The sequence below is a fragment of the Mustela erminea genome, chromosome 17, assembly GCF_009829155.1.
Source record: "Mustela erminea isolate mMusErm1 chromosome 17, mMusErm1.Pri, whole genome shotgun sequence".
In the NCBI taxonomy this organism is placed as follows: Eukaryota; Metazoa; Chordata; class Mammalia; order Carnivora; family Mustelidae; genus Mustela; species Mustela erminea.
In genome coordinates this window covers 41,403,841-41,548,019 of record NC_045630.1, presented here as the reverse complement: position 1 = coordinate 41,548,019, position 144,179 = coordinate 41,403,841, and the positions used below count along the sequence as shown (strand labels likewise).

Genomic DNA, 144,179 nt, shown 5'->3' with positions numbered 1-144,179 from the left:
TAAATTCTATCATTTTCTCAACTATAATCTTCTACCCATATCTTCACATCCCCTGCTTCACCCCGCCTAAAGTCTATAGTTAACATTTATAATTACTTCCTGAAGATATCCTTAAAATCTTTGCCACTCTCTCTCTGAGTTCCCTGGTCATACTCATTAGGAAAGTCCCCAACTCTGGTTATACCCAACAAGCTGCCCTCTTTGGGTGTGCAGAAGAGCAGCTGACTACAACTCAGCTGGTCTTACTCGCCATATCCACTAAACTTCCTTAAACTCATGGCCCCAAAATCTCAGTTGGGTGCTTAGTGTTGACAATCCTATCATGTTTCTTGGGATGTTTTCTTTCCCACTCTTCAAAGGACTATTTCACACCTTCACTCTTTTGAAATCTCCTAAATTACGGTCATAAAAATTTTAAAAATAAAGCAGACAACTCCAACTCCAACTCTAAGCACTACCTTCATATATAACCACATGAGTTACCTCCTAATTCAATGGATCCAAGGTCTTTGTTCATTTCAAAGGCCAGTCCTTCTTCTTGTGTTCTGGATCACCTGTAGTTTTTCCATCCTCAAAGACTTTGCTCTGGCAATCATTCTCTCTCTCACATATATCAGCAATTTCCTCCTTTCTAATGGTTTATTTCCACACACAACAATATGCCATAATACCTTGTGTAAGAGAAAGAAAAATTATCTTGACCCCATCTGTCTCTTCATTCTTAGTCCAGTTTCTCTGCTCCTCTTCTGAACAAAACTTCATGAGTTAACTAACTATAGTCACTGACTTACCTTTTTCCCTCACATTTTCTCAACAGTCCTTTTCCCCTCAACACTCCTCTTGTCCAGGTCATTAATAGCTCTCATCTTGCCAGACGTAACGGTCACTTCTCTGTTCTTGTCTTGAATCTCTGAGCATTGTGGACATGCTCTGTTTTTCTTGAAATGCTTTCTTCTTTTGGCTTCTAGGTCAAAACAATCTCTGGATTTTCTTTTTTTCAATGAAGTTTATTCTTACCCTTTGCAGGTTATTGTTCTGCTCAGTTTTTAATGCTAGAGTGCGAGAGGTCTCTGTCCTAGGGTCCTTCTCTCTATATACACATGCTCCCTAGTGACCATTTCCAGTCCTATGGCTTTAAAGTCCATTTATAATCTTGCAAAAGGAGGAGCTAGAAAGCTAGGGAAGGGTGGGGAAATATTGCCTATCTACTGTACACCAAATTGTGCCTTTAACTTTTACATGACTATTACATATTCAGACAAATAAAAATTTAAATAAATCCATGACAGAGAAACTAATTTCTTTCTTGATTAAGTCACAATTAATTAGGGTCTTCTTTGTATCCAGCCAAGCTTGATTTTGCCTCTACAGAGGGACAGATTGAATTTGCAGGGCAGAATAAGGGTAACTATTAGTGTAGCGTTCTGGGAAAGCAGGAAGGATGGGATCCAAAGTCCCAGGGGAGGAATCAACCTTTGGTAGGAGAAGGACCACATACTCTGTTGGCACAGAGTAAAGGAGTTAAGAATCAATAGATACAGGACGGTTATGTATTTGATAAGAATCTGAAGCTGTTCCTGGGGCTCCTGGGTAGCTCAGTTAGTTGGGCAACGGACTTGATTTTGGCTCAGGTTGTGATCTTGGGGTTGTGGGAACCAGCCCTGTGTGGCGCTTCCCCCTGGGTGGGGAGTTTGCTTGAAATTCTCAGATTCTCTCTCCCTCTCCCTCCACCCCTACCATTGCATTCTCTCTCTTTCTCAAATAAATAAATAAATAAATAAGCAAATCTTTAAAAAAAAAAAAGGAATCAGAAGCAGTTTTTAATGTGGTGGCTTCATATTATATATGAAATAGGAGAAAACTTTCTCTATTCAGAGAGTGAGACCGCGGAAGTTGGGAGACCCTTGAGGCCTTGAGGGAGAGATGGTTTAAAATCATTGTTGGGACACCTGGCTGACGTAATCAGTGGAGTGACTCTGGATCTCGGGTTTGTAGATCTAACCTCCCGCTGGGTGTAGAGATTACTTAAAAATAAAACCTTGAAAAAAATAAATAAAAGTAATCTTTGCTATGAGTGGAAGAGGGAGAATCAATAGAATTGTTGATGGCCCAGTTGTAGCTGGTGATCATAAATTTATAGGATGGAGTGCTGCCGGGATGAGTCATGACTTCCTTTGGTCACATCCAGGTTCTGCCAGTAAATGGTTGTTTGATCTCAGGCAAGTTAGATCAACTTTGTACCTCAACGTTTCCTTACTCATAAAGTGGTAATTCACTCATTATTCATTCATTCATTCAACAACTATATATGGTCGACTATGTGCCAGGCATAGTTCTTGGGGTTATGAATAGAGTAGGGGCGCCTGGGTGTCTCAGTGGGTTAAAGCCTCTGCCTTTCACTCAGGTCATGATCTCAGGGTCCTGGGATCAAGCCTCACATTGGGCTCTCTGCTCCGCAGGGAGCCTGCTTCCTCCTCTTTCTCTGCCTAACTCTCTGCCTACTTGTAATCTCTGTCTGTCAAATTAATAAATAAAATCTTAAAAAAAAAAAAAAGGAACGGAGTAAAAGGCAAGAAAAAGCATCTTCAATCATGGAGCTCATGATAGTTGTATCTCCCTTTAAGGTTGCTGTAAGGGAGGGGCACCTGGGTGGCTCAGTTGTTAACTGTCTGCCTTCAGCTCAGGTCATGATCCCAGGGTCGTGAGATGAAACCCCTGCATTGGGTTCCCTGCTTAGCAGGAAGCCTGCTTCTCCTTCTCCCTCTGCTGCTCCCCTTCTTGTGTTCCCTCTCTCGCTGTGTCTCTCTCTGTCAAATAAATAAATAAAATATTAAAAAAAAAAAAGTTGCTGTAAGGGTTACACAAGATTCCAATGTTATCAGTATTAAGATGTACACTCTCTCCCCATTTTACATCTCTGAAACTTAGCTTATGATTAATCTTCAGGATGTTTTTCTTTCTTGTTGTTACTAAAGTAATGGTGCCTCTTACAATCAACGGAGTTCCAGATTCAGAGAAATATGATCAGACTTGTAAATGCTTCATAAAGTGTCTGGAAGGCTATTGCATCCAGTTCTCTGCTATTAAAATTGCTAAAATAACAGAGAACTGGAAATAAGCCAAATATTTATCAACAGGAAATTAGGGCTATAGAGCAAGCACCTAACTGAGTAAGAGAAAAGAATAAAGAATATTTCTATATACTGCTATGAAGTGATCTCCAGGACATGTTGCTGAGCAAAAAAAAAAAAAAGTAGAGAAAAGTGTCCATTGTAGCTTCTCTTTATCTAAAGGGCAGATGTATATGTTTGTGCACATATATAAAATATTTGCTTATACTTCCAAAACTGTAAAAATAGACAATTTTTATTTTGATAGTAACCTGTAGGGGTGTCTGGGTGGCTCTGTCATTAAGCATCTGCCTTCGGCTCATAATCCTAGGTCATAATCCTAGGGTCCTAGGTTCAAGCCCCACATCTGGCTCCCTGCTCAGCAGGAAGCCTGCTTCTCCCACTCCCCTGCTTCTGTTCCCTCTCTCGCCTTGTCTCTCTCTGTCAAATAAATAAATAAAATCTTAAAAAAAAAAAAAAGAAAGAAACCTGTAATAAAAAAATAAATAAATTTTAAACAATAACCTGTGACGAAGGCAGGAATAAGGCAGAAAACCCCAAGGTAAAGGCTAACCTTTTCAGAATATCCACTATTATTTAGATTTGATTTCAAACCATGTAAATGTTTATATAAGTACAAAACAGTATTAAATCAAAATGGAAGAGAAAAGCATTTCCAAAAACCAAAAGCAAAGTGAAACAAATGAGCCTACCTGTCCATTGATTTCATGTCTCAACCACACAGAAAGGAATTATTTCACATGTCTTTAAAATACAATAATTTGACTATACATACCTAGTGGAATAGATGTGAATTTTTTTTTAAACTTGAAAGACATTTTAAATTGTTTTCACTAGTTATATGTCAGTAATAATTTTGGTTGTTATTCTGAAACTATTCTATATATAATAAATAGTTACCTTAATATTCTTAGAAACCAAGATTTTCAGTATAAAAATGATACCAGCATAAAATCAAAGAGGTAAATAAAAATCTTGTAATTCTAAATTTGAATTGAATGAACTCATGATTTTATTCTCCTAAAATGAAAGAAAGAAAGTCTTAGCTCTGCCCACTAAAATGGTTTAGAAGACAAAAACAAATTAGTAGCAATTAACATTCCTAATGCCCTGACTGTGGCCTTTACTTATTTTTATTTTTTTAAGATTTTATTTATTTTAAAGATAGAAAGAGTGAGTGGGAGGCAGAAACAGAGGGAGAAGGACAAGCAGACTCCATGCTGAGCACAGAGCCCAAGGTGGGGCTCCATCCTGAGATCATGATCTGAGCCACAATCAAGAGTCTAGCACTTTCTTTTTTAAAAGATTTTATTTATTTATTTGACAGACAGAGATCTCAAGTAGGCAGAGAGGCAGGCAGAGAGAAAGAGAGGAGGAAACAGGCTCCCTGCAGAGCAGAGAGCCCGATGCGGAACTCGATCCCAGGATCCTGAGATCATGACCTGAGCCGAAGGCAGAGGCTTAACCCACTGAGCCAGCCAGGAGCCCCAAGAGTCTAGCACTTTAATAACTGAGCCACCCAGGTGACTTTAGACCATGGCCATTAAATACCATTTTCCATTAAAGGGAACCCAGGAACCAGGCTCCTGGCAGAAATACTTCCTGGTCTGGGGAAAAATATTCAAGATGATCCTGAACTAGGCTTTGTCAAACCAGAAAGCAGAGAAACTGGGACTGATACTGTCTGAAGGACCCAGAAGCCAACTTGAAGAGGTTCCCTTTTCAAAGATGACATTTTAGCTTCAGAAAGAAAAATTAGTGACATGAACTGAAATGTGTCAAATATATTAAAATGTTTGCGTTCCTAGAGATTTCAAAAAACAAAACAACCTTCTTAAGGTCGTCTTTGGAGGATGCCAGGGAGTCAACTTATCAGCCTCTTGGTTATAAAGCAACACTATTAATCAGCACATTCATGCCTTGACAGGAGTGTGTGTAATTCTGGTACATTTCTGATCTCAGTGAAATAGCTCAGGCTTATCGTAGGCATGCTGAAATTAACCCTTGTGATACAGAATCTAAATTGCATAAGATGGAAAAGGAGGACAGAGATGGCACAAATGTTGGAAGAAAATAGAGAAATTAACAGACTCTCGGTGACTGTGTGGTTGAGAAATAATCAGGGTGGGAGAAGCTGGACAAGAAAAGCCAGAAGGAAAGGAGGCTGTTGCCAGACTTAAAAATATATGTATCTGAATTGGTGTTCTCAATTTGTCCACTGCTGAGAAATTTAGAGTTGTCTTGGAAAAATGTAAGATGCTCTTCTCCTTCTCTTTGGAGAATTTAATGACCTAGCAACAACATGCCTAATCTCAAAAAGGAGAATCCGGTACAACATTTTTTTTTTTCTGCTGGAAAATCAATGCATATGGGCAGTAGATTTCTAAGCATTTTGCTGGTCATACCTTTCAAACGGTGTCTTCAGAGTGCGATGGACTTACAATGTTGTATCTAGTAAAACTTGTATGTATTTCCTTTTGCTAAGGTTTGCAAAAGTAGACTTTATAGCTTGGCACACATGTTTTTCTTAACCACCCAATGCCATCTTTGTGAGTTTAGGTTTTAAGATGAATGTAGAGTAAAATAGACCTACTCTTAGCAAGACAAGTCTCAATTTGGCATCCCACAAGCTTCACTGTCAAGAATTCTGTAGTTCTGTGAATTTATCTGTACCAGGAGCTTGGCAAAAAGAATAGTGTTAATCACTGAGGTCAAAAACGTCATGATGTATTTGAGATTAGTAGGAAGACATTTCTAAAAGTATCGATAATAAAATATCATGCTATCGTATTAAGTTCATCTATAAAAGCTTTGATCTTCAGGGTATATTTTGTGGGTAATATAAAGTTACATAGTATATATTGAACTTGAGTGTCAACTATGACTTCTTCTCTCTCACCCTTTATGTTCAATCAATCAGGAAGAGCTATTAACTCTACTTTGTCCAAATCTGTGGATTCTATCCACTTCCCTATATCTCCACTCTCACTACCTTAGTTCAACCTACCATCTTTTCCTGCTTGAATTACTGCCTTAGCCTTCTTATCTCAGCTTTACCTCCCTACATTTTTTTCTCTGTATTACATCATCCCCTACAATCTTTTCTCTATATTGCAGCACAAATGAGAAAGAAACCTTAGTTGTTATATGGTCCTGAGATGGGGCCATTTGTTGCTGCAGCATAATCTGACCTAAGCAGAGTAACACCTGACTCTTTTCCATTCTTTGGATGGGCCACACTCTCACTTTGGGTCTTTCCCTTCTTTTCTGTTTCCTGTTTTAATTGTTCCAATTCCTCTTCAGTCTTCAGATCTCACTTTAGAGGGTATTTCTTTTGGGAAGTATTCCCTGATCCTCCAGATCTGGATTACGTGTCCACACTATACCTTCCTAGGACATCCTGTACTTCCCCTGTCAGAGCCCTTACTACCCTTGTAACTGTCTCCCCACCTCCACTGTAAGCTTGAGTGAGAACAGACTATGACTTTCTTGTTCATCATGATATCCCCAGGCCTGCCCCATGGTAGATGCCACAAATATGTTGAATGATTAAATAATCCAATTTTTAGAATTTGAAGGTGTTGTCACATGACTTATCGGAAACAGATACCAAAGGCAGAAAGTGGTAGGGTCAGAGCTGTGATCTGATCCATGATAATGCTACAAGTGATAAAAAGATCAATGGCAGCCAGATGTGTGGCCCTGTGCTTGACTCTCCTCACCTTGACCTATACTCAGACAGGTTTTCCAAGCCTCACATATAAAGAGTAAGGAGTAGTTATAAACGAATAGGTGTGAGACTAAAGATTCCTGGGATGAAAGAATGGTAGGCATTATTATTCCTATACATGTCTCAACAGCACCGGAGAATAACATACAGGTCAGCTCACATTTTTGCAGCATTTCCTGTTCTAAGACACAGCTTCAGGCAAACTCTCAGAATGGTTGTGCAGGATGTATACATTCCACGACTCTTGTCTGATTGAGTCACCCTGGATATTTTCCTGTCCCTCCCTGCCGTAAAGCATAATGCAAAACAGGAATGTGTTAGTAATGCCATCTGTGACTTCCATGTGAGCTACTATAGGGAAGGTTTTCTGGGGTCCCACAATGAAAAGGCCATCATACAACCATGTCAGCGAAGACTTTGGTGAAGAAAAGAGAACCAGCAGCTTAAGCTAATTAGACCATGCGCTGGGAGACGTAAGAGGAAATCTGAATCAGGGCTCTTTATTAAAGGATAGACATGTGAGACCTGTGTGGTTCTGAGGTTTGACTTATAAACCCTGAAAGATAAAGGACTCGATATTAAATACTAGACTTCATCCAGCAGGCCTAACTCACATGCGGAAATGAGTTGTAACTCACTAGACTGTGCGTGAAGAATGAAGCATTCCACATATAAAGATGGACTGGTTTCTGAAAGTAGCAATAAAAATACACAAAGGCATATGGCCAAGGGCCAAAGGTTCTGTGAGAAAACTGAAGAAAGATGGGTAGGGTTATGGAACGCATATTAGCTGGAGTTATTTCTGAGGTTTCCAAGGAATTGGAAAGTGCTGGGAACATTAAAAATGGTGGTTAGAGTGACGTGATTGTAGACCGAACATTAAAAACTTGGGAATGTAGGGGTACCTGGGTGGCTTAGTCAGTTAAGTGCTTGAATCTTGTTTTCAGCTCGGGTCATGATCTCAGACCGGTGCAGGGCTCTACAGTCAGTTGGGAGTCTGCTTGAGATTTTCCTTCTCCTTCTGCCCTGCCCCCCTAAAAAACAAAATAAACAAGCAAACTTAGGAGTGTGAGGGCACCTGACTGGCTCATCCAGTAAAGCATGCAACACTTGATCTCAGGGTCTTGACTTCGAGTCCCACATAGGGGGTAGAGATTACTTAAAAAAAAAAGAACAAGCTTGGAAGTGTAGTCTAGGAATTTAGTTGACAGACCTAGAGTTAAATTCCTGCGGCTCAACCACTGCTGGTGTGACCTTGAGCAAGTTGCTTAATTCCTCTATTTCCTCACGAGTACAATCTGAATAAAGTACCTACTTTTTAAGATTGTACTGAGAATTAAACATGATAATGTTTGTAAAGTGCTTTATGTAATACCTGGTTCTTGAAATCTAATTAAATGGTAACTATGATCAAGCACAATCTCCAATGAAAAACTGGGCTGCCCATCGGTAGGAAGACTACTGCTTCTAAAAGTGCTCAGTAAGGGGTTAAGTGACCGACTTTGGGTTTGGGCTCAGGTTGTAATCTTGGGGTTATGAGATGGACCGCTCTTTTGTACTCTGCGCTGAGCACAGGGTCTGCCTAAGACAGTCTCCCTCTTCCTCTGCCTCTCTCTGCCATGTGCTCTCTCCCTCTCTCTTTCTCAAATAAATCAATAAATCTTTAAAAAATAAATAAAGGTCTTCAATAAGTCAGCTGGTCGTGTAGCAGGGTGCTATAAAGCCATTCCTCCTGTCTGGGCAAGGAGAGTGTCAGGGGTCATGACTGCACTCTGGTGAACATTTTCGAATCTAAGATTCTGTGACATGTTAGTGGTTAAATGGTTTTACAAATATTGATTCTAAAATAAAACAGCCCCAAAATACACACAGCTAAAATTGCAGAAACTACAGGGGAAAGTAGACAAATCCACCAGTGTAATGAGAGACTGACTGATCTCTTTTATATGTTCATGGATGAAAGGCCCCCTGATGGACCAACATGAACATTAGTAAAGATGTAGAAAATCTGAACTACTCATTTTGATTTATTTGATATACATCATTGTACCTATCTATTTAGAAGAAATAAACATTCTTCTCTGGCTTAGGACATTTGTAAACATTGACCAGGGACACATAGCACATAGCAAGTCTCAAGATACTTTGAAGAACTGATGTCATATTTATTCTCTGGCCATAATGCAATAAATGTATATGTAAAAAATATACATATAAATATATGTTGAATTAAAAATATTTTAACTTACATTTTAAAGAAGAAATAATAACGTAAAATTTAGAATACCAGAACTAAATAAAAATACTATAGATCAAAACTATGGGATGTAGAAAAATTGTAATTTGAGGAAAACTTATAGCCTTAATTTCTATATTACAAAAATAGGAAGGTTAAAAATATACTCATTAATTGAGAGAGATTAAAAAAGAACAACAGAATAATCTGAAGAGGGTATTAAAGAGAGGGAGGTGGGAGGGAGAGAGAGAAAAGAACAGAAATCAGTGAAACAAAAAACAAACATACAATAGAGAGGATGACCAACAAAGTCAAAAGTTGATTCTTTGGGGTGCCTGGGTGGCTCAGTGGTTTAAAGCCTCTGCCTTTGGCTCAAGTCACCATCCCAGGATCCTGGGATCGAGCCCCACATTGGGCTGCTCAGTGGAGGGCCTGCTTCTCCCTCTCTCTCTTCCTGCCTCTCTGCCTACTTGAGATCTCTGTCTATCAAATAAATAATAAAATCTTTAAAAAAACCCAAAACACTATACAACAAGATGATCTTTCTGGTGAAATTGATTAAGACAAAAAAAAAAAAAATGAGAGAGGGGCGCCTGTGTGGCTCAGTTAGTTAAGCGTCTGTCGTTGGCTCAGGTCATGATCTTGGGGTGCTGGGATAGAGTCTGACGTCACATTCCTTGCTCAGCAGGGAGTCTGCTTCTCCCTCTTTCTCTGTGTTCTCTCTTTTTCTCTCTCTCAAGTAAATAAATAAAAATCTTTAAAAAGAAAATAATGAAAGGTCAAAGGAATGAAAGAGAGGCATAATTATATATTAAACATATTTTTCTTTCCATATACACAAAATAAACTCCAGACCCAGATAATTTATAGGGAGTGTGTCGAACTTCCAGCAGACGATTTCAATCTTAAAAAAAAAAACAACAACAAAAAATTTTTAAAGTAACCTCGTTACCAAACATGAGGCTCCAACTCATGACCCAGAGACCAAGAGTCAGCTGGTTCTACTGACAAAGCCAGCCAGACATTCCCGAATTATTTCAGTCTTATATAAATTATTGCAGGAAATATTCTGCAACTGAGTGTTTGATGATTATATATCCATGGAAAGTGTGACAAAGGAAAAATATAGGTCAATCTCTCTGATAAGCATCAATTTATTCTAAACAAAAGGTTAAACGTAAAACGTCAGGTATATAAAAGATACTGAATCATGGCCAAATAAGGTTTATCTCAGGAGTGCAAAGATGTTAAAATTTGAAAAACCTATAATTTTTAATACTGATAGATCAGGGAAGAAAAAAATTTTTTAAAGTGTTTTTGAGGGGTGCATGGGTGTCTCAGTTGTTGAATGTCTGCCTTTAGCTGGGGTCATGATCCTAGGATCCTGGGATGGAGCCCCTCATTGGGCTCCCTTCTGGGCAGAAGACCAGCTTCTCTCTCTCCCACTTCCCCTGCTTGTGCTGTCTCACTGTGTCTATCAAATAAATAAATAAAATCTGTGTTTTTGAGATACCTTCAACACACATCACTCTTAATGAGGAATCGTGAATTAAAGGCATTTATTTACTGGGTCATAGGGTATTTCTATTTTCAACTTTTTGAGGAACCTCCATGTTGTTTTCCATGTTGTTTTGCACCACTGGGTATTTACCCTAAAGATACAAACGTAGTGATACAAAGGGGCACGTGCACCCGAATGTTTATAGCAGCAATGTCCACAATAGCCAAACTATGGAAAGAACCTAGATGTCCGTCAACCGATGAGTGGATAAAGAAGATGTGGTATATATACACAATGGAATACTATGCAGCCATCAAAAGAAAAACGAAGTCTTGCCATTTGCGACAATGTGGATGGAACTAGAGGGTATTATGCTGAGCGAAGTCAGTCAATCCAAGAAAGACAATTATCGTATGATCTCCCTGATATGAGGAAGTGGTGATGCAACATGGGGGCTTAAGGGGGTAGGAGAAGAATAAATGAAACAAGATGGGATTGGGAGGGAGACAAACCATAAGTGACTCTTAATCTCACAAAACAAACTGAGGGTTGCTGGGGGGAGGGGGTTGGGAGAAGGGAGGTGGGGTTATGGACATTGGGGAGGGTATGTGCTTTGGTGAGTGCTGTGAAGTGTGTAAACCTGGCAATTCACAGACCTGTACCCCTGGGGATAAAAATATATTATATGTTTATAAAAAATAAAAAATTTAAAAAAAAAAGGCATTTATTTATTTATTTATTTATTTTTGACTTATTGGCTTTTGATATCAGGAACTAGACACAAATGTCCACTAACATTACACTTATTCAACACCATAATCAAGTTCCAGCCAGCATAGTAAGGTAAGAGAAAGTAAAGGAAAAGAAAAACAAAACTATCATTACTTAAGATTAGTTATTTTTAGAAAACGAAAACTAAAAATTATTAGAATGTGAAGAGCATTTAGCAAGGTGACTTATAAAATTTGTAAAAATGAAATTATATAAATATATTTAAAAAAATGAATATATTAATATATTCATTTTATAAACCAATGAACAATTCAAAAACATGTTTCTTTTTAAGATTTTATTTATTCATTTTAGATAGAGAGAGAACATGGGAGTAGGGGCAGGGGCAAAGAGAGAGGGAGGGAGATAATCCTTAGGCAACACACTCCTGAAAAAAACTTGCTCAAATGGATAGCAAAACTTACGAAGGTAAAGTAATTAAGACAGAATGGGATTAGCACAGGGATAGACAGTTTGGGAGAGAACAGTGAGTCTGGAAACAGACTGGCATGTCATGGAACCTTGATGTATGACCAAACATGACATTGCAGATCATTGGAGAAAGTATTCTTCAATAAATGATATTTGGAACATTGGCTGGCCATTTGGAAAACAAAGAAGTGGATTTCCATTTCATACCAAACAAAAACGAACTCTGTATGGACTAATGGTTTAAATGTGAAAGCCAAAACTTCCAAAGTTTCCCCCCAAATTCAAGGAAGTGCCTTTCTGACTTTAGGGTGGGCAAAGATTTTTTTCTAAGCCTTTTTCCCCCCCTTAAGGGCAATTTGAGGTTCAGGGCAAAATTGAGAGGCCACTACAGAGATTTTCCATAAACTGACTTGCCCATTCATGTAAGGCCTTTCCTGTTATCCACATCCCCCACCAGAGGGTATGCTTCCTACTACTGATGGATCTCCACTGGTACATCATTTTCACCCTAAGTCCATGGTTATTTAGGATTCACTCCTGGTGTTGTACATTCTGTGGGTTTGGACAAATCTTTAGCGACATGTATCCACCATTATAGTATCATACAAAATGCTTTCACTGACTGAAAACTCACCTGTGTTTCACATAGTCATCCCTACCCCAATCCCCTCAACCCCTGGCAGGGCAAGGATTTTTTTAGATGCAAAATACAGAAGAAAGTTGCAAAATACAGAAGAAAGAATTGACACATTCGACTATATAAAACTTAACTTTTATTCATGAAAGTCTCCATAAAAACAGTGAAAAGATCTGGGACTGGATCCCAGCTTGGGGGAAAAATTGCTCTAAAGAATGTTATTGGAGGGATGCCTGGGTGGCTCAGTGGGTTAAGCCTCTGCCTTCGGCTCAGGTCATGATCCCAGTGTCCTGGGATTGAGTCCCTCATGGGCTCCTTGCTCGGAGGGAGCCTGCTTCTCTCTCAGCCTCTGCCTGCCTCTCTGCCTGCTTGTGTGCGCTCTCTCTCTCTCTCTCTCTCTGACAAATAAATAAACAAAATCTTAAAAAAAAAAAAAGTATGTTATTGGAACAACTGGTCAAATTTCAATAGGGACTACGTGTAAGATACTAGTCTTATATCAATGTTAAACTACCTAAATTTGAAAATGGGTATCTAAAAGAATATTTTTGTTTTCAGGGATACATGTTGCAACTTATTTTCAAATAGATGAACAAAATAATGTACAGGTTATCTATTTTTTTAAGATTTTATTCATATATTTGATAGAAAGCACAAGTAGTCAGAGAGGCAGGTAGAGAGAGAGAGGAAGGGAAGCAGGCCAGCGCTGAGCAGAGAACCTGGTGCGGGGCTTGATCCCAGGACCCTGGGTTCATGACCTGAGCCGAAGGCAGAGGCTTTAATCCACTGATCCACCCAGGTGCCCCTAGATTGTCTATTTTATACACAAATAGAGCAAACTGTGAATTGAAGGGTATTGTATATAGGAGTTTGTTGTATTAGTCCTGAAGCTCTTCTGTCTGTTTGATTTTTTTTTCCAAAATAGAGTAAAAAATATTTTTAATACTTGAAAAAACACATGCTATAAACATGGAAAAAATACTTGCAACACGTACAATTGACAAAATATTAGTATCCATAAAATATTTTTAAGAAAAACTCTTAGAAGTAGAAGAGAAACATGAATGGACAACCAGCATATGCAAAAAGGCTCAAACTGAGGGTACTGTGATTTATTATCAGTAGACAAGGAAAATTAAGAAGTCTGATAAGAACAAGGTTTGGCAGGAATGTGGAGTAACAGGAAAGGGCTTATGGGTGCTGCTGGCGGTATAGACTGGTACCACCACTTTGAAAACATTACAGCATTATCTTTTTTTTTTTTCAAGTTTTTTTAAAGATTTATTTATTTGAAAGAAAGAAAGAGCACAAGTGAGCATGGCAGGGAGGGGCAGAGGGAGAAAGAGTGAGGGAGAGAATCTCAAGCAGACTCTGCACTGAGCACGGAGTCTGACATGGGGCTTGATCCCATGATCCCCCCAGATCACAACTTGAGCCAAATCCAGAGTCAGATGCTTAACAGACTCAGCCACCTAGCTGGCTCCAGTGTTATCTTTTAAAGCTGAACACCCCATACTCCCCCACCTAGCAGTGTTCTGAGTTTAGATGAGACTGGGATACATCCACAGGAAGTGTGCCGAGAAAGCTCCTACCAGCCTTGTTAGTAATTGCCAGGGGCAGATTTGGGTTTTGTAGGGCATGACATTATATAGTTGGAGAAAAATCAGAACAAGTTGGAAAAGTGACAAAACCCAGGAAAGTACCATGCCATGTTTTATATTGTTTTATGCACTTCTATACTTTTTTCTTTTTTTGCTGCATATTCTTTGATCCCCTCTTCTTATGACAACACATTGTTTACATAGCGAGAATAAAAAGGCAAAGTCTTTCTTTTAGCATGGTTTATTTAGCTTCTTAAAATTATTAACCTTTGGGATATTAAAAAAAGTCTGGACAGAATCACTGTATTATCTGTTCTAAGTCTGTGATCTATAAATTCAGGGATTCTGATAAATTTTACTTTGTATGATTCCCATCAATAAAGAAAAAATGTAAAACACATTTATAATCATATAATCATGGATACATTCCTAATGGGAGAACTTCCATTTGACTATGTATTGGTCCGAACTCGATCCTCTACTTGCTTTTACAGATCTAACACATTTTTACAGACCAGGTTCTAGCTCCTGACATTTCAAACTATATTTCTTCCTCAACATGTGTATAATTCCGGCATTGGATGCTGTAGGACACATTCAAATCCTGATGTGACATTTGGCCCTACACCTTCCTACAGTGGGATGGAAAGCAATAGTCTAATATTAACAGACTGCAAACCCATAAAATACATCCCACTGAACTCAAGAAAATGTATCTGCAACTCAACCCACTTTGGCTCAATCCCCAAATGCCTGCTGCTATCTATCACCATCCAACTTAAGAAGTGTTAAAGGAGTGGAAGCTGGAGTGTAAAGAAAAAGTGGTCCTAATCCATTGTGGTTTAAATATCCTTCTTTTGAAGATTTTACAAAAACATATAACAACGTGAACACATTGACAAGAGTCCTCTTTTACGGATATGGATGGGATGCAAGGGACTGTAGGGCTCCGAAGCTCAAATTTCATTAGCTTCATGGCAAATTTGCCTCTAACATGCACAAAATATTGGAGACAACTCAAGTGTCCACATGAAAATGGATAAATAACTACACAAAAATAGCTTTACGGACATACAATATTATAGCAGTAAAAATAAATGTTCTACTGCTTGTTTACACTTAACTTTGAGGAATCAAAGAAACATGCTGAATGGTAAAAAAGAGGATGCCAGAAGGCTAGATATATATTATTTTTATAATATAATTTTTATTAGGATCCCATAGTTGATACTATGGGATCATAGTATTATGAGCTACTTATGGACTATTTTATGGGATCCCAAAGTTGACACTATGATGAAACTACTAAAAATGGCAGGGAGGGGCATCTGGGTGGCTCAGTGGGTTAAGCCTCTGCCTTCAGCTCAGGTCGTGATCTCAAGGTCCCCAGGACGGAGTCCGGCATTGGGCTTTCTGCTCAGCAGGGAACCTGCTTTCCCCCCTCTCTCTGCCTGCGTCTCTGCCTACTTGTGATCTCTGTGTTAAGTAAATAAATAACATCTTTTTTAAAAATTAAAAAAAAAAATGTCAGGGAGAGGGAAAAATTCAGGATTGTGGTCACTGAAGGGAAGAATCCAAGAAATGAAGAATATGTGCTTATATTAATAATGTGGTGGAGTCACAGACTTTCACATTATCAGTATGCTTTAAAATTTAACGTATTTGTTCAAAATATTATTTTCATGCATCAAATACTAGACTGAAAATATTTTTTAAGCAGTTAAAATCTAAAATATTTAAGTCATCAACCTCTGCTTTCCTCTTCCCTCTCTCCCTGCTTTCTCCCCATCCCCAGCCCTTAACTACCAGCTGCTTGGGGCACGTGGCTCCAGAGTCTAGCAAAACAGAAAAGGCAATCCACAGGCACAAAGAGCAGTGACTTGTTTTATTTTCTTTTTGGTGTTGGGTGGGGTCTGGTAGTATGGAAATATGATCCAGTATGTCACATGCACCGCATCAAACTTACTCCATTTCATTTCAGAGTTATTCTGCCAACTAAAAGCAGATTGGGATTACAGGCCTTTGGAGTCTCTGCCCCTCCCTTTTACACTCAGACTTCCCAATTTCTAAGGGTACCAGGCTCCCGCGCCACCAGCTTCAGTCTTTCCGGGCGGTCAAACTGTTTTTCAGCAGTCCCGGCCCACTCGATTACGTAAATTCTTCCAAGAGGCTCCCCAAATCCGCCCCGCCCTGCAGAACCTGGCCAGCTCCAGCCAGGATCCGAAATTTACCAGCGCCCTGGAGCCGGGAAGAGGGCACCCAAAGGCTCTGCACTTCCCAGGCCCCGCCCCTCCCTCGCGCTCCCCGCCCCCGCCAGCTCCCAGCCAAGCTCCGCCTCCCACGGTAGCCCCGCCTTTCCCGCGCGCTAACGCGCGCCGCGGTCTTTTCCCAAAACCCGGAGAAGTGGATTTTGCGCTCCGCACGTTCCCTCGGAACCGTAGTGTGGCCGAGCGAGTACAGGCTTGCCGGAGGGAAGGCTGGCCCAGGGCTGGGAGGAGGAAACCGGCCCCGAGCGGGAGAGGACGCGGCCCCAAGTCTGCGCCAGTGAGCGGGCCGCGGGCCCCGGCAGCTCCGGCCTCCTTCCCGTCGGGCTCCCTCTCCTCTGGGACGCGGGGCGCTAGGCCGCGGCGGTAGGATACACCCCCTCCCCCCGCCCCGTGAGCAGTTCCCCTCCCACCCTTGCTGTCGCCTCGTCCCGGGCCTCCCGCCGGAACGCGGTGCCCCGCCCGCCCCGTCTCCTAGCAGCGCCGTGACGTGCACGCGCCTCTGGGTGGGGGGCCGCGGGGCCGCGGTGAGGGGCAACGCCCGAGGGGAGGATCCGGGAGCCTGGGACGGGAGGGGTCGGGGGCCGCGGGGGACTCGGAGGCCTAGCCGCCCGCCCTGCTGGAGCCTGCTCCGTTTCGCCATTCGAGGACCTCAGTCCCAAGCGCTTCCTGCTGATACAGAGCCGTCCCTCCCCCAGCCTCCTTGACGTTCCCGGAGACTTAGGGCAGTAATTCCAGATCTTCAGTTGCACTTTTTGTTGGAATTTTTCTGGAAGAACTGAATCTGGTAATTTAGCTTAAGAATTTTTTTTTTTTTTTGCGAGAAATGTTTATTAGTATGTTTAGTAGTCCCCAAATTAGGTTAAAGGCCTTTCACAATCCACGTCATTTAAACATTCTTGGTGGAAACAGGCATGGCAGTGCTTGAGAGCTTGCGTTCTGGAGCCCACCGTGCTCGGGTTCTGACATTTAGTAAGGGTGTGAGCTTGGACAAGCCGCTTAATCTCTAAATGGCCAACGTTCCTCATGTGAAAAATTACAGTACATAATACAGCATAGTGTGCGAGCGCTATCTGTGCGGGGGATGGTGCGAAGCCCCTTTTACGGGCTTGTGAAGGTTCCCTTGTGAAGCACTAAGCACTGTGCTTGGAACGTAGCAATACCTACGTGTTACTAAAATAGCATTTTTCTCTATGCTTTCTGGTTTTGATTTTAAAGATCCCAGTTGTGAAGTATCCCTTCTGTTTTGTGAAAAATGTAATAGAAGGATTTACTCCAGAATTTCTATAATATTTGGTATTTCAAAGTGCAAGTAGTCAGCAGAAGCAGCCTGCATGCACAAGGCTGTATTAAGCAGAGTGCAAAGGTTCACCATTCCCATGTATAAGGAAAAAGGATTCTTTTTTTTTTTTTTTTTTCCCACTAGAGGAAATTTGTGAATGGAAGGAAAGCTTGCTATTAAGTAGTGTCATGATGCCTTGTTTGACTCCTTGCAGGCAAAGCCCTAGGTCTGTAGGCTGACTGCAGGATAGCCATATGGTACTTTACATGTGGACTTTTTTGAGGGTAAAATACATCTCATTATGTGATTTCCTCAACAGAATACTGGAGGATGTTTGTTCCAAGATCTCTCAAAATCAAGAGGAGTGCTAATGATGATGGCAAAAGTTGTACAGCTAAGAAAATTAAACCAGATGCAGAAGACCTGCGGCTGGCTGAAGGCAGAGGTGATAGAGCTGATGCGTTAGTTACAAAAGAAGCCGAAGGGCGTAGCGTGGAACCATGCCCTTTCCCCGGTACAACTGGTCAGTTGGCCGAGGTTGGTTTGGTTGGACCCCAGCAGGATGCGAAGGATAGCGATCTTTCTGAAGAGCCTGTTAAGTCATTTTCCAAAACGCAGCGCTGGCCGGAACCTGGGGAACCTGTCTGTGTTGTTTGTGGTCGTTATGGAGAGTACATCTGTGATAAGACAGATGAGGATGTGTGTAGTTTGGAGTGTAAAGCAAAACATCTTTTGCAAGTAAAGGAAAAGGAAGAAAGATTAAAGCTCAGCGATCCACACAAAGTGGATTCTGGGCCAGAGTCTCCACTTAATGCTTTTTATGTCTATAGAGAGCACCCCTTTATTTCGAACCTTCAGGAAGACCAAATTGAAAATCTTAAAAGGCAGCTAGGAATTGTAGTTCAAGGGCAAGATGTCACCAGACCCATTATTGACTTTGAGCACTGCGGTTTCCCTGAGGCCTTGAATCTCAACTTGAAGAAATCAGGCTATGAAGTTCCAACCCCCATCCAAATGCAGATGATTCCTGTGGGACTTCTGGGAAGGGACATTCTGGCCAGTGCTGATACTGGCTCAGGAAAAACAGCTGCTTTTCTTCTTCCTGTTATCACCCGAGCTTTATGTGAGGTAAGAATTCTCAGGTGTTATTCTCAGAAGCAAGTCGGGTATAGACAAAGTTTCATCCTTAACTATATTAAAACTGCAAGCTGAAACTGTAACTTCAGTCATTATTGCTCCTGGTGATTTTGCTTCTGATAGTTTCTATGAAAAACACAATTTTAGGGAATTTTTCTTTTATCGGATTGAACCAAAGATCTTTTCATTGAAGGTCTTAAAAATCGCCTTCCTTACAAAATATTTTCTTTCAACAAATTTTCTTTTCAAGAAATATACTTTTGCTTTGGGGAAAAAAAAAAAATCCTGCCGACTGAATGACCTGCAATTTTGGGGCCATTTAGCCTCCTTGGATTTTGTGTTTTGAAAAAAAGGATTTATACCAAAGTTGGAAAGTTATTATAGAGTTCAAAATACACACTTCAATGCAATTCGTGGTTCATCTTAAAATAATGCTACCTTACTTTACTTGTTAGTTTATAGTGTGCAAAGCACTCCTACACGTAATTAATTTCGCTGACATATTTGCCAAGGACTAGTGAGTTTATGAGGTCTGAGGTAGGATAGGAAGGGAAACCACTATAAAACACAGGCAAAGAGAGGAGAGGTAAAGGAGGAAAATTTGGAAAACTAAAGAATTGTAGAAGATCATGTGAGGGAAAAAAAATAAAACACCAGATGTTCAAAATACAAGTGAAACTCACTGGTGGAAAACCAGATCTTCCTGGTTTTCTCTTCTGAAGAGAGTGGCTCGAGATTTTAGGGTCCAACTGGCCTTCCGTTTTCCCACCCTGGTTATTGTGGGTGTTTCTCCCTGGCCCCAGTTTTGACCTTTTCACTGTATATCTGTTATATAAGGAAGGGTTCCATTTACGGTGGTTTTTGGAGATAAAATTTGCAGGGAACAAAAGGCAAGGTTCATAACTAGTTGGGCTGATGGGAACACCCCCAGAATCACTTTGAACATTTAGTCCACATCAGCAGGAATTAATTGCCGGCGTTTTTAGACTTGTTTTTCACATCTTTGCAGAGCAAAACTCCATCTGCTCTCATTCTTACACCAACAAGAGAGCTAGCCATTCAGATAGAGAGCCAAGCTAAAGAACTGATGAGTGGTCTGCCACGCATGAAAACCGTGCTTCTGGTAGGGGGCTTACCCTTACCCCCACAGCTTTATCGTTTGCGACAACATGTGAAGGTAAGCACCAATTTGGTACAATGCCTTTGAAAAGTATTATAAGCAATGTGGGAGCTAGGGTTTTTTGGTGTCGTTTTGTTTTTGTAACGACTTGTAAGTGTGATTTTTAGGTTACCCTTTGTTTATTTTTATTTTTGTTTTTGTAGGTTAACCTTTACATTCTTACCACGTAAGCCTTAATTTTATTTTTAAGGTTGTTTTCTATAGGAAAGGAACACAATTTATTGAGTAGCTGTCATACGCCAAATGCTATTGGATGTTCTCCTGTGCACTACCTCATTTAATCACATTTGCTCTTTTTTTTTTTTTAAAGATTTTATTTATTTATTTGATAGACAGAGACCACAAGTAGGCAGAGAGGCAGGCAGAGAGAGAGAGGAGGAAGCAGGCTCCCCGCTGAGCAGAGAGCCAGATGTGGGGCTCGATCCCAGGACCCTGAGATCATGACCTGAGCAGAAGGCAGAGGCTTAACCCACTGAGCCACCCAGGTGCCCCTCACATTTGCTCTTGAAGGTCTGTGGGCATATCGTCTTATGGTTCAGAAGTTAAATCTCAGAAAGATGGCATTTATTTAAGGATCTATAGCTGATACACTTTTAGAGTGTGATTTCTACAAACGAGGGCATTATCCCACGTAACCACAATACAGTTACAGAATCCGGAAATTAACATGGATACACTGGAATGCTTCAGGAGTAAACATTGCTATCATTTACTCCTCAAAGCCCATTCATGTTTTACTAATCATTCTGTCAACTTTTCTTTTCAGTAGCACAAGAACGCAGTTCAGAATCACATTTTGCCTTCCATTGCCATATCTCTTTCATCTCCTTCAGTTTAGAACAGTTCTTTATTCTTTCCTTTTTTTTCCATGATCTTGACACTTTTAAGGATTATAAACTGCTTGCTTTGAAGAACGTCCCTCAATTGATTAGATTCAAGTTATGCATCTTTGAAAGGAATATCATGGAAGAAGAGATGCTTTGTTCTTTTCATTACATCCTTTTAGGTGATACACCATTTCAGTCTGTCCTTCTACTGGTGATATTTTCTGGAAAGTAAAAGTAAAGTTTATTTTTTGCCTTTGTATTTAGTTAAGTATTTTGAGTACTTTGATATTATATTTTTCTTGTGCTTTACCAAATTTCCAGGATGACTCAGAATTACCTACTATATTTAAAGGATTATAATGCGTTATTACCATGATTTGCTTTGGTTCTCCAGTTGTCCCCAATTTGAGCGGTGGAAGCACTGTGAAGTTGGTTTCTGTGGCCTTTTATTATATCCCAATCATTCTTTGAGCACTTTTTTTCTTTCTATCTGAAGAAGATGTTCATGCTTAAATTGTTCTTCCCTTGACTCAGCCCTGGAATCCTGCCTTTCCCCAAGCTGCCCTGATTCCTTTCGGTAGAGGATAGTAGCTAGAAATCAAGAGCTGGGCTCTTGGTTGGGCTCATTGCTATTGCTCTTTGTTGTTAAGGTACCATTGCTTCTAGGACCTGTCAGTGAATGGAAGGAGAGAATGTTCCATAAGTGTGTGTTTCTGATCTACATTTATTATAGATCATGAATTCATGTCGATACTTCCAACTCTAATTCAACACAGCAAGACTCATTTTGGCGCTTCCTGTTTCCATATTTATCATTCTGGCAGTGAGAAACCTGCTACCTGTTATCTTTTATATGTTTATTTACTTGACCAGCCATCTTATATGTAACCATTCGCCCATCCTCATTTCTGTCCCCTGCCCCCCAGTGATGCCTTCCTTCCTAGACTCCATCCTGCATCCTCTTCACCCCCTTAGACCGCAACACCCCGTGCAGGGTCACCTTTCTCCAGAGGCCCCTCATCACCCTGTGCCTTGCCCACTCCCCATGCCAGGCTGTGTCCTTCACATATACCCCCCTGGGGAAAAAAAAAAATGAAAAAGTCTGTCTGTTCAACAAAGTGATCTTTCAAAAGCCAGGGCAAGATAGAGACCTTTTCAGATATAGAAAACTGAGAGGGAGTTTATTACCAGTAGACTTATCTAAAAGAACAGAAACTAAGATATTCTGCATTAAAGAAGATGATTCTGGAAAGGAAGGTGTGGGATCAAAGAAAGAATGGCAAGCAAAGAAAAGCCTAAGAATGTGGGTAGATGTGAACAAACATTGACTAAATAAAAAGTAATAATGAACAATCTGTGGGTTGAAAAAAAAAAAATAGAAGTAAAATACTGGCCGACTGTAGCATGTAAGTGCAGGAAAGTTGTGATTGGTGTTAAATCGTTTGCCCTTGGTTGCTCAAGAAAAAGCTAAATGTATCGATTTACTTTAGACTTTATTAAGTTTATTATAAATTTATTAAAATTCCCACACTAAAAGAATGGGGGGGGAGTTCATTAAAGAAAGGTTTATAAAAAAAAAGCAGGGGGGGGGAAAATAAGTAGAAATAGAAGGGATGAGCTCAGTTCAAAATAACTACAACAGATTTAAATGTTTATAGTATTTCCGAAGAAACTAAGCGGAACTCTATAGTTCTATAGATATAGATCCTTACTACAACCCTGAAATTTTATCATTCTCCATGATCTTTCTCACCATTGTGTCGGTGTGTCCTTGAAAAGTGGAATACAATTAAATTTATGAGATCATTTGTAACTACTATACTTTACACCAGGCACTGTCTCATTTAATCCTCACAATAATTACTATCATTTCCATTTTATGAACGTGAGAACAGAGACTCACACCATTATCAATTGCTAGAGCTAAGATCCCTACTGAAGTTTGACCAAACAGGCCCTACTTTTTACCACTGCTTCAACTATTATGTTCTAAGTGTTAAGAGCCTTAAGCAACTTTAGAAATCCTTTTGTCCAACCTTTTAATTTAAAAACAGCATAGCAGGCCCAGAAGGATTCAGGGATTTGCTTTTGTTTACAGACCAGATAGCAGTCAGCCTGCCTGCTAGGCCTTTTGTGGTCTGGCCCCTGCCTCCTTTCAAGCCTCACCCAGGTCTTCCCCTTTTTTACCCAGTGGAAACCTCAGTGGTTTTCCAGCTTCAGAAGGTTCTTGAATGTTTTCCCTCTGCCTTCTCCTCACTGGCTTCCACTATTCCTTTAGGTTTTAACTTACATGTTAGCTAGGGCTGGATAGATGCTTCCATTTATTACTCTACTGACCTCATGGGTATTTGTTTGTTTTTTCTGTTCCTTTATGTTGCGAGATTCATGAGAGCAGAGACTATGTGTGACTTAATCATCATTGAATTCTGAGTACTTAGCCCATCGGCTGGCACATAGTAGCCACTCAGTAAGGACAGAGAGAAGGAAGGAAGGAAGAAAGGAAGGAGTATTATCTAATTTTTTTTCTTTTTCTCTGTTCTTCAGGTTATCATAGCAACTCCTGGGCGACTTCTGGATATAATAAAACAGAGCTCTGTAGAACTCCGTGGTATAAAAATTGTAGTAGTAGATGAAGTAAGTAATTGTTGTTTAGAACATAGTCATATAGTTTAATTTATGAAAAGTATATTATACTTCTATAAACTCACCGTGTGTTCAGGCATTTTCAGTCGCAGTAGTCAGTTTTAAGCTGGCTCCTGTGTTGCACTGCCCCTAACCTGTAGTGCACCCAAATTAAACCACGTTAACAAATACAACCAGCTGTTTTTTTTCCTAATTGACAGAAAACACAAATCCAACATCTACTATACTCTCAGTGATAAGTTATTTATTTATTTATTTTAAAATACTTTATCATTTATTTGACAGAGAGAGACATAACAAGAGAGGGAACATAGCAGGGGGAGAGGGAGAAGCTGGCCTCTGGCTGAGCAGGGAGCCCGAAGCAGGGCTCGATCCCAGGATCATGACTTGAGCCAAAGGTAGACGCTTAACAACTGAGCCCCTCAGGCATCCCTCAGTGATAAGTTTTTTAAACATTTGACACTGGCTGTCATTTGCCTATAAAAAATAAACATGTCCGTGGCCAATAACTATCAAGAGGGAGTTTGGAAGTAATTCATCTTGCTTAGTTGGATGACCTTTTGCATTTTTTTCTGTGTGGACATAGGTGTCTGTCGTTGTGATTTTCAGTGTAACATAGAGCATATAGGCGTTTTTATTGTTTTGGTTTGCTTAGTAAGGTGAAATAAATATGTTTTTATCTGATGATATTCCAGCACGTGAACCGGCATGAGGACAGAAAGCCATGTGTCCGCCCAGCCTGGGCAAGGGCTGGTTCAGCCTGCAGTGTATCACATGCCCACTTTCACACATGTCCCAACAGCAGTCACAGAGCAGGGGCCCAGCAGTGATCAGAAATGTGGGGTCCAGGGGCTGACCAGTGATGGTAATGTGGTCCCCCTACTGTGGGTCCCAGGAGGTAGCAGTAGGGTACCAGAGGATATGGAGAGAACACATAAGTAAGATCCGCGAGATGAGGATTTGAGCCTTTTCTCCACCCACTATGGGATGCTGGGCAAGTCATTTAATCTCCCAGAGTTGTGGCAAGGATGAAGTAATGATTGTGAACATGTCTCATAGACCCGAAAAGTCTTGTGTAAATGTAATGTTATTCAGTCTTTTATTAGTTTTTTGTGTTTTTTTTTCTTACATATTTACTTTTGTGTATGTGAGAGAGAGCATTTAAATTCTACTCCCTTAGCAAATTACAATTATACAATACAGTGATACCAACTATGGTAACTGTTATGATTTCAGACCTTATCTGTTTTATAACTGTAAGTTTTTACCCTTTAGCTCTAGATCTCTTCCTGTTTCACCTACCTTCCAGCCTCTGGCAATCATTTTTCTCCTAATTTCTATGAATTTGACTTTTATTTTCTTATTTTTAACTTTTTTACATCCCACATGTAAGTGTTACCGTATAATATTTGTCTTTTTCTGTCTAGCTTACTTCACTTCACTGAGTATAGTGTCCTTCAGGTCCGTTCACGTTACAAAAAAAGGAAAGAATTTTAAGTCTGAATAATACTCCATTGTGTATATATACAACTCATTTTTTTTATCTGTTCATCCGCTGATGGAAAATTGGGTTGTTTCTCTATCTTGGCTATTGTGAACTGTTATTTAGTCCTTTAAAAAGTACTGCTAAGTCAGCACTTGCCTGGTGTGCCTTTAGTGTCAGCTGACTTACTGCATCCGGTTATCGTCAGACTGACTTCCGCCTGCAAGTACGGGTGGGCTTCCCGGTGTTGCTCAGTCCATGTGTTCTGACGTCCTCACCATGCTATGAGCCAGAGAAATGATCCTCAGATTTTAAAGTGAGATCCCATTTCCGCTTGCTTCTCCCCACGACATTTTCACTTTTGCCAATGAATGAGCCACCACAGGGCACCTCAGTGCTGTGCTCAGAATACAAAAGGAGTATTCATTAAGCAAACCTGTGCCAAGTGCTTGTCCTGTGCAGCCTCTGTTCCAGCATTGCAGGAAATGAACTGGTAAGCTACATAACTGATCATGTACTGAGACTGACTTTGGCCCAGCAGTGCTATTTAGGTACAGACTGACCAACTCTGGGTCAGTTCGGATGGCATCACAAAGAAATTTTAAATATTATTACAGCCTCCAAAGTGCTGAAGTCCTACTAGAGAAAAATACACAACCACTTGAAGTAAAGGCAAGAGCATTATCACCTACACTGACATCCAGAAGTGCTGCTGAAAGGTGTAGTGCAGGCCAGGGAATGGCAGACTCTTTCTGTAAAGGACCAGACAGGAAATATTGTAGGTGTTGGGGGCCACGTGGTCTCTGCTGCAACGGCTCAGTACAACCAGAGACAGTAGGTAAATAATCGGGTGTGACTGCTTTCTCCTGAAGCTCTATTTACAAAAACATATAAAGGCCTGTGTTTGTCTCAAGAACCTTAGTTTGCTGACTCCTGATACGAAGTGTTAGTAAAATAATGGCACTGTGTATGATATGCTAATTGTTCAAGACAATTAAGGTGAAAAGGAGAAATGAGAGAATGTGTGGATTGGCACCGTAAAAATGGCTTCTCCGATGTCATGGGGTGTTACCTGGTCATCCACAGATGGAATAGGATTTAGAAAATTAGGGAACATATCGAGTATTCCAGGTGAAGAGGCTAACATGAGCAGAGCCAGAAAGGCCAAGCACAAAGCATGGAGGGACCAGCCAGCTTGATGCGTTCGTCCTGAGAAATAATAGGAAGTAAAGTTGGGTAGTTAGGGTGGGGTCAAATTATAGAGGGCCTTGAAAGAGAGGCAGAGGATTTTGGATTTGATGTGGGAAACAATGAGGCTTTCTAAATTATTGAGTTGGGGTGTCACATGTGGAAAGTGGTGGTTTAGCAAGGTTATTCTGCTGCTCCATGAAAGAGAAATTAAAGAAGAAAGAATCTGTGGGACAGAATGGCTAGCAACCCAGACAAGAGGTGAGCAGGGTCAGGGACAGGGCGGAGGCAGTGGGAGGCACGAGTACATTTGAGAATCACTGTAAATCAATCATTCATGAATCTTCTGATGACTGAATATGAGAGAAGATGGAGAAGGTGGTTGAGGAGACTCTATAAATTCTGGTTGTGCCTTTAATTTTAAGTAAAGGACAAGTGGGTATGGGTTGGGCTTAACAATATTTGAGTTGGTTTTAGAGATGTTGAATTTCTTATGAATGGTGCATGAAGGGGAAATACCATGTGGCATCAGCACCCATGTGAGCCACACTGGTTTCTCCAAGGGAGAAAGATGAGAGGGAGGGACAAGGGCTGGGGCTAAGTGTCTGCTTGTGAAGTTTGAAGATGAGTCCGTAGTAAACAGAGAAGTAGTCTGAGAGACCAGGCAGGAACTGGGAATGAGTAATATCCCTGAAGAGAGAAGCCACTGTTTCGAGAGGAGGGTGAAGATACAGAAATGGTCAGGCATGGAGACTAAGATAATTCCTTTAGAATTAGAAAAATCTGCTCTATTACTCTTCTGTGTCTTCCACATATCTGTTTTTTAGCCTAGAATTCTCTCCTGTCCCCTCTTCCTTCTTTATGTGTCCATGGCTCTGAAACCTTCTATCAGTTCTCCTGATAGACTTCCGGCCTTCTTTCCTCTAGGCTCTGTTGACCTGAATATAGACTGTTATCATTTCTCTTGTGCTGTGTTCCTTGCTATATCCCTACAATCAAGCACCGTGTTGGTCCAAGTTTCTCTAATGGTTAAGAATCATCCAGTGTGTTCAGTGAATGTAATAGAAGTCCACACCTCTTCCTTGGGTATACTGATTCAGTAGGCCTGAGTTGGAATCCAGGAATATGTAAAAACTCTTTCTGGGTGATTCTTGTCTTCAGGGAGATTTGGGACACACTGACTAGCATGCTGCCTGACAGTGCTTTTTCAGTGCTCAGATTTAATGAGTGCTTATTTGTTCATCAGATGCATATTTAGGGCTTTTTACATGATAGACCCTATCCTTGGTTTTGAGGATACAGTGGAAGGCGAGATAAGCCATGACAAATGTTGGTACACAGGTTGTGTGAGAGAGACACCTGGGGAGTTAGGTTAGTATCAGAGGAGGGTTCCCTGAACGCCATTTCTGCTGAAACCTGAATGAGAAGGAGCCAGCCACGCAGAGATCCATCTGGAGGAAAGACTGCTTCAAACAAAACAGCCAGTGTGCAGGAGCTAACGTGGGAGCGAGCATTAGGTAGCTGAGCACAGAAAGAAGGCTGGTGTGATAGAGTCGTGGGGCGTGACATGGAGGAATGGTAGGGGATGAAGTCGGAGAAGTGGGTGAAGATGAAAACTGTAGGACTTTTGGCTGTGGTTAGCCGTTGGGTTTTAGTCTATGTGTGATGGGAAATTACTGGAGGGTTTCAGCAGAGGAGTAGCAGATACGATTTATGTACTAGAAGATATGGTTTATGTTCAAGCTGGGTGCTTGAGGTGGATGGCTTCCGTTGTGGGGGTGACAGGATGAGGGGGGGTCTTACAACTGTGAGCTGGATGGAAACAGCTGGATTTGGGGCGTGTTAATGTGAACAGGTTAGATGTGGGGAAGCTTGGATGAAAGAAACGGGGAGAACTTATTTCTGATGGCTTCTCTGTTTTCTGAACTGGAGAAGAGAGGCCATCTCCTAAGATGAGAGGGGCTTAGTGGGATTATTGAGGAAAAGCAGGGGATGTTTGCAAGACATACTGCCATGTGCATATGCACATGCTCTGTGTCTCATGGTAAATTGAAACATAGAGACCATGCTGTGAGTGTGTGAGTGTGGTCTCAAGGGTCTTAAGTATTTTATCTCATGAATCCTCATAACAGCCCCATGGGGTGGTAACCATTATCACTCCCATTTGTAAAAGGAAAAACTAGGGCGTATTCATTAACATGCTTAATTTAAGGTCCTAGGTAGAGCCAGGATCAAACCTAGACCATCATGTTTATTTTAGATTTTTTAAATGTCATAGAATGAATAATATTAAAATGAGTGTTTAAACTTCCACATTAATGGACACTTAAAAATACAGTACTTTAGGGATGCCTGGCTGGCTCAGTCAGTAGAGCATCAGACTCCGGATCTGAGAGACATGAGTTTGAGCCCCACACTGGGCATGGAGCCTGCTTAAAAAATAAAAAATAAAACAAAGAAATAACAACAAAAATACAATGCTTTAGTCTAAATACACTGAAATAGTTTAATATCTTATTTTTCAAAATTATAGATACCTGGATTGTATTTAAAAATCAAGATAGCCTTTATCTTTCATTATTTTAAAGCAGCACTAACAAAATTTTTTGTTTGCTTAGTAATACATAAATCATTTTTGAAAACTAGCAATGCAGAAATATATACAGAAGCAAAAGCCCTCAACATTAAATTTTTTTAATTTATTTAATATTTTATTATAAATATATGTCCATGGTAAAACAAAAAAACAAAAACAAAAAAAACCCCAAACTTTGCTAAAAGCTATAAAATGAAAAATTTTATTGCATTCCCTTCCACAGCCTGCAGGCCCTTTCCCCAGAGTTAGCAATTGAGTTTCTTGGGTTTATATGCAAATGGTACCACCACGTTATACATAGTGTTCTGCACTTTGCTTTTTTCCTCCTAGCAGTGAGTATCATTTAATAAAGGACTTTCTTCTCATAATTAATGATAGCACAGTGTTGTAGTATATGGCTCTACCATATTTTATTTCCCAGATCCCCTATTGATGGATATTTAGGGTTTATACATTTGTTGCCAGTATTAATAATGCCATAAAAATCTTTGTATATTACTAAAAACATGTAATTATACAATGTATAAGTTTATATAAATATATATTTTCCCAATTCTTTATATTTTGACATTGTAGTATATTCTGTGCAGAAGTTTTTGATTTTTCATGTTCTTAATCATATCTTTTTTTTCCTTGGGTGGCTCAGGGTTTTAATGTCAAGTAGGACTAACTTTAAAATGATTTCATTTTAGGCCGATACCATGTTAAAGATGGGCTTTCAACAGCAAGTGCTTGACATTTTGGAAAACGTTCCTAATGATTGTCAGACCATTTTGGTTTCAGCTACAATTCCAGCTAGCATAGAACAACTAGCAAGCCAGCTTCTGCAGAATCCTGTGAGAATTATCACTGGGGAAAAGAACCTGCCCTGTTCCAGTGTGCGCCAGATTATTTTGTGGGTGGAAGAACCAGCCAAAAAGAAGAAATTATTTGAAATCTTAAATGTGAGTAGTGAACCACGCAACACTGTTTTGTAGATAGTGTTTGCATCTTTTACAATTCTTAAGATAACGATTTTTAGATACAGCTTTTGGGTAATTTGTCTAGATATTTAATAATAAATTGCTTTACTTTGGAATTCTGTGGGGATCAAATAAATACTGTATGGATGCAGGGTTGTTTTTCATTTTCTGTATTATAGAAGGACATAAATATCAAGATTATTCCTAAATAATATTTTTTATTTCAAAAATTTTTAGTAGTTTTATATATTAGATAAAGACAAGTTCTTTCTTGGCCATTCTGTCCTTGAGAAATATAATTTTTTTAGCAGTAACTTGCTCATTTTTTAAAAATATTTTATTTATTTATTTGTCAGAAAGAGAGATCACAAGGAGGAGGAACAGTAGGCAGAAGGAGAAGCAGGCTCCCCTGCTGAGCAGGGAGCCTCATGCGGGACTTGATTCCAGGACCCTGAGATCATGACCTGAGCTGAAGGCAGATGCTTAACTGACTGAGCCACCCAGGTTGTCCCAGCAGTAACTTGTTTAAACAGAAATTTATTAAGTGAGTCGTAATGTGTAAGCACAGTTACTTAAAGTAGAAAGGGGGTGCCTGGGTGGTTCAGTCACTTAAGCATTGGGTTCAGTTTCAGATCAGGTCATGATCTCAGGGTTTTGAGGTTGAACCCCATGTTGGGCTCCTTGCTCATCGTGGAACCTGCTTAAAATTTCCTCTCTCCCTCTCTCTCTTCCCCAGCTTGCTTGGGCACTCTCTTTCTAAAAAAAAATTAATTAAAGAAATAAAGTAGTAAGTTAAATACAGTTTGTATTTACTTATAAACAGTATTTATAATTTTAAATTACACTCAAAATTTTAAACTTGTTTTTGCAATATTAATGAAATGATGGAGGAAACATGAAGGGCAGTAGAGTTTTGTGCTTTTGTTTGTGCATGTTTTAAAGAAAACACTCATTTTAACACTCATTTTTCCTCTATAAACCTTTTGATAACTAGCTTATACTAATGCTTTCAGAAAAACTTCCCATTTTGATTTATGTTCTATGAATAATTTTAAATACATGTTTTTCATTTTTCAGGATAAGAAGCTCTTCAAGCCTCCAGTGTTAGTATTTGTGGACTGCAAGCTGGGAGCAGATCTCTTAAGCGAGGCAGTGCAGAAAATCACAGGTTTAAAAAGCGTATCTATACATTCGGAAAAATCACAAACAGAAAGGAAAAACATATTGAAGGTTTGACACTCAGCATTCTCTTCTTAAGGGACCCCATATTACCAGCAGGTTTTTAAAGCAGACTTTTTTAATGACTGCAAGAATTTCAGGCAGGCAGGACTGTGAGCTAATTGTTCCTCTTGCTCAGGCTTCTGTGTTTTGGGAGCAATAAGCCTGTTCCCTACGGGATTAATCTACTACATAGATTACTAATTCAGAATCCACCATTTCTGGAATCAAGTCAGTTTAGACTGGGGGAGAGCAATAAATTCACCCTTGGAAATGTTTGCCAGAATACATTAGTAGAAAAACATTTGATACCAGGAATGGGGAGGGTTTGGGGAGAATTAAACTACACATGTTCCTCAGTTATATTAAGACCTTAACTTATTGAAAAGATTTGGCAACAACAATATTGATGAAGAAAGCTTTGAAAAAAGAAAAGATGTCTGAATTGTATCAAACCAGGTAAGATAAATTCTGAATAATGAATTGTGTTGCTTTGTCGGGAAGGGATTACTTGAAGGAGACTACGAAGTTGTGGTGAGCACAGGAGTCCTGGGACGAGGCCTAGACTTGATCAGTGTCAAGCTGGTTGTCAATTTTGATATGCCTTCAAGTATGGACGAGTACGTGCATCAGGTAAAGAGATTTTATATGTTTCCACCGTGAGTTTTCTTGGGTGAGGCATTGTCAGTAGAATGGTAACTAAAAAGATAAAAAAGTTTTATCATAGACATAAAAAACTCTCACATCATTTTGTTTTTAAAACGTATATGTAGGGATGCCTGGGTGGCTCAGTGTGTTTAAGCCTCTGCCTTCGGCTCAGGTCATGATCTCAGGGTCCTGGGATCGAGCCCCGCATCAGGCTCTCTGCTTATTAGGGAGCCTGCTTTCCCTTCTCTCTCTGCTTGCCTCTGCCTACTTGTGATCTCTGTCAAATAAATAAATAAAATCTTTTAAAAAATAAAAAAATAAAACGTATATGTATGGGGGTGCCTGTCTGGCTCAGTTGGTGGACATGTGACTCTTGATTTCAGGGTTATGAGTTCGACCCCCCTGTTGGGAGTAGAGATTACTTTAAAATAAAATATTTAAAAATAGGTATATATGGATATAAACTAAATTTTGTTTTAAAAAACTATATGTATACCTAAAATGGGTTAAAATTATTAGAAATAATAACCTAAAATGTTAGTGTAAAAAAATTTTAAGTAGCTAGTTTTTGGGTTATTTTTACTTCCTTTGTATTTCTTATTCAGTAAGCATATTAAGTGGCTTTTATAACCAAGGGGAAAAAAGGCTTTGTTTTAAGTTAATATATCTGGCCAAAATAAAACTGATCCATTAAAAGTATTTGGTTTTTTTTTAGAAATCTTGTCTTCATCTCTTCTTCATATCCTTATTTGTTCTAGACTTTCACCTATTAAAGTTTTGTTTCTTTATTTTGCTGCCAGAGATAACAGCAGCTCTTCTTTCGAGCAGAAATAGAGCTTTCTGTTAGCATCGCCTTATCTCCCTGACTGCTACCTGTCTTCCTTCTCCGGCATCACTTACAGACTCTTCAAGTAAAGCCTTTCTGTCATGTTCGTAGAATTACCTCTGAATGCCGCATTTGCTGGGATCACCCACTGAAATGCTGTTAGTGCCTTGAAGGCATTGTTGCTTGTGTCTTTACTTAGTAATAATATAGCAGAGCCTCTGTCTGTCTGTGCTGCCTCAGTTACCTGTGCATCACGGAACTGACTCGCACACAGGAATTGATTGCTCAGATCACTGAAGCTTATTTTCTTCCAAACTTTTAGTGATTTGGGGTGTAATCTTTCTAAAATATTAACATGTTTAAGAAACTCCTTTGCTTCTTAAGTAGAATATGCTGATTATAATTATTTAACTCTTTCTTGCCATCCCAAGGTCAGTCCTATGGCTCTCAGTTACTCACAATGTACCCTGAGCTATGGCCTCAGGGGGTCTTGATGTTTGTAGAGTTTCTAACATCTGCTCAGAATGGCCCCATATCCTCCCGCTTTTCTGGTTCTGTATCAGTGTATTGTTTGTTGACTTGCTTCAGTAAGTGAAGTATGAAGATGCACAATAAGAAATAATGCAAGCAACAAAAGATATAAAATGAAAAATAAGTCTCTTTCTTTCTTTTTTTCTTTTTTTTAAAGATTTTATTTATTTATTTGACAGAGATCACAAGCAGGCAGAGAGAGAGGAGGAAGCAGGCTTTCCGTGGAGCAGAGAGCCCGATGCAGGGCTGGATCCCAGGACCCTGGGATCATGACCTGAGCTGAAGGCAGAGGCTTTAAGCCACTGAACCACCCAGGCACCCTTTTTTGTTTTTTGTTTTTTTAAGGTTTGTGTATTCTAGGGAGAGAACGTGCACGTGTGCATACAGGGGGAGTGGTGGAGGGAGAGAGAGAGACTCCACAACAGATTCCCTCCCCAGCATGGAGCCCTATGTGGGGCTCGATCTCACGACCCCGAGATCATGACCCAAGCCAAAATCTAGTCAGATGTCCAACTGACTGAGCCACCCAGGGACCCCAAGATAAATAAATAGGTCTTTGTAAGGTAGCCCTCCTACCTTTTAGTAGATATTGCAGTTAACAGTGCAGAAAATATAAATGCCTATTTATACACAAATATACATGTATATGCGTACCTAGTTACACTTACTACATAAATGGGACCATATTACACCAACTGTCTATGCCTTGCCTTCTTTATTAAATATGTATTAGGCATCTTTCCTTATTAGCATACATAATAGGTATCATTTTAAAAATATTAATGTGTATAAAATGCTTCCCATATGACGAGGAGGCCCTGTTCTAAACTCTTTAAATGGTTTTACTTGTTTAATAGGGCTTGATCTGTTTTCATGGCTGCATGGTAACCTATTGTATGGATTATCTTAATTGATGAATCCTTTTGAATTTGATGGAAATCACATGTTTCTAATATTCTGTTATTAAATAATGCTGCACGGGGCATCTGGGTGGCTCAGTCAGTTAAGCATCTGACTCTTGATCTCAGGTCAGGTCTTGATCTCAGGGTCATGAGTTCAAGCCCTATGTTGGGCTCCGTATCGGGCATGGAGCCTATTTAGAAAAATAATAATAATAACGCTGCACTGAACATCCACCTGCATAGTTATGCCTCTCATGCAGTGTATTTGTAAGGTAAATGCGTAGGAGATCTGCCCGGTCAAAGGATATATGTATTTTATTTAATTCCATTTTATTTATATTTGTTTTTTTTAGGATACATGGACTTTTTTAAGATTGATTGACTGGTTTTAGATTTTGTTTATTTGAGAAAAAAGAGAGCATGAGTGGGAGAAGGAGCAGAGGGAGAGGGACAAGCAGACTCCCCGCTGAGGGCAGAGCCCTACTTGGGGACCCATAATCATGATCTGAGCCAAAACCAAGAGTTGGATACTCAGCTGACTGGGCCACCCAGGCACCCCGAGGATATATGTATTTTAAATTATAGTAGGTATTCCTGTGTGCCTGCTTTTAAAGATTTATTTATTTGAGAGAGACAGCCATGCATGAGCTTGGGGGAGAGGCAAAAGGAGAAGGACAGAATCAGAGCATGGAGCTTGATGATGCGGGGCTCAGTCTCAACCCTGAGATCGTGTCCTGAGTTGTGAAACCAGGAGTCGGACTCTTAACCAGTTGAGCTACCTAGGTGCCCCTGCATGTCTGCTTCTAATTTAGGGGCAGAGAGCTTCTGGGGAAATAATTTTAAATTTGTTAAGTTTTTTAGAGTTTGTAGACTATTGCAGTTATTTTTTTAAAAAGCTTATATCTCAGTATAAAATATCTTAGAATAAATTATGTCTCAGTTGATATAATTCACCACTTGAAAGTGTACAATTCAGTGGTTTTAGTATGTTCATATAGTTGTGCAACTATTACTACAATTTTAGGACATTTTTATCATCCCCAAGAGAAAACCCCATACCCAGCCCATCAGCAATCACTCCCCATCCTTCATCTCTCACACATGCGCACATGCGTGTACACGGACACACACACACACACACATCCCTTAAGCAACCACTACTCTACTTTCTGTCTTTATAGATTTATCTCTTCTAGAAATTTCGTATAAATGGAATCATATGGTATGTGGTCTTCTCTGGCTTTTTTCACTGAACATGATGTTTTCAAGTTTTACCCATATACATATATCGGTACATTTTTTATTGCTACGTAATATTGCATTGTAAGGATATACCACCTTTGTTCAAGAGTTGCTGGACATTTAGCATGTTTCTACTTTTTTTTTTTTACTGTGAATAATGCTGCTGTAAGCATTCATATACAAGTTTTTATGTGGACGTAGGTTTTCATTTCTTTTGTTTTAATTCCAGTACAGTTAAAATACAGTATTTTATTAGTTTCAGGTGTGCAATATAGTGATTCAGCAATTCAGTGCATTACTCAGTGCTTATCAGGACAAATGCACTCTTAATTCTCTTCACTTATTTCACCCATCTCCCCACCCCCATAACTGTCAGTTTGTTCTCTAAGGTCAAGTCTCTCTTTTTTTGTCGTTTTTAATTTGTTCATTTGTTTTGTTCGTTAATTCCACGTGAGTGGAATCATACAGTATTTCTCTCTGACGACTGGCTTCATTTAGCATTATACTGTCTAGATTCATCCATGTTGTTACAAATGGCAAGATTCCATTCTTTCTAAGGCCAAGTAGTACTCTCTGGCATATATAGATCATGTCTTCTTTATTCATTCACCCGTGGATGGACACTTCCATAGAAGTGGCACGGCTGCTTCTGTAATTCAGCTATTGTAAATAATACTGCAGTAAACATAGGAGTGCATCTATCTTTTCAAATTAGTGTTTTCCTGTTCTTTTGAGTAAATACCCAGTAGTGGAATTACTAGATCATGTGGTAATTCTATTTTTAATTTTTTGAGGAAATTCCTTACTGCTTTCCACAAATGCTATACCAGATTACATTCCAGTTAACAGAGCACAGGTTTCCTTTTTCTGCTTATCCTCGCCAACATTTCTTCATTTTCACGTCTTTTGGGCATACACCTGGGAATGGAATTGCTGGATCATACAGTAATTCTGTGTGTATCGTTTTGAGGAACTGATAGGCCCTTTTCCAACACGGCTTCATGATTTTACATCCTCACCGGTGATGTATGAGGGTTCCAATTTCTCAAAATCTTTACAGCACTTATTATCTTATTAACTATAGCCGTGCTAGGGTGTGAAGTGATACCTCCTTGTCTTGTGTTCTTTTAAGATTTTATTTTTGTTTATTTTCATTTATTTTAAAGAGAGAGTGAGTGTGGCACTCTGTGCTGGGTGCTGAGCCTGAAAAAGGACTTCAGTTCTTGACCAACTGAGCCGCCCAGGCCCCCTTCTCTTTTATGTTTTGATCTGAATTTCCCCAGTGACAAATGGACATGATTTCATGTACATACTGGCCATTCGTATATCTTTTTTGGAGAAATGTCTGTTTAAATTATTTGCCCCTTTTTAAATCGGGTTGTCCTTTTGTTACTGAGTTGTAAAAGTTACTTATATATTAGAAAACCTTTACCAGATACATGATTTGCAAATATTTTCTTCCAGTATGTGAGTGCAGCTATATTTTATATTAATTTTTAGCCTTATTGGATAAATTCAGTAACATAATTAAATAAAATAGCATTCCTTCCCTTACTTGTTCCCAGTCTCATTCCCTAGAGGGCCATGTTTTGTTCTGTTTTGTTTTAAGCCTTAAAATGTCCTGTATATTGGCAGCAACTATTCATTTAAATAACTCTGAAAATAGATTTTAAGTTCTACATTTAAATTAAGGAGCCATAATTGCCCATGACTGTGTATTTACCCCCTCCTTCTGAAGAATTTCTCAGTATATTTGGAAATGAGCAAATTTTGTTTCTTGTGTGTTTCCATCACCAATTTGTATCCATTGAATTTTATCAAAATCAGAAATAACGATGCAAAAAATGAATTTGCTTAAATCTCACATTTCAGAGGCACTAAAGTACTCTAAAGCAAATAGTCTTCTTGTTCTAAAAACAGTAGCTTTCAAAAAGCTTTTACCCTAACCTTCTGATGATAAGAACCATCTTCGTGTCATTACCACCCTACACACATACACACATGCACATGCACACACAGGATACGTAACTGAAACAAACATTTAACAAGCAGTACTTACTGGTATTACGTGTGGGTGCTTTGTTATTTTCTGTTCAAGCTATTTCATTAAAAAATATGCAGGTGGCAGTCCACTAAATTGGTTTCACAAACTACACTGAGATGTGCAATTCAAAAACATGCTACACGAATGAATGTTAATCTTAGTAAAGCCTCTTTAAATACTAATCTTCATTTTCTTTCAGGTGACATTGAGGTTTTATGTGAACATTTTGGAAATGTTCTTTGCATTTCATTTCAGGTTGGAAGAGTGGGAAGATTAGGCCAACATGGAACAGCGATTACTTTCATCAATAACAATTCAAAAAGACTCTTCTGGGATATTGCAAAAAGAGTGAAACCCACAGGATCCATTCTTCCCCCACAGTTGTTAAATTCCCCCTACCTTCATGACCAGAAAAGAAAGGAACAACAGAAAGATAAACAGACACAGAATGATCTGGTTACAGGAGCTAATCTTATGGACATCATTAGAAAACATGATAAAAGTAATTCTCAAAAATGACCTGTGATACCACTGAACAATTTTTTATTGTGTATTACCAGTGAAATTTCTGTATAATTGTATGGTTTGAGTAAATGAGACATGTACATGAAACAAAAACATTTAACATAATTTAAATTTTTTGAATTGAATCTCAAATTTATACTGCAGTATTGTATTTATTTCCCTTTTAATTCTCATAAATTAAAAAATCAGAAAATGAATTGCTAAATAAAGTAAAATTTTTTCTGTCTAGACAAAGCCTCAGTTTTTCCTTAATAAATATTTTTGGAGTTGCTGTCAGAACCAGGAACCTGAACAATGAGGAGTCGGACTCAGAATGGTGATGCTTTTGTTTAGTGTCCCCCGTGCGCTGCAAGCCTATCAGTGCTTGGATCATTGTTCAAAAAACGAATGTTAGGAAGAAAGTAAATGATGGAAACTGGAAGAAATGGTCAGTGCTGCTTTTAAAAGATAAATATGAAATATCTATCCTATTCTTAGTTTTCCCTTCAGTTTGGTAAATAAAAGTTTATGTTATATTTAATATGAGCTTATCAAAATAATGTCAAGTCATGTTCATGTTGCTACTTACAGTTTTAGGTTAATTTTGGTTTGCTAATTAACTAATATTAAATGCTAGAAGAAAGGATAAGTACTTGATGCATCACTACTTTCATTTCTTTGTAAACTGCTGGTGTCAGTTCACTTGCAGGATTTAAATAGTATGTTACATAAATGTTGACACTTAACATTTAGGACACTTAACATTAGGATATCCTAAACATCCTCCCCAAAGGGGTGTGGCAGATTTGTTTTTCATTTATTTGACAGAGATCGCAAGTAGGCAGAGAGGCAGGCAGAGAGGGGGAAGCAGGCTTCCTGCTGAGCAGAGAGCCCGATGCGGGGCTTGATCCCAGGACCCCAAGACCACAACCTGCGCCAAAGGCAGAAGCTTAAACCACTGAGCCACCCAGGCACCCTGTAGCAGAGATTTATATAACTAACTAGAGTCTACATGTAGATAGTTTCTTAATGTTGTCTCCACCCAAAGGAAATCAGGGGGTCAGGAGTCTTGAGGGTTCATACCCTCAAGACTCTGGCTCTCTTTACCCTGTTTCTGAGTTTGCTGTCAAGTGATAAGCATGTTTGATTTCAAGGATAAGGCAACCATTAAGGTCCCAGAGTGTTGTAGCTAGCAGAGGTGCATTTAGAGCCTGAACTCAAAGCCTCAGCACAGTGCTCAACGTATAAAAGAGGCCTTAAGGGGCACCTGGGTGGCTTAGTGGGTTAAGGCCTCTGTCTTCAGCTCAGGTCGTGATCCCAGGGTTCTGGGATCGAGCCCAGCATTGTGCTCTCTGCTCAGCAGGGAGCCTGCTTCCCCCTCTCTCTCTGCCTGCCTCTCTGCCTACTGGTGATCTCTCTCTGTCCAAAAAAAAAGGTGGGGGGGCTTAAAAGTGCTGGTAATACTAGAGAAAGGGCACTTTTTCACTAGGCTCAAACTTGCCTATAAATAAAAGCAGTATAATTATAAGAGAGCTTTGCAAGTCAACATATTTAGAAGACTGTATTTTTTAAAAGATTGATTTTATTTGTCAGAGAGAGAAAGAGAACACAAGCAGGGGGAGCGGCAGGTAGAGGGAGAAGCAGGCTCCCCACCGAGCAGGGAGCCAGACATGGGGTTTCAATCCTAGGACCCTGGGATCATGACCTGAGCTGAAGGCAGACACTTAACTGACTAAGCCACCCAGGTGTCCCTTTACCAAACTTGTTAAACCATCACCAATGGGCACTAACATTTTTTTTTTAACTAACCTCTGTGCCAAATGTGGAGCTTGTCCTCACAACCCCAAGATCAAGAGTTGTGTGCTCTACGGATGATCCAGCCAGGCACCCCTAGAAGACCATATTTTTAAAAAAATCAGTAGTATTGGGCTATAACGTAACCTCACTGGTCAGCTTAATGTGCTGGCTGGCCGGCTTCTGCTCCCACCACCACTCCTGTCCTTCATTTTTCTTCTTAACAACCTGATGTCCCGCCTGCTCTCATTTTGAACTGTCCTATTGCCTTGGGCATTATTGACCACCCTCTTCGGAACTCGCCCTTCCCTTAAGGCAGCAGGTGAATGAGGCAATGGTGGGGGCAAGAGCCCCAGGCTTACAGGATCAAATCAGAATTTTTTTTTTTGAAGTTCTTTTTTTTGGTTTCCTCACATCTTCACAAAGAACATTGCCACGTATTTAAATTCTCACACTGATTAATCTTTATAAAACTTTTATAAATTTTTTAAAATATTTATTATCTTAAATATTTTTAATTATATTAAATATTATATTAAATTACATTTAAATTTATAAATAAATTTTTTATTAAAAAAACTGTTATAAATCTAAGTTGGATCCATGAAGTGTCCTATTTTCTGCTAAAACTACTTTTTTTTGGCAGTCAGTGTTACTCGGCTTGCGCCCTTTTATGAGATTAATATCAACGCACCTCTTATTGCCTTGTTGCATTTTCTGCTCACCACAGTCCACACAGAGTTTGCTCCACAAATGTAGGCAGGCCTGCCACAAGAGGTGACGTGTCATTCGAGGTGACTTTCCTGGCAGCCAAAAGTAAACTGACTCCAGACAGATAGGACTCCTTTGTTGTCTCCCAGGCACACTTAGAGTGACCCCAGAGGCTGTAGGGCCACAGTATGAAAACCAACCACTGATAATTAAGTAAACACAATTCTCTTGTTCTGCGAGGTTAGTGTGAGGACCAGTGTTACTGTTCTATTTTATAATGTATGGTGTCTGTGGTGTTAATTGACAAAATTGCACATAAAGGGATTATAAGAAAAATGTTTACTTTTTAAAGGTGTTTACAAATAGCAATTCATAAAATGTTTACAAAAAGTACTTTTTTGAAGATATTTTATTTATTTATTTGTCAGAGAGAGAGAGAGAGAAAGAGATAGAGCACAAGCAGGGGAGCAGTGGGCAGAGGTAGAGGAAGAAGCAGGATCCCAGCGGAGCAAGGAGCCCAATGTGGGACTCGATCCCGGGACCCCAGGATCACGACCCGAGTCAAAGGCAGACGCTTAGCCGACTGAGCCACCCCCGCATCCTAACTTCTCTTTTTTATTAAATAATCTCTATACCCGACGGGCTTGAACCCACACCCCAAGATCAAGAGTCATATGTTTCACTGACTGAGCCAGCAGGTGCCTTTGTACTTCATAGTTTAATATACATAAGTCTCTGTTTCCATGTCTGGAATATGCTTCAGAATAATGCAGGGCGGGGAGTCTGGATGAAACGAAGTTGGCGAAGAGCCCGTCATGACTGAAGCCAGGTGATGATGGGTATATGGGGGTTCATTACTATTCGGCCTATGTTTGATGTGTTTGAAATATTCCATAATTAAAACATACACACACACACACACACACATATACAGATTTTGTATTTATATAAACTTTCCAATCCTATCCTTTGACTTGTGCCCTAGTTGCAGATCTTCAACTTTCCCCCCAACCTTGGCTGAAATTCTGCCTCTCTAGAGCCAAAGTCATCAGCTTCCTGACAAAAATAAAATTCCCTCCTGACTTCCCCACTCCCTATGGTGCTACCATGTCCAAGTCATGCTCAGAACTGCGGTGTCATCACTGACTCACCTCTCTCCCTAGTCTCCGTATCTGCTTACTCACCAAGTGCAAAAATGCCCCCATTTTTGTTTTTAAGATTTTATTTATTTGACAGACAGACACAGTCAGAGAGGGAACATAAGCAGGGGGTGTGGGAGAGGGAGAAGCAGGCTTCCTGCTGAGCAGAAAGCCCGATGTGGGCTTGATCCCAGGACCCTGGAATCATGACCTGAGCCGAAGGGAGACGCTTAACTGACTGAGCCACCCAGGTGCCCCAAGATGCCCCCATTTTTGTGCTGCCACAAAAGACCAGGGCTCCATCACCCAAAATCTAAATTTTACTTGCACCTCTGAATTGGCCATTCTAATTGCAAGCCCCTGGCACTTGGTGTTCCTCCAATCCAGAGCAGGAGCATATTTTTAGAGTAGAATTTCAGAAACCTTCAGCAGTTTCCTGTTGACAGCAACGTCAAATCTGCGCTCTTCTGGCTGGGGTCCGAATCCCTGCTTCATCTGAGTCCACTCGGCAGCTTTCTTCCCACTGTTCCCAAGCCGGAACCATCTGCTATGGCTTTCTCTGCCCACTAGAACAGCACTGAACACCTCTGCTGAAGATTAAGCAGTTCCTCAGAGCTTCCGCGGACACATTCACAGTACCGGTAATTAGCTGCTGGCAACCTGAACGTTATGTCACTGGCTGAGCTCTCAATCACCCAACACAGCTCAAGAAAAGCGAAGCATCTGCTTGTGGAGGGACACTTTTAATTAGGGAGGGAATGTTTGTCGCATGTTTTCTCTATTTTGAATCCTGATAATATTTTCTTTGGAATTCCAGAGAACTTTTAAGTGTTTGGAATCAGGTAATAATAGTAAAGCGGACTGTGAAATTAGGGCAGCATTTTATGTTTTTATTTCTATTTATTTATTTATTTATTTGAGAGAGAGAGAGAGAGAGCAGAGAGAGAGAGCACGAGTGGGGCGTGGGGCAGAGGGAGAAGCAGACTCCCTGCTGAGCAGGGAGCCCAGTGTGGGACTTGATCCCAGGACCTTAGGATCATGATCAGAGCCAAAGGCAGACACTTATCGGACTGAGCCACCCAGACATCCCTGTTTTTATTTTTTTAAAAAGTTTTATCTATTTGTCAGAGAGAGAGAACACACAAGCAGAGGGAGCAGTAGGCAGAGGGAGAAGCAGGCTCCCCACTGAGCAGGGAGCCCTATAAGGGACTGGATCCCAGGATCTTGGGATTATGACCTGAGCTGAAGGCAGATGCTTAACTGACTGAGCCACCCAGACATCCTTAAGGCAGTGTTTTAGAACTGACAAAAGTTGCTTTGATATAGGAGTTAGATGACTATGTGCATTTCCTTAATGTCATGCTTTAGGGAAAGGAAATTAGGACTTATTTATTTTGAAAGATGTACATATTTATTTAAGAGAGAGAGAGAAAAGAGAGCACCTGCAATGGGGGGCGGGGTGGAGGGGAAGAGGGAATCCTGAGGTAGACTTCCCGCTGACTGTGAGTGAGCTCTACATGAGGCTCCTTCCCAAGACCCCTAGGTCATGAGTCAAGAGTAATCAAGAGTCAGTTGCTTAACCAACTGAACCTCCCAGATGCCCCAACATTTTAAAACACGTATGATTTTTAAGGCATTTCATGCAGAACAGTTTATGACTTCTATGAATGCAAAAATAGACTGAAAATTCCTAATCAAAAATAGCATTTTACATAAAATGTATGCATGCACTTAGGAAGTATCTTTGGAACAATATTAGGAAAGCAGATGTGAGAGCCCACGAGGAGGAGAGAGCTAGAACTGTATCTTTCTAAAATAGAGGGCATATTTATTTATACGTAAGTGACTGTTCAATTTCCTTAAAATTCTTTTGGATTTGGGGGTGGTAGGGAAGTGTGGATTATGTGTGTATGTGTTTTGTAAGAAATACATTTCAGGGGCGCCTGGGTGCTCAGTGGGTTAAAGCCTCTGTCTTTGGCTCAGGTCATGATCCCAGGGTCCTGGGATCGAGCCCCCGAATTGGGCTCTCTGCTCGGCAGGGAGCCTGCCTCCCCCTCTCTCTGTGCCTGCCTCGCTGCCTACTTGTGATTTCTGTCTGTCAAATAAATAAATAAATAAATAATCTTTAAAAAAAAAAAAGGAATGTATTTCAATTTCAGTTTATTGGGAAAGATAGCGTTGTGTTTAAGAAATTCGTTTATATACTTGAACTCTCACTAACAGATATGAAATAGTACACATAAAATTAAAATTCATTTCAAACTGCTAGCAAATTAAATAATTAGCTTAATGCTGTTGGAGAGGTATTATTGGGTGGGGATGCATTTTGGAATTTTTTTTAAAGATAAGACATCATTGTAAACGATTCAAGGAAAATTCTGTATGGGCTTTAAAGAAACAAACAAGACTAAAGGTATCCTGGGCATATCAGTCCAGGAACTGAGGAGTCCATCCAAGCCCCAAGGTAAAGGACAGATACTTGACTTTTTCTGCCATCTCCTCTTGCATTCAATGCATACTGGGGATGATAGTGGGCTCTGATTGCTTTGTATACTTACTTGAAAAAAAAAATCTATAGAATGGGATTCTCAGGATTTCAATTTTTTTTATGTGTGATTGAAGCTTCTGTAGCTTTTCTTAATTAGTTTTTGGGTGTGGTTTCATCTTGTATACATAGTATTTATTCTCAAGTAAGTTATTAATCTTCTTTTTGTTTTGCAAAACTGCTTTTTCCAGTTTTATTAAGAAACTAAAAGCCTAGGTAGCCTTTGTGAGACTAATGAACTCAATCAATTTATATTTTTTAAAAAATGCGAACACAAAATCAGATACCTGATTCTGATAACAAATTTTTCTAATACTAAAATACGGACCCAGTCTTTTAGAAGATTGTTCTTTCCTGATGTATAAATGCATGTATATGGTCAGTCTTGCACAGGTTTAAAATCAATCATATTACTTACACATTTATCAAATTGCCAGAAATTCAGACCATATTATTGCTGCCGAGCACCATGTGGATAGACTATGATGGTGACATTTCATGATATTCTAGACCTTATAATCCTTAATGCCCAGGATTAACATATGCTCACGTCTTTGACAAAAAGTCAAGCTTCTTGAAAGTTCTGAAAGCTTCAGACCAAGAGCTTTAAAAGGAAAGACCATGTTTCTGAGATCTGCATGAGTCTCATTACCTGTTTTCCTGATTTTTTTTTAAGATTTTATGTATTTATTTGACAGAGAGAGAGAGAGATCACAAGTAGGCAGAGAGGCAGACAGAGAGAGAAGGGGAAGCAGGCTTCCCACTGAGCAGAGAGCCCACTGTTGGGCTCCATCCCAGGACTTTAAGATCATGACCTGAGCCGTAGGCAGAGGCTTAACCCACTGAGCCACCCAGGTGCCCCTGTTTTTCTGATCTTGAGAAAATGCTGGTAACTGGAGGATTTTAGTGGATGAAATTCCTTTTTTTTTTTTTTAAGTCTTTACAAAAGCCAACCAGAATGGGAAAATAAAAACAAATTCATAAGGCTGCTGGGCAGCATAACTACGTGAATGGTGCCCCTTGAGTTGTGCAAGAAAGTCGCTGGGAGTTTTAGAGTATTTACTGACAACCGGTGAAGTGAATGCTGGTTGAGCAGTTAACCCTTCACATGCTTTGGCATATTGGGTAGCAGTGCCCTGGCCAGAAGCTAGGGCAGCTGTGATTTCCCCTGTCATGGCTTTGCTGAGCTCCTTGGTTACAGTGCTGTATAGGCTTACCATTTAGTATTCACAGTACGTCCCAGCACGCTGAACGCAGCACAGAACACTGATGATTCCCTGTGGTTGGCGGTGGGTATGGGTGTGTATGGAAGGGCAGACATTATTCGACAACAAAGGAGAACAAGTTTATCATGATTTTATGAGCATCAAGGCTCGGCTTTGTGCTCATGATGTTTCTTTGTCATCAGAGAGAACAGAATCCCTAAATGTAAACATGAAGACAGTGTCTTACTTGGTTGAAAGAGCAAGATAGGAGCCAACTACTGACAAATTTTCTGCTGTGATGGAGAAACACAATTTCATTACCCTATTGCATTTAAAATAAACATGGTAGGGGCGCCTGGGTGGCTCAGTCCATTGAGCATCTGACTCTTGATTTCAGCTTGGGTGGTGATCTCAGGGCTGTGCGGTTGAGCTCCACTTGGGGCTCTGCACTCAGTGGGGAGTCTGCTTGGGATTCTTTCACACCCCCCTCCTCACGTGTGTGCTCTTTCTCTCAAATAAATAAATAAATATATCTTCTAAAATAATTTTTTTTAAAGTGCTAAAAAGAAAAAGGGTAATTATGAAAATGGATCTGTGGATTTAATAAAATTGTTAACAATGGTCAATATCATCAATAAGTATTTAGGTGTCCAGTTTCTAAGCTTTTAAAAAATACAAAATGAAACCAAGGATACAATTAATTTTTGAAAGCACTAGTCAGTGGGAGCAGAGGTGAGTGAAGACATAATCAAAGGTCAAGCACAGGAAGAAACAAATTAAAAAAAGAATTACTGATATTCTTTCTGATTGGTTTTTCTTACTAACACTAGTAGGGAGGGAAAAACAAACATAGGGACCTAGATGGGGCCATGATGGACGGCAGGATGTTGAGGTGATATTACTCTCTTGAATACTCTGGTTCTCATCCACCATGTGAAGCTACTGGAGGTGCTAATGATTAAATTACTTCTAAAATAATAGAATTCCTAGATAATAGACCCTGTTTCTTTGAGGAATGAAATGGAACTATTGTAGATTAAAATTCTTAGTGATTCTTTAAGGAACAAAATAACCATACAAACTTCTAAACAGCGGAGACAATGAATAACTAATGTCATTCTAGCATTTCCCGGGTATCAGGCAGTGTTTAACTACTTTTGATGATTAACTCATTTAATCCTTGCAAATGCCCTAAAAGGTAGGTACTTTTCTTTCTTTTTTTTTTTTCATAAATAGGCTCCATGCCCAGCGTGGAGTCCGGTGCGGGGCTCAAACTCACGACCCTAAGATCAAGACCTGAGCTGAGATCAAGAGTTGGATACTCAAGTGACCGAACCACCCAGGTGCCCTGGTACTATTTTTTTAAATGAACATTTTACAACTGTTCAGAGGGGTTACCTAAAATGCCCAAGGTAAATGGCAGAGCCAAGACTCAAGCCCAGACAGCCAGGATCTAGCGTTTCTGTGCAGAACCAACATCCCTGTGCTGAGTTTTGGTATAGAGAGAATGACAGGCAAGTTCCTTCCTCTCTGCCCCGGTAGTCCCAGTTCTTCTCAAAGCAAGAACCATATATCCTCTAGAAACGAAACATTTGAAGCCAGAGAGACCACACCTTGTTGACAGCTTCTTGTTTCACGCCCACGTCCCGCAGAGAGGGAAAGTGTGAATATGCACGGGCTGTTGGAGGGTTAGGACCAGAGTCCAAGCCTTTTGATTTCTTCCATGACTTCATTTTGCAGATTTTATTAGTCCCCAGAGCCCCCAGAACAATGCTGTACTATATTCTCAGTGAATGCCTAGACAAGTATGTACATAGCCTATGACTTAAAATAAAACATAAAATCTATTAATATATTATTAAAACATAAAATAACTCAATAAAAACCCTATAAATAACAACGTATTTCTATTCCTTTTTTAAAATTATGGAACGATCGTTGAAAGCTGAATTCTAGCTATAATATTTGGCGATTTATAGAGAACATCCATAAAAGTGAATAACTATCATGAAATAAAATAGAAAAATAATCTTTTGATATATAGACTGTGCTTTATAGTTCCAAAACTCTTTCTTATATTTTAATGCTTATAAACAAATTGTATTTTTATATATGTGTGTATATAGATACATAAATTTTTGTATATATATTAATTAATTAATTAATTAATTTTTTTTTTTTTTAGGGAGAGAGGGATGGATGAGGGGCAGAGGAAGAAGAAAAGAGAGAATCTTAAGCAGGGCTTCATGCTCAGTGCAGAGCCATCTTGGGGCTCAATCTCACAACCCTGGAATCATGACCTGAGCTGAAATTAAGAGTCAGATGCTTAATTGATTGAGCCAACCAGGTGTCCATATTATACTTAATGTAATTCTGGATTGGCTTTTTTCTCCTAAAATATCAGGAAAAGAATAGAAGTGGAAACTTGATCTGGGTTCTTTCGCTCTCTTCACTTGTTGGTATATAATTCAGAAATTTATGAAAATTAAATGCTCAGTTTTGGTAGATTAGGTTGCTATTCAGCAAATAGCCATTTCTCTGCCCCTCTGTCTCATGGGGTGGGGCATATACCTTTCTGCCCTGCTTGCTCTGGGCTTGGCTCTGTGGCTTGCTTAGGCCAATGGAACAAGAGCAGACTTGACGAGAGCAGAGGTTTTAAATGAGCTTGCTGGTTTTGGCTCGCCCTCTTATGACCTTGCCATTGAGCGTGAGAGGCACCCGAGCTGGCCACTATCCCTTCAACCTATTCCTGGAAAGAGAGGCACAAAGACCAGACCTGATTCTCACCAGCAGCCTGAGGTAGAGAGAGCCACCTCAACAACTTACAGATCTGTGAGCAAGAAAAGGAAGAGTTTTTGTTTCAAGCCACTGAAATTTAGAGGTGTTTGTTATACCACATTATTGCCATAGAACCCTGAGATCTGTGGGAACCTGTACGGTGGTCGAAAAAGGAGGTCACATTTACTAACGACCTAAGATGTGCCAATGGTTTCACTGACCATGTGACTATTTTTGTTTAAAGATTTTATTTATTTATTTGACAGAGAGAGAGGAAAAGCACAGAAGCAGGGGGAGTGGCAGAGGGAGAGGGGGAAGTAGGCTACCTGCTGAGCAGAGAGCCCAGTGCAGGGCTTGATCCCAGGATCCTGAGATCATGACCTGAGCCAAAGGGAGTTGCTTAACCAACTGAGCAACCCAGGTGCCCCATGCGATTATGGTTTTTTTTTTTTTTTTTTAAGCTTTATTTATTTATTTGAGAGAGAGGAAAAAAAGAGAGAGAGCACGAGCAAGTGGAAGGGGCAGAGGGAGAAGGATAGAGAACCCCAAGCACGCTCTGAGCTGAGCAGGGAGTCGGACACAGCCCTGGATGCCCAATACTTGAGATCAGGACCTGAGCTGAAACCAAGCGTCACACGCTTAATGGAGAGCACCAGCCAGGCACCCTGACTGACCAGGTAATTCTTACAACAGCTCCATGTGGCGGGAACTATTATTATCCCATTTTGTAGGTGAGGAACGGAGCAGAGAGGGGTTAAGGAACTTCTCCAAGATCACACAGCTGGTATAGTACGGCATGGACTGAAGCCCCGCTCTGGATGGTTATGAAACCTGTGCCTTTTGTTCTCTACTGCCTCACATGTTCTTACGTGGTTTTTAAAATTGTAGGCTCAAAACGAGAATTTTTAAAATGGCTCATGACAGCGGAATGAGCTAGAATTCAGACACCAGCATCTACATCTGAGAAGATGAGGTGTTTGTTAATGAATGTAATTAAAAATTAAACATCTGGAAGGATTGTTTCCAAGCTTCTAGAAACGTGACACTAAAGGTTTATTCTATTCTGTAATGATTGTGACAAACTGTATGTAATTGTCTTGAAAGTTATTTTTTTTTATTCATCCAGAGAGATCTTGGGCCAGATCCTGTTCCAGCAATGACGCCTCTGGATGCCGTGGTTGACAAAGTCTGTGACATCTATTTCCTGCCCTCGAAAGATGAGCAGTTTCATGGGGAAGCCCGGAAGTGGGCTGTGGTTACTGTGTTGTCCCTCAGTGTATTCCTGTTTATTTTGGGTGGAGCGGGGGAAGGCAGGTGGAGGCCATAGCTTATCAGAGACGTTGGCCACGTGGGCCCTTTCTCTTATTTTTCCCTTTGCTATCACTACTGCCCCTTCTCATTCTCTTTACAGCCACTGAGAGAAGAGGCCCCGTTACATTCCCCACTGGCCAGTCCTCCAGCAGCCAGAGTAACAGAGGGAGGGGCGGCCAGGCCGCAGGGACCCCGGCTTTCTAAGAGCTGCGACCGTTTCTCCACACACCTTCTTACACCCTGGCTGGTGTGTGAGAAGCAAAGGTCCCTTTGTACCCTCTCTCTCCTTGTAGTGCTACTTCCGACCTCCCCCTCTCCTCAGAGGCTGCTGCTCTCCTGCTGTTGCCCGAGCAACACCAGTGCCCCACATCCATCGTTCCGGCTTCCCTGAGATCAAGATTTGCTCTAGCTCCCATCAGAAGGACTCTAATGAGTTAATGCATGCTGTGATTTCAGGAAAACGGCTTATGTTATTTTTTTTTTTCCTGTCCCCCTCTACCTTGAAGGAACAGTTAAACATATCTGGATAGACTGTAAATCGTGGGATCTCAGGGACCAAGAAACATGAAATGACAATAACTAAATGTATGGAATGCTGTGTGCCAGGCAAACATATTTATTCATTTGATCCTTATAACAACCCACTATGGGAGTCCCTATTATTATCACGTCCATTTTACAGATGATGAAAACTGAGGCACATTGGAGTTAATTATGGTGCCCAGATCTAAGTAGCTTTTGAGCTTCACTCCTAACATCTACTGGGAGAGAGGCAAGGGGTGCCTGGGTGACTCAGTTGGTTAAGCGTCTGACTCTTGGTTTGGGCTCAGGTCATGATCTCAGGGTCCTGGGATTGAGCCAACAGTAGAGCTCTGTGCTCAGCAGGGAGTCTGCTTGAGATACTCTCTTCTTCTGCCTCTTCACCCACTCGTATGTGTTCTCTCTCTCTCTCAAATAAATAAAGAAATCTTTAACCAAAGAAAGGAAGGAAGGAAGGGGCAGGGGATACCTCTTATGTGAGCACTTCCTGGAAGCCCACGGACCATATCACTTAGATGAGGCTTACATCTCCTTGAAGACTGGCCGGTTTCTTGAGAACAAAGCTTATGTGATGACAGGACGCCTGGGTGGCTCAGTTAGTTAAGCATCTGCCCTCAGCTCGGGTCATAACCACAAGGTCCTGGGATCGAGTCCCACCAGGGCTCCTCGCTCAGCAGGGATCCTTCTTCTCCCTCTGCTGGCTGCTCTCCCGGCTTGGGCATCCTCTCTTTGTCTCTCTTTGACAAATAAATAAAAATCTTTAAAAAAAAAAAAAAAAAGCTTACAAGATGGACACTGCTTCATGCTTAATGTTTGTTGAGGAGAGCCCAGGCGTACAGACATCTATTCAAGACAAAGAGCTCTAGCTTTAGAAAGTAACTGAGAGATAGTTTGTCTAACCCCATCAGTTTACAACTGATGAAACAGAATAGAACAGGTTTAATGGATTTGGTTGGGCCTCCTGGCATTTCCCGATGACCTGTCCAGTGATCTTAAAGTGTCAGCTGTTCACCCCCTCTTTCCTACTTCTCTTCATATAACCTGTTCCCAAATCCTATTGATCCTCAACCTCAGGATGTCTCATCCACCGCTGGCTTGGTTCCCGCCCCCACTGTCAACAAGGCTCATCATTACCTCCCAATTGAACGGACACAGTGACCTTCCGTGGCACGCCTGCCTCGGCCACCCCCGCCAACCCCGGGCTCCTGCCCACAGCTCACAATCACACGCTTGTATGCTCATCTTCTTCAAAGCCTGGGTCTGATCTCAGCACAAGACTGGAGCCCAAAGGCCTGGATTTGAATTTCGGTTTTACTATTCTGTCACCAAACAGACTCAGCCATTGTGGTTCAACACAAAATGGGGGAGGAGGATGGTGAGACCAGCCCCCGGTTTAAAGCTCAGCCCTGGGGACTGAGGCGGACAAAGCATCAGCCCAGAGCACCCGGGCCAACCAACTCAAACTCCATCCCCAGAGGCATAAATGTACTCAGAAATGCCCTCCCTCTGAGTACATTTAGGGGTGGGGGGAAGTGGGAGGGCCAGGGAGGGGCTGGGAGGGACAGCCAAGAGAGAGGGAATCCCCACACCCACTGCCTCTGTTTAATTTCTCAATGAAAACCTCTCCCCTTCCTAGAAATGGAAGCAGAAATGAAAGTGTGGCCAGCGCTGAGGGTTATAGCAGGGCGGAGAGACTGGAATTAAGGGAGAACTTGCCAGTGTGAAAAGCAGGCCCCCCTCCCCGTTTACAACTCCCAGGTGCAGAGTGGGGAGAGGTAGGCAGCACAGCTCGGAGGGCCCGGACCAGGTACCCCACATTCAGACCACACACACACACCACCTCCCCAAAAATCAGGGCCCCTGTGTGGCATTCTCATTACCCTGTGCTAGGTGCCTTTTAACACAATGGGAGAACTGAGTGCATTGTGTGCTCAGGCTAGAAGGCTAATTTACAGATGAACCTGTGATGAAGGAGTATCAGTTGCTACATTCCAGGAATGGGCCAGATTACTGAAGATTCAAACAGTTTAGGGAAATGGGCAGAAACGAGGCTAATGAAATTCAGTCTCACAAAGCTGGAAGATCATGCATTAAAGTAGAATCCGTAATATATTTAAATGAAGCCTTAATAGGTAGAATTGCTGGCAATAATGAGGAAAGGATCCCAGGGCTAGATAAAAAATCATCAAGAGTCTAGTTACAAACAGGGGATTTCCTCACAGAGCAGAGGAAGCAATGGTTCGTCTACGTAAATGAGTCTCTCATATCTCATTTAGAATCCTGGGTGCAATCCTGAGCTTGTAGCTATGCCAAAATGAACACTGTGTTAAAAAAAAAAAAAAAAAAAAAAAAAAGGCCAGCGGGGTGGGGGTTGCAGGGGGAGGGAAACAATGGGAAAGGTTGATCTGGAGCTCAGGAATGTGCCATAATAATTTTAAAAGGACTGTTTCACTCCTTTCCTGAGCTGAGTGCAGGAAGAATCTTTAAACTTTGGTTCAGGGCTTAGAGGGTGTCTGGCTGGGCATTTGGTGGAACATGTGACTCTTGACCTCAGGTTGTGAGCTCAAGCTCTATGTTGGGCATAGAGTTTACTCAATAAAAAAATAAAAATAAAAATAAATAAACTTTGGTTCAGATGTCTGGAGTTTTGGATAGGCATCCCCACAATTCTTTTCATGCTTTGTCCTCACTCTTTCGCTGACTTGGTACTTTGTTGTGTATTTTTGAGATAAGGATTCTAAATTTATTGCAGGGAGAGAGGAGGAGTTTTGAGCAGAGAAAAAGGAAATGGAATAATTTTGAAGTTAGCATTATTTGAGCACAGTCAAGAACACATGAGTGCAGAGTGAGCTACAACTTTGTGAAACCAGAAACAGCCTCTAAGCACAGACCTATCACCAGCAGGGACCAACGAAGTCCCAGGGAGAGGAAGAGAGAAGACATGAAGATGTGACCAGAGAGATGGGGAGCCATAGAATTCTGTCCCTTTTCATCCGGTTAGAGTGCAATTGTCTTATGATTGAATAAATAAAATCTGAACCCACGTCTTAAAGCCCTGCTCTCTCATTCCTATATGCAATGAGAGAAAGAGAAATTCCTTAGACTTGCCCTGTCCTGTATGCTGGCTGTTGGGCACTCCAATGTGGCTCCCATAAGTGGGAAATACACACTGGATGTCAGAAAAGGACATAATTTCATTAATAGTTTTTTAGTATATGTGCTGCCGAAGCTAGCACAATTACTTTAATAATTTTTATGTATGAAAATAAACATTTAAACCTTCAAAAAATAATTTTTATGTGGATTGTGTATTTGAGTGATAAGTCTGATATGTGGGGTTAAATAAAATGTATCATTAAAATGAATTACTCATTAATAATTCATTAAAATGAATTAATGGCTATTAAAGACTTTAAAATTCGCATGTAGTTTATACTATACGGGACAGCCTGCTTTAGATTTTCAAGTAGTGAAACGGACGTCTAGGGTAGCAGTTTGCATTCCCCTTGTTAGATTTCTGGAGAGGGGGGAGCAAGCTGATAAACCAGGAGTCTGATTTCATTTTCTTTTCTCAGGAATATAATCTCGAAGTGCTCAGGCCGAACTGTTGTTAGTTAAAGCAGATGTTTGGGGCCGATGAAAGCCTCATGGTACAGAAATTTAATTAATAATATTTAAGAAATGCAGCTGGGCAGAAATAAAGGGCACAGTGAACAAGACTATTTAGGCATAATTCCATGTGAATTAAACTCATAAAGTCCATCTAAACCTTCACCATGGCTTGTGAAACACTGTTCTTCACAGAAGACAGCAAAATGCCATCCTTTACTCATCTTTGTACACTAGAGGAAACTGAGAAAATGTTAATCCAAATAGAACACTAAACTCTCTGTTGTGCCCCAGATCATTGCATCTGAAAAAAAAAAACAAAAAACCTTGTAGAACTCTTTCTGTTGGTGGATTTCTTTTTTTTCCTGAGTGAGTCAGAGAACAGACTGTGGTCTAAACTAAAAAAAAAAAGAAAAAGAAAAAATTTAAAAAATAAGCCTTATGCATACGGGTAAGGGCATGTGGATGGGTGTGGAATTATTCATGAAGCTACAAAACTGGAGAGACACTCCCTCTTCTCCCCTCTGGAAAGACTGAGGATGTAGATGATTCTCTTAATCCAGGTGGCCTGCTTACTTGGCAGCTGGTCTTTTAAAACTGCAACCCTGAGAAGCAATCACTTGGCACAATCCTTTTTATGCTGTTTTTTAAATGGGAAAACTGATTTATAAGACCACACGAACTGAAGAGTGATTATGTCATTCTAGACCATTCTCAGCATTCTGGACAGTACTACCATTGCAATTGAACCCATAAAAGAAATGGGATTTTAAACTATTTTGGGGTTAATATGGACAGCTGAGTGATTTATACACATTTAATATCCTTAGTGAGACCTCCTAATCACTTTTTATACTGGTTGAAAGATAAGTTAGTCTTATTTTTCATTCCTTTTGGAAAAGCATCTACAGTTCTGGGGAGCAAGAATGTCTTGTCCCTTATTTGGGGAGTTTCTTTAAAGGTCTTTTTAGCTGGACTAAGAACCAAATTGATATGAGACAGATGAACAGGAGATAATCAAATTGAAGAACATATATATGGAGAATCTACATAAACGAAGGATGTACATAGACATGAAAATTCCAAGGACAATCAGGCTAAATGAAGTGTATCTGTTATCTTGTACCAAGGAAAAGGGGCTAAGGGTCTGTGGTTTCAAAGAAAGGAATGCGGGACAACTGGGTGGCTCAGTTGGTTAAGTGGCTGTGTTTGGCTCAGATTATGATCTCAGGGTCCTGGGATCGAGCCCGCATCATATAGGGCTCGCTTCTCAGTAGGGAGTCTGCTTCTCCCTCTCACTCTCTCCCTGTGTTCTCTCCATCTCTCAAAAAAAAAAAAATAAATAAAATCTTAAAAACAGAAGAAAGAAAGAAAAAGAAAGGAGAAAGAAAGAAAGAGAGAAGGAAAGAGAGGGAGGAGGAAAGGAAGAAAAAAAGAAGGAGAGAAAGAAAAGAATGCAATTTACAGGGTAATCAGGAGAAGAGGAGAGGTTTGGTAATTAGATGTTTGCCCTGCCATATGATGGTTACTCAGACAAGATTTATCTCTGGTAATAACCCTTATTCTGGAAAGACCTGCCCCCCCCCACCCCGCCTTTAGATTTTTCTGTGTAGTTAAGAGAGAGACAAAAGTTTCTATTGAACCAGCAAGGTCTTGATTGCCTTTAGCTCAAAATAATCCACGTGTAGGGGGACCTGGGTGGATCAGTCGGTTAAGCATCTGACTCTTAATGTCCACTCAGGTCATGATCTCTGGGTCTTGAGATCAAGCTTCTCCCCATCCCCCAGCGGGGACTCTGCGTGAGAGTCTCTCTCCTCTCCTTCTCCCTCTGCCCCTCCCCGCTCAAATAAATACATAAATCTTAACAAAAAATGCGCATGCCAAAGTGGGACATTCTGCTTGTCCTGAACTCCTTCAAATTCTACTTGGAATAGTCAGCAACATTTTCAACACAGTATAAACAATGACCTTGGGCCGTGTTGGCAAAGCACCATGGGAAGAAGACTCCCGACAAAAGGTCAAAATTAGCATTTTAATTTTTTTTATTTTTTTCTGAAGATTTTTACTTATTTATTCTACAGAAAGAGAAAGAGAGCACAAGCAAGGGGAAGCAGCAGAGGGAGGAGGAGAAGCAGACTCCCCGCAGAGCAGGTAGCCCAACGCAGGGCTCTGTTCTAGGACCCTGGGACCAGGACCTGAGCCAAAGGCAGCCGCTTAACAGACTGATTCACCCAGGTGCCCCCAAATTGGCCTTTTTTTAAAAAAAATTTTCTTCCTAAGCAAATCCTAGAGCTTTCTTTATATAAAAATTGGTTACCCGGCAGGCTTTGGGGCTGACAATGGTTTTTAAATCTTACTAATCTTCTCTGGAATGAAACCAGCATGATTCAAAGAGCAAAGAGAGGCTGGAACGTTTGCTAATCCCTGAGTTCTTTTCTTTTTATATTAAAAAAGGATTACTAGCTTAATGTAATTGTTTCTTTTTTAGATTACTGGTAGTAATGCTAAATTTATTCAGAATGTGTCACTGAGTGATCGCAACTGAATTCATACAGATTTCATCAACAGGACGTATTAAAAAGTACAAGCATATTATATAATACATACTTCTGAGGCTCTTGGTCTAACATGTATTATAATTTAGAAGGAAAATACAAAATATGGCAGATTTTTAACTATCTATATTTGTTTAACTCTAGGCTTATCAAAAAGTCATAGAAACTTGAGCACCAGAAAGCATCATTGTAAAAACAGCAGTACAGAGCAGTGGTGTGGAACACAGGCAATGGCGCCCAATTTCCTGAGTCCTGAACTTGGCTCTGTGACTAAATAAGTATATGATATCAGGCAAGTTATTGAACCTCCTGGAAACTGTTTCCCCTTATCTATAGAATAGTGATAGTCACAGTAATGTTACTGAGCTTATAGGGTTATGGAGATTAAATGAGATAATGTATGTATCTTGCCCAAAGAAGGGACTCAATAATTGGTAGTTATGATTATTTAATGCAGTCATTGAACTCACCTGTTTCTCAGGCTAGAGAACTGCAGTGAAGAAACTGGTCTGGTCCTATCATGGTTGTGATGAAGCCACAGCTGGAATCCAAGGGCTGTGCTCTTAGCACTGTCCTCAGCATCCACATTGTCCTCTGGACTTTAAAATTACTCATTTTTATAGTTTTATTGCCCTTTTTTGTTATGGATCCCAAATGGAACTAAATACAAACACCTACAAAACAGGAAAATACAGCCTGGATTTTAATGATTAAAAAGTTATGAAATTGACTAAACTGTAACAGGTTTGAATCCTAAGAGACTGTACATTAGTAAGAGATTCTTCCTGAAATCTTAATCTAGAAGGCTTCAAATATGCTTGCTTTACTTCTGAATTCTTTTTACGTTTTCTTTCAGTTTGTCTCCCTCTAGTGGATCTTAAAAAAATACTTGCTTTTATTTTCAGTGACTATGGATTGTTTGGGATAGGTTTTGACAAGTTAAGAGAGTTCACTATTGTCAGCCTGGTTCATGTTGTGAAACTCCTAGAATACTGTGTTGCCTGGGTGGGAGTCTGCAGAGACTCTAATTCAAAGGGGGTAGAAAGATTCCAAGAGCGTTTGCTTTCTGCCACCTACACAAGCTCTAAGTAGCACATGCAAAGACACAAAAGCGTGTTCAGAGAAGTGGCAAGTTGTTTGAAATGGCTGAGGAAAAAGCACAAGGAATTCGGAAGGAAAGACTGTGGTAAGGATGGAGTGGAAGGGTAAACAGGACCAAATCACAGGGTTTCTTAAAGTTATGTTTGAATTTAGTTTTTAAGTAATGAGAGTTGTATTGATTAGGATTAGGCTGCAAAAACCAAAAATTCAAATAAGTAGCTTTTAGAAAATGAAAGTGAAATTCTGTCTATACAAAACAAATTAGGAAGTAGGTAGTTTGGTATGGAGCTCCCCATCAATAGGGATCCAGGTTCTTTCTAATTCTACCTCCTCCAACCACAGCGTGTGGCTTTTCTCCTCATGGTCCAAAATGGTTGCCAGAGCTCCAGCTATTGTATACATTTATCTAATTGGCCATCTATATTTGCACTTCAGACTCAATTTTCCCAGAAAATAAATTAACTGATTTCTACCTCCAAACTAGTGCTTTCCTTTGGTTCTCTAGCTCCCTCTCTCACTAGAAGAAAGAACAGTAAAATGAGACTGAGAAGGAGATGTAGGAGACTTGAGCTGAGAGAGAGTTCAGCAAACAAGAGAAGAGTGTTTTAAAATGGAGTGGTGAGGGGAGGCTGGCTGGTTTGGTTGGTGGAGCATGGAGCATGTGACTCTTGATCACTGTGTCGTGAGTTCCAGCCTCATATTCGGTGTAGATATTACTGAAATAAAATAAAACAAAATGTAGTGTGACTAATCATGCTAAATGCTGTAGAGAGTTAAGACATACAGGTCTGAAGGTCAGGATTTTTTTTTTTTTAATGAAGGATTTTATTTTTCTTTAAATATTTTATTTATTTATTTGAGAGAGAGCACGAGCACGGGGGCGGAGGAGGCTTGTGGGGAGAAGCAGAGGAAGAGGGAGAAGCAGGCTCTTCTCTGAGCAGGGAACCTGACGGGGATCACAAGCTGAGCAGAAGGCAGACTTGAAGGCAGACTGACTGAGGCTCGCAGGCACCCCTGGAGGGTCAGCTTTTTATGAGAGCTGACAGTAAGGTGACTGGTGAGCTTGGGAGAGGTGTGTCTACACATTTTTCCTAGAGCAGAGCCCTGTCAGTGTTGAAGTTCATGGGCTAGAATTGCCTCTCACTATTATCATAATGGTGGGATAGTGGGGGTAGAAGTTAGTTGAAATGAGAAGTGAAGGGAGCAGTAAAGGAATAGAGAAAGGGAGTGTTGGCCTTCAAGAAATTCATATGAAGAGAGGAGTATCCTGTGCTTATCCCTGTCATGGTTGATCCAACCTCATACTGTGAGGTTAACTTCCAATCAGAAAGAGTTGTGGAGGAGTGCTTGGGTGGCTCTGACTCTTGATTTTGGCTCAGGTCATGATCTTAGATCAAGCCTAGCGTTTGCCCTCTATACCTCCCCACCCCCCGACCGCTGAACATGGAACCTACTTTAGATTCTCTCTCTCAGCCCTGTCTTCCCTTCCCTTCTGCTCAGTCTTCTGCTCACTCGTGCTCTTTCCCTTACCCCAAAAGAAGAAAGAAAGAAAGAAAGAGAGAGGAAAGAAGGAAGGAAGGATGGATGAGTTGTGGACATCTCAGTTGTGTTCATGGAAAAGTCCCAGACTCTCTTACTCTATTTGGACCTTGGTTCTTAACCTTTAGCACTATTCCTGGAAACCTGATTATTTGGGGCCTTAATGGCCCTGCTTCTTTCTTAATTTTTTTTTTATCTGAGAGAAAATTTATTTATTTTTCTAATTTACTTAAACTTCAAATATTCCATTAAATTACCCAGGAAAATCCAGGTAGCAGAAATATTTAACACATACCTTCAAGACATCTCAAACAAGTCTGAAAAGGCCACAGAATGATATATAAATCTGCCACTGAAATCACTTCCACATTGTGCAAGTGCAGAAGTGAGCAGAGGTGCAGCCTGCCCTCCCCGTGGCTGCACGGGAGCTCCGGGTTACATGTAAGTATTACTGTGAGGCGCCAAGTGCCCTGAGGAATCACCCCCTTTCCAACTGTGAACACAAAGCAGCAAATCCTATGTGCCCCTGAAGAAAACCCCTTCCGTGTGTGTAGGGGACAGGTGTGCGGTGCGGGAAGGACTCCGTCACATGGAATATGATGTTAGAATTCCGCCGTCATGGGTAATACAGAAACATACACAAGTCTTCATGTTCAAAGTCTTCATGGGGATTTCTTCTGTATTGTTTCTTGATTTTAATGAGTCTTAATTTCTCAGTATTTTCTTTTGGATGCCATCTTGTGTTCTCTTTCTGGCTTCTACCCCTTGTCGCTGCCCTGTCCAACAGCCCTGGCTGAAAGCAGCCTCTTCCGCATGAATTCGACATGCCTCATACACCTCTACATCTGCTATGCCCCTTCCTAAGGGAGCACTGACATGAGGAGGGATGGAAAGGTAGAAAAGGAGCCAGAGGACAAGAAGGGGTGTGGGGGTAGAACAGTCTTCTCTTTTCTTCTCATTTTCTCTTCTCTTTCAGATGAGAGAAATGTCAAAGATGGAAGACAGGATAACTGATGTAGGGAGGCCCCTAGTGGTGGAGAAAATGAATCCAGGATCCAGGAAGGACACCAGTTTCTCTGAAGCCAGAGCTAAACGAGGGCTCAAAGGAAGGATAAGTTTGCAGCTGGTGACAAATGCGATCGGAAACTTAGAAAAAATATCAGTAGGGTTATCTTAGATGACTGAAGATGTAATTGGTTCCAACTGAGCTCAGAACTCAGGTTCCATGTAATGTGCTTGCAATTTTCATATGCATGGTCCATTTTAATTCTCCTAAATACCTCATGATTAACTGCATATAGTTGAAACATATCGATTTAAATTTATATACGGTAATGTGTCACATTTATCAAATCATTTCACGTGTATTATCTAATTTGATTCTTCTAGCGACCATTGATACATTGTCTCCTCATTTTACAGGTAAAGAAGCCAAGGTTCAAAGGGAGGTAAAATAATTTGAGTGACAGCAGGTTTTATGACCTTAATCTCCCAAAAGAACTATTATTTTAGTGAGTCAAATTTGAAAACATAAGGCATTTTTAAGGGCTGCTGACCTGAGCCAAGCCGAAGGCAGAGGCTTTAACCCACTGAGCCACCCAGGTGCCCCTGAAAACTGAGTCTTGAAATGGAATGAGGTTCATTCAACTTGTTCACCCTATGAACCTTATTTTGGCCAAGTCTGCATTTTCTAGATTCCCTTTTCTTTCCTTCTTTTCCCTTTTTTTCTTTCTTCCTTCCTCTCTTTCTCTCTCTCCTTTTTTTTTTTTTTTAAGGATTTTATTTATTTATTTGACAGAGAACGAGAGAGATCACAAGTAGGCAGAGAGGCAGGCAGAGAGAGGGGGAAGCAGGCTCCCCGCTGAGTAAAGAGCCTGCCTCAGGGCTCTATCCCAGGACCCCAGGACCATGACCTGAGCTGAAGGCAGAGGCCTAACCCTCTGAGCAACCCAGGTGCCCATCTTTTTTAAGGTTTTATCTATAAATAATCTCTACATACAACATGGGGCTCAAGCTCACAACTGGGAGACCAAGCTTCAAACACTCCAGGAACTGAGCCAGCCAGGAGCTCCTGAATTCCCTTTTCTTATCTTCTTTCAAAACGTCTACAAAATCTGAAGTTCTAAAAAAAAAAAGTAATCAAATTGGAGCAAAATTGAGATTGCCACTGCTCCCTCTTGGAGCTAGGTTTTCATTGCTCTTTTGATTTCTAAGAGTATAGGGAGTCCTTTACAAAACGAGACTCACTATTTCCTCTTGTAGTTATTTCTAGGGATTAAATCATAATCCTCATCCTTTATAAAATAAGTTGTGTCATTACTATAACAGAGAGCTTCTAAAATGCATGATCCCAGTTTCTCATCACTAGCCTTGAATAGGGCTTTTCCGTGTTTTGGAGAGTTATATTAAGCTATGCATTTTAGTAGCTTACGTTTATTGAACATTAATCCTCCAACAGGCTCTGAGCTAAGCACTTTGCATACATTATCTCATTTAATCCTCATTAGGACGTTTTAGGGAAGGTAGCATTATCATCTGCAATTTCCATATGAGGGAGCTGAGGCAATCAGAGTTTAAATGACTTTCTCTTCTGGTCAGTTGTGGACAGGATTTGGAGAAGTATATCTCAGTGTAATAAATAAAAGATCAAAATTCCTCTTGGGTAACCTGGAGATGGCTCACAGGTAGCCCTTGGTCCTGTGGAGTGTTATTCGTATGGTTGGAAATAAACTGGGAGCTTCTAAAGGCAGAAAGAAGAGGGAAATATGGTTAGTTTAGTGTTAGAAGAAGGTCTTCTGACAGTTCGAGCAGAGCACTTGGGGAGGCAAAAGTGAGACAGACAAGGTCCTGCTCCATTTTGAGCTCACAGTCTTGGGCAGATTATGATATAGGCCAGGCATTGTCTGGTCTTATTGGACTCATAACTATAACCTTAATGGACACTTAGCTGTGTGTGTTGTTTTTTTTTTTAAAGATTTATTTATTTATTTTAGAGAGAGAACGCGAGCATGAGTGGGGGGAGGGGCAAAAGGCGAGGGAGGGAGAGAAGCAGATGCCGTGCTGAGCATGGAGCCTGATGGGGCTCCATCTCACATCCCTGAAATCATCCCACATCCCTGAAATCATAAGGGGAAATCAAGAATCGGATGCTTGGGGCACCTGGGTGGCTCAGTGGGTTAAGGCCTCTGCTTTCGGCTCGGGTCATGATCCCAGGGTCTTGGGATAGGGCCCCGCATCGGGCTCTCTGCTCGGCAGGGAGCCTGCTTCCTCCTCTCTCTCTGCCTGCCTCTCTGCCTGCTTGTGGTCTCTATCTGTCAAATGAATAAGTGGAATCTTTAAAAACAAAAACAAAAACAAAAACAAAAACAAAAACAAAAACAAACAAGAATCGGATGCTTAACTGACTGAGCCACCCAGGCTCCCTGGCACTTAATAGTGTTAATAAGATTTATTTATTTCTCATCTTTAACCACTTAAAGCATCTCTCAGAGTTGGGCATTGAGAATTTTTCCAGTTTGGGGCCAATATGGATACACAATTTTCCTGCACACTTTTTGGTATCTACTGAAATATTTTTAAAAAAGATTTTATTTATTTATTTGACAGAGAGACACAGCGAGAGAGGAAACACAAGCAGGGGGAGTGGGAGAGGGAGAAGCAGGCTTCCCTCTGAGCAGGGAGCCTGATGAAGGGCTCAATCCCAGGAACCTGGAATCATGACCCAAACCAAAGGCAGGTGCTTAACAACAGAGCCATCCAAGCGCCCCTGAAACATTTTCTTAGAATAAATTTTTGCAGAACAGTTCCTAGGTCAAAGAGTATGAATATCTTTATGGTTCTTTCAACACATTATCATGTTGCTTTCTAGAACGATTTGTGATTTGCACAACATATTTATTAAGCATCTACAATATATCGAGCTTTATATTAAACATTAGAGATATACTGTGAACGAATATGGTCCCTGCCTTCAAGAAGTGTAACAATTTCTGTCACTAAAAATATATACTTCTAAATTTTTTAAAAGATTTTATCTCTGGGGTGCCTCTGTGGCTCTGTTGGTTAAACATTTGACTCATAATTTTGGCTGAGGTCACGATCTCAGGCTTGTGAGATGGAGCCCTGAGTAGGGCTCTGGCTCGGTATGGAGGCTGCTAAACATTCTCTCTCTCCATCTACCTCTCTCCACCAGTCAAAAGTTAAAAAAAAAAAAAAAATTATTATTATTTTTTAAGATTTCATTTATTTGAGAGAGAGGAGAAAGCACAAGCAGGGGGAGGGGCAGAAGGAGAAGACTCCCTGCTGAGCAGGGAGCCTGACCTGGGGCTCCATCCCAGGACCCTGGGATCATTACTTGAGCCAAAGGCAGACGCTTAATTGACTAAGCAATCCAGGCGTCTTTAGATTTTATTATTTTTTAATGTCATCTCTATACCCAACTTCCCAAAGCGGAGCTCACACTCATGACCCCAAGATCAGGAGTTGCATGCTCTACAAACTAGGCCAGCCAGATGCCCTTATACATTTAATTTTGATGCCAAATCACCAGGACCTAAGTGTAAAATAACATTTTTTAAATTTATACCTATTTTTTTTTTTACACTTGCATTTAATGATTGGGTGTTTATGTTCTATTTTTATATAAATTATTTTAGTCTGTAGGTTGATTCTTTTTTATGTGAAATATCATTGTCCATTTAAAAATTCTGTTTATTTTCTTATTCTACTTATAAACTTATTTTCCTTGTAAAATTGAAAGAAATGTTTTCATCTGTCATATTTAATGTATTTTTCTTTTTAGCTTATATTTTATCATTTCATTATTACTTCCAACTACACATGTTTAAAATTTTTATGTATTTGAGATTGTCAGTCTTTCCCTTTGCCGTATCTTTTGCTTATAAACTGAATGGCTCTTTTCTCATAGACCTGATAAATATTATATTATTTTTCTGATAGTTTCTCTATAACTTAATCATCATTAATTCTAGAATGAATTTTAGAGTGAGTTTAGAATAAGTACTTTATCATCCATTCAGTTTTTCTATACAGTTGGAGCCACTTCTGGTTTCCTTTTGTATACCATTGAACACATTTCCATTACCTGCACTTTTGCCCTTTAAAAAACACTGTTGCTCAAAATAATTTTAAAAATAAAAAAATTAAACAAAAATAAAAATAAAAATACTGTTGCCTTATAACATGTTTGACTAGAGTCTCTCATTGATCTCGTTATATTTCAGAATGTATTTTTGCTACTTTTTTTGTGTTTCAAAATCTTACTGGAATATATATTGAAACTGATTAATCTTATGACGCGACTTCAGAATTCTAGTTATACCACTTGCTGGTTGCTTGTTCACCGGTTTAACTCTAAGCTTGGGGATAATATTAATATCTGCCTCGTTAAATTTTTAAAATTAAATGGAAAAATTCCACATAAAGTCATTTAGCACACTTTCTATCTCCACGCTTTGCATAGGAAATGCTAGAATCGTATTAATTATTATGCTTAGCTTAAGGACAAATAGCCAATTTTTACAACTTCACCGTAAGGTGGATAGACCACGATTTTTCTATACTGAGCATCGACGAAAGCGTCACTGTCACTCGATCCCAGGACCCTGAGATCATGACCTGAGCCGAAGGCAGCGGTTTAACCCACTGAGCCACCCAGGCGCCCCGTCACTGTCACTCTTAAAGGTGCCCAAGCTCCAAGCCTCAGCGCAGCCCGGGGAGGGGCGGGCCCCGTTGCCTAGGAGATGGGGGGCGGGTCTGGAGTTTAGAATCTTTGCTACCAGTCGACTGGCACTTCCTGGAGGCGGGAGGAGGCGAGGGCGCGGCGCCCGACGCGACGTCCAGCAGCCAATCAGAAAGCAGGGCGCCCATTCAAATTGCGGCCGCACAGGGAGCGGGCGGTGCGGGTTGTGAGTGGTGTGGACGTCGTTGGGGAGGTCTTCGCGAGTGGGGAACCCTTCAGAGGGGCGAAGTATCCATGCTGTGGGGGCGTGCGGGCGCCTTCTGTACCGGTGACCGCTGAGGTGCGAGCGGAGGCCTTAGCGCGGGGTCTCCCACCGGCCCCGGAATCCCGGTCGGCGGCCAGGGGGTCCCCGAAGGACGCGCGCGGGCGGCTCCTCTGTGGGGACCCGGAAGCCGGACTTCAGGGCCCCTCGGCCCGGGCCTCACCCACTGAAGTCTCGCCCAGTCGGTTGGCATTAAGAGGTACACTCGCTGTCGCAGCCCTCGGAGTGGCTAGCGGGGAGAACCATCCACGGGGATCTTTCGCTTGTGGTTGTGACTTAATTTCCTTCTTTCTGTTCGTTCCACTGCTCTTTAAACTCCGGTGGCAAAACGTCCCAAACAAAAAGCTCCATCTGTTTGCGTAAGTAGCAAATAGTTTTTAGCTGAGGTAGAATTTCCAGAATCTTGTCTTGCCTTTAAATTTACTTCCATAAAAGGAACGTTCTGTACTTTTAGTTAAAATGTTGAAGGAAGATGCTTATATCCTGGCGGTTTTGTTTTTGTTTTTGTTTTCTCTTTTGGGGGGCGGCGGCGGCGGTGGTAATGATTACTACTTATGTAAAACTTGAAAAGACTTACTTAAAAGTTAACTTCTATTATTTTATCCCTGCATAGCCGTATCTATGGAATAGTTTGAGCAAGTGTCATTTTACAAGTGAGAACCAAGCATGCAAAGTTAAAGACTTGTTTACATCAGTAGTACACAGTTCGGTGCAGAGTTGTCGAGAAGCCAGGCCTTTTAGCTGTCACAGCAGTTCTTTTTCTTTTAAACCATTAGTGCCGCATATTGTTGACAAATTTACCGACACACCTGTCTGCTTTGTTGTCTAACTGCTAGAGGGCAAGCTGTCTATTTACCTAAGCTTGCATAATTTTTCTCAACAGAAGCAATTAATTTACTTGTAGTTATTTACTTGGGAATACTCTGTTTTGCGACCCCTCTCAAACTAATCTCCGTGAGGCATCCCTGTAATTAACATACATTCAACAGGTGTTATGGAAATGCTTTATCCAGTCTTTGATTTAGGTGCCAGGGTTTCTGTTAGTCCCTCTCCTAATCTGCAAACAGGGAGTACTCAACTAAAAATCTTTGCTGACATGCAGGTTCCACACCCCCCCCATCTTACTGTGTTAAAAGACACATAACATGTATCCTCTTACCTTCTTTTACGTATACATTTTAAAGTGTATATCCTTAAATACATTCGTGTTGTTCAGCTGTCACTAACATCCATTCCCTAATCCTTTGTCATACTGTAAATCTGAAACTCTGTACTTATTAAACAACAACCCTTCATTTTCCCCTGGCTCCAGCCCCTGGCAACCACCATTATACTTTCTGTCTTTATGATTTTTAACTACTCCAAGTACCTCCTGTGAGTGGAATCCTCCAGTATTTGGCTATTTGTGACTTATCTCATTTAGCTTTATGTCTTTAAGGTTCATCCATGTTATAGCATATTGTAGAATTTCTTTTTAAGGCTGCATAATATTTCGGTGTCTGTAAATACCACATTTTGGTGAGCCCTTCATCTGTCCATGGACACTTGGGTTGCTTCCATATTTTAGGTACAGCAAATAATACTGCTATGAACATGGGTGTACAGATGTCTCTTCAAGACCCCGATTTTAGTTCTTTTGGTTAGATATCCAGAAGTAGAATCTCTAGGTCATATTGTAATTCTATTTTTAGTTTTTTGAGGAACTTCCATGCTGTTTTCCACAGTGGCTGCGCTATTTCACGTTTCTGCCAGTAGCACACAAGGGTACCAATTTCTCCACATCCTCACCAATACTTGTTTTTTTTTGTTAGCAGCCAGCCTAATGGGTGTGATGTGGTATCTCATTGTAGTTTTGATTTGCTTTTCCCTAATGATTAGTGATGTTGAACATCTTCTTATGTGCTTATTGGCTATTTAAATATCTTCTTTGATATGTACTGTTTACATCTTTTAAGTCACTTAGTATCTTTATCCTGATATCATAGAAAACTGTGTATTTCTTCTAGACTAAGGAAATGGGAACAGGGTCTTGTCAATAGTATCTATCAGAGGGCCTGGCATGTAATAGGGACTCAGTAAATATTTGTTACATAATGATTATAAGCTCTTTGAAGGCAGAGATTTGTGTGAAGTTGCTTAGGAGCAGTATCTGAGGAGGAGATTGTGATTTATTCTAACATATTCCTTTGGGAAATTATTTTCACAGTGGAGAGTTCTCGTATTTTTTAATGTCTGTTTATAGTCTTACAATCTAATTTTTTTTTAACAGTTTAGCAGATAATTGGAAACTTACACATAAGATATGGCTGGAAGTCAAATGAACATCTAAAAAAGAGCTTCGCTTCTTCACCAACACTTTTTTAAAACAACTTGCTGCCACAATGTCAGTATACACCACACATAGTAGAAATAACAGGGATATTCTTGGTATACCTTCTTCCCAAAAGAGTTCATCACTGAATGTCCTCACCCCTAGTAGCAGACGTAAGCTGCATTTGAATTCGGATATGTCAGAATGTGAAAATAATGATCCGTTATTGAGATCTGCAAGTAAAATCAGAGACATAAATTGTACTTATGTGATTTCAGCCTGTAAAAAAACAGGAGAGGTTCCTCTTACCCCTGACCCTGTAGGTAGATTGACACTTCAGAGAAGAGTTACAAGGAACAAAGAATCATCTTCACATGGCAGTGAGTTGGGAGACTCAACCGAAAAAACTGCAGAGACACGTCTTACATTACAGCGTCGTGCTAAAACAGAATCTGTGGGAAAGTGGAGAACAACCCAAACGGATTCTGTGGAAAAGGGGAAAACAGCTCAAACAGATTGTGTAAAAAAGTGGAAAACAACACAGAATGTGGGAAGCCCAACAGAAAACGATTGTGCTTCCCTGGAAGTGAGGAGAAAGGTAACAGTTGTAAATAATGATAAAGACTCTTCTGTTGCACCTTTTGTACCTTTAGCAGAAGGCCCAAAAGACGTTGAAATGATGAATGATGAAAAACACAAAGAAACGTCTTCTGCCCTTCTTGGGGCAAATGAACATGTTGCACTTCAATACTTAAGTAATAGAGCACCCACTGATACCCAGAGTCAGACTAAAGTTGTTCCATCCAGACACTTGGCAACAAAGCCTCTTCAGAGCAAGTTGAGTATCAAAGTGTCAGGAACAGGAAACTTACATCAGCGAAGTACTGGGAAGGATATGGCAAAAAATTCAAATAAATTTGAAAGCTTAGAAAAAAGAACACCTACGAAATACATCATAGGACACAAATGGACACCAAAGTGTGGCACGCCACAGCTTATGAGCCCAGCTGCATCGACACCGAAAAATAGGGTGCCTGGCCTCCAAGTTCAACAAAAGCCAAGAGGTTCTCTTCTAGCAAATGAAAGGGAAAGGTCACAAGAAAATACACTCCCTCTTGAAGAGGAAATGGCAGGTCGGAACACTTCTATAGAAGCAGACCCCCTAAAAGTAGAGAACAGTCAAGTGACAGTGGCAATACGTGTGAGGCCTTTCAGCAAAAGGTATGTTACACCTTTTAAAATCTAAGGCCAAACTTCCGACTTGTAATGTGTCTCATTCCTCTCTGCCTTTGGAAAGTGAGTGCATTCATGCATCTTCAAGCTTGGCACTGGCATTTCTATGTAGAGAGAACTTTTGGTTTAGTTGTGGAATCCTCATTATTTTTGATGATTGCATATAAAATTAAAACATGGAAATCACCATCTTTTGTAAATGTAAAGTCCTTTAGATCTGCTGCTTTGAAAACGTTGGAATGACTTAAGTGTCTAATGCAGTCTGCTTTCACATCTGCGATGTATGGTGGGCTCTTCTGTGTTTCCCTTAAAAAGAGCACTTATTAGGTCACTTATTCCACAAAGAGGTCCTTCCAAAATCCTGTCTAGCATATTATCATTCCCATTGTCTTCTCTGATAGATAGTAGTTATATATCAGATATATATATATATCTAATAAATGTTATAGTTATATATCAGCTATAGATATCTAATAAATGCAGTGATGTATTAGATTTGAGGTTGATAGTAAAAAATCTCTCTCCAAAGTGGTTGTGGGTGAGATAGTCCCATATTACAGGTAGGGATGAGAAAAATGAACATGACAAAATGTGAATGTGGCAATTAATTATTTTTGGATATTTTGTGAGGTGACTGCAAAAAACCTTCAAAGTTAGTTGTTAACTCTGTTGTATATCTAAGCAAGATGTGACAGGATATGGTGACCCCTGCTGTGGGGGAAGGAACCCCTAGTTCGAACCTAAAGGGTCAGTAATTAAAAGCAAGTTATAGGGTGCTTTAAAGCCTGTTAGTGAAGATGCGGGGTTTGTGATAAGTGAGAAAACTGAGAGTGAGTTAGCCAGAGAGAAAAACTGAGAGTGAGTTGGCCGGAGAGAATGGGGAAACCTCAAAGACAGGCCTCAAGGTTCATGATAGGAAGAGAGGCAACAGAAGGAACAGAGGTGGTAGGAGCAAACTCCACGACAGATGACTACCCACGATGGATGACGACTAAGTTCTGAAGAGAACTTAGTAAGGGGCCAAGTGCCTGAGTCCAGACTCATCAGACAAGCCATGTAAACTGGGCTGATGGCAGGGGCGGTGGAACACTTGTCACATTGAAGAAGCAGGTTGATTCCAGGATAAATTCTGATCTAAAGCAGAGTTAGGAGCAAAAAGGGACATCTGGGGCCAGGCAAGGACTGTTAATGTTTTTCTGCAGATGCAGAGTAAGTGAAAGGTTTCCACTTAAGTCTGATGGAAGAAGCATGCACATGAAAATCCATGATTTTAAGGGAGATCATCTAACAGAGGGGGGAGCTTTGTATTAACAGTAACAATAGGCAGTAGCCCAAAGAGATTTATGATATGAGACTTATACTTAACTGAGTTTGTTGAAATTCTGTTTGCATTTCACGTCAGCTTTATGTAGATCTGCATCTCTGAAACTTCTCTATAATATATTAAAAAGTTCCTAGATTTGGACTGAAGAGTATAGATAAATTATAGTGGTGGGATGGGTGAAGGGAGAGCTCCAGAGGAAAAGGAAAAAGATGGAAAATCCTGTAAAAGTAGGGTGATTTTTCAGACAACAGATCTGGGACTCCATTTTCCCTCTAAGGAGTGACCCTGGAACTGTAGGGAGTATGTATTTGGAAATACATGTTAGCTGGTCTACATTTTCCACATAAAACTAAAGAATTATCTTGCTCTGGAGGTATGTTGTGTTTAACTTGTTTTGAGGTTCTTGTTATATTCAATGGAATAATACTCAAAATAATCCCAGTAACTTGTTAGCTGGTCTACATTTTCCACATAAAACTAAAGAATTATCTTGCTCTGGAGGTATGTTGTGTTTAACTTGTTTGGAGGTTCTTGTTATATTCTATGGAATAATACTCAAAATAATCACAGTAACTTAATATTTTTCTTTGTGCTTCTTCATAAAGAGAGAAGGTTGAAAAGGCATCCCAGGTGGTCTTCATGAATGGGGAAGAAATAGTTGTGGAACATCCTGACATGAAACAAGTTTATAATTTTATTTATGATCTTACATTCTGGTCTTTTGATGAATGTCATCCCAACTATGCTAGCCAGACAACTGTTTATGAGATGCTAGCTGTACCCCTCCTAGAACGCGCCTTTGAAGGCTATAATACCTGTCTGTTCGCTTATGGTCAGACTGGCTCAGGAAAATCATATACGTAAGTATTTTTCCAAGTACAGTTATTGAAAATGTCAAACTCTTTGGTGAGAAACAGTGTAGTGTTGATAGAAAGAATGTAGTTTTGAAACTACACAGGTCTGGGCTCAAATCTCATCCATTTTATATACTGGTTCTGCAAACTTGGGCATGTATGTAACCTCTGAGCTTCAGCTTATGCAGGAGACACTATTTACTTTGTAAGTGTCATTGGCCCATTTTACTGTACATATGCCTTGTGTAAACCCAAATCTGGAGAGGTTATTTTGTAAATATGATTGTGAGAATTAAAAGTAGTAAACTAATAAATGGTATATGTATATTAAAGGCTCTGCTTGTACTTTCTCACAACTCTCTGAATTAGATACCTCTTATTTATTTGCATTTTATAGAAGAGGAAATTGAGGTTTTCTGGGGTTACGTACCTTGTTTAAGGTCACAGAGCTAATAAGTGGTGAGATCAAGATTTGAACTCAGGAAGATCTGACTTCAGAGACTAGGTTATTAGATATTTATAATGTGGTTTAATTAGCTTGTTTCCCATTCATTCCCCAACCCATTTCCCCAGAAGAATTTTTAAAAAACACTAATTAGTTTTATCCCTATTCACCCCCGCCATTTATTACGTATTTTCCAGGATGATGGGACTTAGTGAAGAACCAGGAATAATTCCAAGGTTTTGTGAAGACCTTTTTGCTCAAGTAGCCAAAAAACAAACTCAGGAGGTGCGTTCTCTTTTGTAAGCCTTCATGTTAGACTAGGAAACAGTCAAATCAAATTAAAATCAGAGTCATCACCTCTAAGGAAATAATGGAAGATGCAATTTTAAGTTCTAACTCATTCTCTTTTGAAACAGTGGTATGGAAGAGAGGTTGGAGATTTAAAACTTTGGAATGAATTCCCCTCGATGGGCAGTGATAGAAGGATCATCTCTTCTGTCTTCTCTAGCTTTTTCAGCTATATTACTTTTATGTATGTGTAGTGGCTTATAATGTGGCAGTTATGTACCATTACATGTTTGTAGTCAGGCAGATACACAGACTCAACTAAGGACAGTAGGTAGAAACTTCAGAACAACATAAAGCAGAGAGTAGTGAAGCTGGAGTTTAAACCCAGATTCAGCTTCAAATACCATGCTCTTTACACTGCCCTACACCTGAAAATTGGTACTAGCTTCCCTTTTTTCTTATTCATTCATACATGCAGCCAGTATTTACTGGATATCGGCTGTTTGCCGAGCATTCCATTAGATCATTTTTCCCCAAATTTGCTTCATCATAAGAATTACCAGGAATGTGTCAGGGGCAGATTTTCACTTATGTGTTTGATCATGTGTGATAGTATATGTGTGTGTGTGTGTGCACGCGCATGTGTGTGCACGTGTGTGTGTATGTGTGTGTGTGTACATGTGCTAAAAAAATCTCTTTAGGAGATTCTGATTTAGTTGATCTGGGCTACAGCTGGGAATTTATAGTTTTCTTACTACACTATACCTAGTGATTCTTATGATAAGGGAAATTGGAGAAATGCTGTGCAAGATTTGGGAATATGTAGTTAAAAGTCCCAGTTTCTGTATTTAAGAGAATATAATGGAAAAATGAGTCAGTAAATAGCCAAGCACAATCAACTTAATGCTAAATAAATGAAAGCAAATACTATAATAGTGTAAGAACAGTGTGCTTTGAGAATATTTAAGACTAGAGGAAGCCACGTGTTCTTAAATGAGGGACAACTGAGCTTATTTTTGAAGGAAACAGAGCAGTTACTAGCTTGGTGAAGAGGCGGAAGGACATTCCAGGCAGTGGGAGCAGCATGTGCAAAGCTTTGAAAGGAAGAAAGTAGGGAGCCTTTGGGAATCTATAAATTGTTTACTTTGCTTTAAGCATGGAATTTGAGAGTGGAGGGTGATAAGAGAGGCAGGCAAAACTCAGCTTGTGAATGACTTTATGACCCCTGCATCTAGGAATTTAGAAAGCTATGGAAGGATTTTAAGCAGGGAAATCAAATGATCACCTTTGCTCTTCAAAAAAAAAAAAAAAAAAAAAAAAAAGATAGCTCTGGCTGCAGTGTTGAAAATGGATTGAAAGAAGTAAAACTGGATGCAAAGAGACCAGTTGTGGGACTTGTAAACTGTAAGGAAGGCATGACAGGGGCTAGATTCAGGTAGTGACTGTAGGATTGAACATTTGAGAGATCTTAGTAAGTAGAGCTTATTTTCTTTGGAGAAATGTCAATTCAAGTCCTTTGCCTGTTTTTAAATTGGGTTGTTTGTCTTTTTGCTGTTGGGTTGTAAGAGTCCTTTATATATTCTGGATCCTAGAACCTTATCTGCAAGGATTTTTAAAATAAGTTGCATGTTGTGTTTCTATTTGTCCTACTAGGTCAGCTACCACCTTGAAATGAGCTTTTTTGAAGTGTATAATGAAAAAATTCATGACCTTCTGGTTTGTAAAGGAGAAAACGGGCAGAGAAAGCAACCAGTAAGATTAAAACAATTTATGACCTGTTTTTAATTTGCTTTTATAAATGCGTATGGTTATGCTAGTACTCAACATGATCTATATGGCTTGCATTTTTACTAAAATTGCTATTATATGGTAGCAAATGCTTGGGATCTACAGTCTAAATGAGTAAATAAATAGTAAATAAACTAAACGTTGTTGCTAATGGGAATTAAATTCATTATTAAATTTAGCCTCTTTTAAAACAAATATTGTATCAAAATTTAAGATAAAATATGTGTTTCAAGATTTCGTTAGACCCCTTAAATCAAACACTAAATCCCTAAAGCCAAAAAGCAGTAGAAGTTTAAAAATTGTTTTGTTATTATAGAATATGTATCTTATTGGGTTATTTAGTAAATTGGTATCTTGTACATTATATTTTCTGTGAAATAATAAGTTCCACAAATACATAATTTTTTTTTAAAAACTGCTATCAAAATATAAAATTTGAGGAGTACCTGGATGGCTCAGTTGATTAAGCCTCCAACTCTTGATTTTGATTCAGGTCATGATCTCAATGGATCTCTTGGGATTGAGCCCTTCATTGGGCTCTGAGCTCTGCAGAGCAGAGTCTGCTGGAGACTCTCTCTGCCTTTGCACCTCACCCTCTATCTTGCGCATGCTCTCTTTCTCAAATAAATAAATAAATAAAGTCCTTTCTTTAAAAGAATGTAAAAATTTTTAATTTTGAAAAGGACCTTGGAGAGTAAGAAAGTAAAATCAAAAGAGGTTACTTGACTTTCAAAGTCAAGTCATTCAAAGTCATTGTGGCTATGCTGTTGGTAACATCAAGAATCTCAAACTTGGCTTTTCTTCTTTGACTTAAATATATTTTAAATTTCTGGTTACAAAGTTTAAAACATAATGTAAACCTGGAAAAAAATTAACTGAAATTTGCTGAATGTATTTTATTTTAAAGAGATATTTAAGAGCATAGAGATAATAGCTACTGCAGGTCTTAAGAATAAAGAACTAGTAAGATATTTGATGCTACAGTGAACTGTGGCATCTTGTTAATAGTTTGTGATACTGAAGCAGTATCTTAATGCCTTACAGATTTGTGTTTGTGAGAACCTTTATATTTATCTCTGGGTCAAGTAAAGGCAAATCTCTTTGCCTTAAACTCCACATACACAAGAAAAGACCATTTAAAATTGTGTTTTATATGAAATATTTGTTATGCCCTTAATAATGCTAATGTTTGCTTCTATTAGCTGAGAGTAAGGGAGCATCCTGTCTCTGGGCCATATGTCGAAGCTCTGTCAATGTAAGTGTTTGGTTCAATGAAAACAAGGAGAAGACAAGAAATGAATAGAACGAATGTTGTTCTCATTTGCCTTCCCGACTTTGAAACACTGGATAACTATTTAACATTCACCCTTAATATTATTCCTTTAATTTTTCCTCTCTTTCCAGCTACAGCATTAGCTGCTTGTTTTTGTGTTTGTTTATATCTTTTGCAGCACCTGTAAAGTGCCTGGCATGGAGTGTTAGTTATACTGTGTGTGAGATATTTGATCTTTCTCCCCTTATCCCCTTTCCCCATTAAGTTAAGCCTTCCCTTTCTAGCTGCTTTTTCTATTACTTTAAGCTGAAGAGGGGAGAAGGTGCTAAGATGAGTTTAGTGTTGAGAGTGTGAGACATGCTAAGAGTCATTTACTTTATCTTTCAACACCCCAGATGCCTTCTTAAAGAAAAGGGAAATTGCATAGGTATGGATTCGGCTCCATTCAATAATTCTGGGATTATGTCGTGACCTATACATACTAGCACACCCACCCCCACGTATGCCAAGTATAGGTTTTGGTCTCACGATTTAGACTTGAATATTATAATATTAAGAGCTAAACTGCTTCATTAATAACCATACTTTTTGGTAAAATTAAAACATTTGCTATCCTTTAAGAATGGAGACAGTGAAAGATTGTGTGAGAGCCAGCATAATAATATCTATGAATTATTCAATTGTGGTCTTCAGAAAGTAATTACGTAATTTAAACATTATTATTATTTAATGAGAATAAGAAGGTAATTATCAGTAAAAACAATTTTGTCTTTTTCTTTTTTAAAAATAGGAATGTTGTCAGTTCTTACTCTGATATCCAGGTAAGATTGATTGTATTTTATCTTCTTTCCGTTACATAGAAAGATCATAATCATAAGTATTCATAAGAATATTTCTCCTTAACTGCTACTTGCATAAGTAAATCTTGTTAATTCATTATGAGCTGATTTTGTTTGTTAAACTTCAATCAGAGGAATTACTCTTCTGAAGTAAAAATAAAAATTGACTATCATAGCAGCTTCGCGTTATTGAAATAGTCTTTTAAAGGTGTAATTTCCTGATTCAAGTATTTGTGATGGAGGCAGAGTTGAAAATGGGAATACAAATTATTAAATTACAAACATTTATTAATTTCATTTTGTAAACAGTTTATAAAGTGTGTATATGTTGCCAAATGCACTTACTTAATTTTGTTGTTTCTTAATTTGTTCCAATAAATTTTAGTTTGCTGTTCTGACCTCCCTCTCTTCTTTCTTGTAAGAGTTGGCTAGAATTGGGAAATAAACAAAGGGCAACTGCTGCTACTGGTATGAATGATAAAAGCTCCCGATCGCATTCGGTTTTCACCCTGGTAATGACCCAGACCAAGGTATTCTTTTTATTGATTATTTTATTCTTTAAATCAAAAGTAAGAGTATGGTAATATAAATATATAACATAATTGGATTTTAGTATACACAATAACAGAATGACTTTTGTAGAGATGGCAGTATTTTTATTTTACTCTTTGGAAAATCAATAATGTATGATTATTAATTTATGATATCATTGATATTAATATGATAAGAATATTAATGTATGATAATATGTTTATAATACATGGTATTTGTACAGTATTTGGAAAAATGTATCAGAAAGTCAGAGATTTTTAAAAATTCAGCCATAGGTTCCACTATTCAAATAAAGCCCCTCTCAATATTTTAATATATAATATTTTAGTTGTTTTACAATCACTCTTAAACAGATTTACAAAATCTTCAATAATTTTATGCCATTAAAATTCTTTATCAACTATCATTTTTCATAGCTGTATAATATTACACAAACAATTCCAGTTTCTCTGCTCTTGGACATTTATGTTGCTTTTAAGTGCTTTGCTCCTTTGGGATGCCTGGCTGGCTCAGTCAGAAGAGCATGTGATTCTTGATCTTGGGGTCATGAGTTCAAGTCCCGGGTTGGGTGGAGAGATTACTTAAATAAATAAATAAACACCTTGCTTTTTTCATGCTGTGATAAATAACACCTTGTACATTAAGCTTTTGCTCTATTTATGGTTGTTTTGTCAATATAATTGGGTAGTTGTGAGTTTTTATCTCTTTAAAGTCATTTATTTTGGCATAATGCAAGCATTGCTCCATGTATTCTTGAATGTTTATTATAAGTTATTAATGATCACACTTTTGTGAGAGGACAGTTTCAAAAATAAATGAGTGGTTTGTAATCTTGTCTAACCTTCCATTTCAAGACTTACATTGATAGCAAGTCATGGAAGAACTTACGACCTATTATTTTAATGTCTTTTTGCTACAGACGGAATCTGTGGAAGGGGAAGAACATGATCACAGAATAACGAGTCGGATAAACCTGATAGATCTGGCGGGCAGTGAGCGCTGCTCCACAGCTCAAACTAGCGGAGATCGACTGAAGGTAAATATGAGGCTTTTCTGGGGCACCTGGCTGGCTCAGTCAGTGGAGCATGTGACTCTTGTTCTCGAGGTTGTGAGCTCAAACTGACGCTGGGTGTAGAGATTACTCAAATAAATACAATCTTTAAAAAATATATAAGAGGCTTTTCTCATTTTAATGAAACTTACTTAACTTTTAATTCCCCAGGGCATTATTTGTAGGAGTTTGCAAACTAAATATACTTAACAACAACAAACAAAAACAAAAACTGTCTATCTGCAGTTTATAGACGACACTGCTGTGGTTTAAAGAGAGATCTTTACTTTTGTGGTCGTGTTTGCTTTTCAAAGAAAATTAGTAAATTTTGAGTTTTAAGGAAGTTGGTAGTTTATGGAAGAAAATATTGACTTGGTAATTATATGAGGGAAGGAATGTATTTTGTGAAATGAATGGATTGCTGAGCAGTTATTTTAAATTAGATGTTTTTTCTCGTACACAGGAAGGTGGGAGTATTAATAAGTCTTTGCTCGTGCTGGGAAAGGTCATATCAGCTCTTTCTGAACAAGCAAACCGAAAGAGAGTATTTATTCCTTATCGTGAATCTGTTCTTACATGGCAAGTATCTTTGGAAATACGAAGAATTGTATAAAACATAGTGAACACTCTGGGGAAAAGAATGATAGACTGACTTCATGTAGCCTTGGGACCGAGAAGTGGTTAGCCGTGTGACTCCCAAGACCAGACTATGCAGATTGAATCTTGGTTCTGCATCCTATAAGCTCTGCGACTTCAGGCAAATCATTTAATGTTCTAGTCTGTTTCTCCACCTGTAAAATGAGTATAATAACAATATCTCCCTTGTAAGGCTATAGTGAAGATTAAATAATTACTACAAAACTGTTAACACGTAGTATGTGCTGCATTAGTATAAGCAGCTGGTACTACCCTCACTGTTTTTAGTGCTTCATGTTTGAGCATATATGATACCACCAAACATATTGCTGTGTGTAAAAAGTGAAACCGTTTTGTGTGGTACCCACTGACTAGCATTTAAGTGTTCAATAAACATTTTGTTAATGAGTATGTTTTCATTAATGAGATACATTACATTCAAATTGGATCTGTATAGATTTAATATCCAACTGTGATAAGCATGGATTTATAACTCTGATAAGGGCTGCCTCTCTACTTGACAGCCCCGATGCAGGGCTTGATCTCAGGACCCTGAGATCATGACCAGAGCCAAATCAAGAGTCGATGGTTAACCGACTGAGTCACCCAGGCCCCCAGACCGCTGTGTGTCTTTATAATTGGTTTATAGGAATGTAGTTGTCACCTGAAAACATTTAAGGGAAAATCTGATTTTTTTTTTTTTTTTGGTGCCTTTTAGAAACTAAGAATAGTGAAATTCATTCTGCATTAATAAAGAAAAGTGATTTAGTCTCATACTATCTTTTTTCCTCTAAAAGAAGGCTTTTGCATATGGTAGAAAACAACAATTTTGTTTATATGCCCATTCATCATTTTCAGTATTTATTGAACACTTGTTCCTAAAGGTTGTGGCAGCATTGGAAATACAGAGATGGCCAACACACATACTTTCTTTCCTGAAGTATAGCTCACAGTCTAGTCTGGGAAGTGGGAAGTGGTATTTCACTAAATATATGATGGTTAACCATAATTTAAATCTTTTCCCCAGTTACTGTTTCATGAAACAATATAAAAAGTATACGAGAAAACAATGTTCATGAGATCTAAAAATAACTACAAATACCACAAAAGTTCTGAATGGTGGTGCTCATGGTGGGCTCAGTCCATAGAGCATGTGACTCCTGATCTCAGGATCGTGAGTTCAAGCCCCACACTGGGTGTAGAGGTTACTTTAAAAATAAACAAATAGGGCGCCTGGGTGGCTCAGTGGGTTAAGCTGCTGCCTTCGGCTCAGGTCATGATCTCAGGGTCCTGGGATCGAGTCCCGCATCGGGCTCTCTGCTCAGCAGGGAGCCTGCTTCCCTCTCTCTCTCTCTGCCTGCCTCTCCGACTACTTGTGATTTCTCTCTGTCAAATAAATAAATAAAATCTTTAAAAAATAAATAAATAAATAAATAAACCAATAAAAGTCCTGAATGGTATATGAGTGAAAAATATAATACTGTATTATATATGCTATTAGTTTGTTTTGTTCTTTCTACATAAGTACTGCTATTAGGTTGTAGAAACAAAGTCTAATTATGACTTATTTTCCTTGAAGGCTGTTAAAAGAAAGTTTGGGTGGAAATTCAAAAACTGCAATGATCGCTACTGTCAGTCCTGCTGCCAACAACATTGAAGAAACTTTAAGCACACTGAGATATGCCAGCCAAGCCCGTATGATAGTCAATATTGCCAAAGTAAATGAAGATCTGAATGCTAAGTTAATTAGAGGTGAAGATTTCTCTAAACATTTAATTATTTTATAACAGCTAAATCTCAAATATTGTTTCAGTCATGAAAATATGCAATTTAAGAAAATTAAAGATTTTTCTTTCATACCTACTTTTAATAGATGCAGGACCTCATTCTACAATGATGGTGGAAGAGAGGTAGAAGGACGATGGGAAATAGAATTAGGAAGGGGAAAACAAACAGAAAAAGAAAACAGAGAGTGGGTAAAGGGGAAAGAGTGAACATAGAAAAATAATCTTACAGACTGAGTCATAGATGTGTGCAGCAGAATAATACCGTGATTTATTACTTTTCCTCCTACAACCTTTCCTCCATTGTCATTCTGTTTATCAGCTCTACTCTTGCTTAGTTCATTGATCTAAAGGATAGTGATCTAAAGGCTTGAGTTTCTAGCATAGGCCTAATTTCATTTATGCTCAGTGCTACTTTTTCTGTATCCCTTGGGAATCCTGTTTAGGATGAACTTGAGTACCTGTACGGAACCTTGGTTTGTGCAGTTTTCTCTTTGCTTATGTGGAGCTACCATCTTTTCATAGTCCTTTGTCCTCTGGCCCTTTTGAGCTGCAGAGGATGAATGGTTACTTCAGAGGAGCAGACCAGAGAAGAATGAATTTACTGTTACCATGGTTCATTGTCTCCCTTTTGGATTCCCTCTTTCACAAATAGGGCTACATTCATTAAAAATAAGTATTCTGAACTCCAGCTTGAAAAATCTTTGATTTTTATCCATCATGTCTTTATGAGTAAGGTTTGCCTTGGGACAATCCTGGTTCATGTCTCCTGCATTAGTGTGATTAACAATGTGCTTCTCAAAAGTGTCTTTCTTTGGACCATACATGATATGGCCATACTACTTATAAGGGGGGAAATTCATTAAGATGGGAGCACTTTTTCAGGTTAAGGCTAAGTAGAAATGTATAGGTAATGTAAGTAAAATAAAATTGATTTCTGTAAATATTCTATTTTATTTAGTAATATTTAAAACTTGAAATAAGAAAATTGGAGGATTAAACCTACTGTGGTAATGATTACATATCAAATGTTATTAATCATGCACCTTTTTACATATTTAGAATTGAAAGCAGAAATTGAAAAGCTAAAAGCTGCTCAAAGGAACAGTCGAAATATTGACCCTGAACGATATAGGCTATGCCGGCAAGAAATAACATCCTTAAGAATGAAACTGCACCAACAGGAGAGAGACATAGCAGAAATGCAAAGGTGGAATATAGCCAATATTTTAGATGTCTGTGTGTTACCTGAAATCATTGGGTGGGTGGTGCTGGGATTGGTGGAGAGGGAGGACTTTAGGAAGGATCTGTGGCTCTGTTTTCATACTTTCTGTATGAATAGAGGAGTCCATCCCCAGACCATCATATTTTAAATATTCCTAAGTAGTTTCCTAATCTTTATTTATTATCTTTAATTCTCAATCTTATGCATCTGGATATTTTTAACTGTATTATTCTGTTTGTCTTTGGAAAGAGCATGGAAAGAAAAATTTGAACAAGCTGAAAGAAGAAAACTTCAAGAAACAAAGGCATTACAGGTATCATTTCAACTTTCTAAACTGATTTGAAAATTAAATGAAGATGACAGTAAATATGGAAATGGAATTTCTCAAATATTCATTGCATACTGACTCTATATGGCAAGCAATACCATAAAGAGAAATAGTATAAGAAAGTGCTGAGATCAAGACTCTGATATACTTAGAGCCCATAATTATGTTGGAAAATTAAAATATAAACAAACCATCTAATTCTGTTCACTTCGGTTCAACAAATATTAAATGTTTTTTCTGTGCCAGGCCTGGGGGAGGCCAAGGTGAATAAAATGTAGTTTTGGCCCTCAAAGAGCATGTAATTTAAAGGAATATTTACAATGTAAATAGGTGACTGAAAGGCAGTGTGATCTGACTAGGTTGAACCATATGATACTGCCATTTTTTAGGTAAGAAATGAACACTGGCAGTGTCATACGGTTCAACTTAAGGCAATGAAAAGCATGTAAAAGGAAGAGAAGCAGGAGACAGGAGGGAGTAATTAACTTTGATGAGGGTGGTTGTTAAGGAGGACTTCAAAGAGAAAAGGACAACTAAGCAAGATTTAGTTAGGCTACCAGAGTCAAGATTTCTTTTTTTAAAATTTTTTATTTTATTTATTTATTTTTTAAAAAACATTTTATTTATTTATTTGACAGAGAGAGAGATCACAAGTAGGCAGAGAGGCAGGCAGAGAGAGAGAGGGAGAAGCAGGCTCCCCTCTGAGCAGACAGCCCGATGCGGGACTCCATCCCAGGACCCTGGGATCATGACCTGAGCCGAAGGCAGAGGCTTTAACCCACTGAGCCACTCAGGTGCCCCTATTTTTTATGTTTTTAAAGATCTTATTTATTTGACAAAGAGATCAGAAGTAGGTATAGCAGCAGGCAGGGAGAGAAGGGGAAGCAGGCTCCCCGCTGAGCAGAGAGTCTGATGCAGGCCTTGATCCCAGGACCCTGAGACCATGACCTGAGCCAAAGGCAGAGGCTTAACCCACTGAGTCACCCAGGTGCCCCACAAAGTCAAGATTTCTAAGCAAGGAATCCCATGTTCAGAAGCATGGAAGGACAACATAGCTAGATGTCCACAGAATTCAGAACTTGTATATTAATGCTGGTGGCAGAGATTGGACTGGAGAGTAATGCAAGATTCAGATCATGACATTGAATTTAGGTGACTGGGAGCCAGTGAGGTGTTTGAATGGAAAGGTAGTGACATGAGCAGACTTCTGTTTTAAATAGGGTCTTCTGGTAATGGTGGATTTGAGGGAGGAAAGACTCATGCTGGCTGGGAAGGTTATTCATCTAGGAGTCTGTTACCATGGTGAAGGTAAGAAGTGGTGAGAGCTCCAGTAAGGCAGTGGCAGCAGGAATGGCTAGTGGAGGAGTTGAGTTCAAAAGATAGAAAGGAGGTACAATTCATAGACTCAGAGTGTGTTTTGGATGTGTGTGTATGCTGAAAAAATGGAAAAGTCAAGAATGATGCCCAGGTTTCTGAGATGGGTGCATTGCACTGTAAAATCATGAAGTCACTGTAGTGGTGAAAGAAGCCAGATGACAATGGGTTGAGGAGTGACTAAGGAGATAGGGCCATACAGGTAAACACTGAAAACCTTGAGTGAGAAGTCAGAGAAAGGGGCTGTGAGATCCTGGAGAAGTTTTGTTTGTTCATTTTGGTTTTGTTTCTTTAAAGGAGGGAAGACACTTGAACTTTTTTATAGGAATCAAAACTCCTTAATGGAATGAGGTTCTAAAAGAGATTGGAGAGTATGGGTCAAGGGCAAAGGTATTGGCCGTAAAGAAAATATTTCAAATGACTGTAGGCAAAGAACTGTAAGAATTGGGAGGAAGGGGAGAATATTCCTTGGGAAGGTGAGTCCAGCTTCATAGAAGAGGATTGATTTGAGTTTTGAAAATTTGGCTTTGAAGCTTGGGTAAGATTTTGTTACGTAGAAAAAAGGAAGAGTGCATTCTAGGAAAGGAAAATTGTATGAGAGTAAAGGTACAAAAGTTGAAGGTATGCTCAGAAGAAGGTGTGTGGATCAGTTTTATTGGAGCAGCAATTTGTATGTGGTCATAAGGAGATAAAATGGGAAGGATATGTTATGGTTAGTTTATTGATTTTCAGGCTAAGTAATTTGACTTTTATCTTGTAGGAAGTGGGAAGTGATTGAGAATGTTTGACTGGGGTGTTGACATTTTGAGAATACCCTTTCAGGAGAATTGATTTAGCATAGGATGTAAGATGAACTGAAAACAAGAGAAATTGTTGACAGGGCAATCAGGCAGCTGCTGCAGTAGTTCAAGTATGAGGTAATAAGGATCTGAACTAAGGTGAGGACAGCAAAGATGCAACAAAAGGAACTGATCCATTCTAAAGACAATCAGTCAGTAAGAAAAGGCACATTTGAGGGTGACAGATTGATGCATGAGAGGGCTCAGCATGGTGAAGGTCAAAAAAAGGCCAACATAACTCTGAAAGTCTAAGATGTGTGATGGTAACAGTCACGGGGGAACCATGAAAGAGAGATTCTAAGAAACCTTTACTGAGACTTCACGTACAGCAATATTAATGTTTAACATAGACCACTTATTTTAGGTGGATTTAGTAATTTGCTGCCTTTTGTTAATGTTAATTTATTTTCTGACTTCCACTAGAAAGCAGGAATTACATTTCAAATGGACAACCATTTGCCAAACCTCGTCAATCTCAATGAAGATCCTCAATTATCAGAGATGCTGTTATATATGATAAAAGAAGGAACGACAACAGTGGGAAAGTATAAACCAAACTCAAGCCATGACATTCAATTATCTGGGGTACTGATTGCTGATGATCATTGGTATGTTATTCTTCTAGAAAAAAAAGGCTCCTGTTCATTTTTTTAGTAGGCTTCCATATCTTGATGTGTATGGTTTCCTTCACATGAGGCATTCATTTGTACTGATTCTTTGGTGTAATCTTTCAAATGCATCTTGTAGCCAGGAAAAGCAGACATTCTGAGTGTCTTGTAAGGAAGATAGGTTAATTACTATCAATATGAGGATTAGTGTAATGGTATTTCTATTTTGGTGTATCTGATCTGTTGGTTGAGGGATCATTTATTTTATTTTTTAAATGTCACAACTTTTTTGGCAAATACTCTAGAATTTTTTTTTTTTTAAAGATTTTACTTATTTATTTGACAGAGATCACAAGTAGGTAGAGAAGCAGGCAGAAAGAGATAGAGAGAGAGGAGGAAGCAGGCTCGATCCTAAGCCCCTGGGATCATGACCTGAGCTGAAGGCAGAGGCTTAACCCACTGAGCCACCCAGGCACCCCTGCTGTGAAGTATCTTATTGTGTACATTTATCTACCTTTTATACTATTACTATCTTTCTCTTTTGTTGATAGATATATGGGTTGTTTTTAATTTTTTGGTATCATAATATTGCTATGCATATTCTTACACATATCTCTTGGTACAAATGTGAAGAGTTTCTCTGGAGTGAGTTTCCCAGATGATAAACTGAGATATGAGTCCTTAAGTTTTAGCCATAAGAACTTAGGAGGCCTAACCTACCAGACTAGAAAGACACAGCCTTTCTATTTATCCCAATCTGCTATATAAATATTATGATTTTCTAATTATGCTATAAAAATGTATTTATTATTAACAATATATAAACAATAATACTTTTTAAAGCTTGGGAAACACTTTTTTTTTTAAAGATTTTGTTTATTTATTTGACAGAGAACATAAGTAGGCAGAGAGGCAGGCAGAGAGAGAGGAGGAAGCAGGCTCCCTGCTGAGCAGAGAGCCCCATGTGGGGCTCAATCCCAGGACCCTGAGATCATGACCTGAGCCGAAGTCAGAGGCTTAACCCACTGAGCCACCCAGGTGCCCCTAGGAAACACTCTTAAATTATATCTAAAACTACCTGAGATATTAGATTGTAGGATATGTTCTTATTCAACTTTACTTGGTAATTTCACATTGTTTTCCAAAATGATTATGAATTTTTACTTCCACTGGCATTGAGAGTATCTATTACTCCATATCCTTGTCAAAACTTGGTACTGGCAGACTTTAATTTATGCCAGTCTAGAGAACATGATACGGTATCTCATTGCAGATTCATTTTGCATTTCTTTGATGAATAATCTCTTCATGTATTTATTGGTTATTTTAGTTTGCTCTTCTAGGACTTGACTGTTCATGTATTTTATCCATGTTTCAGTTGGATTACTTGGCTTTTCTTAGTAATGTATAAGAGATCTCTATATATTCTGATTGCCAGCTCTTTGTTTTTTGTATTGTAAGAATCTTTTTTCCAATGTGTGGCTTATCTTTTCTCTCTCTTTTAGTGCCTTATGATGGATCGAAGCTCTTTGTTTTATTGTAGTACATAGCATGAGTCCTTTTCCATTACAACAGTTGTGGTCTTTTTTAAGAAATCCTTTCCGCACTGAGGTCATAGAGATGTTCTTTTAACTTTTCTTCTAGATGTTTTAAAGTTTTGTTTTCATATTTGAGCTTTTAAGTAGTCTGGAATTTTTTGTTTGGTGTGAAATAGGGGTCTGAATTCATTTATTTCTCATGTGAATAAGTAATTCTGCTAGTATCATATATTAAATAGCTTCTTTTGTGATCTGAATTGTTCATACAAAAAATTTCCCAAAAGAGTCTTTTTCTTCTCACTAGTACTCTGTAGTCTTAATTATTTGAGCTTTATAATGTCTTTATATCTGGTATGTATATCTCTTTCTTCTTCAGGTCCTTTTGTTCTATTAGTTAACAGTTTTCTATAACAAATTTGTAGTACTATTTACACCAGTGTCAAAGATACGTGACATAATCCCAAAGTGTTAGGAGTCCAGTAGGGGAGTAGGAAGTCTGTATTTTCCCTTTTAGTACACTCATCACTATTGTCTTACTCACTACACCATGAACTTTGTGAGCCTTGGTTTCATGTCTGTCTTCATTGCCGGGACCTATCTGGCACATGGGGGCTTAATGAAGAAAAGAACTTCAGTACCTATCAATGTATATTAATGTTACGTGGGACTTGGCATTCTATTTTTTAAAGATTTTATTCATTTTTTTTTAAAGATTTTATTTATTTATTTGACAGAAAGAGAGAGCACAAGTAGGGGAAGCAGAAGCAGAGGGGAAAAGCAGGCTGAGCAGGGAGCCTGACTTGGGGCTCGATCCCAGGACGCTGGGATCATGACCTGAGCAAAAGGCAGACACTTAACTACTGAGCCACCCAGAGCCACAGGACTTGCATTCTTAATGCTTAGAAGTAAAACTCACCTCTAGCTTGAGCCAAAAAGATAAGCTTCCAGCATTTAAGTTGGGCATTGAAGGATGAGAGAGATAACATTCTTCCTATGTTGGAGAAAAGGCTCAAAAGAGAGAAGCTGATGTCAAGGCAAATTCAAGGTACTGAATTAAGAGTAAGATGTTGTTCTCACAAGGAAATAGTCATAGATAAAGAATGTTGGTGGTGAAGCCAGATTGTGGAGGTTTCAGAATGCCAGGCCAAGGAGTTTTGATAGAGCTAGGAGAGAGAAGGAATCGGAACAAGTAGATCCTGTTGAAACCTTTACCTGGTTAAAACACTGGTGGGAGGGACATACTGGCAAGGGGTGAGCTATTCTTTCCAGATTGTTTTCTCTAGGTGCTACAACTGAACCGTTACTCTTTAATTATAGATCTTGGAGCCTAATCAACAGCTAGAGGTTTTGGGTTGGGACTCAACTTTTTCTGTAGCTTTTTCTCTCTCTGTTAAGTTAATCTAAAGATGAATTGGACTTTGGAGTGTCTTTCCTATTCTTGAAATAAAAAGACTTTAAGGAATATGTAGCATTTATAGCTGATTTTCATAGTGTCAGGGTCTAGCTAATTAGACAACTAAGGAGTGTTTTTAATCTCCATGCTTTTCCTTCTTCTGTATAACCCTACTTTTCATGAGAGGAAAATGTTTGTTTTTCTCTTCATCTTTAAAACTCATACATAAAACCATAAATTAAAAAATAAAACACTTAAAAGTGTTTCATTCATAGGTAACCATTGTCAGTATTCTAATGTTTTTTCCTTGAATTCATTTCATTTTACTTTATTTTTGAGGAGAAGGTTTTTTTGTTTTTTTTTTTTAAAGTAGTTATAGTTAAATTACATACAATGAAAATCCTTCCCACCACTGATAGGATGGAATTGCTCAGGCTTTTTTTGCCAAAACTTCAAAATGTAGTTGGAGGAAAATAAAAGAATTTTAAGTTATTTTTGTCACAAATTGATATGAATCTTAACAGCAAGGGAATAATCCCAGCAGGATTATTTTGTATTGCCTTTTTCTTTTTCATCTATGCTGTAATTATAACAATGTACTTCTTATCTTAACAGTACTATAAAAAATTTTGATGGAATAGTGAGTATCATCCCAGTTGGAGAAGCAAAGACATATATAAATGGAAAACACATTTTGGAATCCACAGTATTACATCATGTAAGTTAGCCAGTGCTAAAATCTAACAAATTGTTTGACTTTGGGCAAGTTGTTTAATTTATGTGAGTCTCAATTTTCTCCTCTGTAAGATAAGGTAGTGAACTAGATTAAAGACTATACAGTTGTAAAATTCTCTTTTCTATTAATTCATTAATTACCTTCATTCATGCAAAGACAAAAGTTATATCACTGTAAACTAGTACCTGAAGAGCTGACCACTGACAGCACCATTATGTGTCCAGTAAAGAGCTCGAAAAGCATCCCCGTTATTTGCTATGTGACTTTTGAAAAAAGTTATTTAATTAGGGTGATTGTATATCACTGAAGTCAGGATACTGTTGAGAGCATTTGTAATAATTATATTGGGAGAAGGGCACCTGGCTGGCTCAGTTGGAAAAACATGTAACTCTTGATCTTGGGGTCTTGAGTTTGAGCCCCATGCTGGGTGTAGAGATTATGTAAATAAATAAAACTTAAAAAAAATTACATTGGGAGAACAGGCAAAAATGAGTCTGTTATAGGCAAACCAAGACTGTTAGTCATTTCATACATATCCTACCTTTCGGGGGAGGGGAGGATTAAATAAAATAATCTGTCTATAGTTCTTAACACAATGTCTGCAAATTGTACGCTCAGTGAATGCCTATTTTTATTATCAAGCTCTGTGCTCTTTAACTTCCTCATTCCTAAAATCTAGATAATAGTCTTATCTCATTGGGTTGTTGTGAGATATAAATGAGATCACGTATATATATAGTGTTTAACACAGTGATTGGCATATAGAAAATATTTAATAAATGTTAGTTTCTATGATTTTTAATGTTTATTATTACTGATATTAGACTGTATTGAATTACTGAGCTTAATTATTTGTCCCATGAAAGTTTTTGATTCAGACTCACCTCAAGTAGTACATTTTTTGTGTTCTTTAGGGTGATCGGGTGATTCTTGGTGGAGATCATTATTTTAGATTTAATCATCCAGTAGAAGTCCAGAAAGGAAAAAGACCATCCGGTAAAGATACTCTTATAAGCGAGGGTCCAAAAGACTTTGAATTTGCAAAAAATGAGTTGCTCATTGCACAGAGATCACAGTAAGTATTCTTGTTGATATGAAATAGTAAGAATATGAGAGAGGTCTACAAGAAAGAGTCAACCATATCGTGCTAGTCTCCGCCAGTTAATTCTTTGGGTGCTAGTGTCTAGTGATGTGATCTTTTCTCTTGGTACATTCATTCATTCAGCAGACATTAATTGAGCAGATATTATGTATCTGTCACTATACTAGGAATACAAAGAATAACTGAAATTTAGCTACTACACTGGAGGAATTTATCATCTCGTGGGGCTGACACGCGGTTGTACCAGAGTGCCAAGACAGAGTCCTGCAGTATGTACTGTTTATGGAGTGAGGGGTGACTCGTAGGCCTGACCAGGAATCATCAAAGTTTTCTAAGGGACAAGAAGACATCCCCTGGAATGGAGTCCCAAGAAGCTGTTAGCAGTTAGCCAGCAGAACAGGGGTGTGAATACTTTTTGTTTTCTTTGCCCCATTTTTAGCTCATGCAATATTGTAGGATTTCTGATTTAAGCAATATCCTTACCAATTAATTGGTAAAGTATATGTAAAGAGTTAGGACTTTATCTTAAAGGATACAGAATCATTAAAAATTTTAGGCAGACAAGAGAGAGACCTGACAAAATCACAGTTTTTGAGCTTACCATGACCCAAGTCCGGAGAACAGAAGAGAGGTGGAGCAAGTATAGCTTGCAAATGCCAATCAGAGATTGTTGAAGTAGAAGCACAGCGTGGGTTAGGTCGGAGAGAGTATTACAGAGAAAGAACCAACCACACTTGACGACCAAAGAGGATGAAGGGATGAGGAATCAGAATAACTAGTATGGACTGGGCTAATCCTATTTTATCTTTTAAAAATTCTGAACTTGCTTCTGGTGTTTTTTTTTAAAAAATTGTGGTACAATATCTGTAACATAAAATTCACTCTTTTAACCACTTTAAAATATACATCTCAAGGATGTTAAGTATATTGACAGTGTGTACAACCATCAAACTATTCAACTCCAGAACTTTTTTATCTTCCCAAACTGAAACTCTGTTGCCATTCAGCTGTGACTCCCCATAATCCCTGGTCTTGTTATCCTACCCGCCAGGCCCTGGTTACCGTTAGCCTTCCTTCTTTTGATAATTCTTTTTTCAGTGAAATTGAGGATGGAAATTTCTTTTTTTTTTTTTTTTAAAGATTTTATTTATTTTTCAGAGACAGAGGGAGAGAGCGCGAGTGAGCACAGGCAGACAGAGAGGCAGGCAGAGGCAGAGGGAGAAGCAGGCTCCCTGCCGAGCAAGGAGCCCGATGTGGGACTCGATCCCAGGACCCTGGGATCATGACCTGAGCCGAAGGCAGCTGCTTAACCAACTGAGCCACCCAGGCGTCCCGAGGATGGAAATTTCTATACAATGTAGTTGCTAAAGCATTGATTTTATTTTTTTTTTTAAGGATTTTTTTATTTATTTGAGAGAGAGAGAGACAGAGACAGCAAGAGAGAAAACAAGCAAGAAGGAGAAGCAGGCTCCCCACTGAGCCTGGAGCCTGGCGTGGGGTTCCATTCCAGGACCCTGGGATCATGATCTGAGCCAAAGTGATGCTTAACTGACTGAGCCACTCAGGTGCTCTAGAGCATTGATTTTATTGAGAAGAAAGCAGCTTTCAGTTTTTTATACTCCTTGATGCTTTTCCCTTGTATATTAAAAGATGACAAAGCTAATTTAATGTTTTAACTTACCAAATGTCAAATTATTATAGATGGTTGAAAATATACAACCTATTTTATTAGCTCTCATAACATTTTTAGAATTATTTCAATGTTTTCCCTAACCTGTGACCTAAACGTGAATTAAAAGTTATTGATATATGAAATATAATTTTTGCTCTAATTATTGTTAATCATAAAATACCCTTATTTGGGGGGCATCTGGGTGGCTTAATTGATTAAGTATCCAACTCTTGATTTTAGCTCAGGTTATGACCTCAGGGTTATGAGACTGAGCCCCGTGTTGGGCTCTGGCTCAGTCGGAGTCCGCTTGACATTTTCTCTCACTCTCTCCCTCAGCCGCTACCACACTGTGCGCATGCGTGCGTATGTTCTCTCGCTCTCTCTCAAAAACCTAACAAAACAAAACAAAAAACCTTTATTTTGTGTTTTCTATAATGTCAACTATATTGTTTACTACAATGTCAACTATATGTTTACTAATGTCAACTATAATGTTTACTTCAACGTTCACTATGGCATCATATTTTTATATAACTACTATGGTATATAAAGGATTCTTGACTATGTGTCCTGTGACTGTTTTGCTACTTTGTAGACTTGAAGCAGAAATAAAAGAGGCACAATTGAGAGCAAAGGAAGAAATGATGCAAGGAATCCAAATTGCAAAAAAAATGGCTCAACAAGAGCTTTCTTCTCAAAAAGCTGCATATGAAAGCAAAATAAAAGCATTGGAAGCAGAACTGGTAAATGGCAGAACTGTTTTTTTCTTTCTCTGCTTGTGCACCCTAAGTGATATATTGCCTATAAAATTGAGTATATCCCTAGAAGGAAACTGAAGGAATATCAAAGACTAGAGAGTCAAAGCCAAGTGAGTCTCAGCCTTCTTTAATTTTACTTCAGGAAGCAAGTTAGTAGTAGACAAATAGCTGTTGGAAGAAGAAAAATAGAGAAGCTTCTATCTTCTACCTACTTGAGCCCATGGCTCTCTCTCTGGTTTCTTGGTCATCTTGCATTCCCACAGCCCATTTTAGAGGAGAGTGCTCTAGAAGGTTTGACTGGTGATACTTATTTTAGGTTAGATTAATAAAGCTGAATGAGATAGAAAAACTACAGGGCAACTTTTCTACTGATGAGTCAATTTCTTATACATTGATTAAAGAAATGGACTCTTGTACATTTTTTATATTGTTTTTGAAAAAACATTATGTGTTTTTGCCCATTACTTTTTTTTATTGTTCTTTAAAGAAGGAAGAGGCTCAAAGGAAGAAAATGCAGGAAATAAATAACCAGAAGGCTAATGACAAAATTGAGGAATTAGAAAAGGCAAAACAGCAACTTGAGCAGGAAATCTATGTAAACAAAAAGCGATTAGAAATGGAGACTTTGGCTGCAAAACAGGTAATTTCATTTTGTAAGTAGTTGGCTCTGTTCTGAGCAACAGCTGGAAATTTTTTTTTTTTTTTTTTTAAATGAACTCACGGTACCTAAGAGGAGATGGCTGAATCTGGGTCTCCTGATAAGAAGGGCTCTACTTTTTCTTCTTTTTTTTTTTTTCTCTTTTGGGGGGATGAGGGGTTGAGATCATTTTGTTTGATTTTCTTTTTTTTTTTTTTACAAGACCAGTGCTCTAATCCCTGAGCTACGGAGTCCCGCTTCTCCTTCTTCTTTTTTTTTTAATGAAAAGGGCTCTTCTTGCCTGAAAGCTTACAACCTGGTAATGCTCACAGCTCTGCTCACACATCATCACACAAACATTTTGAAAGACACAGAGCTCTTATTTTGAACTGGTTCCATACAGCTTTCCCTTTTTATGCCTCCACAATTGTCCTGTGATCCATCAGCCCAAATAATGTAAATGAATGAAATAGTGCTAGGGTTCAATGTGTAGAAGGAAGAAAGGCACAGCTCTTACACTGGATTGTATCCTCATGTCAGAATGAAGCATTATTCATCCATGGAAAGTGTGACCAGCAGTCTACTTGCCTGAGTGACTCCTAAGAGAACTCACAGGAGGGTGTTCATAACCCCAGTCATATGAGCTCAGGCCCTGAAGCTTTTATCATCTGAGTGAGGGCAGAGACATCTTCAGGGCTGACTCATATTAATCAAGTTCTGAGGACTGCGGTATAAAACCAGACTGTCAGTATTTTAATATCTTGAGTACCCTTTTTATCAACCATTTGGAGTATTCTTTCTCCTTATGTTAGTGGTTGTTAAAATATGGTCTTTAGTCCAGCAACATCAGCATTACTGTTAGAAATGTGTCGTAGACCCCAGAACTCCTAAAATTAGAAACTCTAGAGGTGAGGCCCAGACCTATTCTAACAAGTTTTGCGTGGAATTTTGACAAATACTAAAGTTTGAGCAGCATGGTTTTCCATCTCTGCTTTGATTCCTTACATCTTAACCTCAAAATTTGTCCTTGAAAGAGCAATTTTCTTTTTCTTTTTTTCCAAGTTATATAGTGAGAGTGTTGGTAGAAGAAAATACCTCTAGTAACCCAAAAGTTCTGGTACTATAATACAGTGATAACTTGTGACTAGTCAATTCTAGGACACAAAGTAGCTAGTGAACCACCTGAGAATTTTAGAAAAAAAAAAAACAAAACAACAACAACTGTTTAAATCTTGAAAACAGTAATTATTAATGGGCTGTTATAAAGTATTTGTGGCAAATAAGGTTTTTGTGGTATCTTTTAAATTTAACTTTATTTGGTCATCAAATGTTCTTGAATGTGGGCTCTTCTGAGCAGTTTTTTCTTTTTTTTTTCCCCAAAAGGTTTTTTTACTTCCTATCAATGGGAAGAATAAGATTAATTTATGTCATAAAAAATTCTAATGATTTGTTATGGAGTCAAATTTTATACAGATATTTTATAAATCACTTTTTAAAGGCCTTTTATGCTTAATAAAAACTGTAAAACATATATACTTAATAAAACATACTGTAAAATGAAATTCAATTATGCTGTGTTATGTTATCAATTATAATTTCTCTCTTTGTGTATTTTCATGTATGGGTCTATGTGAATGACTATCAATTAGGCTTTAGAAGATCATAGCATCCGCCATGCAAGAATTCTGGAAGCTTTAGAAACTGAGAAGCAAAAAATTGCTAAAGAAGTACAAATACTGCAGCAAAATCAAAGTAATAGAGATAAAACTTTTTTAAGTGAGTATATGATGATTTTAGTGGGCATTTTCTAAAGTTTTATGTGTGTTATTTCATATGATGTAATTGCTAAAATGTTAGAGTTGGTTGTCTTTGTATATTAAAAATGATTTATTTTGGATGTTGCTTTTTTGGATCTAAATAAATTTGCAGAATTTTTAGTTTTTAGAATATTTAGTTACATAAGCAAATAGTAAATAAAATTTCAAGTGATATTTTAACGTGTAAAGTGTTTTTAAAAGTGCAATCTTTTTTAAAAAAAAAATTTTTTTTTTTTAAATTTTATTTATTTGACAGAGAGAGACAGTGAGAGAGGGAGCATAAGCAGAGGGAGTGGGAGAGGGAGAAGCAGGCTTTCCGCTGAGCAGAGAGCCCGATGTGGGGCTCGATCTCAAGACCCAGGGATCATAACCTGAGCCAAAGGCAGATGCTTAATGACTGAGCCACCCAGGTGCCCCTAAAAATGCAGTCTCTTATTCTAATTTTTTAGGTCTTACATCTAGACTGGGCATTGGGTACTTCCTCTTCTTTTTCACTTGAATCTTATTTTTTTGTGTATACGTCTACATTGCTGTATGGAACATGGCATGTTTTCAATGACTTTTTCTCATTATGGAAATTATGGAAAATTTTGAACAATTTATAAAAGTAGAGAGATTGCTACAACAGACTCATATATTTATCATCCAACTTCAGCAATTTCTAACACATGTTTGGTCTTGTTCTGGTTGTACTTACCCCGCCTGCCTCCCTGAACTGTTGTGAAGCAACTCCAAGACATCATTCCATTTGATTTGTAAATACTTCACTATATATCTCTGCATTAGATAAGAACTTTCTTCTCTCTTTCTTTGTCACTCTTTAAGCATAACCGTGATATTGTTAGCAAACCTAAAAATATTAATAATAATTTCTTCTACTCATTAGATTTCTAGTCTACATTCAAATTTCCTGGATTGTGTCATAATTTTTTTTTAATATCTTGTTGGTTTGAATCAAGATACAAACATGATCCTCACACATTGTGTTTTGTAGATATGCCTTGTAAGTCTTATTCTATTTTTATTATTTTTTAAGATTTATTTATTTTTTTTTAGAGAGGGAGAATGTGTGAGCTGGTGTGGGGAATGGGGCAGAGGGAGAGAGAGAATCTCAAGCAGACTCTGAGCTGAACCAGAGCTTGACTCATGGCTCAATCTCAGGCCTCTGAGATCACAACCGGAGCCAAAATCAAGAGTCAGACATGCTTAACTGGCTAAGTCACCCTGATGCCCCAAGTCTCTTTTATTTACATTTATTTTTCATTTTTATTAAGTAGTCTCCATGTCCAAAGTGGGGTTGAACTCACAACCCTGAGATCAAGAGTCACAGGCTCTACCTGCTGAGCCAGCGAGGCACCCCCATTTAAAAAAAGATAGATTTATTTAATTATTTATTTATTTTAAAGAGAGAGCAAGAGCACATGTGAGTAGTGGGAGGGACAGAGGGACAGAATGCCCAAGCAGACTCCCTGCTGAGTGCAGAGCCCAAAGCGACAGATCCATGACCCATGAGATCATGGCCTGAGCCAAAACCGAGAGTGGGATGCTTAATGGACTGAGCCACCCAGGTGCCCCTTTTTAAGTCTCTTAACCCATAAATTTGCTTTTCTTGTCTCTTTCTCCTTGTAATTTGCTTTTTGAAAAAATCAGTTTATTTGTCCTATGGTTTCCTACATTCTGGATCTTGCTCTTGTATCTCTATGGTGTTGCTTAACAGGTTCCTCTGCCCCTATATTCCCTACACAATGGTGGCTATTTCTTCAGGCCTATCAGATTCAGATTCAATTTTTTAGCAAGAATTACCTGGTAGTTGTGTTGTATTTCTGTATTTTCTATATTTTCTATAGCTTTTATTTTGAAATACATTTGAAACTATTAATGCTTGTTATATCTGTTGTGAGAAGTAAATAAATACATTGACTAATACATCTTTTTATTCTTCTTAGAGCCTAAAAACAAGACCTTGCAATGAATATCTGACTTTTTTACCATGCGTATAATGAATTTTATCCTTTCAAAAAAGTGTTCTAATGGAAGATTGGTGATAAGTTTGGGTGATAAAGAAAATATGATAAAATCTTAATTTTAAATTAGGAAAATGGAATTGTGGCCTACACTATTTCCCTTTTTTGTTCTGATATCCTGAAATATATGTTTAAATTTTCAGGCAAAATAAAGAAAGATTGTGGTTTTATATAAGTAAGGCTGTAGTATGCTTTACCCAATACTTTAAACAAATTATAAATTAAAAAAAAAAAAATCAGAGGGGTGCTTGGGTGGCTCAGTGGGTTAAGCCTCTGCCTTTGGCTCAGGTCATGATCTTAGGGTTCTGGGATCAAGCCCCGCATTAGGCTCTCTGCTCAGCAGGGAGTCTGCTTCCCTATCTCTCTCTCTGCCTGCTTGTGATCTCACTCTCTGTGAAATAAATAAATAAATAATCTTTTAAAAAAAAAATTGAGAACTAGTATCTTAATGTACACATTGGGTTGGATGATGGATGACTCCTTTAAAAAAATAAATAAATAAATCAGAAAAAAAATCTTTAAAAATATTAGAAGACAAAGCATTGTCTTTGGCATTTCCTCTCTTATGAAATCCTTTCTGTATCAACTTTCTATATCACTTTCAGTTTTTTTCTGTGTCTCCAGAGGTGAAAGACATCATTTGCTATGAAGAATACTTTATAGTTCAGGCTTGAGAAAAAGTTACTCAAACATTGCCCTTACTTTCTGTAATAGTTAAAACTATTTATTTAAAATCAATTTTTTTTTCAGGAGTTCTGCCTAGTGATATAAGTCAGGGCTCATATGTGTTTTTTGATCATCTCTGTGTGTTTTCTACTAGTTCAGACAAATTGGAGCTCCATGAAACTCTCCATGATGATTCAGGAAGCCAATGCCATCAGCCACAAATTTAAAAAATGTTATGTTTTTAGCAGGTGAGCAATTTCTTAGCCTAATTATAAAGTAGTTCTTTGTTTTAAACTAACTGACCTTCATAGGATTGCTTTCTAAATTTAGTTTCTGCAAAGACATAGTATCTATATGATCTTTCTAGGAGAGATCAGTATCAGAATTCCCAGTGACACATTTGGACTCCCCTTTCAGAGCTCACTCGGGAGTAAAAGACTTTCAATAATTAGCATACCATACTAAATACACTAAGTATGTTTATAAAATACTTATTTGTTAATATAAGTATATTTTATAAACAATAATTTTAGGTGTTTTAGGACTTTACTGATTTTCTTTTGAGTTGCAAACTTACTAATATTACATGTTTGGAAAGAAATATACCTAATTAGAATATGATTTTTAAAATTCCTATATAATAAGTTATTTTTATATAGTATATATTAGTCATGATTTTTTTACTATAATAAAAATGCTTAACAATGGAAGATTTATCAGTGGACTGAATTTTTATGGAAGTTGTTTTAATTCAGAAAACTCTTATAAATGGGTATGTATGTTTTAGGATAAGCATTTTTCTTTGATCTTTCTTTCAGACATGATGTATCAGATAAAGGAAGTAATTCTGACACTTATGTTCGGGTTCGTAACCTACAACTAGGGATCTCAACTTTCTGGAGTCTGGAAAAGTTTGAATCTAAGCTTGCAGCAATGAAAGAACTTTATGAGGTTTGGAATATTATTAAAACCTTTGTAAAGTTTTTGAAATAAAAAAATATACAAGTGATGTGTTCTTAGTAAAGAAACTTTGGCAAATAAAGGAAAAGGCAATTTACATTACCCAAACCAACCAATAGTAACAATTATGTATGTTTACTTTACTTTTGCCTATAATAGATGGGGTTTTATATAATTCATTTTAATATAGGTATACCTGTAATAGAGAAATTTAGTGCTGAATCTGTCCACAATTACACTTGTGTGTTTTCAAAATTTTGCATTTAAGCTTAAGAGAAGAAAAAATTTGATAGACATAAAGCACTTTGCATCATTTGTCATTATCTTTAATGCCTATAATGTGTATTTTTACATAATTATATTTTCCCATTGCTGTGCTTTTTGGTATTATCAGTTGTTTTCTATTTTAATAGGACTAAAAATATCCCTGCACATATTGGTTTTTAATATCTTACAAAAGCACTGTACTGAAGTCATTTGATCATTCTTGCCTTGTCATATACATTAAAATATGGTAGATGTTACCTCCATTACTATCCTAGATCCTATTTTCAACTGTTGAAATATTCTTTGACTATTTTTCTATATAACTATACTATTTTTGAATCAAGTTCTATATGTATAGTATTTTGCTTGAACTTTAATTAGTATTACTCTAAATACTTAAAATTCAGGTTATTATCATGATTCATATATTCAACCAGGGAGTGATTGAATCTTAATGTTGTCAGAGTATTCTTTTATTTTTCTACTGAGGATTTATCTTTTTTGTTTTTACTGTCTTCTAACTCCCAAGTTTATGTTTTTGAATCATTTAATGATTTCTGTGCTTTTTCTGTGATAGCACTCTTTCAATATAATTTCTAGCATCATGTGCTTGATTTTTTGTTTTGTTAAGAATGTGATATTTTTAAGACTTTATTTATTTGAGAGAGTGTGAGTGGGAGAGGGACGCAGGGAGAGGGAGTGAAAGAATCCTCAAGCAGACTTCCTGCTGAACACAGAGCCCAGTGTGGCGCTCAGTCCCAGGCCACTGAGATCATTACCTGAGCTGAAATGAAGAGTTGGATGCTTAACTGTCTGAGCCACTCAGGGGCCCCAGGAATGTGTTATTTTTAGACTTCTGTCAGATAACCTGTAATTTTGTAATTTTTAATTTAAAATATAACAAATTTAAATTTTTGTTTTCTTTTAGTTGCTGAACATGTTTTAAAGGATTTTATTTATGTATTAGAGAGAGAGAACATGAGCAGGTGAAGGGACAGAGAGGGAAAGGGAGAAGCAGACTCTCCGCTGAGCGGGGAGCCCAATGTAAGGCTTGATCCCAGGATCCTGGGATCATGACCTGAGCTGAAGGCAGATGCTTAACCCCATGAGCCACCCAGATGTCCTAGTTGCTAAATATTTTTTAACGTAAACTAATAGAAACCATGTATTTTATTTTTCTTAGAGTAATAATAATAACAAGAGTGATGATGTCTTTTGTGATCCTGAAGATGAATGGGAACCTGACATTACAAATGCACCGGTTTCTTCCTTTTCTAGAAGGAGGTAAAGACATTTTGTTACTGTTTTTTGTTATTGTTGTTGTTCTGGGTATATATTTGTAGATAGAAAGAAAGAAAGAAAGAAAGACATTTCCTTATTTTAAAGGAACTATCTATTGTCATAATGGATATGTCTGTGAGAGACCGAGTAATATAAGAGAAATAGTATGTTAGTGATCAAATTACAGCACTTGGGGCATTAAATTGTTTATCAGTCACTAAGAATGGGGAAAAAATGGTCAGCATCTCACCATGTAAGTCTTAAGAGTGACTGAGAATAGAATAAATCTAATTTCCTATAAAAACGAATAGTGTTTATTACTTTTAAATTACCCTTTTTCAAGAACTTGGCATATTCTATGATATTTTATTGTAAGTTATAGAACTTTAAATGCTGTCAAGTTAGTATGAGCACCACAGAAGAATAAATATGGTGATAGAGAACTTATATGTGTGACAAATGCTGCTTATTAACTAAAACCATAAAAGACTTCCACAGTGAATAGATGTTTTTCAAGGAAGAACTAGTTCTGTTTAGACCTCAGATGCTTAGATTACAGAGGAGCAAAATGGTATAATAGAATGGTCGTGGTCTTGGAACCAATTTAGCTGCTTAGTTTGGTTTTTAAACAAAGACTTCTTTTTAAACAAATACTTCTTCATTTGGTTTTTAAACAAGACTACTGTCTGCTATGTCTTGAGGATACAAAGATGAATAAAAAAATACTCTCTTGTCCCCAAAGAACAGGAATTGAAGAGACTAGAAGAACAGTTGATAAAGACCCAGAATCAGGTCAGGCAGAAGAACTGGAGAGAAAAGTATGGTTTTATACATATTCAAGAGGAAGATTGAATAAGGATTCGGCTAGCTGTGGGGTTGAGGGTGATAAAGGGCTCAAGGATGAATCCTAGTCTCACAGGGGTAACTGGCTAAAGGAAGGTGGTGTTCCCAGACATGGAGGGTCAGATTAACTTACTTTTTTTTTTTAAGATTTTATTTATTTATTTGTCAGAGAGAGTGAGCACAGGCAGACAGAGTGGCAGGCAGAGGCAGAGGGAGAAGCAGGCTCCCTGCTGAGCAGGAAGCCTGATGCGGGACTCGATCCCAGGATGCTGAGATCATGACCTGAGCCGAAGGCAGCCGCTTAACCAACTCAGCCACCCAGGCGTCCCAGATTAACTTATTTTTGAACACAATGAGTTTGAGATTCCCAGGGAGCATCCAAGTGTATACATTCAGATCTAGAACACGGAAGGAAGGATTTAAGAATTTTCAGGATGTTAGAGTCCATGGCATTCTCCATCCAACAGAAGCATCATCATTGTCAAGAACATTTACTTAGTGCTTGCTGAGTATTATCTCAGGTGGTTCTTACACAAAACTGTGAGATCAGTGCTGTCATTAACCACCTATTACAGATGAAGAGGCTGAAGATTTAAAGAGGTTATAAGTTGTCCAAACTCACAGAGCTGATAAAGGAAGAGCCGGCCCTCAAATCCACGTTTGAGTGACTCTGAAGATCCTGATTTTTCTTGACCACTGTGCCACATTGCCTCTCTGTTGCATATGAAAGAACAGAATCTTTCTGGTTAATTTCTTTTTCCCCCCACCCCGCCCACTTCATCACCTTCAGCTGCAGCTCAGAATCCATTTGGGTTTCCAGACCTTTTCAGGCCTTTCTTGTTTTTGACTATGATTATTTTAAACTCATTAAAAAAATTTCAAAGAGATGGAACTACTTTAGAAAGATTTCTTCCTCCTGTTACTTCTCTTCTATTTGCTATATGGTAACTGCTAAGCTACAGTTGGAAATAGCCAAGAAACAAGAATCGATACATCTTATGTGTTACATACATACCAGCTGTGTATTTCAAGCTGAAAGAAATCAAAGCACGTCCTTTAAACAGATTCTGAGTTTCTTGGGCACAGGATATATATCTGTATCCCTTATAATGTACTATAATGAAAAAGTCACAGGCTCATGTCAGTGTCCTGGGTTCTAACTTTTTTCATTAAGTTTTTAATTTCAATTCCAGTATAGGTAGCATACAGTATCATATTAGTTTCAGGTGTGTAATAGAGTGATTTATGCCGAGTGTACCCAGGGGCAAGTGACATTACATCTTTAGGCTTCAGTTTCCTCATCTCTAAGATAGAGACAGTAATACATTTCTATAGCACCTATTGCTAAGTTTAAGTGAGGTCATATATAAAAACAATTGCTGCTTCTGCTACTTCTGCAATGACCACCGTGGGACTGATGATGATGTCGTGAAGTAGTTGTAAGGATTCGAGATAAAGTATGTAGAACTTCCACCACAGTGGATAGGTGTTGAATAAATGGCAGTTCTTAATATTGGACGTTTATATGTGCTAAATAAGATTAAATCTTGGAATACAGAGATGATATTCTTTCTTTTTTTTTTTTTAAGATTTTATTTATTTATTTGACAGAGAGAGAGATCACAAGTAGGCAGAGAGGCAGGCAGAGAGAGAGAGGAAGCAGCAGGCTCCCCGCTGAGCAGAGAGCCAGATGCAGGGCTCTATCCAGGACCCCGGGACCATGACCCAAGCTGAAGGCAGAGGCTTTAACCCACTGAGCCACCCAGGCGCCCCGATGATCTTATTTCTGATTTAATACCAGTGATATCTTTAAGTGGTATCTTCAGGTGATTTATCTTGAGGATTTCAGAACAGTGCTGGGTTCTCCAAAATGAGCTAAAGATGGCCTGTGGAGCAAATTGGGCAGAAGGCCTTAGGGTATGTAAGCTAACCTAAAGTAACATAAGCCTCCCCCAAATTCAGACCAGAACTACAAATTCATCAGAGATGAATTTAGATTTTATAATATTGGTTTCTTACTGTATTTTATTATAAACAGATACAAACTTGGTGTACTTAGAATTATGGATCACAGTATAATTAATGAACATTAGTGAGCAACGAGATGAGTGAAAAAGGTGAAGAGGATTAAGGGTACATTTATTGTGATGACCACCGAGCAATATATAGAGTTGTTGAATCACTGTATTTCACTATATTGTATACTTGAAACTAATATAACACACTACATGTTAATTATACTTGAATTTTTGAAATTAATTAAAAATATATAATGAACATAAAAGTTTTAGCTTATTGAAAGTTGGTGATCTGCATCTTATTTTCTGCTAACCTCTAGGTTAATAACTAGGGAAGCAACAAAAGTTTAAATTATTACCAGAGAATTAAAACTTCTTTTGATATTTTGAAATTAGGTGTTTTCATGTGGTAGAGATGTTTTCTTGAGAACTTCTAATATTTAAAACTATCATATTTTTCTTAAAAAATGAATTGCTCTTGGTCAGAGACCTTGTATATGAAGTTTCAGCCTTGTAAGAATGTTTATGACAGAATTGCAAACTCTGAGAATGCCTGCGGGTAATGGAAACACTGACAGATTCTTAATTATGGAACCGTTACCTGGCAGCGATATGCCATAGCCGCTCTGCAATGAAATAGACTGGTTTGGATGCCTATAAATTGTGATTCGTTCTGTGGACAGTCAAAAGTAAAACTTCTCCTGAGGTTAAGTAAAAATTCTTTGAAAGGAATGTGACAGGCATTTTGTTTGAGTTTAAACATTGTTTAACTATGATAGTGTTAGAAGAATAAATTTCCCTGGTTTAGACTTACTGTAATGTACCCTTCCCTTTTATCCCTAAATACCAAAAACTGTTACCTTTGAGGTATTTCTTATTCCTATTATCAGTCATATTGAGGTTTGATATTTCCTTTCCCCGTTATGAGTTGTATTTCTGTGTTTTTCTTGTAGGAATTCATGGGGAAAAATATATTTGAAACATTTAGATGACTCCAGATGGAATATGTTTTTGTTTAATGATCTTTTCAACAAATAGTATTTTTCTTTGGCCGACAGTGGTAGAGAGTTCTGTTAGGAAAAAGACTTCAAAGGATCCCCTAGATTTAGATCCAGGTCACAGCTCAAGGATTCACTGATACAATGAGGGCTGGAGTTGACAATGTGGTTTAAAAAATGGGCAGATGAATGGCAATGTGGAAGTAGGCTGCTTTTTCCAGTAGCAGTTAAGAAAAATGAGTAACAGCCAGACAGCCAGTCATACTCCAGGCAGAGATCAGAGTGGTTTTATAGGCTGAGGGGAAAGAGGCAGCAGAAAGAGAGAGTGAAGATAGAGTCATTCCCTCCGTTTGTGTTACTGCTACACTTCACAGGCATTCTGCTTTTCACACTGTGTAGCAAGTGCTTACTTGAATGTTTTTTTATGTACATCATCTCCTTGTTTAGAATCCTTGCTAATCTCAGCATAAAATCCAAGCTTCCTTGATTGGCATTACGGTCAGCCTCAGGCTGGCATCTTCGCACCCCCTAGCGTCTCCCTTGCTCCTCTCCACTGTCCTACTGCAGTCCTTCAGAATCTCACTCTGTCCTTGAATGCACCATTCAAGGTGCATTCTTTGATCACCGGGGCTTCCCACATCCTGGTGCCCGTGTCTGAACCACTGTTCGTTCCCTCCGTCCCAAGCCTGCCTCCCTGTTGGGCTAACTCCTGTGCATCCTTCAAGGTCATTGTCCCAGGAGCCCCCTCCCCACTCCCCACTGACTCCTTGGGCCAGGTCAAGTTCTTCTCCAGCAGAGCATGCTCTGCTTTCATGACACATCACTGTATTGTAATTATTTGCCTAATTTCTCTCTTTTCCTGTGGACCTTAAGTTCATGAGCCCAAAAACCAGGTTTCCTGTGTTTAAACACAGTATTTAGAACCTGTTACTCTATAAATATGTGTTCCATATACTTAATTTAATTATATGCTTAGAATGATACCTATAAATAGTAAAGTTCTTGCTTCGTAAACCAAATGAATTTAACTATTTATTGATGAAAATGTTTCCACAGGAAACACACACCTGCATACCCATTTTCTTTAGAGAATTAAGAATATTTTGTTTGAGATTTTATTTATTAATTTAAGAGAGAGCAGGAGAGAGAGAGAGCACAAGTCAGGGGGCAGGGCAAAGGGAGAAAGAGAAGCAGGCTCCCTGCTGAGCAGGGAATGCATTGCGGGACTCGAATCCAGGACCCTGGGATGATGACCTGAGCTGAAGGCAGATGCTTAACCGACTGAGCCACCCAGGTGTCCCAAGAACATTTTTTTAAAGATTTATTTATTTATTTATTTGAGAGAAAGAGAGAGAGCATACACATGAGTTGGGAGGGGGGCAGAAGGAGAAGAAGAAACAGACTCTTCACTGAGCAGGGAGCCCTGTTTGGGGCTCCATCCTAGGACCCTGGGATGATGACCTGAGCTGAAGGCAGGCACTTAACTGATTGAGCCAGGTGCTCCAAGAATATTCTTAATATTGTTATTCCATGTAGTATATAACCACTGATCTTATGGTTTATCTTTTTTTAGGAGCAGGAGCTTGATGAAGAATAGAAGAATTTCTGGTTGTTTACATGACATACAAGCCCACCCAATTCAGGATTTGCATTCTTCCCATTCATCAGGTATTTTTTCATCACATTTTCTTGTATACTGAGAAAAGTATCAAGGCTTATTGTCTACCAGCACAATAAAATGTTATATATCTGTGTATCAACTTGTTTATTCAGTATTATTTGAGAGTAACATGTTTTACAAAATAATTTTCAGGATGCCTGGGTGGCTCAGTTGATTAGGCAGCTGCCTTCAGCTCAGGTCATGATCCTAGGGTCCTGGGATCGAGTCCCACGTCGGGCACCTTGCTCAACAGGGAGCCTGCTTCTCTCTCTGCCTCTGCCTATTACTTTACCTGTTTGTGCAGTCTCTCTGACAGATAAATAACTAAAATCTTAAAATAAAAAAAGTAATTTTTCCAGGTAAATTAAAGCTGTCTTTTTAAGGGCCATATTTAAAAATTAAAGAAAATGAAGAGCTCTTTGCTCATTTGCAGTTTTCAAAGAGGCAAACAAACCATGTGTGCCTTTAGTATGGACCTGCCCAGGCAGCCACGGGGCTGGGCACGGTGCTCAACTTCTGGGAAGTTGAGCAAGTGTCCTAACTTCTCACCTTAAGTGCCGTATTTTTAAACCAGAGTTTTGCAATGCTTTGTAAAGTGTTGATGTTGGATTTTAGAATGCATTAACATCATCAGCTTACTGAACAAAGAATATATTGTTAACTATTCATGATGACTAGAATATAATCACTATTATCCTGGTAATAATGGTAAAAAGTGGTAGAGCTTTGCATTTTGTAGCTTTTCTTTTTTCTCTTCCCAAATCAAATTCTTATCTTTGGCCTACTCTCTTTTTTAAAAATGCTTTTTATTTTGTTTTGGTTTTTAATACCCCAAACATGGGGCTTGAACTCATGACCCCAAGATCAAGAGTCACATGCCCTAATGACTGAGCCAGCTATGTTCCCCTCTCCTAGACTCTTTTTTTTTTTTAAAGATTTTATTTATTTGACAGAGAGAGATCACAAGTAGGCAGAGAGGCAGGCAGAGAGAGAGAGAGAGGAGGAAGCAGGCTCCCTGCTAAGCAGAGAGCCCGATGTGGGACTCGATCCCAGGACCCTGAGATCATGACCTGAGCCGAAGGCAGCGGCTTAACCCACTGAGCCACCCAGGCGCCCCCTCTCCTAGACTCTTAATAGTCCCCACCCTTTGTCCTTATTCTACCTTCCTTTTAGTTTGGTGTTTCATCATCTATGAACCTGAAAATAACCTTGTTTATTAAATGAGAATCATTATACTTATGAGTTAGCATTCCAGTATAAAGTTATTACCAGAGGCTCCAAATTAGCTCTTTAAGCTGTTTCCATTTACTTCTGGTTTGGACAGTGCTTAGAAAATTAGTCTGAAAGCCTGTCTCCCAGAGATGTGATATATTAACTGTACATAATAATTGGCTTTAGCCTATTTTAATTATAGTATGCCTAGATAAGGAACTGATATAAAGTAGAGCTAATGAGACATTCCTTTTAATAGTTTGTTTTAGTATTGCCTACACTTTCAGCTCACGAATTAATTTAATTAATTTATATTATGATATTTATATTTATTCTATTTATATTATTTTTTGTGTAACTACCATTGTTTTCACTAATTTCAGAGTTTCTTGGGTGTTCCCCAAAAGTCAATAAGGAAGGAGAGTAAACCAGTGGTGGTTGCTTAGTTGATTTGCATTGTCTATTATTTGTATTGTGGTTGAGGAACTACTAACCTATGGATTGACTCCACTGACAGATGAATTGACTCCTTTATAAAATTGTGTTTTCAATTAGGCTTATTGAAGTAAAAATGCATTGAAATAAGAACAGCCTACTTTGAATTTACTAACAAATGAGTCTATAATATGCTTGTGTTAATACATTTATTTGAAAGTATTGTGCCTGAAAAGTAGGCTTAAGATGGCTATTTTCTACCGATACAGGATTACTGGAGAAATCGAGCCCTATTTGCTCAAGTTCAGCAGAATCTTACCTTCCTGGAATTTGCAAAGAATTGATTGGGTCATCCTTAAGTTTTCTTGGACAGAGTTATGATGAAGAAAAAACCGTGGCTGACAGTCTGATGGATAATTTTCTTAAAATTTATCACGGACTATTTGCCATTTCCAAAGCTCATGAAGAACAAGATGAAGAAAGTCAAGAAAACTGTAAGCAAACTTACAGCTTTTATTAACTTACATGAATGATTATTTTCTGCACATTACATATTCTTTTGAAGGAATATTTTGCATGCATTTTGTCACATTTTGCATGCATTTTCTGACCTTAATGGTGATCATATATGAGTTCTTTTATCTGGAGATTATTTCTTCCAGTAATTCTCCTTCTTTTTTCAAAGTGTTCTCTTCTGATCGAACAACCCAGTCACTTACAATCCAGGTCACCTGTGCTTTTGAGCAGCTTGTGGTGCTAATCAAACACTGGCTGAATGAAATTCTGCCTTGTATCAGCACAGCAAGGCTTGAAGATGAATTGAGACAAGAGATCAAAAAACTAGGAGGCTACATACAGTTATTTTTACAGGTAAATTGCTTTGCTGATTATCATTTGAAGAATTCATTTATTCAGCAAGTATTTATTGACCTACTGTCTGCATCTTCCCCAAAATTAGATCTGTAGAATGTTCAGAAGTGATTTCTGCATTATAATTCTGAAACTGTGGTTATCTATAATTGTCTATTAATTATGGCTTCTGTGCCAGGCACTGAGAGTTCTCAGTGATTTACAAATATTAACTCATTTAAATCTCTTAACAACTTCAGAAGTGGGCACCGTTATTAATCACCATTTTATAAATGAAGCAATGGAGGTACAGGGTATGTAGCTTATCCAGTTGTTATAGCCGTAACCAGTAAGTGATGGAATTAGGATCTGAACCCGGGCAGGCTTGGGCCCAGAGTTCATGCTCTTTACTATGCATATTCTACTATGCTAACCCTTAGTAATGGCTATGGGGAAAAAGGCAAAGTCTTGCTCTGGTTGTTTGTTAGATTAGTCACAAGCCCGGCGATGCACAGGCAAGGAAAATAATTTTTTTTCTGTTTACCTTATATCAAGTGAGATTAGACTTGGCTCTGAAGAAGTAGTAAGCTAAAAGCTTACTCTCTGTCATATAAAATCTGGGGGTAGGCATGGTGGCTCTTCTCCACTCCTTGAGATCCAAGCTCCTTCCAACATACCTTTCTACCAAGCCAAATCATGGCCCTTTATTTCATGGTCCACCAGAGTGGTGGAGCTCTGTCTGAGTTCAGTGCAGTGGGATGGAAGAAGTGACAAAGAAGAGAAAGGCCAAACTTCCTTTAAGGGAAGTTTCTAGAAATTTCCCTATGACATTTCTCTTTATGTATCTTTGGCCAGAACTTCATTACATGACCATATCTAGCTACAAGTATTATTGGGAAATGTACTTTTTATTCTGGACAGATATGTACCTAGTGGAAAAATCAAGAATTCTATTACTACAAAAGAAGTGGGGAATTTGATATTGGATAATACCTAGTCACCCACCATTTCAGTGAACTCCTCCGTAAGAATTCTTTGAGTAGGGGTGCCTGGGTGGCTGAGTCAGTTAAGCATCCAACTCTCAATTTCAGCTCATTTTATGATCTCAGGGTCATTGGATCAAGCCTTGTGTCAGGCTCTGTGTTTAGTGTAGAGTCTGCTTAGGATTCTCTCTCTCTCTCTCTCTCTCTCTCCCCCTCTGCCCTCCCCCTGCTTGTGCATATATGCATGTGCTCTTTCTCTCTAAATAAATAAAATCTTAAAAAATAAAAAAGAATTCCTTGAATATATGAGGGGAACAGATATAAAAATATCAAAAGGGATAGGTTTCAATTTTTTAAATGGGTGACTTAGATTCATAACAAAATGTTCTAAAATGTTGAACAAAACTTACGTTATTATGCCCACCAAGAGACTTTCTACATTCTATTATTGTGGTAGAAGTTAGTTGTATCAAATACTTCCTGAGGGGCTATTTACTTGATAGGATTTGGAAATGTTTGTTTGATTAAGTAATCTCACTAGTCAAATTGAAATAAACCTTTATTTTTTAATGTTTTTTTTAAAGATTTTATTTATTTATTTTAGAGAGTGAGAGGCGAGAAGGTCAGAGGGAAAAGCACACTCCCCATAGAGCTGGGAGCCCAATGCAGGACTTGATCCCGGGACTCCACGATCATGACCTGAGCTGAAGACAGTCACTTAACCAACTGAGCCACCCAGGCACCCCAAAGTTTATTTTTAATTGTCCATTATTATTCTTCCCTAGGAGGTCTTTGTGGGTCTCCCCACAACTCGGGCATTTCTCTTATTTGTTTTTCAAATAACCTTATACTTCACCTGTTATACCTTTTTTTTTTTTTAAAGATTTTATTTATTTACTTGACAGACAGAGATCACAAGCAGGCAGAGAGGCAGGCAGAGAGAGAAAGAGGAAGAAGCAGGCTCCTTGCTGACCAGAGAACCTGATGCGGGGCTCCATCCCAGGACCCTGGGATCATGACCTGAGCCGAAGGCAGAGGCTTTAACCCACTGAGCCACTCAGGCGCCCCTGTTTTGCCTTTTAATATAACATCTCTATAAGCCCACACACTTCCATGGGCAGTTAGCTTTGGGCAGTTAGAGCGGCTTAGGTGTCTTTTTCTCACAAGGACTCCTCATATGAAAGATGCTCAGTTGGATACTTGTTATTGAATTAATTATAAATTCACACTGGATGAAGGATCACTTTGGATATAAGCAGTGAGGAAACAGAACGACCCTAGGACAGAGAGGTGGGCCTCAAACCAGTATGGGTGAAGTAATAGATGAAGGAAACGTTCTGATAGCACAGAGCCATGAAGATGAAGGCTGGCCAGAGAGCAAAGCTGGGGAGCCAAAGCCCGAGAGTCCGACTTATGCTTGAGCCTGGAGAAGGAAGCTAGTCGAAGGGTTGTGGTGGGAAGAGAGTGTGAGATATACTTAGTTGGTGCTTGGATTTTAGATGCAGTTCAGGAACAAGAAAAAACCCCCAAACCCATTATTGGCATTTGGAAACCCAGTGTTTGAACCCATGCTAAATTAGTTCTATGTCCTTTGGCAAATTGCTTAAATTTTTAAGTTCCCCATTTTCTCTTTGGGAAAACAAAAATAACGCGCCTATCTGACACGGTTGCTATGAGGATCAGATGGATGGATAAGAAAGTGCCTGTGAGAGTAACTGGTGTGTAGTTTCTTTCCTTCTTTTCATTCTCTAGGAAGAACACTTTGAACTTAACTTAGGAGTTGTGACCTATAGCCCTATGGGAAGGGTTTTATGTAAAGAATCAAGGATGGAGAGAACAGGTGACTCGAAGGGGAGATTAGACCAAGCTCAGGAAAGACTTATGTTAAATTGGCAAAACTGAATTTAGTGACTATACTTCCTACCTAAGTGTGGTTTGAGAATTCTTATCTTGTAGCAGTATTATAAGCATGGCCTAGAAAGCAAGCCAAGAGTAGTATTCTGAAGAATCACTGCAGTTGGCAGGTAAAAGAAAGAAAATCTTGGGGGCGCCTGGGTGCCTCAGCTGTTAATCAACTGCCTACTGCTCAGGTCATGATCCCACGGTCCTGGGATGGAGCATCCGGCTCCCTGCTCAGTGGGAATCCAGCTCCTCCCTCTCCCACTCCCCCTACTTGTGTTCCCTCTCTATGAAGTAAATAAATAGAATCTTTAAAAAAAAAAAGAAAGAAAGAAAGAGAAGATCTCGGTGCAGAGGGGAGGCACGCTTCATTCTTCTTGGGCATGTGTACTCTGGTGTAGAAGCCTTTTGTTTGAAGGGTTGTTTTCCCCCTTTCACTTCCCTTTCCTCTTCCTTCTCCCCTGATAAGAGAAAGTATCTTTATTAACCATCTGTCAGATGGCTAATGGGACAGGAAAAATTCAAAGGCAAAAAAGAGCCACATTTTGTTCCCTTTTCTGGTGTGGGGGGCATTCACTCATTGCTTCTGTCTTCTATTTAGTTCACTGCATACTTGTCTTATGTCTCCTATTAGCATGTAGGGTCTTTGGGCGTAGAGGCTGTATCCAAGTGATTTTATCATCATTAGTAGCTATAGGGTTGCATGTTTTTTGATTCTGAGTGAGACTTTTATGAAGCATAGTCACGATATGAATGAACGCAGAATTTATTTTCTTCAAATTGCTTTTCTTGTCTTTTCTTTACCTCTGTTTATAATCTCATGTATCTGATATACTGATCCATTTTTGTTTTATAGGGATGTTGTTCAGATATCTCATCAATGGTAAAAGAGGCTCAAATGAAAATAATCCGAATTGTACAACAAGCTGTAAAGTATGTGGGACAGTTAGCAGTTCTTAAAGGGAGCAAGCTGCATTTTCTGGAAAATAGTAGCAATAAGGCTGCCGGTGTTCAGGTAATTTGGTAATATTAGTTTTGGAAGACTTCATCTGAGGAACAGTAGTCTTCTGATAATAGTATCAACTAAACAAGATAAGTTGCTTTTCTTTTAAAAAATAGTTCATACTTTTAATAGTTTGGCAATATTTAAAACTGTTTCAATCTAAATTAGTTAAATGTACTGGATAATTCTGGAATCTTCACTTTGCCTTTTGATCTTTGCTTTGATGATGCATACCTACTCTGGAGGGTTTGCACAGCCAATCAATACATACAGAACTCCATAATTCTAGAAAATTTGTATTTGCTTGCTCTAAGTATTCATGCCATTAAGAGCAGTATTATATTAGAATGTTACTGTGTTATAGCAACACAGCATTCTAAGATGACTTTTTTTTTTAACTTAAATTTTCCTTAGTTAACATAGAGTGCAATATTGGTTTCTGGAGTAGAACTCAGTGGTTCATCACTTAATACCCATCACCCATCTAACCCATCCTCTACCCACCTCCTCAGACAAATATTCCTTATTAACTGTTATATGTGGAATGTTAAATTATAGATTTGCTAAATTTATTATATGTTATATGTGGAATAGTAAATGATAGATTTTCTTTCAGACCGTTTTTATTCCAGCTTTAGTTGAATTTAATAAACTAGGAACTTACTGTAGTCCTAAAATAAGCAGAAAATATAACAATTATTTTATAATTTAAAAACAAAACACCGAATTTTCTACTTAATGCTTAAAAACTTTTTCTAGGAGGACTTCATAGATGCTCTTTGTGATGGTGTAGGCTTAGGAATGAAGATTCTATTAGATTCTGGACTAGAAAAAGCAAAAGAACTTCAGCATGAACTCTTAAGTCAGTGTACCCAAAATGAGGTAAGAGGAACAAAAGTACATTCTATATAGTACCAGATGACCTATAAAGTTGATTTTTAGAAAATAGTTTAATTCAACTGAATTGGATTCTTATAAATTTATGTGTTTTAATTAGTGTTGAATTTTTTTTTTTTTATTGAAAAGGCTGATGTGATCATTATGTCAGTTATTGTCAGTGAACCCACTGCGTATTAACTCCAGAGCAGAATGGAGTCTGGCAGTGACATCTAGTGTTCACTTTCTGCTGGTCTCTTTCTCCCTGATCCTTGTTTAGGTCTCTGCTTTTCCACCTAAGAATAGAAACTACCACTTACTGATGCCATATTTTAAACTAAATATTTTTCCAAAGGCATTCATATCTGTTATTTCATATCAAGATACAAAATCAATGAAGATTTGAGTGACTTCCAAAGAATATGCTTCCCCAGCACCTTCTTTAGCTAACTGACGTTAAACATGAACCCAGTAGCTGTCTTAGAGGTGGCACTGTTTAAAACCAGTCTCTCAGTTTTTAGCAATCATTTATCAAGTCCACGCTCTGACTGTTTCTTCACCTGTTGACTGTAATAATACTTATGTCCTAGATTGTGAGTCATTTATTTACTAAATTATTTCCCAGTGCAAGTATGGGACTAGGTGTTCTCCTTAGAATAGGGGTGAACCTCCCCACTTTGCAAGGGAGAAATTACTTGGGTTCCCATGCATTTTACGGAGCTGGAGGACCTCGTCCAGTCGTCCGAGCCAGGGTTTTATATTCTACCTATGGGATTCCAAAATTCCACAGGCTACAAAACTAAGGTTTGTTTTTTTTTTTTTTTTCACTATATTTCAAAACTAAGGTTTGTAAATCGTTGTTCACGCACGTTAATTTTCATTATTGGGAGTTATTATTAGTGGAGTGGGGACTCAGGAGATAAGTTCTAATCTTTACAACAGTGAAATCTCAGAGCTCTGTCAGTTCTAGACTCTTGTAACAACTTCTTGTTAAAACCATCTCTGTCCATTCCCTTTCTTTTTCTGGAGTCGGTCAGCTGGGATGGAGCTGCCTGGGGATGTTGTGTTTGCTGAGCTCACCCCCAGGAGGACGGTACTCATTTACATACATACTGTTTGATCTAGGAAAAACAATTAGGTAGAGGACCCTTAGCGTCCACCCCTGTGGCTCATTTCCAGAAAGGCATCAAGTAAGTTAGTTTTTTTCCTTTCCTTTTAGAAAAACCTTTTCATTAATGCATGTCTAGCTTCCTTATCAGGAGAGAAATTGTCCATGTAAGCTAGAGGGGCTTTCCAACCCTCCTCAGACTAAAAGGCTACATGGGTTCTAAAGGGCTATCATCAAACTGGCTCAGAACTGGAGGAAACATTGAACATTAAATTGCTCTCCTGTTTCCTGTGTAGCCTTGAGCTGCTCACCTGGGCCCCTCACGTGTTGCATTTAAAAAGTGAGGATGAGCATACAAATGCCCTAAGATTGTTCTGAGGATTTTGTGCCATGAAGAACAGTGGACAGAAATGCTAAACACAGTTACCCCGCAGGTCTTACCTGCCTCACTTTGCTCGCGCTTGCTCTCGCTGTATGTTTGCCTTTCCCATTTTGTGTTATTTTGCTTTTAAAATACAAACACATTCAAAAGGAGCTCATTTTGTCACTAAATCAAAATACACGGGCCTAGTCCTAGGAGACATGAGGCTGGTTTCAGTTCTGTAACGCAACTTCGAATGAAGGCAGTGGACTCATACCGCCCACTGCCCACATCTTCAGCTTGGTTGTGCTCAGCTATAGCACCGTTTGTCCCCAAAACACTTTCTCTGTCCTTGTTTGCAAAGTATAGTATCCACTGGCGTAAGTGCAAGGGGCCTGGAGTCAGTTAATGAAAAGTAGAAGAGAAGTAAGCTCACCCGAATGTGCTTCGAGTAGTAGGGCGGGGCGCAGACGTCAGCTTGGCTGCGGTTTGCAGGAAATGCATAGCAAAACGGTCAGGCCCATTTTGCATACAATTCGTATTATTGGCATTTTCAGGCAAACTTCTCCCTCCCTTCCTCTTTTTTTTTTGTTTTTTGAGGATTTTATTTATTTATTTGACAGACAGAGATCAAACGTAGGCAGAGAGGCAGACAGAGAGAGAGAGAGAGGAGGAATCAGGCTCCCCGCTAAACAGAAAGCCGGCTCAATCCCAGGACCCTGAGATCATGACCTGAACCAAAGGCAGAGGCTTTAACCCACTGAGCAAACTAGGCGCCCCTCCTTCCCTTTCTCTTATTTACTTTCTCTCATAGTCTGTATGCCCCCGCTGTATAGTCATGGTGGGGTTTTAGCTCGTCATATTCTCTTAAGTTAAAACTCAAGAACCTGTGGAAGGAAAACAATCCAAAGAACTGGAAAATGGGGGCGCCTGGGTGGCTCAGTTGGTTGGACGACTGCCTTCGGCTCAGGTCATGATCCTGGAGTCCCGGGATCGAGTCCCGCATCGGGCTCCCAGCTCCATGAGGAGTCTGCTTCTCTCTCTGACCTTCTCCTCGCTCATGTTCTCTCTCACTGTCTCTCTCTCAAATAAATAAATAAAATCTTAAAAAAAAAAAAAAAAAAAAGAACTGGAAAATGCGTTCAAACATAAGGCATTGGATTTATAACTGTAAAGCTGGAGCCAGGGGAAAAAAGAATTTGTGTGTGCCTTTTTTTTTTTTTTTTTTTTTTTTAAACCACATAGAGAAACTTTAAGTTAGACTTTGGGAAGAGCTGTGTGGATGAAGCCAATTAAATTCTTCTCACACCGTCCCTGGCAGAAATTAAGTGAAAAGGTACCTCACGGGGGCAGCATTGAGCAGTACAAAAGCAAAGGCTTTAAACCGAGACTGGGGTTCCCACCTTGGTTCTGAGTCTTAGGAGCTTGGAATCTGTTTTCTTATTTGTAAAAATGAAGGCAGTTGCATATGCAGCATAGAATTATAATTGAGAAGCAGATAATAAAACATGTAAGGGAAATCACTCAGATATAGGAAGGCAAGTACTGACAGTAGTTAATGATACCTACTATGTTACCTATTTGGAAGTTGCTAAGAGAGTAGAACTTAAAAGTTCTCATTGCAAGAAAAAAAATTGTAACTGTGAGGTAATGGATGTTAACTAAACTTCTTGTGGCGGTGGTTTTGCAGCATATCGAATCATTATGTTGTACAGTTTTAAACTAATACAGCCTTATGTCAACTATATTGCTGTGAAAATGGTGAAAATGTATATGTAGTTCTTTGAGCATAATATCTGCTTGATAAATTAGTTACCTCATCCTCTTCAAGGGAAGGCTTAGAAAGTTCATCCCTATAAATATTTAAATGTAAAACAAAATGCTGTTATTATCACAAACATCAGAGTGTATCTATAGTTAATATAGAATCAACATGCAATTTATTTTGAAAGAAATTCTGCCTACATGATTTAGGTATGCTGGCTGTTTAATTGCAGTCCCAATAATAGAACTCAAGTCTTTTGACTTCTTAGACTAAAATTCTTGCCTGTCTCGTCCCATAGAGTTCTAGGATTTTTAAACCTTTAAATAATTATTTATATAGTAAAATATGTTCATATTCTATATAGGTTACCAAACAGATGAAAGGTAAAGCCATGGGATTGATTGGATGTCTTGAAAACATGTTTGCTGAGTGGAAAACAGTAAGAGAAGCTTTAATGTTTACTTTGGTTTGGTGTATTTTAGCATTTCGTTCAGCCAAAGTATTATGATATGTTTATTTCAGTTTTCATCCTTAGCCAGATAATTCCTTTGTGCCTGGTTAGTTGCAGCATGTGTCATAGTTTTCTAGCTACTTCCTCTTGGACATCATAACTAATTTTTTAAGAAAGAGATAAGATAATGTATAGAAATTGATTAATAGTGTTTTATCTATTTCTTACTGCTACTAGTTTAGTAACTATCAGCTTTTCCTGGGATAGTCACTGGCTAAAAAATTGTGTTTAATAATCAATATGCTTGAAGATTTTAAAATATAGGTGAATTAGACAAAGTATTTTCAAATCACAAGTAAATAACAAAATATAAATTAAGTATATAATCAATGTGTCAAATAGGAGAGAAATAGCTATGGCTTGAAAATTTTTATTTAAATAAAAATAAATGGGAGATATATAATGTTGAACTCTAAAAAATTAAATTTATCTTTTATGATATTGGATAATAAAGGGTACTGTTGTTTTATTTCATTCCCATGTAATATGATGATTGTAACTTGATTTAAAATTAATTTAAAGTTCTTGGGGCACCTGGCTGGCTCAGTTAGAAGGGCATGCAACTCTTGAACTCAAGGTTGTGAGTTCAAGCCCATATTGGGCATAAAGCTTAGTTTTAAAAAATTCTTTTAATTTAAAAAATAAAATTAATTTAAAATTCTTATTTCTTTTAAAAACAGTAATTACTGTTTTTAATTGTATTATTGTATGTTGTCTTGCTTGTGGAATATTGTATGTTGGTCTTGCTTGTGGAAACAGAACTAAGCACTGGTGAGGAAAGTAAACTCATTCTCTTTCCTGAAGATAAGACTCTGGTGATTAAAATTAGATTGACTAAGCCTTACTGTCATGTAGCCTATTATGTATCTTTAAAAATATTAACTTTATTTACAGAAAAGTTTTAGAACTGAACTACAACAAGAAGGTCCTGGATACCAAGATTTGAAGAAGACAGTTAATCTTGCACAGGAATTCCTGAAGTTAAAACATTGCTTGGAGCAAACTATTCAAATTATTATTTCTGCACTGAGAGGTATATACTCCAGATGGATTTGTAATTAATCAAAATTTTTTAGTTTAAGAACTCTCAGATATCTTTTCATTTCTAGTCTAATTCATTAACTAAAGTCTAATTAATGCTACTTCTTTGACACTAATTATAGAAACTTGTATGGTCATATTCTTACTTAATATATCTAAGTACTTTGCCTAAATAATTAGATCCTAAAAACCCAGGTGTTTAATTAGCAGATAAGCTGAGTAATCTTAAGTCATTTAGATTTATCTTGACAGGGTTACTTTGACCTGAAAGATATGTAGAGTCATATAAGAGTAATAAATACCTCATGAAAAATGAAAACGTTAATTAACTTTTTCTTCTTCTTGCATAGGATGCCACACGGACAAAAATCTTCTCAAGAATTGCGTTGAAAGTCTTTGCAACTTGGCCAAGGATTTTCATGATGATTTGAGCATGTGCTCTACTTCTCTTGACAGCTGTGAGAAGAGACTACCTCGAGTTGGCCATGGGGGACTAGAATCTCTAGCCAAGTCACTCCTCTTGTGTTTTGAATCAGAGGAAAGAGCTGATTTGTTGAATCCCTGGGAAACTTGTAATCAAAATACCAGAGAAGAAGGACAGCAATCTAAATCAAGCAGGACCGACTCCGTTAGGAATAAAGGTGTACCAAAGCGTGTCTTTGAACTCCATGGCTCGTCCCCAGCAGTGACCTCAGAGGACAGCATGCCCAGTAGGATTCAGTGGGTGTGAATTCTGATATGTAGGCACTTTATGACCATCCATGAAAGAGAGAGAACACTGGGTAGGCAATTTTCCTTATGTAGGAGAATATAAAAAGCCAGAAGTCAGCATAAATGTTTCAAAGAAGTCCACATCTGTTTGATGGCCTTCCATTGGGAATGGAGAGTATAAACATTATGGAATTCTGATTTCAGAATGTGCATTTAGGAGTTTCTTGGCAGATAATTTTAAATAGGCATTCACCGTATTGGAACATGGTGACAAGATAATGAAATTAGGAGTTCGAAAACAAGTGAATGGTCATTTCTCCAGTTTCTCATTGCCTTGAATTTTAAATGTTTATTTTTCACATTGATATACTATTTTAAATGTTTATTTTTCACATTGATATACTATCTCTGGTTGGTTCTTCAGCTTGTTTGTAAATGGTTACTATAGTTACTATTAAGTTATTTTCTCATGAGTGGAAACACACGAATAATCAGTTACCTTTATGCCTGTGCCTTCTCTCCTCTGCAAATAGCTACAATGAGGTTTATGGTGAAATTGCCAATTGTAGGTGTTACTAAGGCAGCTTAACTTGCATTGTTAGATCTAAAACTGTTTTCTTGAAAGGTTAACTGGTTGTCTTTTTGAACAGTGTGTTCAAGGGCAGTTTCCTTTTCTTTCCAAATAGAAATAGTTACTTGAATATATATTAATAAAATGGCTTGCTGGTATAATAGTTGACTATATTATCTATGTTCCATAATGGGAGGTGTATGACTATAGTTTAAAACCAATAAAATAGTGCCAGAATCATCTTTTGAATGGGGTTAAGAAATCAGAGGCTGGACCTTTTCTTGATAATGCTTGTTTTGTTAAGGTGTAATGAAAGAGTTTGTACGTGATTTGGTAAAGGTTAAAGATCCTTATTATATCTCACAGTTGATTTGCAATCAGGTAATAAAGACAATATTCTCCTTTTGGGACCTCTCATTAAGGAAATAGTTTGACATTTTGACCACAGGCATATGTGGAATCTGGAAAGATACTTAGTGATTCTGTTTGAGTGATATTGAGCAGTTCCTGGAGAATAATTCTTTTAAATAAACTGATCCTTTCATGTGCCCTTTTCACTTGCAAATATCACTTTAGCCTGAGAAGTGAAAATTGGTTATTAGTACCATGAATAAGTTCAGTAATTTCCTTTTTGGGAAGAGATTGTAACTACTACTGGTTACTGTAGCCAGAACAATGTTAATAAACCATGTGCAGTATTGCCAGGTGCTTTAAAATGGTGCAGTGCAGCAAATTTGCTTTAATTTTCTTTTTTTTTTTTTTTTTCCTCTTCTTTCTGGCATTTGAGCTTGTATTCTTTCTGAAGTTCTAAAAGTATTTTTAATAGTCAACGCTCTGCCAAGTGGCACTTTTGCTATCAAGTTTCATGAAGTGTCAATGTACATAGAACTTTGCCTGCAGATTGTACTTCTTTGAGGAACTTTCCAAAGTATCAATACAGTAGTTTAAAGTAGTTTAAAGAGTTTAAACATGTTAATGTTTGGTACTTAGTCTTTACTTCCTGCTTTCGAAATTCATGACTTCATTGGTCAAAAACCTATTATTAATGTCTTTGTAATTTTTGTATATACATATATATTTATACTTTTAAGTAAATTGTTATACAATATTCAAACAAATGATGAAAATATATTTGCTCTTAGAATCATGTGCACTGATAAGAAATGTTATAAACAGAATGCCTTTAATAAATGTTACTGGCTTCAGAATTCTCTCTTGGTCTCAGGGTTTTTTTTGTTTTATTGATTTCTTTTTTTTTTTTATTAAAAGCTTTTATTTATTTATTTGACAGAGATCACAAGTAGGCAGAGAGGCAGACAGAGAGAGAGGGGGGAAGCAGGCTCCCCATTGAGCAGAAAGCCCAATGCGGGACTCTGTCGGAGGACCTTGAGATCATGACCTGAGCCGAAGGCAGAGGCTTAACCCACTGAGCCACCCAGGTGCCCCCGTTTTATTGATTTTCTTCATTATTTTATTTCTGACTCAAAATTGCCATAATAGCTCTGCTTTGATAATAGTTATACTGGTTATGTCATAGTTACACATAACTATGATGTGTTCATCATACTTACATATAACTATAATGTGTTTTATATATAGATATATAAAACTATAATAACAGTTATATTGGTATTGCAAACCAAACAAATCATTAGGTAATACTAAACAATAATAATATTATTATGGCAACTACTTAGATTTTTTTTGATCAACATTGCTCTGCGTCTTTGCAGCTAGTTTTCTGGGATAGCTTTATGTGCACGTGCTGTAGTGGAAGGAGCGGCGTAGACAACTTGCTTGCTGTCTTCCTCCCCATCTCCTCATGTGCAGAAAGAAACGTAATACCCACCTCATGGACTTCCTGGGCATTACATGGGGAAAATGCAGGACTAGGTCCTGGCCAAGTAGTGCATTGTTAGTAAATGTTAGTGTCTGTCCTTTCCCATTACTGGCAACTAAATCCTCGTCGTCATATGTACAGGGTCACCCGTGGTTCAAGCCTGTGCTGTGAATGTCAGTCTGCCAAGAGACAAGTTGTATTGCAACCCTGCAAACACGGCATACTTGAAAATATATCTGCTATCCTCAGGTTTCATGATAATAAAAGGAAGTAAACAGTATCCCACTGGTCTTAAGGAAGGTTCGGTGTGATGTAGGAGTGTCCTTCATGAGGTCCCTCTGAGATTTTTGGCAAAATATTATTTAGTTAACTCATTAGCATTTCTAAATTTGCAGTGCCTAACTATTTGCCAGTAACGATTTTGAGGTTTTATCTAAATATGGAAAGTAAAAGTTCATTTATCACAGAGGAGGGGGAAGGTGTCAGTTTGGTGGGGTTAAAAGAAGGTTGATCTGTTCAGCTTCTTGTGCATGATTCATCAGGGAAGCTTGTACTCTGGATTTAGCAAGTTACAGTCACAGCATGATATAATCAAGACTGAATTTTTTCATCTTTCTTATTTAACCATTATTGGCTTATGAGCTTTTTAGATGTGGAATATGGGCATTTAGCTGAATAACATCTGATAGCTAGGTTCATTCTTCTTATTCCAATAATTATTTATTTAATGCCAGACATACTTCTAGTGCAATGACCTAGAAACATGGGAAAAAAAAAAAAGCTTAGATTGCCTCAAATCCTGGACTTGTGAAAGACCCAATTTGTTGGCTCCCCAGTTGTTCATAACACTGTACTTTCTCAGTGCAGAAGACCTCTGACCACCCTGGAGTTGAACCCCATGAGAACCGCCAGAGCATCACTGATTGACTCAAGACAGAATTGAGGAGGACACCATGTTGATTAAGCGCATGGCTCTTCCCATTTCCCATCGCCAAATGGCCAGAAGTTCAGATGCTCATAGATTTTTAAGAGTTTAAGAGGACATTCCCAGTCTTTTCTAAGAAGGCATCATGCTTTTGTTTCTCTGACTCATTTTGGTGTAAACATCTGAATTTGTCTACATCATCAAGCATCTACCCTTCAGGGGCCCTCATTTCTAAGATGAACAGATTGAGCTATCCGCTACAAAGATGGGGAATCTCTGACATTTGGGAAACGGGTATCACTTCTTACAGCCCTTCTCCTCTTCTGGCCTTCAAGGCCTCCCACCCCATCCCGTTTTGGATGCTGTACTGTGAAGTCTCTGTTGACTTTCCTTCTCTTCCAGGAGCTCCACCGCTGGCTGTGCCCGCCCCCACAGCCCCTGCCCTATGACTCTCCTGAAACTGCTCTCACTAAGGTTGTTGGCAATCTTCCAGCTGCAAAATCCAAAGCAATTTTTCAGTCTTCTTCTTTGATTGCTTCCTCTCTTTAGAAATTCTTTCCTCCCTGGGTGGGGGTAGGGGGCTGGATGGCTCAGTCAGTTAAGTGTTGGACCCCTGGCTTCTGCTCAGGTCATGATCTCAGGGTTGTGAGATCCTCTCTTGCCTCAGGCTCCACGGTTAGAATGGAGTCGGCTTGAGATTCTCTCTCTCCCTTTGTCCCTCTCCTCCAAATAAATAAACATCTAAAATAAATAAATAAATAAATAAATAAATAAATAAATAAATAAATAAATTCTTTCCTCCTGTGTCCCTCATAACAGAAAATTCTGGCTTCTTCTACTTCCCTGATTGGTTTTTCATTTTTTTCAACTCCGCGTGTTTCTCATCCTCTACCTATTCTTTTAAATACTAGTGTTCCTTGGATTCTGTGCCCAGTGAGCCCTCTCTCTGAAGTCTCCTTGCTCTCCCTAAGGACAGCTGAATAGTGTAGCTGTTGAAGATGCAGGTTCTAGAGGCTCTGCCAATCACTCCCCCCTGTCCGGGCAGCTTCCTTACCAGAAGTAGAAGGTACACATGAGCTTGAGATCTTCATGGTAGGTGACTTAGTGGATGGTGACGTCTTCAACAATGATGATGAACACAGGAAGAGCTAGATTTTTTTTTAAAAGATTTTATTTATTTATTTGACAGAGAGAGATCACAAGCAGGCAGAGAGAGAGGAGGAAGCAGGCTCCCCGCCGAGCAGAGAGCCCGATGCGGGGCTCAATCCCAGGACCCTGGGACCATGACCTGAGCGGAAGGCAGAGGCTTTAACCCACTGAGCCACCCAGGCGCCCCGGAAGAGCTAGATTTAAGGGGTGTGGGGAATGAGGTAAATTTTTAGATACGTTTCAATTTAAGGTGGCTACAGTACCACTAGGTACACAAGCTGAATATAAGAGTGTTCAAGAGAGGGGCGCCTGGGTAGCTCAGTCAGTCAAGCGTCTGCTTTGGGCTCAGGTTGCGATGCCGGGATTCTGCAATCAAGTCCCACGTTGAGCTCCCTGCTCAGCAGGGGAGTCTGTTTCTCCCTCTCCCTCTGTTTCTCTACCCCTGCTCATGCTCTCTCCCCCTCTCTCTCAAATAAATAAATAAAATCTTTAAAAAAAAAATGAGAGAGAGAGAGAGAGAGCGTGCTCAGGAGAAGGAAATGTCAATCTGGGAGCATCCGCTCATGCCTGGTGGTTAAAACTGCTCAGGTGGGTGAAATCGATGGGTAATCATGGCTAACTTTCCTTGAGTCCTCATACGCCAGGTTTTCCAGGCTAAGGGCTGTAGCTGTGTTGTCCATTCACCCCCGCAGCCATGACTCCATCAGGTAGGTACCATTATTACCACTTGAGAAAGGAGAAGCTGATTTCTATCCCAACGGATTTGTTTTCCCAGCCCTTAGACTTCATATAAACCGAATCATACAGAGGATTAGCATGTGTTTGGTTTCTTTCACTCAACGTTTTGCCGGTCCTCGCGACCAGTAATGTGAGTCAGCACTGCGGCCCTTGCTACTGCTCAGAGCAGCGAGCATTCCATGTCCTCACCCCGAAGGGTTGAGCCCCTCACCTGTTGCTGGACACGGGACCTCTTTCCAGCGTGATCGTCTGCCCACCTGGATCCCATGTTTTTCTATATTTCAGTGTGGGACTTTGCTCAAGCTCTACTTTTAGGATTGGGAGGGGCTCTTCTTGCATTTTTTCCTTCCAGATTTTAAGTCATTTCTGTCAATGTCTCCATTAGGCCTCCTGCGTCAGCAGGACCCAGGCTCCCCAGGAGCCCTGTGATGTCTTCTACTCCTTCCTGCACATATGCCCTTCTTTCTCTGCCACTCCTAGGCCCCCTGGCTGGCTGCCCAGAACCCACTGCTCCCGTGAGCATCCAGAGCATACCTTCTGGAACTTCCAGGCCACCTCCCCAGCTGGCAAACCCTTAGGGCTCTTAGAGAAACCTCACCTATTTACTACTCAAGAACAGAAAAGGAAGAAAGACTTCTGCGAGCTCCTAGACTTGAGTTCCTATTTTTTCCCTACTTCTCTGAAACCAGGCCTCCTCCCCAGCACATCATCGAGGACACACGTTGGTGGACATGCACAATGAAGTCACTGTAGGATGGAAGAAGAAAACTTTCTCAAACCCCGTCCAGGGCAGGGCTTTTTTCTATGATGTAATTCACAACCTCTTTCTGGGAAAGAATTAGCATTCCTGATAAAATGCTTAAGGAATGTTCTGCTAGAACAAAATGAGATAAAAGCTTCTGGGAAGCCAGGGTTACTCACTCAGCTGACTAACTAACCAAATACTTTTAAACTAGACTTTCTTTTTTTTTTAATCCAGTGATTCTTTATTTTCTTCCTATAAAATCTCTTCACCAAAAAGGTCTCTTGGAACTGACTTGCACACAAAGGCCTCTTTCCTGGCAACAACTTTGAGGTGTTTTTTTTTTTTCTTTATAAGATTTTATTTGAGAGAGAGAGAGAGAGATCACAAGCAGGGGGTAAAGGGAGATGTAGACTCCCTGCTGAGCAGGGACCTCCTCCCCTACCCCCCACCATGCCAATGTGAGACTCGATCCCAGGGCTCTGGGATCATGACCTGAGCCCAAAGCAGACGCTTAATGACGGAGCCACCCAGGTGCCCAGGCAGCAACTCTGAAATCAAACTCTGGCATGAGCTTATAATCAATACGAGATGTTGCTATGCCATTCTGACAGGAGTCTGGGTGACTGAGTCAAATTTAGGTAAATTCGAACTTAACATAAGTCACTTTTCATAGATTTAAGCATTTAACAATTTTTTCAAGTACTTCCTTGCCTTCACTCTTTATTTTTTAAAATACTTTACTTATTTGAGAGAGAGAAGGGTGAGGAGCAGAGGGAGGGGGACAAGCAGACCCTGCACTGAGGGCAGAGCCTATTGCAGGGCTCGATTTCATGACCCCAAGATCATGACCTGAGCAGAAATCAAATGCTTAAGTGACTGGGCCCCCCAGCAGTCCCTGTCTTCATTCTTTAAAAGGTGAATATACAAGTTTGGGGAGAAGCTAAAAAAACAAAACAAAACAAAACAAAACAAAACAAAAACACAAGAAGTTGGAGCAGAACACAGTGCTAGGGCTCCAGCTGCCCAAACAGCTGAGAGGAAACCCAGAAAAGAGGCGAAGGGTAAAAACAAAAACCCCAGTCGTAAAACCCCGGGGAACGGGGCTGGGGAGAGAGCTCCAAGCAGCGAGCACAGGGAACTTCAGGCTTGCCAGACCTGGGCTCAAGTTCCTGCCCTGCCCTTGGCGGTGTGACTCCGGGCCAGTCACAGCCTCCCTATGCCTGGGCTTTCTCAGCAACCCCCCAGATAATCCCACACCCTTGGGGGGGCTGCTGTGAGTTCCGTTGAATTGCTAGACTGTGTGCCTTGACGGGCACGCGGGTTTCAGCAAGCAGGGGGACTCAGTAGGTTAAGCGTCTGTCTCCTGATTTTGGCTCAGATCATGATCTCAGGGTCGTGATGTCACATCAGGCTCCATACTGAGCAGGGAGTCTGCTTGGGATTCTCTGTCCCTCTGCCTCTGCCCTCCCCTCTGTCTCTCTTTCTCTCTCTGAAATAAATAAATAAATAAAATCTTTAAAAATTATGTGTTATCTACCCAATCCCCACCGCCAGGACGGGGATGGACTGTTAGGCTCATGGCTCTCGCCTCCTCACAGCGACAGATCGTCTGGCTTTGTCTGCAGTGTGCAACGGTCACTGTTTCCTCTTCTTCAAAGTTCCTGGACCAGCATGTTAGACGTGGACCTTCTGGCCATCGATTGGATCTGGACAAATAGAATCACAGCTAACACCTCCTGTGAACTTGCCGTCTAACCTTGTTGAGCAGAGACATGGCTGCTGCTGCGGAGGACAATTCGAGCTCCTGTCCAGGTCTGACCACTGCTCCATTACTCCTATGCCAGTTACATTTTCCAGGGCAGGGTATACTTCTGCAGCATCCTAAAACAACATGAGAGTTGAGTGCTAGTTTGAAGTTTTTGCATAGGTAGAGATCTCTGTTTCTTCATTTCCCTCGGTTTCTGCATCCTCCCTAACCACTTAGGACATCACATACCCAGTTAGCATCAGGCTAGGGGATGGAGAAGTGGAAAGAACGCATCCTCGTCACCAAGTTTGCTTAGGTCTGGAATATGGGACACGAAAATTGTCAAGAGCTTAAGCACTCGGGTCCCATCCACACAGCTTAGATTTGGGGAAATTCCACTTGAAGTAAAACGAAATGTACTAGACACCAAGGGAAATTTACAGCAGAGCAACCCAAGCTCTGAATAACCCACATGCAAATCTGTGAGCAGTTTCAGTTGTTCACAGGGTGGTGCTTTTAGTAAGGTCTTTTCAAGAAAAGCGAGTAAGCTCTGGGCCTTCTGATGCTCCTTGATCTTCCTTCGGCATTAAATACTTCCAGTATCCCCTGCCACCCAACCAGAAGGCCCCGGTGGTTTCCATTCCCTGAACACTGTTCCAATTCCTTCCTGCTTCTGCCCCATGTGGACTCTGTCACTCTTTCTCTTGTGGTCCCCAAAGCTCAGGGCTTGGCTTCTCTCTCTCTCTCTCTCCTGCCTCTACACCTTTTCCTTCTGGATCTCAAGCACTTTCCTGTGTGGGTTTTCCATATGTCTCAACCCAAAAGGCTCCCACGTTCCAACTTTTCATCCCCACCTGTCTCCTCAAACACATTTTTTTCTTCCACAAACTTCTTTTGCACCTGACCTTCTGCGTATCACTGTCTCACGGTTCCTGAATCTTAGTCTTCACTCTGTCTTCCCGTGTCTCCCATCATCCAACTCGATACCTTTCTATTAACTCTTTCTCAACAAAGTGTCTCATCTGCCCCTTTCTTTCTTTTAAAATTAAAAAAAAAAATTTTAAATTAGGTAGGTTCTGTGCCCAGTGGGGGGCTTGAGCTCACAATCTTGCCAGCTTGGGGCTAACCCTAGGGCTTTAGGGTTAGGAAATGGGTGGGTGGAGTCCATATTAGAACCCAGCTCTGTTTGAGACTTTGAGCCTCTGCTCATTAGCGCACTACTGTACAAATGCAAATGCTGCCCCCAGACTCAGAACCTCCCTGGTTTCACCTGAGTCCATAATTAGTCAGCAAGCAGTTTTTAAGACTGTACATGGGCAGGAGCACACCAGCTCCCTATGGAAAGTCCCTCTCTTGCTTTGCTTCTCTGAATAGCTGTCTTATCATTCTGCGAGCCATCATGAAATCATGAACTAGAAGGCATTCATGTTTTAAATGTCTTCTTATTCCTTAATGTCTCTCTTTTTTTTTTTTTAAATCTGCCCTAGGCACGCCGTACTACCTGGCATGCTCAGTTTTCTTTAAATGAGCTTTTCAAGTGACGTGAAACAAATACTTAAAATGCACAAATCCTGTGTGGTGCAAGAATTTTCACCAAGTGAATGCATCAAGATAGCTGCTACAGAGATAAGCAAACAAGGGGACCAATGCTCAGAAGCCCTCCTCACGCCTGCTCCTGGTCATTGGCCCCCAACAGGTGACCTCCATGCGGACTTCTAACAGCATGATTAGCTGTGCCTGTTTTTGAGCTTTTGTGTAAGTAGAATTGTACCTGGGAATTCTTTTGGGTCTAACTTCTTTTGCTCAGTGTTCTCTTTGCAAGATTCATGATGTAGTGTAGGTCATTCACCATTGCTACATAGTGTTTCCTTGTAGAGTAATTACTATATTGCAATTTGTTTATCCACTTGTGGACAATTTGCATATTGCACACCCTCCCTGTAACCATATACGTCAGTCATGTTGTTTGCCAGAGACTTTTACACTTGCTGGCAAGCCAGGCATCAGTCCCCGCCGTGGCTTTGGCCCCATGACTCGCTTTGCCTAAGAAGATCTTAGCAGAAGTGATGCAAACTGTCTTGAAAAAATGCTTTGAAGACTGGGCTTGTTAGCTCTTGTATCTCTGCTATTGCCATGGGACCCGCACGTGCAGGCTGGCCCTAGGAGGAGAACTAGGGACACGTGAAGGAGACCTCCCCTCCTGTCTCTCAGAGCCCAGCCTGGATCAGCCGCCATAGAGTCATGAGCTAAGAAAATGCAGCTGCTGTCTGCTGGGGAGATTGTGTCCATGGTCAAGCGCCACTCTCTTCTACCACATCAGGCCGTGTCTAGTTGATGTACCTTTGCTTTATTCTGTTTTCTGTTACTACAGTGAAATTGACATGAGCATTCTTGAAAATGTGTTTTAGGGGCACACATCTACTGTTTCCCAGATGGCTCAAATGTTTTTAAAAAATTCACAGAAGGAAGGTCCTCATGCAATTTCCTTTAACCATTATATTACCAAGTATCTACCCCCAAAGGAAAAGTAACACCTATCTGCCCTTGTGTTCCTTCAAGCCTCTAGAGAGATTAGTATTAATGGCAAACAAACAAATAGTTCTGAGACCAAGATAGCCAAGCACTGGCTCTTTAGCTGGGCGTGCAGCCCCTTACCTTCCTACAAATGGGAGTCCTTGTAGGGCCAGCCGGAACGTGGCTTGGTGGCATCCAAACGGCGCTCCTCTATGCCTCCACAAGCTAAACCAAACCCACTTTGAACTTGTTCTCTCCCAGTTGGTGCCCTTGTCGGGACCATCCATCACCAGCACACTTCCCCTGGACAACCGTTTCAACGATACATCATCCAAGTGAGCGGGGGACTTCTTAACGGATTGCTCATATCCATCAGCACAGCGAGCCACAGCTCTGGGAATCTATTAGTGTAATCCAGCATCGGGGTGAGGCATATTGATAGAGCCAAGCTGGTCGATCTGTGAATTGTGGGTACCTGGAAGTTCAGGTCAGGAGACTAATGCAGATTTCAGGTTGGATTGATGTGGCTATGAATGGTATTTTATGATATAAACTTTACCTCTGATTTAGAAAGTAATTTAATGTGGGTGACAGCTGAGGTCCAGGCTAAGAGAGGTCGACATGGTAGATATCTGTAGCTCTTAGAAGATCTATTTTAGGAATAAATTACTGTTCTTGTTACTATTATTTCATTTTGCGATATGTCATCAGGGGCACGAGAAAATTGGCCTGGGAGGAAAGTTTTGCACATAAAGCAAAACAGGCTCGTTCTGCTGCCTGCCAGGTAAATAAATATGAGGTGAGTGTGGCCGTTGCAAGGTTCAGTCGCCATCTGTTTTCGTTGGTTGAAGCTGGATTCTCAGAGATCTTGCCCTTGACCCGATGTTTAGATAACTAAGCAGAGGTTGCAATGCATATGTTGTTAACAACGGCTGCAGGACTTTGGTGATAAGAAAAACTATAGTGATTAGGCAGAGGAGTAGGGGTACAACAGGTATGATGACCAGATACCAATACGGGGTTCAAATCAATTAGGGCCCAAATCAGGGAACACATACCTATCTTTGTTGTTCAGGAAATAAAAGGCATTGTTCTGTCCCACGGACATACCTGACAGCTTCTGACTAGACATGGAAAAAATTTTCTGGTGACTCTCAAGACTTGTCTACTACTTTATTAAATATAAAAACAAGGATAGGCAATCCTTATTTGATACTTGTCTATTATTTCACTTAATACTCACAACAGCATTATGAGTTAGGTACTATTATTATCTGTCTCTCTCTCTCTTTTTAAGATTTTATTTATTTATTTGAGAGAGAAAGAGATATCAGGAGCAAGGGGTAGGGGTAGAAGGAGAAGCAGACTCCCTGCTGAGCAAGGATCCCGACGCCGACGCCGGGCTCAATCCTACGGCCTGGGATCATGACCCGAGCGGAAGGTAGATGCTTCACCGACTGAGCCACCCAGGCGCCCTTATTATCTCTATTTAAAGTTGAGAAAAGTGAACCACAGGAAGGTCGAGTGACTTGCCCAAGGTAAATGCTGAAGATGGGATGAATACAAGTATCTGGGTCTCGACATTTTGCTCTTGACCCTCAGGAGAAGAGAACCTCAAACCTGGCTGCACATTAAGCATCACCTGGCGAGGGCTTTAAAAATATCAATACCTGACCCCTGGCTCCCAGATTTTGTTTTAATTGGTATGAGGCGAATTGGTCCATAAATATATTTTAATGCTTTCTTAAAATTTTCTCTTGTGTAGGCAAAGATGAGAATCACTAACTCAGTCCCTTTCAAGAAATGGTACTTATTTTCATTATGATGTTTTAATGCAACTGCACCAAAAAGCCGCAGAAGTCACTTTCCAATTAGCAGCAGAGGAGCAAAGCATTTAGAGTCTTGGGCTCCAGGGGCCACCCGAGGAGTGGGCTGCTCATTGGCTCAATGACGACACCTTCAGGCAAAGAAGACAAGTGCAGAGTTTCTTGCCGAAGGGCGTATTGTCTCTGTGAAGACGTCAGCGAGCCGCCTACCACACAGTGCCTTCTACAACTCACAAGCCCAGCCCCTTTTTAAAGTAGAAAAGGTTGACTTTTACACCCAGCATCAATTTTTAGAAAGATTTTTTACTTTTTTATTAACATATAATGTATTATTAGCCCCAGGGGTATAGGTCTGTGAATCGGCATAGAAAGATTTTTTAAACTGCTCCTTATCTCAAAGGCAATGAGCATTTTGTTCCAACTGAGATGCCTTTCATACTTGATTCCGGTCACCAGAGCCTGTGTTCTGTCCTTTCACGCAGCTGAGACAGCATCGTGGGCTGTTTGTGTGGGGGCTCCCTCCCTCTGGTGTGCCTGCCAGGCCCTGTGCAGGGGCTCTTAATGCTGTCTCTGTTCTCATCCTCACTGGCCAAGGACTGGCATCGGCACTGCAGGCCAAATGGAAAATGGCACAAGACGAGCACATTAGCACATCCATTTGGCCTTTGTAGTGAAAATTAGGAAACAGTCTTTCTTCCTTTCTTCCTAAAAACCCTAAAAAAAGGGTTTTTTATTTAATGAAGGCAGGACACAGATACAAATTCACAATATTGCAAAAATTTTTGAATAATGTATATCTACATTTTACCTTCATTCAAATATATTTTTAACTGAAGGATAGTTGACATACAATATTATATTGGTCTCAGGTGTATGACATACTGATTCAACAATTCTATACATTATGAAATGTTTAACATGGTAAGTGTAGCTACCATCCATCATTACACAATTTATTATAGTGTTACTGGCTGTATTCACTATGCCATACTTTACATCCCCGTGGTTTATATATTTTATAACTGGAAGTTTGTACCTCTTCATCTCTTTCACCTCATTCACCCATTTGCCCCACCAGCCTCCCTTTGGGGAACCACCATTTCGTTCTCTGTATTTAAGAGTCTGTTTCTGTTTTGTTTCATTTGTTCATTTGGTTTGTTTTTTAGATGTCACATGAAAGTAAAATCATATGGGATTTGTCTTTTGCTGTCTGACTTACTTCACTCAGCGTAATATCTTTTAGGTTCATTCATGTTGTTGCAAATGGGAAGTCCTCATTCTTTTTTATGGCCGAGTAATATTCCATTATATGTAAGTACCACATCTTCTTTATTTTATTATATTCTTTTTGATGCAATTGTAAATAGGGTTTTTCCTTTAATTTCTTTTCTGCCAGTTTGTTACTAGTGTATAGAGAGATATAACAGATTTTTGTATATTAATTTTATATCCTGAAGGTTTACTGTCTTCATTAGTTCCAATAGTTCTTTTTAATGGCATCTTTATATATATATATATATATATACATATATATATATGTATATATTATCCTGTCATCTACAAACAGTGACAGTTTTACTTATTTCTTAAAATTTGGATGCCTTTTATTTTATTTTTGGTCTGGTCGCTGTGGCTAGGACTTCCAATACTATGTTAATAAAGTGGCAAGGGTAGGCACTCTTGTCTTGTCACCAGTAAGTATGTTAGTTGTGGCTTTTTCATATATGGCCTTTATTATGTTGAAGTGTGTTCCCTCTATCCTCATATTGTTCAAAGTTTATCATTAATGGATGTCAGTATTGTCAGATGCTTTTGCTTTTTCTGCATCTGTTGAGATGATGATATGATTTTGCTTTTTATTTGGTTAATGTTGTGTATCTTGTTGATTGGTTTGTACGTATTGAACCATCCTTGCATCCCTGCAATAAATCCCACTTGCTCAAGGTGAATGATCCTTTTGATGTATTTTTTAATTTGGTTTGCTGAAGACTTTTGCAAATATACTCAACAGGATACTGGCCTGTAATTTTCTTTTTTTGTATTGTCTTTGTCTGGTTTTGGCATCAGAGTAATGCTGGTCTTATAGAATGAGTTTGGAAACATTCCTTCCTCTTCAGTTTTCTGGAATAGTTTGAGAAGGATAGCTATTAATGCTTCTTTAAATTTTTTGTAAAGTTCAATTGCAAAGCCATCTGGTCCTGAACTTTCATTTGTCTGAAGTTTTTTGATTACTGATGCAATTTTATTTCTAGTAATTGGTCTGTTCAGGTTTTCTATCTCTTCCTGACTCAGTCTTGGAAGATTGTTTCTAGAAATTTATCCACTTCTTCTAGGTAGTCCAATTAGTCTCTTAAAATCTTTTGAACAATATGTTAATGTTTCTAATGTAGTATAAGCATGTGAAATCATCTGAAACTGACCATTAACCTTGTCAATGCTAGCACAGAGCGTAGATTGTTTGAATAACACTTGATTTTAGCCTAAAGCTTTTGGCCCCATTCACGCTTACATGATGAATGGGACTACAAAATTCATATGTATAATTTTGAAAACTGAAACTGAAAAACTTCTAAAAATATAATTAGTTAGGGGTACCTGGCTGGCTCAGTTGTTAAGTGTCTGCCTGTGGCTCAAGTCGTGATCCCAGGGTCCTGGGACTGAGTCCCACATCAGGCTCCCTGCTCATTGGGAAGCCTGCTTCTCCCTCTCCAACTCCCCCTGTTTGTGTTCCCTCTCTCGCTGTCTCTCTGTCAAATAAATAAATAAAATCTTAAAAAAAAAAGCTGGTGGATTTAAAAATATATATATAATTGATAAATCTAAAAGCCTTAATTTCATATGGAATATTATAGATTTATTTAATTATATCCTATTATATTTTATATATTATGTATGTAATATATATTTATATATTATATGTTATATTTTATGTTTTTACATTATATTTATGTTTTATCAGAAAATGACAAGTGCTATGAGGAAAATCAGTGGATTAAAGGAAGGGGATAGAGAGTGCTAGGATACTAAGAGGGAGGGTTGCTATTCTATGTCTGGTGAGACAGTGACATGGGAGCAGAGACCTACAAGAAGAGGAGCGTGCGGGAGGAGGAGAAGGCAGAGCAGGTAGGGCCTCATAGACATTTGTAATGACTATGGATTTCACACTCAGTAGAGAACCACTGGAGGATTTTAAGTAGAGGATATGACATGATCTGATTTAAATTTTGAAAAGTTCACTCTTTCTGCTGTTTGGGGACTGTAGGGGGATAAGGCTGGAAATACAAAGACCATGAGGAGACCATGGACATGATCCAGGAAAGAGAGGATGGTGGGCATCATGTGTTGTCCTTTTACAAACCTGATCAGACTGTATTCCAATCAGACAGGAACTCACAGACTGAGTAAAAGTGAACGTGTTGGCTGGGATTCTAGCCCAGCATTTGAAGTAGTTTATTGAGAACTGTAGGGTCAGGGAATCTTCCCTTGGAGCGCTACCCAGTCTGAGCTTGTTATGCAACCATGCTGTATTAGAAAACAGTACCAGGACCAAGCCAGGGAGCAGCTCGGGATCCACAGTGTCCGGGACCATTAATCTTGGTTTGTGAAGCCGAGAAAAATAATCTATGTTAGTGTCAATATGAAAATCAACATGGGGTACCTGAGCGGATTCTGGAGCCTCAGATCAATACAAATGTCTCACTACTACCTTAAAAAAAGTTTTGAGTAAGATAAATGCATGTAAGAAAAATTGAAGAATTGATTATACCTTAGATATTTTTTCAAAGTAATGAGATTGTGTGGAGAGGACTACCCCACAGGAGCCCCTTTGGTCAGAGATCCAGCCACCCATCCCAGGCTGGGTACATAACGGCCGCCTTCTGACGCATCTGCCTCCCTCTGAGCTCTTACTGGGGCTCCCCATTGGCAAATCCGTTAAGAAGTCGGGGGGCACAGAGCCTCTGAGGGTCTTCAGGGGCTGTCTGCTTCCCTAGCATGGCGCAGAGTGGAGGAGAATTTAGCTTAGAACAGGAAAGGTAAATACCTCGTGCGGTGGTTGACAGCGTGAAGGAAACACCCTTTCTCTCCTCCTCCTTCTTTGGATCTCCCTTCCCCATCAGATGGCAAATTCAAGAACTAGGAATGGGGGCTTGGTAGGAGGCCTCCCGTCTCAACAGAATCAGGCTTTGTAAGAAACACGAGGTGGAAAAGGGAATAAACACTCTTTTAGCGTAAAAGAGTCAAAGTCAGAGGCTCCTGAGTGGCTCAGTTGGTTAAACATCCCATTCTTGACTTCGGCTCTGGTTATGATCTCAGGGTCCTGGGCGGAGCCCAGCAGGCGGCTCCCCGATCAGCAGGGGGGGGGGTCTACTTGAGATTCTCTCCCTGTCTCTCTGCGCCCCCTCCACTCTCTCTCAAATAAATAAAATCTTTTTCAAAACAAAGTCAGAGTCATGTCCACAGAGGAAGAGACCTTGCATGTAGAATTGAGGCTGATTCCTGAATAGGATTAACTTTTGACGTTTCTGAGGGAGAATCAAAGAGAAACAAAACAGAACAGAACAAAACACCAAACTCTAACAAAGAGAATCACCCCCGGCCCTCCCTTCCTGCCCCTCTCACCCTCCTGGGGGCTAAAAGCTTCCCACCCGCCAGGGGCTGGAGCTGGCTGACGCAGGAGGCTGGGCTCAGCCACTATCCCGAGGTCGTGTGTAAGACCCTCTAAGAGGCTTGAAGCCGGTTCTTGCCCGAGTAGTGGACTATCTGCTCCCAGAATGGGCCCTTTGTCACTCCGGGGCAGAGGGGTGCGATTTACAAATTAGGCACAAGATCTGTGGGAGGTGTTTGATCTGTGGATTTCTAGACGCCATCTCAGTCCCAGGGGTCTCCGACAGTTCTGAAACCAGAGACCCGAGGGTCCGGCGTGGGGGGCTGCGGAGTTGTGTGGGTGAGTTTTCATCTTACAGACACTCTGCAAGGGGGGCAACACCTTGGAGGAGCCGCATTCTTACCCCTTCCCTGCTTGTATCTGTTTCTCCCTCCCCCGATCGCTTTGCTTTCCCTGCCCTGTGGGGCCTGAGCACAGCTGACCAGAGTTTAGGGTGGGGGGTTGAGGGCCAGAAGCAAGCAGAGCTCTCTCTTCTCTGTGTCTTTCTGCTCCCCCATGCCTGGGGTCTGTATTGATGGTCCTGTCTGTTGGCTCTTGGTCTCCCTGCGTGGTGCAGCTCGAGTCCGGACTGTGACATCTGCAGGGGCCTCCCTGCCCTGGGTGCTCAGACTCCTCTGGGCAGAAGGAGAGTGACTGTGGCTAAGGTATAGAAAAGTTAGCTCCCTCTTCTGGTTCCCGAGCACTGTAGGCAGCAGGGATGCTATTCCCGGCCATTGCCAAGTGCACATGGCAGGGAAATGGGCCGGGAATGTGGCCCAGATGCTTTGGGCTAGCTGGAAAAAGCGAGCGGAGAGCCCCAAGTGTGGGTCACAGCTGCACTGCGGCTGCGACCGCCTGCGGAGGTCCTCGGTGGCAGGGTCTTTACCCAAATTAAATACGGCTTGCTGACAGCTTAGAGAACACCCCTTACTTCACCCATAAACCAACACTGACATGTTAATTTGTTTCTGTACGGTTTGCAGTCACTTAATGGGGTTGGGTTTATAGGGTAAGCCTTCAGTCCCTGTTGGTTTTTCCTCCCTCTCACGTCAAGAAGCCTGAATTGCCCGCTGAAATAGCAAAGGACCTCAGGTTACCGGGTCTAGGAGAGAGAGAAGTGATCCAGAGCACGGGAGCCCACCATGCTGTCCACAAAAACAAAAGTGTATTTTTTAAAAAATGTTTTATTTATTTATTTGACAGAGATCACAAGTAGGCAGAGAGGCAGGCAGAGAGAGAGAGAGAGAGAGAGAGAGAGAGGAGGAAGCAGGCTCCCTGCTGAGCAGAGAGCCCCATGTGGGGCTTGGTCCCAGGACTCTGGGATCGTGACCTGAGCTGAAGGCAGAGGCTTTAACCCACTGAGCCACCCAGGCGCCCCCAAAAGTGTATTTTTTTTTAAATTTATTTATTCATGAGAGAGACAGGGAGAGAAGCAAAGGGAGAAGCAGACTCCCCACAGAGCAGGGATCCCTATGTGGGACTCGATCCCAGGATCCTGGGATCATGACCCGAACTGAAGGCACCCAGGTGCCCACAAAGGTGTATTTTTGTAAGGTTGTTCTCCTAAGGGGAGCCTATCAGTAAATTCCTTTTTTAAATCTTATCAGTTTTTAACATTTAAGTTTAATTAACACATGATGTGTTACTGGTTTCAGAGGTGGAGGTCAGTGACTCATCAGTCTTATATAATACCCCACCACCCCACCTCCCTCCCCTCCAGCAACCCCAATTTTAATGTCTTTAAAGCTTCCTCCCCACTGTATAATTACTCAAGAAATTAGGCCACCTCACTCTTCTGATCTTTTAGGACAAACACGAAAACACCCGTGAACCTGGTCTGCTTTGCCTTAGCTGCCCTAATTTCATCCCTAATTTCATCCGTGGTCCATCCCTCCTCCTGCTGGCTCTTCAGGGTTTTGTGTTAACCAGAGAGCTACCCAGGGAGTTACTGTGTGGCTTCACGGCTTCACGTCACATTAGGAAGTTTGTTTCTTAAAACCTGATTTTCTGCTGACCCTTCCTGCCTAGTCTTAAAGGGGCATTGCACTTTTCTTCTTTTGAGCTTGAGGTGGAGTGGGAACTGTGAGGCCATTGGTCTTCTGCTCTGGGCTTGGTCTGTTTGGTTTGAATGGTGCTCTGTAGTTCCCAGGGCCAACCAAGGACAGAGCACAGGGCTGTCCTGTCCTGAGGTAACCACCGGCCTCGTGACCCAGGCACTCAGTCTGATCTGGGAAGAGCCATGATGCCTGGGATTTGCATCCTAAACCCAGTTTTGGTACGGCTACCTGGAGGGCCATTTTTTAAAAAAAATATTTTATTTATTTGACAGAGAGAGAGAGCAGGAACACAAGCAGGGGGAATGAGAGAGGGAGAAGCAGGCTTCCCACTGGGCAGGTAGCCCAACACAGGGCTTGATCCCAGGACCCCAGGATCATGACCTAAACTGAAGGCAGATGCTTGACTGAGCCACCCAGGTGCCCTCTGCCCCTTTATCTTAAAGGACTCTCAGTCAGTGACACAGCCATTTGGAGGCCAAACCTGGCACAGTAGCATTCTCTCGGGATTTGGCTGTAACTGTTGTGTCTCTAAGAAGTGGCCTGAGAAATTGTGGAAATGCCTTCTGCAGGAACCGGGGAAAGTGCCGAATAAAACACTTGCTCCTGAGGACGGCGGCCTTGTCATGTATGGCTGGCCCTTGGTGGGGCCCGTTTGGTGTATCAGCGTCTGCATACAGTCTGGCACTTTGTGGAGGACATCCTCTCACAGAGATTCGTGATGGATGGTCACAGTGGCTAAATAATTAAAATCCTCCGTCTCGTAAGGGGATCTGTTATTTTTTTTTCCTGTCCGCCCAGCATCCCTGATGTGTTTGGTGAGCTGCTTTGTCCCTACTTTAAGTCAAGTGATTCTAGTGAGGTGGCCCATGGTAGTGTTCCCTTTTTGGGCCTAAAGATGGGCATGTGACCTAGGCCTGACCAAGGAGAGACGGGGTTGGGGTGGGGGAAGACGGAAGGCCTCTTGGATCCAGCTGTGTTGGAAGATAGGATTTGCTGTTCTGGGCATTTTCAGTTACTTGAGGCGATTAGGTTTCTATTCCTAATAACCAAAAGAGCTCTAACGAATGGGGCTGAGGGAGGGTTAGGTTGCTGAAGGCGCTTGACCTGGTACGTATGGTCATCAGTGTTCCATGGCAGAACAGAGTCTGTCCAGCCCGGTACCTGGTGGCATGGCACTGCTGCCCACAGCCAGGCTCCAGAGGCCCCCAGTACGGCGCTCTGGCAGGCTGGGGGTCTCTTCTTTGAACTCTGCCACCTGTTCCCTGAGCCAATCATCCCACAAAGGAGAGGCTGATGAACTGGGGCAAGTGTCTTCAACTAGTCCAGGAAACAAACATGGCGGCCAGTGTGGGAACAGAATGGGGCACAAGTCTACTGGCATCTTGTCTAAGGAAAGGTATTAGGTGAGGGAGCAGTCTGGGGGTGGGTGGCGCAAGGTGAGGGCCCTCCTGACCTCTAGTGCTACCCCAGTCCCTTGACCTCTCCAGGCCGGGCTTCCAGACTGGACTAGAGGCAGGGTGGTCAGAGCTGCAGGGGTAGGGAACCTCCATGAGACCCCCAGGCTGATTCACACTTGCACCACTTCTGCCCGCTGCCAGCAGGTGGCCTACTGATGGGGAGCGGGCCAGTCGGAACAAGCACAGCCCAGCCTCTCGGGCTCTCGGGTGGACAGAGGAATTTCCATGGCTCCTTCTGTTGCAAAACACGTCTTCAGTTCCCAGCCTTGGCATCTGCTGCAGGTGTTGGAATGTGTGCCTTAGTTCTTCATCGTCGCCCTACAACGGGACCAAGCCTTCTGCAGCCCATTGTCGAGAGCAACGCTTTTCCAGTGACTTGCTTTAGAGCATTAAAAGGAGATGTCTGATACTTCTAGGAATCGCCCTTATGCAGGTCTGACTGATTAGCTGACTCTTGCAAAGGCACTGCCCCATCGGCATCGAGAAACAACTGGAGTTTCAGGCTTCACACCCGTGGCACAGTATTCAGAAACGCTGCTGGGAGATCTACAAAATGTCAAGTTTAATTAAAGTTAAATTTCCAAGCGACGCGGTTGGTGGGCAAAGCTACCATATTTGTAGTGACACCTAGATGAATTTGGACCTTTTTGGTCAGGTGATCGGTCCATGGGGAGAGTCCTACACACCTAAGCCCCTCCCAAAGGTTCATACCCTTTTTTTACAGTTGCTTAGAATTTTCTAGTTTATCCTGTTTGCCTCTGAAGTATACATTTCTGATAATTATCAGAAAGTTCACTGGTTTCTAGAACGGTAACAGTTCGTGGTTCTGTGTTTATTTTCTTTCTTTCTTTCTTTCTTTTTTTTTTTTTTTTTTTGCTCTGCATTGCATCACAGAAGGATTTAGTATAAGCACAATAACATGAAGGTGGTTGACTCAGCAGGTGGGATGCTGGCTTCTCAGTGATGGGTTTTCTTGCCCTATTCTTTAGAAGTTGGAAGTATTGACAGTGACACTTTTCAATCTGCCAGCCCCCCAAAGTAATCCTGCTAATCGTTGTTGGAACGGGCACACACCGTGACGTAATAGATTCTTCCCTTGCTAGGTATTTTCTAAATCCTCAAAGCAAGAATGGTCTCCTTTCAAGTTGCTAGTGATTTATGCAAAGAGACTTGGCTCCTGGATGTCCCTTGAGCAATAAACACACCATATTTAAAAAGCATCTGGGGAAGAAGCCTAGGGAAGTGATGTTTGCAGGGATTCTTGGCAGTATATAGAAAAGCCCTTTAGTTAAAGGAGCACACAATGGGAACCCGAGAACTCCAGAGGCTTCCCTTTCCCTTTTCATCTAACACGCTAACTTCAGAATAGATTTGTGTAGAGAAAAGGCAGGGCTCCATGAATGAGGCACACCTTTTAGACAACCAGCACTGTTCCCGGTGAAGGTCTGGAATGTTCTGCCAGGCTTTGCCCCGTCAAAGGTCCTCTTGTCCCTCCTGCTGTCACTTCCTCGCTCCTGAAGTTGTTCTTCAAGAATTCTCACCTCCAGCTTCCCAAGCTCAAGATGACCAGCTTCTTGGGTGGATGTGTCCTGTGGCAGCCCAGGGCAGGCTTCTAGAGAGAGGATGTATTCCCCTGTGCTATGACTGCTGGGGGATTGGGAAGTTCTCCCTGCTCCCAGATCCCTCTCTGAGTGATAGCCCCTCCTCATTTCCAAACTGGTCAGGCTCTCAGGTCAAAAATTCGGTTCCGCACAAAGTGAGGCGACACACTCGTGCAGTCGGGATGAGATTTCATTTGATTTTATTTTGTTTTATAGACTCAAAGAGCTTTCCAATTGTCAGGTTATGTCCAGAATTAAAGGGTAAATAAGCAGATGCCAGAGTCCAAGCTTTTTTCAGTTTTGCTCTATTCCTTCCCTCTCCTTCCCTTCCCAAACTTTTGCTTCTCAGAGGCAACCGTTGCCTGCCCCCCCCTCCCCAGCCGTACCCTCCAGGGCTCCTGCAGTAGGACCCTCCTTCAGTCAGCAAGCTTTCAGAAGCTTTTCTGAGCCCTACACATCTGTTGTCCTTCCTCAAGGGATCTGGAAGCCACCATGCTGTGGATAGGTTGCTGTGGATAAGTTGTCAAGCAGTTCGAGCTGGAAAGTTCTACTGAGGGAGTGTGTACTTGCTACATTGCTCCCATCGGGAGAGGCAGAGTGACTCTCAGCCCTCTGTGCTCTAGTTGCCTATGGCTGGGGCAAAGGGAAAGGCAGGTCAGGACAACGCGAGTCCAGGACTGCTGTAAAAAGGAAAGTCAGTAACCCCCAGCTCTGGTTCCAGTTGTGTATCTTTCTGTGTGATCTTGGCCAGGATCGTCTGTCCTCCTGGTTATGGAAACCTCGAGCTTCGTTGTTAGGATCGTCCGAGACGAGGTTGCAAAAGGGTTCTGGAGGCGGTTTTATGAGATCTGAAAGTTGGTGCTTCTCAGACTGCACACGAATGCCCCGAGGGTCTGCTTAAAATCAGATTCTGAAGCCGCTGGTCTCAAGCCAAGGCCGAGTCGGCTTTTCTCCAAGCTCCCAGGGGTAGGCAGTGCTGCTGGCCTGTGGACCAGTAAGGGGCCAGAATATAGCAAAGGTGTCTCACGGGCCAGACACATAGTCAGGGCTCCCAGGGTGGCCACTGTTATTAGTTGCCATATTCCAGGCAGGTTTACTCTAATTTTGGTCCAGGGACTTGCTTCCGGATTCACCTTTCCCCCTGCCACTAATCTAGATGACGGTGTATTGTGCAGCCCCGAGGAAAATTCATACCATGAGCTCTTTCCCCTGAAGAACTCTCCCTGTAGGCGGCCCCTTCAAAGCCAGGACTTTCCTGATTATGTTTCTGGAAGGAATTTTCCTTATCCCTTTCCATTGTCTCTGCTCCGTGGATGTCGGTTAAGACGCATCCTATCTAATTTTCTGTGGAGCCTGAGAGCTTGGGATAAGCCTGTATCACATCAAAGGAGGCCCACGAGCTCACCATGCCTACCGGTTACAGAACAGGAGGCCTATTCAGACAGGAGAAAATGTGAATTTTCTTACAATCCTCCTTAAATCTCCGTAGTCCATTCCACAGTTCCAGAAGATGTAGCTTCCTCCAGTTCTGGCATAAAATAATACATAACATACAGAAGCTAGTTGCCCCAGGGAGCTCAAAGAAGTCTCATTTCCTCATTCACTTTTACTGATTTTTTTTTTTTAAGATTTTATTTATTTATTTGACAGACAGAGATCACAAGTAGGCAGAGAGGCAGGTAGAGAGAGAGGAGAAAGCAGGCTCCCTGCTGAGCAAAGAGCCCGATGTGGGGCTTGATCCCAGGACCCTGAGATCATGACCTGAGCCGAAGGCAGAGGCTTTAACCCACTGAGCCACCCAGGTGCCCCCACTTTTACTGATTTTTTAAAAATAAAATTCCAGGGGCACCTGGGTGGCTCAGTGGGTTGAGCCTCTGCCTTTGGCTCAGGTCCTGATCTCAGGGTCCTGGGATCAAACCCCACATCGGGCTCTCTGCTCAGTGGGGAGCCTGCTTCTCCCTCTCCCTTTGCCTGCCTATACTTTCTCTCTGTGTGTGTCAAATAAATAAATAAAATCTTAAAAAAATTAAAAAAATAAAATTCCATAGTTACACTGAACTCAAGAGGCGCGTGAGAATTTGTAATAGGTAGAGAGAGAAGGAGCTCTTGTCCCTTGTCCTTGTCTCTTGTCCTTGACTGACCCCCTCCACAAGTGCTATGTCAGGCACTGTCTCTGCTTATCTTACTGAATCCTTAATAGCCTCATTCTTTTTTGTTCTTTTTAAGATTTTTTTATTTTTAAAGTAATCGCTGTACCCGATGTGGGGCTCAAACTCACCACCCCAAGATCAAGAGCCACACAACACACTCTACCCACTGAGCCAGCCAGGAGCCCTCTTAAAGCCCAATTCTTATTACTACCATCCTCAGTTCACAGATGGGGAAATTGAGGCACATTCCCAAAAATGGTTAATGCTCATGTGTTGACCAAGAAGATGACATTCCTTGACCACAGCACTGAGTAAATGGTAGAGTGGGGTGGGAGGGAGTTCCGGTTCTTTCGGAAGAGCAGGACAAGTATCTCCATTCGTTCTGTTCGGTTAAGGACTCCATGCCTTGTCCCTCAGCTGTCAGGTGACTAGTTGTTTCCCATCTGCATTCCTCTGGTAGAAATTAACTTAAAAGGCAGCTCTGGGCTTCCGGTCCACGTGGCCTGTGCAGCACTTAACAACGGTCACTTTTCACCCTTGGCGGGGGAGCAGTGCATTTCAGTGGGAGAGCATGGGTTCCCAATGTGTAATTTATCTGTTTATAAAGCACTTTAAAGTCTTTCGGGAGAGCGGGGCTGTGTAAATATGCTATTTATTATTCATCAACTTTATCCTTGTAATGGTCCCCCCTGACAGGGCTGAGTCAAGAGGGGTCAGGCTGCCGGGAACACCCCCCAACCTCTTCTGGGTGAGAGGCATGGCCCCACCTCACACGGTCACGTGACAGGTCCTGTTAGGGTCCGCAGCAGCCCTGAGGTGCTTATGAAATCCCTCCAGTGATTTGGATCTCTCATGGGAATGTCGTTCAGAACACAGTGCCTGGGTGGTTCAGTGGGTTAAGCCTCTGCACAGGGAGCCTGCTTCCCCCTTTCTCTCTGCCTGCCTCTCTGCCTACTTGTGATCTCTCTCTCTCTGTCAAATAAATAAAACTATTTAAAAAAAAACCCACAGGGACCCTCAGTTCATGAGTGAACAGGAAGAGCAATAACCTAGCAAACTCAGTATTTTTTTTTTGAGCTCTTTGGGGCTGCTGATAGTCTTACTTCACACCTTACTTAGTGGACTATACTGAACGCAAATACTTTTTTCTAAAAAGACTTTTTCGTCTGATTGTGAGACTATTAAAGGGCTCATTTGTAAAAAGGTCAGAAAAATAGAGAAAGAAGAAAATAAACATCACCAGTAGTCCTTGCTGCACAGAAATAATACTGCTGTAAACTTTCAATCTTAATTTCTTTTGTCATTTTCATGCACCTACATGCACACACACACACACACACACACAGGTTTTTCATCATGCTGCATGTGCATCTGTCATTTAAAATTTTGTTTCATGAATACTTTCTTGTTACATTGAGTATTTTTTTTAAAGATTTTATTTATTTATTTGACAGACAGAGATCACAAGTAGGCAGAGAGGCATGCACAGAGAGAGAAGAGGAAGCAGGCTCCCTGCTGAGCAGAAAGCCCAACGCAGGGCTCCATCCCAGGACCCTGGGATTATGACCTGAGCCGAAGGCAGAGGCTTTAACCCACTGAGCTACCCAGGTGCCCCACATTGAGTATTTTTGAAAGTACGATTTAAATGTCTTCATAGGCATGTACACAAGCAGGTCTTCCTTTGGTGGGTTAGGCCTCGCATGGTTTTTGAGCTGTCACCTGGAGTGTTCACTGGTGATGAAAGGGAAAGGTGGCCAGACTGAAGATGAGATGTTAGTGGAACTCAAAGCCGAGTGTATTTTAAGGAACTTCTGTGCCCAACGTGGGGCTCAAACTCACAACCGGAGATCGAGAGTCACGTGTGCCACATGAGCCCGCCAGGTGTCCCTGAGTCACGTGTATTTTAATATACCGTTTAATAAACCATCTCTTATACCAGTGAACTTCTTTTCACTCTGTTACTAGAATAGCATAAAAATCCTAGTTAATTTAGAGGTTCCTTGAGGTTTGAGGAAGGCAGAATCGTTTGGGGCATACTGGTAAGAAGCGAGCAATGGTACGAAGACCACGGTCATGTTATTCGAGCAGATGTCGCACATGCAGACTCTCCCAGCTTTGGTGCCTTTGCTTGTGCTCTCCGTGTTTAGTGATTGCAGACACGCGAGCTTAGACGGGGAGGTCTGCACCCACGTGTTTCCCTCACCGCTGCTATTCTTACTCCTGTGGGAATAGTCAGATTCATGCTTAACAAACCCATGTACTTAATTCCTTTCAGATGTACGAATTGGAACAGATCAAGCCATGATGAAAGAAAATAAATCAGAAACAATGCACACGAACACCCAAAGAGCCCAGGGACAGAGGCAAGGCTGAGCAAAGTTTAGCATCTGGGTAGTAAAACCCAGATTTTTTGAAGGTACCAGCTTGACCCTATTGTGTGAGTGTCCATCATTGGCTCCTCTTAATGGAGTTCTTTTTTTTTTTTTTTTAAGTCAAGACTATATTTATTTTATTTTAGAGAGAGTGTGTGTACCTACGTGTGCGCATGCATACCCATGAGCAAGGGGAGAGGTCGAGGGGGAGGGAAAGAATCGCAGGCAGACTCCTTGCTGAGCAGGGAGTCCAGTGGGGGGCTCAGTCGGGTGATCCAAGGTCATGACCTGAGCTGAAACCAGGAGTTGGCCACCCAACCGACTGAGCTGCCCTTGTAGCCCTTGATGGGGTTCTTTCTGGAACCTCTCCTTTTAAGAAGATTTAATTCTGACCTCGCAGGCTGGGGCCATATCTGTGTATTCCTTTGTGTAGTATCTAGCCCGAACCCACTCACAGTGTCACCTAACATGAGGTTTAATTTATTTCCTGAAGAGCTAATGCATTGACCTGTTTCAAATTCCAAAAGGCAGAAAAGAGTGTCCAGTAATAAAAAACCTTCTTCCCACCCCTGTCCCCAGGTGCCCAGCTTTTCAGTTCTTCATATGTTCGTCCATATTTTACCCATTGTATGCAAATAAGTTATAAAGTTTACTTCTCTTCTTTGTAATCAAATAGTACATTCTACATATACTCTTTGGTACCTTGCTTTGTTCCCATAACGATATTTTGGGAATCATTTCAAAATCAGTTCACGGAGAGCTTCCTCGTTCTTTTTTTCCAGCTCCATAGTATTCCATTGTTTGATCCATAATTTAATCTTTTGCTTTGTTTTGTTTTTGAGACAGAGAGCGAGAGTACAAGTTGGGGGAGGGGCAGAGAAAGAGGGAGAGAGACTCTCAAGCAGACTCCCCACTCAGCATGGAACTAGACGCCAGGCTCAGTCTCACGACCCTGAGATCATGACCTGAGCCGAAATCAAGAATTGGACGCTTAACTCACTGAGCCACCCAGGTGCCCCTTAATCAATCCCTTATTAATTGATATTTAGATTTTTTCAGTTTTTCACTATTACAAACAGTGCTTCAACGAATACAGACAGAATAAGTCATTTTATACATATGAGGGAATAACGTGTGCTTTGAGTCTGAGTGGATTTCAGAGCTAGAAAGGAATAGGATGTGTTGGGGCCCATAGAGCTTCACGTTGACCTGAAAAGGAAGCCAGTGTGTCTAGCTCTTTTTCTAGTAAAAACAAAATGAATCTGAGTATATCTGGTCAGGCAGATTACATACTGTAGGAATGACCACATATAAAGTCTTCATTCTCTCCTCTCTCTGGTACCTCAGGTAGGTGAGAAGCAGTTGATTTTAGGTACTCATATTCTCCAAGATCTTCTCTTTCATTCTTCCCCTCACCCAACCCCATTTTCTTGCATTTTTAAAGAATCACAAGTAGGTCTCAAACATCCCAAGTGCAGGAATTTCAAGTGCTCTCCGCCCTCTGTCTTCAGCCCCAAAAGGAAACTGAGCCTCCTGCCATGCTCGTTAATTTCCTTCCCTTTCCTTCTTCCCTCCTCCCCTGCCTTAACCTGCTTCCTTC

The 144,179-nt window shown here is 39.9% G+C and overlaps 2 protein-coding genes across 4 annotated transcripts; both read left to right on the top strand.

Annotated features, from left to right (window-relative positions):
- Positions 1 to 16,386: 16,386 nt before the first annotated feature.
- On the top strand, positions 16,387 to 37,736 carry DDX59 (DEAD-box helicase 59). 2 transcript variants are annotated; one of them, XM_032318412.1, is made up of 8 exons: positions 16,387 to 16,669; positions 17,905 to 18,713; positions 19,732 to 19,899; positions 23,274 to 23,363; positions 29,332 to 29,583; positions 30,679 to 30,831; positions 31,324 to 31,452; positions 37,268 to 37,736. In XM_032318412.1, the coding sequence occupies exons 2-8, from the start codon at positions 17,916 to 17,918 to the stop codon at positions 37,529 to 37,531; spliced, it is 1,854 nt and encodes a 617-aa protein (XP_032174303.1). In that variant the 5' UTR covers positions 16,387 to 16,669; positions 17,905 to 17,915; the 3' UTR covers positions 37,532 to 37,736. The 2 variants fall into 2 exon arrangements, with proteins under 2 accessions (XP_032174303.1, XP_032174302.1); XM_032318411.1 differs by having other exon boundaries at positions 16,387 to 17,090.
- Positions 37,737 to 64,231: 26,495 nt separating this feature from the next.
- On the top strand, positions 64,232 to 117,991 carry KIF14 (kinesin family member 14). 2 transcript variants are annotated; one of them, XM_032318880.1, is made up of 30 exons: positions 64,232 to 64,565; positions 66,636 to 67,898; positions 69,840 to 70,094; positions 70,731 to 70,818; positions 72,475 to 72,573; positions 73,812 to 73,864; positions 74,673 to 74,703; positions 75,144 to 75,251; positions 76,193 to 76,309; positions 76,788 to 76,903; positions 78,540 to 78,712; positions 79,807 to 79,954; positions 80,219 to 80,282; positions 82,934 to 83,118; positions 86,665 to 86,767; positions 87,700 to 87,860; positions 90,155 to 90,302; positions 90,805 to 90,957; positions 92,604 to 92,730; positions 95,616 to 95,709; positions 96,280 to 96,412; positions 97,872 to 97,972; positions 103,402 to 103,496; positions 105,405 to 105,629; positions 105,821 to 106,005; positions 109,723 to 109,881; positions 110,629 to 110,751; positions 114,344 to 114,418; positions 115,385 to 115,523; positions 115,882 to 117,991. In XM_032318880.1, exons 2-30 carry the CDS (start codon positions 66,748 to 66,750, stop codon positions 116,259 to 116,261), a joined length of 4,989 nt encoding a protein of 1,662 aa, XP_032174771.1. In that variant the 5' UTR covers positions 64,232 to 64,565; positions 66,636 to 66,747; the 3' UTR covers positions 116,262 to 117,991. The 2 variants fall into 2 exon arrangements, with proteins under 2 accessions (XP_032174771.1, XP_032174770.1); XM_032318879.1 differs by having other exon boundaries at positions 64,232 to 64,725.
- The last annotated feature ends 26,188 nt before the right edge of the window (positions 117,992 to 144,179 follow it).

Bases quoted from the DNA above. Each gene is read 5' to 3' on its own strand.
- DDX59 (XM_032318412.1), top strand. From the start codon at position 17,916: ATGTTTGTTCCAAGATCTCTCAAAATCAAGAGGAGTGCTAATGATGAT. The intron at 18,714-19,731 runs GTAAGAATTCTC...ACATCTTTGCAG, and splicing joins TCACCCGAGCTTTATGTGAG to AGCAAAACTCCATCTGCTCT. The intron at 23,364-29,331 runs GTAAGTAATTGT...ATTTCATTTTAG, and splicing joins AAATTGTAGTAGTAGATGAA to GCCGATACCATGTTAAAGAT.
- KIF14 (XM_032318880.1), top strand. From the start codon at position 66,748: ATGTCAGTATACACCACACATAGTAGAAATAACAGGGATATTCTTGGT. The intron at 80,283-82,933 runs GTATCATTTCAA...GACTTCCACTAG, and splicing joins AAGAAACAAAGGCATTACAG to AAAGCAGGAATTACATTTCA. The intron at 87,861-90,154 runs GTAAGTATTCTT...GCTACTTTGTAG, and splicing joins CTCATTGCACAGAGATCACA to ACTTGAAGCAGAAATAAAAG.